The sequence below is a fragment of the Orcinus orca genome, chromosome X, assembly GCF_937001465.1.
Source record: "Orcinus orca chromosome X, mOrcOrc1.1, whole genome shotgun sequence".
Classification (NCBI taxonomy): Eukaryota; Metazoa; Chordata; class Mammalia; order Artiodactyla; family Delphinidae; genus Orcinus; species Orcinus orca.
In genome coordinates, this window is record NC_064580.1 from 113,471,413 (window position 1) to 113,615,591 (window position 144,179).

Sequence of the window (144,179 nt, forward strand, 5' to 3'; positions counted from 1 at the left end):
GGGGTTGTGACCTCCTCTAGGACCCATAGGTCAGTTCTTCTGAGGTCTTGAACAGGTTTAAGGAATTAGGTAAGCCCCCTTCCCCAATACAACCCTCCTAACGTGTACTGGATTCCCACCCATGGGGCAAGTTGCATGCCGATCCAAGGAAAGAGATCAGGGGCTCGGAATGCGAGCCAGCCTCCGTTTGGAATACTGGGAAAGAACACTGGGACAGGACACTGGGAGGTCTCCTGCTCTAAACCAATCACCTCACTTGCTTACTCACTCTTTGAGATCCCACCACCAGAGAAAACAGGGCTTTCTTTAGGGAGGGGCAAAATATTCAGCTTTTATCAACCTTTCACACTTAAGAGTGAATTAATGTACACCTGTGGTTGTTAGGTAAGGGCCACAAAGCACACTTTGCCGATCTCCAAGTTCTGTAGTGGACTAATCCTAACACTGGAAAGCAGGTGTACTACAGACCTAGAAGTAGCACAGTAGAAAGTATGTAACTTCAGTGTTTGCCCTCCTCAGGCTCAACTTGGAGAGAACATTGCCATTCATTCATTCTTCCATTCATTCAAAAATGAAATGGAAGGATGATGGGACATTCTGTTCAGTTACCATGTCCCAAACCAAAATGGACATTTTGGAGCCTTCCCTCCTCCCCGACCCCATCCTTGAGCTCCTTTCTCTGTACTAGCAGCGCTGTGCTCTCTTATTCTGCCATGGAGATCAGCTCCAATACACCATTTTTGCTAAGTGTTAAGTGGACAACAAACCAATGGAAAACCACTGCCATAGTTTTTGCAGTTAAATAGTGAATACTCTCTTTATTCAGAAGAATACATTTTTAATAGAATTTCATGCACCAGTAAATCAGTACAGTGAGGAGTTACGAGGGCAGGGACTCTCTCTTCAGGAAACATCTCACCCTGGTAGGGCTCTCAACTCCTAAAATCCCCTTGACCTATCTCAGGTGATTAGTGGCCAAGGAACAGTAGATGGGGTGGACTCCCAGGGAAACCAGCCAGATTTGCAGGTCTCTGAGGATAAAAAAAGAGGAGAGGAAAGCTCTTGCCAAGGAGGTGATTATTATATTGGGACTGGCAGTTCCACTGAGGTTCCCTGAGAGATCGATGAGGGAGAGTTGGTATTGGTGCCCAGGTCTCCTTCTTGGTTACACTCTTCCAAGGCTATGGTCTGGTCTCTTCCATCTGTCTCTGAGCCTCTGTGTAGAGAAAAAGACATGACTAAGAGAGGCTCCAGAGCCATCAACCTGAAAACAGGTTGCATTGTGGGACTCAGATTCTAGAGGAGCATATGTAACATTGTTTTAACAGAAGCCCCTGGGTTCACAGAAGGAGGCTGACATAAGGCAATTACCTGGTTCGGAGTCGAGGCCACTTCTTCCACTCTATGGCTAGCACCACCCCTAAAGCTACAACCACCACCACGATCAGGGTACTTCGGACAATGTTCCCCACAGTGCATTCCTGAGCAGCAGGCCCTGTGGTGATAAAAGAGCAGAAACCAAGGCCATAGAGATCAGTGCATGTACGCTCCCCTGGATCTCTTGTTGCCCCCTCATCTGGCCTCCTCCGGGGTTCACTCGGGAACCATGTGTTGAGACTGCAGATGGGGTGGTCAGAGGCAGTGCTTATGCTGAGGCAGAAGCAGCCCTCCTTTTGGGGGGTGGAAGAGGCCTTGAAAGTATCCTTCTCACTATCTTTGAGTGAATCTGAGGTTCCACCTCCTTACCATCCCTAGGAGAAAGAAAAATGACCACACTTGAGGTCTCTGATTCCAAACCCCTCCCCCTCCATGTTTGGCCTGTCTCCATGGAGACTATCTCTGGGATCCCACGTATGTCATGCCAGAACCATGGAGGGATTATCATCTCACCTGCTGCCCCCACCAGCTCCAGGGGATCACTAGGCTCTGACCAGATATCAGGGTAGGCCTGCAGACGGTAGCTGCAGCTATAGTTTCCAATGCCCTTTCCTTCTACGTTGTTGATGACAAAGTCTCCATCCTCTGAAAACTGCTGAGGCGCTTCTTCTCCATCATGTTCCAGGACAAACTCCACACCTGGCAGGGGTCCTCTGCACTGAAGGGTGATATCCTTTCCTAGCTTGAACACAGTGCTGGGCGAGGCTGACAGGGAGGGTTTAGGGGGCTTATCTGCAGCCAACCAGGACACAGAGTTAGAAATGGCCTTGAACCCAGCCCTTTACCCCCTTAGGGCTAACTACTAAGAAACTACAAAATCTAGACTCTTGCTGAAATCTCTGAGACCTTACCAGTCACCCAGATCTCCAGGGAGTCACTGAGATTAGAAGCTGCAAAGGGAGCAGAATCCAAATAATAAACACAGCTATACATCCCAGAATCTTCACTGCTCACTGCTGGCATCCGGAAGTCAGCCCTGTACCCTCTTGGCCTCTGTTGCCTTAAGGGCTCTTGAGTACCCTTCTTCAACAGGACAAATGTTGAGTCTGGCAGTTCCCCTTGACATTGAAGAGTCATGTTTTCTCCAGGGGCCACCATGGGACCAGGCTGGGCTAATAGGCTGGGTTTGGGGAGCAAACCTAGAAGAAATTGACTCTTGGTCATAGAGAGGTGGCCACTTTCCAGGGCATCACTGGAGTCTCAATAAAGAGGAGAGACTACTGCTTGCCTCTCCTTGAGCTCTTGGAAAACCGTTTACCGTTTCCCATGAACCATCTGACAGCTTACTCACTCTTTACTCCCCTGCTCACGCCAGAGCATCTTCCCCTTACCTGTGACTATAAGTTCCAGGGTGTTGCTAGGCTGTATCTTGATAGGGCTGGTCCAGTCAGGATGGTAGCAGCAGCTGTAACGACCTATGTTAGCACCAGATATATTGGTGATGGGGAATGCCCCATCATTACTGATGGATCCCCAGAGCTGCACTGAAGTGGCTTCTATTTCTTTGTGCAGAATGTACCCTACTCCGTGGACTGGCCCTTGGCACCAGAGAGTAACATTCTGCCCCATGGGAACCACAGAACTGGGCTCAGCAAACAACCGTGGCTTGGGGAATGTGTCTAGGAAGAGACCAAAGATGGAAAGTGGTTAGTATGCAAACTTATCACTCGCTGAATTAATCCTTTATTTTTCTCCTTCCAGACACAACCGTTCCCCTCCATGGCCTAGCCTACCCTTCCAAGAGGGATCACCCTCCCTAACCCTTATTCCAGTTGTCTCTGTCCCAGTCCCATGTCTTGTCAGTCCTTACCAGTCACCCAGATCATAAGAGGCTTGCTGAGATATGATCCCCTGTTTGACATAGTGGTCTCATAGTAGACACAACTATAGTTCCCAGAGTCGTCTGCTCCAACAGCGTGGAGGGGAAAGTCAGCCACATTCCCTGAGGCACTCTGAAACTGTAAGGGAACCTGGGTTCCCTCCTGCAAGAGGGCAAACCTCATGCCCTGGAAAGTCCCTTGGCAGCGCAGGGTCACATTCTTCCCAGGAAGCACCACAGGACCTGGCTGTGCCAGGAGAGTGGGTTTGGGGTAGAATTCTGAAATTAAAGAGATCACAGCATGAGAGAATCCTGCCCCTGACATTCTGAACATTGTTTTTTTAGTGTTATTAGAAGAAACAATATATGCTTATTGTAGAAAATTAGAAAATACAGAAAAAAACCTATGAAGAAAATACAATTCTACTGCTCAAAGATAACCATTCTTGCTACATTTTTATGTATTTATTTCCCATTTATTTTTTTGTACATGGCCATGTCATTGTAGCTCTATTTGCATAATTGGGCCTACTATATGCACAATTGTGTAGTTTAATATTTTTCACTTTATGTTGTAAATATTTTCCTATGACGTTAAACAGCCTTTGAAAACTATCATTTGTAATGGCTGCATAATATGCAGTAGACATTTCAAGGTCTCCGCCATTTCTCTGAGGGCCATCCAGCCCACCAATCTCTGACAGCCCAGCTAAAGAAAAAGTGGACATTGGGCCTAAAGCTCAAGGCCAAGCCACAAAAAGATTTCAGAAATAGGGCAACATGTGAAATACCCCCATCTGCCTCATTTCTTTCCCCAGACGTGAATTATTTTCCTCCCTCTTCTCCTCTTTCTCACCTTCCTGTATTAGTGATCATATAAGGCAGCTGCCTTACATGGACTGTTTACCATGTGTTAGGCACGGTCCTAAGCACATTCTTGGTGACTTTTAGAAGGAGCACTTCTTCCTCTCCCACTGACAGCCCTCCCGCCCACTGTCCCAGAGTCAGTACCACCTCCACCTGCATTTCCCCACTCCTGACCTGTCACCACGAGCTCCACAGGGTCACTGGGCTCAGACCAGATAGCAAAGTCATAATAGCGGCAGCTGTAATTCCCTCCATCACCAATGCCCACCGAAATGATCAGAAAGTGGGCTGCACTGGCTCCCGGACTCGCCCAAGACCTGTCACTGGACGCTATTTCACTTCCATCTTTGTAAAGGATAAAGCTCATTTGCTGGTGGGGGGTGGAGCAATTGAAAGTCACTCGGGCACCAGGAGTGACCACAGGACTGGCCCATGTCTTGAATAAGGGCTTGGGGTACATTTCTAGAAGGCAAAAAACCAAACACAATACAAAACCAAATTAAGAGAGAAGAAAGATTGCTAATATAGCAAATATTGGTTCCAGAAAGCTGCTTTGTTTCCTATAGTATTTCATTCAGAAGAAGGTGCATTTAAAAGTCAAGGCAAAACCACTTTGCAGATGAACTTTTCACAGGGACCCCTCACCCCACCCCTCACCTCCTCCAGCCGAATCCTCCCTGTCAGCAGAACAAGCAATGGAAGCTAGCTAAAAGGGTGAATTGTCACTGGGGCTCTGCTGATTCCCTGAGCCTCAGTTTGCCCATTTGGACAAGAAGGGGAAATGGTACCTGATCCACCTCCTTTGAATATTTGCTCTATAGCTAAATGAGATAATTGATATGAAAATAATTAGAAAAATTAAATCACCCTCTACAAACCCCAGCTATTAATAACGATTATGGCTATTAATATCGTGCAGCCAGAGGCCCTGGCACTCCCAGCGCCACGCCTGCCTGGCTCTAAGATTGGACACAGGCTCCTAGGACCAGCAGCAAAGTTTGCTGTGAGGAGAGGAGTGTCTGACCCAGAGCTTTGCTTCCCCACTCCTCTCTCACACACCCCTTTCAGCTCTACCTTTTATGACAAGCTCCAGGGGCTCACTGGGCTCAGACCACTTGAAGGGGCGCTTTTCAGTGTGAGTGCGGCAGCTATAATTGCCTTCATCTTTATCCTCCATTCTTTGGATTGTAAAGAAGGTTTCTCTCCCAAGGGCACCAAGTTGCTGGACAGGTTCCTGCACTCCCTCCTTATACAGAGCAAACCCCATGCCTGCCAGCCATCCTTTGCACCGGATTTGCAGTTCCTGGCCCCGAACTGGGGGGGAAGCAGAAATGACAGGTTTGGGGAGGATGTCTGGAAAACAAAACAGGGACACTCGGAGTCACTTTGTCAGCAAAATAGAAATCCATCCTGGACTGGCCTTTGCCTCTTCCTGTCAGTCTTCTCATAACTCTGCTCCCCACCCCTCCCCCCATTTCAGTGCCCCTCCTCTCCTACAGGCAGCAGAAGCCCCTTGGGCTCTGGGTCTCTGAGCATTCCCCATCCCTAGGAACAGTGCTGGAGTCCCAGGGCCACTGGGGATCACTCCGTGAGGACCCTCTGCCTTTTCTTACCTGTCCCCACCAGCTCAAGTGCCTCACTGGGCTCTGACACAGCCATCTCCTCCCACGAATGGCAGTGGTAACTCCCGGTGTGGCTCTGGGTCAGGGCTCCAAGGGGGAAGGCAGCCCGGACCTGCTCTGAGGCCGGGCGAGTTGCAATCCACCCGGTCCCGTCCTTCAGCAATACAAATTCCTTAGTTGAGCCAGAAGGGCTTCTGCACCAGAGGGTTAAGTTCTTCCACGGGGCCAGAGGGAAGTTGGTCTCTGCCCACAGCTCAGGCTTTGGGGTTGGCATGATTATTTCTAGAAACAGCAGAGTTAGTGAAGCCATCCTCCCTCACCCTCACCCTCCCCTTTTCCTTGCCCTTGAACACCCTCCCCAGATCACATTGCCCACCTCCCCTTTCAACCTCAATCCAAACTCTTTCCTTCTCTCCGCAGGTGCTGGGGAAAGGGGAAGCTGATGTCTCAGCTGAGGGTCAGAAAAATGCAGAAGCTTGGGGGAAATTTTGCAGGCAGAAAAGCAGAGTTGGAGGCTGAGTTTTGCCAGCAGCTTTAGCAAGTGCCCCTTCCTGGCTGTCCTTCCCTCCCAACCAGTCACTCCCTGGCCACTGACACTGACACTCTGTAGTTATTTCGGATCTCCAGGGAGGAATGTCCCAGTCTGGAGCAGGAAAAACTCACCAGTCTCTTCTGTCAATACCCCATTGCACAGTCCTGCAAAAGAAATTGCTGCCAGGGCTTTGTCCCCTCCCCCACGGGACTTCACCCCGGCCTTCTGCCCAGGCCCCTTCCCCACCCCCTTCTACTCACCACAGCAGAGAAGAGCTGTGAGTATGAAGAGCATGGTGACCCCTTGAGCTGTTCCCAGCAACCAGGCTTCTCTAGCAAGACCAGAAAAGAGATGAGAGGAGTTGCTGGGATTAAGGGGAGGGCGGAGAGAAGGGGGCGGCAATTTATGTCATTGGCTTACTCACCACCCAATAGGGATTGGATATGGCCAGGATAATGGGATATAATCTTTTCTGACATGGATGACTTTTCTTTTTGAGGGCCTCACCACCTACAAACCTCTTGCTCTTTCATGACCCACGTGCCCCCCGCCCCCTCCCCCATCCCCAGACAATATCAAATGTCAGGTCCCCAAGGCCCCTGATTAGGCTGTTGCTGGAATTGAGATGTCAGATGTGAAAATGCCTTTGTAACTCCAGCTCTCAGAACCCCTGGAGCTCAGTGTAATCGGCAGCTCTGGGTGGTGGGTGTGGGGGTGGAGGGAGAAATCTTGGGGGTTTCTCAGTCATCAAGTTTAAGTTTGGAAGCAGTTTTTATTATGGCAGTATTGGTCCTCCGACCGACCTGCCTCACCTGCCTTTGTTATGGAAGGGTTGCCTAGGCAGCAACAGTGAATTACCAGAGGATTGTCAGTGCTGAGCTAAGCTTGTCAGAGAGTGGGATCTCTCTACCCCCACCCAGATTATGACTAGAAATGTGCAGCATTTTTAGGTTATGGGTCCTGTAGAATTAGATTATACTAAGCCAAAATTCATTTGACAATTTTTACTTAGAAAACACTGACCCTCCTTCCTGGCCAGGAAAACATGCTTTTCAAGCTGCATTCTCTGAAGTCTGGTTTCCAAATTCATTCTTTGATGCAGTGGACCTGGGCTGAGGTGGGGCACTTGAAGCTACATTTTTTCTAACCCCTGGCTTGAAGGTTACCCCAGTGTATGTGGAACTCAGGATAGGTTCTGTGGAGAAGTAGGACTTGACCCCCATTGAAAGTTTTTGAAAGCTCGAAGGGTAGTGGTTTTGCAGAAAGTTTAGCTGGCTCTCTCCTCATTACCCAAGCACTCTGTTCCTCAGATCCCAGCGGGAAACACAGACACACACAGTCATAGTCATCATCCATTGTATATTGAATACTCCCAGGCACACGAAGTCCTGTGATCATGGTGGGGGAGGGGTACAGCCAGGATCACAAGGTGGGGGAAAGTAAGCAAGGCGTTTGGGAACAGAGGCCCCACCAAGCTAGGAGCTGTCATTTCTCTTCTCATTTTCAGGCAGAATAGCCTGAGCACAAGGCCGTAAGGATCAGGGAGAGAAGGAGATGACCCAGGGGACACAAAAGGATAAAAGTAAATGGCAGGAGAACCTGTTTGGCTTGACATTTTATGGGTCAGAGGAAGCAGTCTGATTCCCTGGCCCAATCCATTCCCTCATCAGATGCCCACCCAGGCTAAGGCTATATTCTCAGAATGCTCTGCACAGTGGTTGGGGGCCAGAGTGGCAGAGAGACTGGCTTCCATAGCAGCTAGGATGGACTACAAGTCTTGCTAGCCCTTGAGAGCTAGGGGTAAGGGTGAAAGTTGGGATGGGAGTTAGATAACATCCTGGGAGACAGGACAGCATGGCTTCTTACAAAAAAAGTTCAGTTGAAGTTAATGTGTAAGACATCAATCATCTCTGAGAGGCAGGGTGGCTTGGGAGGGAGATTTGGGCACCCTCCTGGGGGAAATCAGTGAACAAGGTTCTGATTACTTCTCCAGGCTCTGAGAAATATGCATTTCTCCACCTTATGGCTTGGGTGCCGACCCCTCTGTGAGGTGAAAGAGAAACTGCTGGAATGAGAAAGTCTTATATCTTAAGCCCAGAAGGTAGAGGATACAAAGGGTCCCCCCCTGTGGCTTGTCTCAACTGGAGTATGACCCATTCCTGAGTCTCTGGGGAGCCTGAACTCAGCTAGATTGAGGAACAGGGGGTTGGGACAAGACAGTTACCTGATTCTGAGTCTCCGACACTTCCACCTTATCCACAGCTCTACCAACAGCAAGGCAAAAAGCTGCACGATTAGGGACAACCTGATAGCCTCATTCAGAACGTAATTCCAGGTGAGAAAGCCTGTGGCCAGAGAAGACCAAAAGCAGGGACCTTGATGGGGACAGGGACTGTTGAATACATTCATGGGGGGAGGGGGATCTGGTTACTGCAGGTGAAGGGAAGTTGAGACAAAAGTGGCCTTATTTTCATGAAGAATAGGACCCTTGAAAGTATCCTGCTCACTGCCTTTGAGTGACTGTGAGACCACTCCAGAGGAAAGATGCCCAAACCCAAGGGCCCTGACTTACAAGCCCCCAACTACCCTTTCCACATCCTTCTGGGCATTGTTCTGGGATCCCAGGGGTATGATGGCCAAAGCTGCGGAGGGGGCATCCCTGTGAAGAGTGTTCCTCTCACCTGCTGGCCCCATCAGTTTCAGAGGCTCACTGCGATATGACCAGATGTTAGGATGTGCCTCTATGCGATAGCTGCAACTGTAGGTCCCCGTGCCTTTCCCTTCAACATTACTGATGATGAAGTCTCCATCCACTGAAAATTTTGGGGATGTTGCTCTTTCTTCCCATTCCAGACAAAATTCAAGTACTGGTTGAGGTACTCGGCACTGAAGGGTGATGGCCTTTCCTAGCTTGAACACGGTGCTGGGCCAGGCTGACAGGGAGGGTTTGGGGGGCTTATCTGCAACCAATCCAGAGACCAGAGTTAGAACAAATGACTTTGAACTCAGTGCCTCCTCCCTCAACAAATGTTTCTCAGGTCCTTATTTGGTCTTCTCTTTTTTTTCACTTCCACTAGATCACTGGCTTCAAAATTTGATTGTGCATCAGAACTCCTTGGCCCATTCCTTGATTCTCCTAGCTTCAATCAGAAAGACCCATACCTGTAAGTTTCCCCTGGTCTTAAGGAAAATAACTTTTCTAGGGGTCACAATGGAGCTTGTCCATGCTGAGAGACAGGGCTTGAGTATCAACCCTGGGAGAGAAGGTACCTAAAGTTTTTGGAGAAAATTCTACACCACCCTCCTAGTGTGTTTTTCTTTGGCCCATAAATCCAAGAGGGTACAGGGCCACCAGCTCCTTCTTATAACACTGTAATGATGATTAAAACAAACAATAGTTGTTAGCACTTGCCTACAACCACAAGCTCCACGGTGTTGTGTGATGACATCCTGATGGAGGTCTTCCAGGAGAGGAGATAGTGGCAGCTATAGATGCCAGCATCACTATAGGTCACATTGTTGAGGAGGAATGACTCATCATCACTGATGCTGGTGGTATCCAAGAGCTGAAGTGTTTTGTCTTCTCCTTTCTTATAGAGTGTAAGTTCCACTCCATCCACTGGCCCTCGACACCACAGGCTCACATTCTGACCCATTTGGACCACAGGACTGGGCTGAGCAAGTAGACAGGTCTTCGGGAAAGTGTCTAGGACAAGACCCAAAATATAAAAGGCTAACTGTCTGACTTACCCCTCCCACTACTTAGGGTTCTTTTTCTCTTCCTCCTGTCCACCCTTGGCAAATCCCATCCTAAGTCCACTTACACAAATTCTGCTCCTTCCCCCACCGTTATCCCTGGCTGCATGATTAGGTTCTCCAGCAGGCCCTGAGCAAGTTGTACACCCTTAGCCCCTACAATAGGTCCCATTGCATCCCCTTCTCTTACCGGTTACCCAGATTTTCAGGATATCACTAAGGAGTGAACCCCTGTGTGACCCATCATAGTAAAAACAGAGGTAATGTCCAGCATTGTGGATTTTCAAAGCCCCGAAGAAGAAATATGCCTCATTTTTTAATGGTCTCTTGTGGTAAAAGGACTTCTCCAAGTCTTCATGCCTTATTAAAGCAAAGGTCATTCCATAGATTGGCCCTTGGCACCTGAGATTCAGGCTTTCTCCCGGTGCCATGTTGGGCCCAGGATAGGCTGTCAGAGTTGGTTTGGGATAGAGTCCTAGAAAGGGAAGAGACCCTGAGTTAGATGTAGGATGATTCTTCCTTATTATATTCTGGTTTAATTTTCCTAGTTCCCTTAGATAGAAAGTGATAGCTGAAGTTTACCCTCTGCTCCCTCTTCCTTCCTTGAATCTCTGCCTCTTCTAGGAGGCAATCAAGGGTAAGTTCACTTATGCCCCTTCCCTCTCACCAGATTCTATCAGCTCCACTGAGCTCTAACTATGTGTAGGGTGTGTCTCAGCGGAATATCTACATTTGTAATTCCCTGTATCTTTAGGTCCCTGAAATGCCAAATGTAGTTCTTCAAACCACCCAAGAAACCAAACTTCTGAAAATGACTTTTATTCCATCTTCATAAAGCATGAATGCTACTGCAGTATTAAGGATGGCTTTTGAACTCATTAAGTTCACAGAGGACACTTCCCACAGGGGATTGAAAGAGGCCAATAAGGAGGGATTGGCCAGTAAGTCTGCAACCCAAAGAAACCTCTGTTAATGGGGGTCACACCCTCATTTCCATGTATTGTTCCTCCAAAGAGATTAAACTACAAAATAGAGGGCAAACCTCACTCCCAAACCACTCCTTCCTACCCATCCCAATCCCAGGTAGGCCCACCCACCCATTCTTGGAAGGATCAGCTCTATCATATGCTCATTAAGCATTTAGGATGTGTCAGGCATCGTGTAGGTCGAGGAATATACAAGTAAAGAAGATAGACACAGTCCCTGTTAGCCAAAAGCTCATGGCCTAGTGGGGGACACCAGCAAACAGGTAACTGCAGAAGTGTGTGTTAGTGGCATCTACACTGGAAAGGCATTCGTACAACAAACATCCATAACACGCAGTTCAAACAGACAGGCTTTTGTTCTTTGATCCTCAATAAAAAGCTATACTAATAAAATTAATATCTACCATTTATTGAGAACTTATATGCCAGGCACTGTACATATATTTAGGCAAATCCTCACAACAACCCTGTGAGGTAGGCATTATTATTATACCAATTTTGCAAATGAGAAAACTGAGTCACAGAGAGGCATCATACAGTAGATTGGATAGATACTGTTATTCCATTTTAGAGTGGGGGAAACCGAAGCACAGAGGTGAAGTTACTTGCTCAGTATCACACAGGGAGGCAGTGTCAGAGGTGGAACTAGAAACTAGGATTACTGCTTCTAAGTTCAGGTACTTTCTGTGGCACCACAGCTTTCCCCAAGCCTATTTGACTTGATGAGGGAACTAAAGCAAGTGTGGCCAATTCCGTCTAGAAGCATCCGGGCCATGGGGGGGGGTGGGGGGTGTGTCTAGTGTTTGGGCATTGTGGGGAGGCTTCTACTGTGTTTGAAGCTTGGTACTGCCTTACTGGATCTGTATATACAAGACTAAATTAATTTATAAAGTCATTTCTAAAATATGAACTATCACTTTCTTTGTCATTTTTTTGTTTATTTTTATCACCAGCACTAGCAACTCATTCTATTTTCCACACTTAAAAATAAAAATCAGAAATAGAATAAAAATACTTTAAATTAAAAAAGTCAGTTTACAAGACTGCAGTGGCAGTGCCTGGCACATATTAAGTGCTCAATAAAAGCCTAATGAATGAATGAATGCATGATTTTCGACAAATAGAGAACAACAAAGCTGTGATGAGCTGAAGCTGCTGGACATTTGGCTGGACTCACTCACTAGCCAAGTGATTGGCTCCCAAACATTTGCCTCATAGCATGTGTGATTCTAATTTGCATCTCAGTAAAATGTCAAATGACTTTAGCTCATGGGCCTTGCAGAGAACTGGGCAAGGAAAGTAATGTCAGAAACGCTGGCTCATCCAACCATGATCCCGGGGACAACGATCATCAGACCCCAGCAGCCATAGCCACACCCACCTGCCACAATCAGCTTCAGGGGATTGCTGGGCTCTGACCACAGGGTAGGGAGCATCTGGATGTGAGTGCGGCAGATGTAAACCCCTTCACTCTCAGGTGTCATGTTGGCAATGGAGAATATGGCCACTGTCCCCGTTGGGACTTGGTAATCCACGGGTTCTGCATATCCCTCTTTGAACAGCATGAATACCAAATCCTGCAGCCAGCCATGGCAGAGTATGTTAACATTACATCCAGGAAGAGGGGAGGTCTCAGCCTGGATCCAGAAAGTGGGCTTGGGCAGCTGGCCTGGAAGGAGAGAATGAACTGGTATTCAGGAAGAGCAAGGGGAGTGCTGCTCAGGGAGCGGCAGAGCGCTCTACTTAAATGAGTCTTCCCTGTATGACCCTTATTTGTCACCCCTTGTTCCCCCATCTAGGGTATCCCCTATGTTGAGAGCTTGCCCTCTAGATCTGTTCCAGAGTCTGTGTCCTCACTCTGCATCTATAGAGACTAGGCACTTATTTACTAACTGTGGAATGCATGCATTATACATGCATGCATTTGAGGCAAACGAATGAATTAAACCCTGCTCTGGGAAGGCAAGTTTCAGTCCCAGGAGCTGGAGTTTATTCTTGATTATCTATCTCTGTCTTCTTACCTGGTGCCTCCAACTCTAAAACTTTACTGGGCTCTGACCAGCCCGTCTCCTTCCAGTAGCAGCACCTGTAAAGACCTGTATTGGACTGAGTAAGGGCACCAATGGGGAATGAAACTTGGAAGGTCTTGTGGGAAGGGCGGATCCAGGTCATCTGTGTCTTATCTTTCAGCAACAGGAACTTGCTTGAAATCCGAGAGGGGCTTTTGCACCAAAGTGTGATGTTCTCCCAAGGGGCCTGGGGGTAGTTGGTCTCTATCCACAGCTCTGGTTGAGATTGCATCATTGCTGTCATTCCCAAAGATAACAAAGATGTCAGCAGTCCAACCCTCTCCCTCCCATAACATGCCCCTCCAATGTCCCTTAAAATTAGCCCCAACCCAGATTCCTCCTTTTTTCTTCCCTTGGGGACAGGATGCATACTTTTATGGGGGTGGGATAGGGACCCCAAGATATTTGTTTAAGGAATTCAAGTGAGTTGGGGAATGAAGTGCAAGTCTTGCTTCCTTTCCATCTGAGGCAAAGTTCTTTACTATTTTGTGGGAAACCAAGTCATGAAGTAAGAGGTCCTGATTCCCAGCCAGCTCAATCTGGAAATTGCCTTTGGGCTCTCAAGGCAGTTATGTCCAGGGCCATGGAAGCAGGTCAATGTCTTGTGGCCTTCAGGAAGGAAGGTACTTGAGGTAGCAGGACTCACTTACCTATTGGTGTCATACCCAGACTCAACCCTGAAAAGAGAGATTATGGTAAAGGAGAGCCCCTCATTGTTCCCACCCACCCTCAAACCTCAATATTCTCCATTCCCTTCCCATAGGGGTAACTATAACAGGTTCACTTGCCCTGCCACCACTTCCTTGTACTCACGAATGCAAAAGAGTAAGAGAGTGAATGTCCGCAGCATGGTGGCCCCTTCCCCTGGCCTGTCCAGGGTCATGGAGCCTCTGGAGTCCTGAAGGGCTGTGCCCCTCATCAGGTGGTGAGATCTAAAAGCAGAAGTGTTTTTACTCAGGGGACTGATCCTGCTTCGGAAAGTTTAGTTTGGATCAGTAAGTTGCACCTGACATCCCTCCCTTCCTTCCACTCCCTCACTGGCAGGCAGGGTTACTGGCTACTTCTTCTCTTTGTCCCTTTTCCTCACTTCCCCCTTCTCCCACCCAAGGTCTTTGCTGGTATCTACCATGTCAGATTTATTGAAATGTCTGTCTTTCCATGGGATCTCAGAGGCCCAGAGGCCTAATCCAGGCCAGCAGAAGCCACATGGTATGAGGGAGATGGGAGGTGTAGAGAGTCACCTTTTCAGATCCTTTACTCATACATATATATTTTTGTCTGAGTACTTCAACAACCTAGCAAAGGAAGCGTTTCTACCATCACCATTTTGCTGGCTAGGAAGCTGAGGCTTAGACAGGATATAATTTGCCCAAAGTCAAAAGATATTAAATTTCAGAGCCAAAATGCAAATCTATGTTTAACTCTAATGCTTATGCTCTAAAACCAGTATTTAAACTTTCAGAGGCAGCCCTTGACCCCTTTCTCACCCTACCTCACCTGTACCATCTCATCCCATCCAGGCCTGCCCTTATGCAGAATGTCAGAATGCTTCAAATCTAATATTACTTTTATTTCTTACACCCCAAAATCTCAAAGCCTCCATCTTGAGTAGGTGTTGGGGAATCAAGTTACTTGAGCTAATTGATATAAGATGCAAATGATTTATTGGCTGCCCATAATTTATAAGCATTCTTGTTCATTGCCCCTAAGGAAAAAAAAAGAATTGCTTGAATTTCAGGGAATATGGCAAAGATATGTGAGTTCAGCGAGGCCTTCTCATTTTCTTGAAAATCACTATTGACCACAGGCCCTACACGTCCATAAGTAGACCCCTTACACTCTTCTGCCTCTCCTACCCCACCCCTGGACCCAGAGTATCCTTTTGCCAAGGAAAGGCATATGCCCATCACACAAACTCAGGCTAACTCCCTTCTACCAACTCTCTACTCAGAGCCTGAGGTTCTGGCTGTTTAATTCTATTTCAACACAGTGGGATAAAGGCAGCTCTCAGAACAGAAAGCGGTGATTTTGCTTCCCCAAACTGATCCTGATCTTGAAGTCCCTAACTTGCTCCAGTGATAACACTAGGAGGGATGAAGGAGCAGGAAAAAAGAGGAAGATTCAAACACCTGGAAGCAGGTGGACCATCAGAGATCCAGGGAAGCACAGTTTCCCTTTGCATTTCTTACTTTGCCTTGAAGGATGCTCAAATTACCCTCTCTGAACTTTTCTTATCTATAAAGTTGGGGAGTAATATATACCTAGCCTTGCTATTGTGTTGAATCTGAGACAATACATGTACAGTGCCAGGCACATAGTGAACATTTCATTAAAACTTGGCTATTTTTCTTCCCAAAGGGGGTATTAATCTGGTATAGCACCCTAAAGATGCTCTTTCATCTCACCTCCTACTGACTCTTGCCCCCACTCCTCTTAGGGTCAGGCCCAGGCCCAGGCTTGGGTGCCACCCTGTTGCTTTGTTCCCCTGAGGCTTTAGGCCAGAATTTATTGGAGGAACTCAGGTTTTACTGCCAAGGGAAAGGTTCAACCTGGGATTCTGCCAGGGAATGCCATCTGAGATTCTAGCCTTGCCACTTAGACCCCTAAACCAGGGTTTCGCTTCCTGGGGGCTTGAGGGGAATAAGGGAAGCTGGATTTCTCAGCATGGCTGACCCCTCCGCAACCTACTAAGGAAACTCTACCATTTATATCCAGCCAAAATGATGAATCTTCTGTCCAGGGAACATTGGAAGGAGCTGCAGGCTTCAGGTTAATTGGCCACGCCCATTTTTGGCCTTTCACACTCCCCCCCCCCCACACCGCCAACTTCGGCAGTCTAGCCTTTTCACCCTTCCCTTCTACTCCACCCCAAGCACTTTACACACCCTTAGGCAGCGCCGCAGTGCTTTTGAGGGTGACAAACCTGAAATGTCTAATGGCTCGCCCCCTGCATAGCTTTGAGGGTTCCAGGAATCAAAGGGGTTGGGCTCAGCGTGGTGCCGGGTACATGCTCCGCTAAAGGTTTGGAGGGAAGACTGAGAAGGAAAAGGAAAGATATCTACAGCGCCCAGAGATTCTCAGCGAGGCACGGCTGGGATCGCGGAGGGAAGGAAAAAGGGAGGGATGAAGGGGGTGGGGGGGAAAGACTTGGGAGCATTTAGATTTACGGCAATTAATTACATCAGGGAGATTATTTCGGGGTTTTGTTTAGGATCTGATGGGCAGTATTTAATCTTCAGCCACTGGACTATGCGCTCATTTGCAGGTACTTACGGTAGTTGAAGGCCCACTCCGCTGTTGGAGATTCTCCAGTGAGCTCCTCCAGATGCAGCAAACTGCCCGGCAAGAGAAGAGCAGTCTAAGGACAGCCTCCCAGGCTCAGGGCCACGCCTCCCTCTCTCCCCCGCCGGCTCTGCCGCTCCAGCCTCCCCTCCTCCCTCTGCCAGGCTCTGGGAGCCCACCTACACTAACTCCCTGACACCTGCAGTCCTCTGACAACCGGGATTTCCACGCCCCTCCCAGCTCCCGCCCCTCTCACGATTCCCTGCAGAGGTTGCTGGAGCCAAATTCAGGCCCCTGCCCCCTCGCCTGTCGCTCAGAGTTTCATTGGGTCATTGTATTCTGGAGGGGAGAAGGCCAGCTCTCAAGCCTGCCAAAGCTGTAGATCCCTCCTCTTCAGCTCCCCAATGCCTTTAAAGGGATCTCAGATCTTCCTCTGCCCACTTAATACCCCACGCAAGCATAAACACCACCCCACCAGGGCTTATATGCCTACTATGTGCCTCTGAGCCCTGGGCATCTATTATTTCAAATCTTCATAGCAACACTGCAAGGTGTGTTACTTCCCTCAATTTTACAGATGAGGAAACTGAAGCTCAGAGAGGGTTAAGTAACTTGGACAGCCTTCAAAGTCTAGCTTGGACTAAAACCCCAGGCTTTAGAGACACACAAATTTGGATTTCAGTCTGGTTCCACTATTCAATAGCTGAGTGACCTCAAGAAAGTGAGTTAAACTCTGAGTCTCAGTTTCCCCATCTGTAAAATAAAACAACAGAAGCTATTGCACAGGCCTTCGATGGGATACTGTAAGTAAAACTTACAGCATAGTAGGCCTGGTACATGGTAGGTGCTCAGTAAATGGTAGCTGCTGCTGTTGCTACCACTACCAGCACTACTACTATCATTAATCTGTACAGCTTTCCACAAATGCCCTAGAGAAACATGATTTCAATGATGTAGATAACCTTTCATAAATTTAGTTAACCATGAATGACTGTTTCAAATGATTATGTATGGATAAGATACTAACCAAAGCTCCTGACATATACTATATGATGGGATTAAAGCATAGCATCCAGTGGACCCCCAGATCAATTGATTGTTGTAAGAAATAGCCACATTTTTCTTTATGTACAATTTTTACATTCATAGAAGATTAAAAATTATCTAAAGAACTGATTCACTTTGTTATAAAGCAGAAACTAACACACCATTGTAAAGCAATTATACCCCAATAAAGATGTTAAAAAAATTATCTAAAGAAAAAATACTGTGATTTGAGAACAAGCTACATAAAAATAAAGTAACTGTGCTTTTAATAGGAAAATTGAATATCATATCTTCATGCATCAGGGATATCAGCTGTGGCTTCCTGGCATCCTCTGTTCCTACACACCATTATAAAGTACAGATTATCACATAAGAATAGAATAACCATATGAATATAAATAGGTATTTTAGGGGCAAGTTATTTAACCTCTCCAGGTCTTAGTTTTCCTATTTGTAAACTGGGGATAATAATTGTACTTAATATCACACAGAGTTTTAGGTAGGATTGAATGAAAATCCCCCTGTAAACTACTACATAGTGCCTGGGACACAGCAACCAACCATCCACTAATTCAATACACGTTTGTTGAGTATTTTCTTTGTGCCACACATTGTTATAGATGCTGACAATCCAGGGAGAATGGCAGTTTCTGCTCTTAAGGAGTTTGTAGTCTGAGGATAAACAGTGATGGAGAACAAGTAGGAGAAAGCCAAAGAAGGGGGTGCCATGGGAATCAGAGAATTGCAATAGGAAAGACCAGCAAGTAAGGCATGGAGAACTGTAAGCAGTTTACTGTTACTGTGTGCCGAAACCAGGGCAGTGGAAGTAAAGAAGGAGGAGAGAGCAAGCATTCCCGAAATATTTAAGAGGTAAAATTGGCCAAACACAAATGGTTGTTTGGAACACTAAAGTGAAAATTATTATATGTCAGGGTGGAAATATCCATGCCTATTTTCAAAACATTTGTATAGAAATCACTATGATGGTATTAGGCACTAAGTGCTTTATAAATATTAACTCATTTTATCCCAATCACAACACTCGGGGATAGTATCAGTCCCATTTTACAGATGAAGAAGCTGAAACTCAGAGCCATTAAGAAATTGCCTAAGGCCAACACAGCCAGCAAGTGGAAGAGCTAGGATTCGCATCCAGGCAATCTGTATATACAGTTCCACGGTCCCATGTTTTTTTTTTTAAATTACTTAAACCACTTTATTGATTATAGTATACCTATAAAAAAGGGTCTTATTTAGAAAATAATTCAAAATTTTTTTATGCAAAGTAACTGAAAACTTCTCAGTTCCTTCCTTCTTTTTTTTTTTATTGAGGTATAATTGATCCACAACATTAGTTTCAGGTATACAACATAATGATTCAATATTTGTATATATTGCAAAATGAAGTCCCATGTTCTTAACCACTACAATGCTCCCTCTGCATTGGAAGTTTGTAATGATAAAAGTAAAAGAAACCTTTTAATTTAAAATAAAGTTAGCATATGCTCCTCCAATCCCACTCCTGGGCATATATCCGGAGAAAACTATAATTCGAAAAGATGCGTGCACCCCAGTGTTCATTGCAGCACTATTTACAATAACCAAGACATGGAAACAGCCTAAACATCCACCAACAGATGAATGGATAAATGAGATATGGTATATATAGACAATGGAATATTACTCAGCCGTAAAAAATAAGAAATTATGCCATTTGCAGCAACACGGATGGACCTAGAGATTATCATACTAAGTGAAATAAGTCAGACAGAGAAAGACAAATATCATGTGATATCGCTTATATATGGAATCGAAAAACAAGATCCAAACGTACTTATATGCAAAACAGAAATAGACCCACAGTGGTAGAAAACAAACTTATGGTTACCAAAGGGGAAAGGGGTGGGGCAGGGGTAAATTAGGAGGTTGGGATTGCCATCTACACACTACTGTATGTAAAATAGATAACCAACAAGGACTTACTGTATAGCACAGGGAACTCTACTCAATATTTTGTAATAACCTATAAGGGAAAAGAATCTGATACATATATATGAATATTATATATATATTTACATAAAACACTGAATCACTCTGCTGTACACATGAAACTAACACAACATTGTAAATCAAGTATACTTCAATAAAAATTTTTTAATTTAAAAAACAGTTATGAATGTACTTAGTAAAACAGAGAATCACCAATCAAATGGATTGTTAATAATGTAGAAAAGAAGGCAATGATAGCATCCTCCTACTCTCTGAAGTCCTTAGGCCGAAGCTTGTGCTCGCACCAGCAGGCAGAATCTAGAGCCCAGAGTCCCCATTAATGCCGTGGAAGCCTGAAGAAGGTCCTGGGACTGTGTGGGTGAGAATACCACTCACTCTTTTTTTTGCTCTGGGTCACTGTAGAATCTTGAAAGGACTTATTATTCAGACTTCATAGAAGCCCCTCATTCAAACTATGGCTGGCAATTGAGATATTAGAAGCTCCATCTCTAGGCTACCTCTGTTGGTCTTGGACCTTGTAGCCTGCCTGCAGAAGGAGAAATATTCTCTGGCCAAGCTCCCTAGAGGAAATTTTGCAGCCCAATATTTATAAAGCTGGTGATAGAGGCCAAGAGAGACTGGGGCTATGACTTAGCTGAGGTGGAGTTCTTGACATTGGCTCTGCTGGCCTTCCCCCCACCACATACACACACTTCAAGACAAAGGTTGGCAGCGGAAGCAGGGCAAGCCTTTCTCCTCTCCATAACCTCATTTTGGAGTACTTCTTCATGGTGAGGTCTCCAGACGCTGCAATTGTTGCAAAGTACTGGGTGATCCTTTTGGTGTTCACAGTCTTTCCTGCCCTGGATTCTCAGCTATTTGGAGCAATCGAAACAGAGAGACAAAGAGAAACAAGCCCCGTGTGTGTAAACGGGCCCCCTAAGATGTCACCTGAGCCACGGCAGACACACACCTCCCAACAAATGTGAGACCACTCGGAGAGGCAGGGGCCCCGGGGGAGACCGGCATCACTGAGCAGGCTGGATGGGGAGCTCCAGCTTCCTAAGGCCTCACAGGCCTTCCTGCCCATCTCTCCTCAGCGCCGCCCCCCCCCCCCACCCCGCCACATCTTTGCATCACAGACTTTGTTCTCGGTACTTTCTCATTAACAAAACAGAGCAAGTGGCATCTTCCTCTTCCGCATTGGGGACAAAGGGCCACAGATATGAAAACACACTCCACCTTGGATACTTACATGATCAGAATAGACTGGTTTTCATGATCTGCCAAAGGGAAAAATAAAATAGAGATGATGGCAATACAGAAAGAGCTTCCTCAACCTAAATGTCCATCGAAAGAAGAATAAATAAAGAAGGTGTGTGTGTGTGTATTTATATAAATACACACACACACACACACACACACACACACACACAATGGAATACTACTCAGCCATAAAAAAGAATGAAATAGTGTCATTTGCAGCAATATGGATAGACCTAGAGATTATCATACTAAGTGAAGTAAGTCAGAGAGAGAAAGACAAATGCCATATGATATCACTTAAGTGTGGTTATGTGATACAAATGAACTTATTTACAAAATAGAAACAGATTCACATAGGTAGAAAACAAACCTATGATTACAAAAGGGGAAAAGGGGGGGTGGGGGAGGGATAAATCAGGAGTTTGGGATTAGCAGATACAAACTACTGTTTATAAAATAAATAACAAGGCCCTAGTGTATAGCACAGGGAACTATATTCAATATCCTATAATAAACCATAGTGGAAAAGAATCTGAAAAAGAATATATATATATATATATATAAAACTGAATCACTTTGCTGTACACCAGAAACTAACACAACATTGTAAATCAACTATACTTCAATAAAAATATTTTTTAATAAAAATTTAAAAAAAAAGAAGTCTGGGTTTCTCTCCTGGTTTATTACTCTAGAGCTGGCTGATATTAAACAACTCCTCTTTCAGGAATGTTTTGAGAATGATCAGTCTTATTCTTAAAGGTTGGCCCTCCTCTGACTCTCCATCCCCTTAAACTGGTGAGATGTACAGGAGGTGGGGTGGTACGGGAGCTCTCACTGTTACTGTCCTGGGAGGTGGTGATACCAGAAGGGGTATGGTGAGCCATACCCCTTTGCACTTTGACACCTTGAGCCCTGGGGACTGGAAAAGGGATCCTCCTGCAAAAGCTTCAAAGTCGCCTGTTACAAATTATGAGACAACTGTTAAACACAAGGTTTTATTGAGTACATACTATGCACATTGAAGTAGGGAGTGTGGTTGAGTGTAGAGGCAGGATTAATGTGATTTGTAAGGTCTAAAGACTCTCGGCCTAGACAGAAGAAAAGAGCAACTGTCTTACAAAAGCTGTATTTGGGACCAGAGGAGTGCTAGAAAAGCTTCAAGAAGGTGGAGCTTAAAGGAAGTGAGACACCAAGGACCATGTACATGCACAGGTTTGTCTGGGGAGCCTTTCTCTGTAATTAAGTCCAGTCTAGGATGATGAGATTTTTTTAAGCTAAATTTGTGTTATAGTAGTCCAACCAGGAGATGCACAGGGCAAAGGTGGTCTCCTCCCAGTGATGTGCTGGAGGCAGCTATGGCTGGCTCAGGAGAGCTGAATGTATGCATCTTGCCTTAACCCAGCGTTTAGTATCATCATGTTGGTAGCTAAAAATTGGCCACGGCCATAGAACAAGCAAATGCTACAAATCAGGTTTTTTTCCTCAGAAAGCCGTTAAACATTCACTAACAAACCACTTTCTTTCTTTTTTTTTTAACATCTTTATTGGAGTATAATTGCTTTACAATGGTGTGTTAGTTTCTGCTTTATAACAAAGTGAATCAGCTATACATATACATATATCCCCATATCTCCTCCCTCTTGCCTCTCCCTCCCACCCTCTCCTATCCCACTGCCAACAAAGACATGAATGGATGCTCAACATCACTAATCATTAGAGAAACGCAAATCAAAACTACAATGAGGTATCATTTCACCCCAGTCAGAATGGCCATCATCCAAAAATCTACAAACAATAAATGCCGGAGAGGGTGTGGAGAAAAGGGAACCCTCTTGCACTGTTGATGGGAATGTAAATTGATACAGCCACTATGGAGAACAGTATGGAGGTTCCTTAAAAAACTAAAAATGGAACTACCATACGATCCAGCAATCCCACTACTGGGCATATACCCTGAGAAAACCATAATTCAAAAAGAGTCATGTACCACAATGTTCATTGCAGCCCTATTTACAATAGCCAGGACATGGGAGCAACCTAAGTGTCCATCGACAGATGCATGGATAAAGAAGATGTGGCACATATATACAATGGAATATTACTCAGCCATGAAAAGAAATGAAATTGAGTTGTTTGTAGTGAGGTGGATGGACCTAGAGTCTGTCATACAGAGTGAAGTAAGTCAGAACAAGAATAATAAATACCGTATGCTAACACAAACCACTTTCTTCCAGTTTTATGCTTTAGGACAGTGATTCTCAGTGGTAAACAGGAACTACCAAGAATCCTGATAATTTTCATACAATCTCAAGAGAATGATGAGCATTATAGCACATTCCTCCTCCCCCCCACTTTACTACTGTGGTAAGCCACCTAAAGGCTGAGTTAGATCTCTAGAGTATTTGGTGCACACGAGAGGTGCTAATATGTTTTAGCACTCCTCCCAACTCCCCATTACGTCTCAGCCATGGAGTAGACAAGAAAGGAACTAAGGTGGCACTAGACAAGTAGTGCTCTGGGACAGTGAGGAGGCCCAACCAGACAGATTAGGTTCTAACAGTAAGACCTGGGGTAGGGGTGTTGAGGTTTGGAGGTGGGAAGTACTTTCTTTTAGAGATGGAAAGGGAAGCTGGGGCCCATCCACAGAGTTTGGGTTTCAACTTATCCAGGATTTCAATTATTAAAGGCACAGTTTGGGGCATTAAGTCACTTCCAGAAGCTATAACTGAGGGTATTTTCAGGACTGTGAAGGAAGATTCCAAGAATAAATCAAATGCAAGTGATGAACCAGAACTGAAACTTATTTAATCAAAACATTCATTGTGAGCCATAAGCCATGGAGACCTGCATGATCAGGCTTCTGGATGCCTGTCGTAAAGCAAACCAACAGTGTGATTGCCTAGGTGAATTTAACTTAAGGTTAATGGGTGGATAGAGAAAATGATGTTTTGTGGTGTTCCAATCTAGCAGGGCCACAAGGTTCTGTTTGGCCTACATACCATTTACCAGGAAGGTAAACTATTGCCCCACTGTCCCCAAATAATAATTCTCCTAGCATCATAAGATGCCTTTTATTTATATAAGAAACAACAAGAAGAAAAGATGTGTGTGCTTGTATGTTGTGTGCATCTGAGTACATGGGGGTAAGAGTTCAGGGATAGACTTATAAAATGAAGGAAGCCTCTGAGGGTGGGCTGCAAAGTGTTTCATTGTCCCCTTTTCCTATGTTGGATGAAGTTGATGGCCCCAGAAGGAAAGAGGTGGGCTCAGCCCCACTGCCTTTGGTGGGCAGGCAGAGTGGCTTTGACGAGCAGTTTAGGTCTGACACAGGCAGGATGCTTTAAAGTGCCAGTGCCAGGAAAGCTTTTTTTTTCTGCTTCAGAGTCTGACTTGCCTCCAGTGTGTCTAAATTGTAGAAATTTTCGGGGGGCTGGGATATGAGGAAGAGAAGGGAGGTAATGTCATTCGGGAGCTTTTAATCAGTTGTCCAAAGGAAAGTAAAGAAGTCAACAATTGGGTTCTTTAAGCTCCATTTATTGTATGATTAACAAATTATATTAATTAAAGTTAAATGGAGACATATAAACTGCAGGAGCAATACAAATTAGCAATTTAAAAACACATCACTGCAACATCACCCACTGTTTACAATCTGTTTCTAAAAATATCAGTTTATAGGCAATCATTTCAATGTACATGCATCTCTTCCAGTTCTACTTGTTTTGTGCTCTAAGATATGGTCAAATTTTCTAAAAGATCCAAGTACCCTTGACAGAGGGTGGGGGAAAACTTTCTTTCTCTGAACAAGTCTGTTAATTTCCTATAGTTTATTGCTTTCACATTCACAATAAAATTATTTTTTATTATTTTATCTATCATATTCCAATGTTTCCCTATCCCACCCACTACTACTATCTTGCTGTATTCATATCCTCTTTTCCATTTATCCCTCCCTCATCCCTTCCCATTTTTTAAAACTTTTTCTTCTCCCCTTCTCATGTAGAATAGATAGATGATAGATAGATATATAGATAGGTATAGATATGGATATAGATGTAGATATACACACACTTAAGGGCAAATCGGTCAACATTACATTTGTACTTCATTTTCACTAATTACCCTGGCAAAAATGAAATTAATCATAAAACTAAGATCTACATTCTATTAAGAAACAGTTTTGTATATCAATTTAGTCACTTATCTCAAGGAGCACACTCTCCCTGGGCTGCAGCTGTTTGCAGAAAAGCCAGTAGTTTTGGAGTTTTGCTGACAAATCCCTTGAAGTCATCTTGATTGTCAAACATTCTTCTCTCATCTTCAAATAGGCAAGATAGCTTGGCAGGATGGTTCACTTGAGGCTTCAGACCCAGGAACTTCAGGTGGTAGTAGATCTTGCTCCAACTTTGTCTCTCTTGCACTGTAAGTAAGGCATAGTCAGGGGTCAGCCCTATCTTTACTTTGTTGAAAATCAGTCCTCCTTTTTTTTCTGAGCAGATTGCAAGATTATTTCTTTTTCTTTCAAATTCAGGAACTGTACAATTATGTGCCTTGGACTTTTACTTTAAGAGGTATATTTAAGTGGGGACCTGTAAATTCTCTCTGTAAGTTGAGATCTTTGTTTCGCTCTGGAAAATGTTTTTCAATAATTTCCTCAATAATAGTTTCAAGGTTACTCTCATTTTCTATACCTTCAGGGATGCCAGATACACAAATATTATACCTCCTTGATGTGTTTTCAAGATCCATCACCTCTTCTTGTTCTGTGAAGAACTGTTTGCTTAAAATTTTTATCTTTTGAGACTGAAGCTCAATTTGGTCCTCATTTGTACTGTTCTCTCTTCCATGATATTTATTCAATAATTTTCCTCTCTTAGGGTTTCTTTCAGTCCTGTGACCTCATTCATCAGTGTCCCGTAGTCTTTGATGAGCTTTTCCTGTGTGCTCTTTAAAACGTCCACATGGTCCTGTATCACCTTCAGGGTGGGAAACATCAGCTCCCTCATGTTGGCCCTTTCTCTGGGTTCTGCCTGCTGCTTCTCCAGGCCAGCTATACCTCTTGAACTCTCTGAGGTCCCTGTTCCTCTGTAGCATCACAGTACTTCTTGCTTGCTCCTGAGCTTCTCTTCATCATTTTCCTCATTCTCTTTTAAGCTTGGGTAGCTTTTGGTCTCTTTTTTTCCTGCTCTTGTAGCTGAAGTTTCCGTTGGCTTCGAGGTGTTTCCAAAGCTCAGCAATTTGGTTCTGCACAAAGCTGCTTTCTCTGTCCTCTCCCCCAGGAGCTCAAGAGCTGGGGTCTTTTCATTGAAATTCAACACCTATTTTAAGCTGAAATCCTCAGAAACACTATAGGAAATTACGGTACAATTAACCGATGTGCTCTCCTCTAATAGCATTGGGAGTAAGAGCTTCATAGCCCTACAGGTAAGATAAAGAAATACATAAAAGCATACATAAAAAATAAGCACACACATATAAATACATAAGTACACTAAATACCTGGATACATAAACATACAAACACAAAAAATATAATATAAATAAAGGCACAAATACATAAACATAGAAATAAGTATGTCATTAAAATGAGCTTCATGTGTTCAGAATATTTAGCTTCTTCCTGGCTGAGGGTACACAAAATAAGTTTCTGATTAAACAACTAGGTGCATTAGAATTATAAACTAGAGAGTGAGAGAAGTCCATCTAAACGTTTCAGCGTTTGTGGAAAGAGACTTTGACTTCGTGTCAGGGGGCTTGAATTTCAGTCCTGGCAGAGCCACTTACTAGCTGTGTAATTGTGTGACATTTGGCAAAGCTACTGAAAGTTATTTGGGTCTCCATCTCCTCATCAGTCAAATGAGTATTCAATAACTGTGAGTTAAACCTGTTATCCTCAGCCTAATCGTGTTTTAAAAAATATCTCTTTACAGTGGTATCTGGGATTTAGCTTGGTGATGATGGTTGGGGTAGAGACAGGACAGTGATGGGGAAGGGGAAACTTGAATAGGACTCAAATGGATACCCTCTCAGGTCCCATAGCATCATCTTTATTTTTGAACAATTAAAAATAAGTATTCAGCTTGATTATACCCAAAGTATTGTAGAAAATGATGAGAGACATGAGAAAATAGATAAACTCTGCCTTCAAGATTATGATCTAATGGGAGATATATCCACATTCACAGCTAAGAATAATATAACACAAAGCATGGTAAGTTTTGAAAGACAGAACATCAAACAAAACATTATGGGAGTGTAGAGGAGAAAACAGTTAATTCTGATTGGCAGCACTTAGGAAGTTCTCAATCCAAGTTCTCCAGACTGAAACATCCCCATAATTAGGTATGGTGAGAGCACCTATGAGGCTTCCTACTCTAAAACATCTGCCTCACACACCTGATGTGTCCCTCACATTCCACCATATGATTTACTTTTTTGGGAATGCAGGGCAAAGAAGTGCAAAATATGGCAGCACGAGGTGTGTCTGGAAGTGAGGTTAGGGACATGGACAGGAGCCAGATCATTAAGGGCCATGTGTGTCTCATATCACTTTTTAGTAAAATTTCTTCCTTGTGCCAAACTGAAAGGCCAGGTCATGATCTAGGTCCAAGGGGAGAGCTTCTGACCAAGTAGAAAATGACCTTCTCTACTCCTAATGCTCCCTGATGTTAGTTATGCTATCCTGGGCACAGATCCTCAGGGATAAGGCTCAGAGGACACTTTTTGAGATGACAGTCCACCTGTCCCTCTAATTCAGGCTCCTAGTAGTTCAGGTTTCTGTTTCAAAAGAAAACAAAAACTAGAGACAGGGTAGTTTACAATTAGAGTTATGCATATTAAATACCCATATATGAAAATGTTGGCATTTTTCAGAGGTCTGATGATTTAAAAATCAGTGTCTATCTCAGACTCCAATGTGTACAAGTAGATAACTTTGAATGGGTTTGGAGGAGGACAGTTTAGAGGGAGATGTCTTGTGTAGGAGAAAAAAAATCAAAATTAAGTGCAGTAAGTTCAAATGAAAAGGTGATTTCATCTGACTTTCGTCTCCATTCTCAGAAATAATGAAAATTGCTATAGGAAATTAGTAAAACACTTGATGGGATTCGCCTAATAAAAATCAGAACAGCTGTTTGGTAATTCTACATTCAAAACAACTTAAAAAAATAGTCTTTAGAGCTCACAGTGTTTAGGTACTGTGAGATCTCTTCCTTTGTGCATTTAATCAAAAATATTTATTGCACATCTACTTTGCTTTCTAGTTCTGAGAATACATGAGTGAACAAAACAGAAAAAGCTCCACATATTAATCAATGACTATATTTTACTAAGTATCTGGGTAAATACACTTTCTAATGCTTTAATATAACCGCTATTTTCATAACTTTACAGTTACTAAAGACACAGGACTGACTTTTGCTACAAACTATGGCAACTGAATTTTGGATGGCAGTAGTGTCTAGGATTGCTTGGTGTTTGGATAACTCCGAAGAGATTTTTGTATGGCCCTATCTAATCTCCTTTTCCTGTACCCCTTTATTCAGAATCAAGTGAACAAAAGGAAGAGGAAGGGTAGGAGTGTAGGAGAAAGATTATGGAAAGTCTCCTACATGTTTAAAAAGGAGTAGAGGAAAAGGTTTGACCAGTTGGCATTAAAAATATTTTTGATTAACTATGTGACCTTTACCTACAGAAGACATTTTCTTAGTATTTTTAACAAGATCTCCAGAAACATAGGATGGCATAATCCATTGGGGAAATTGCAGTGCCGGGGAAATTGCAGTGCCAGGGAAATCTACAATACAATTGTTGTAGGGCACTATGATGTTAAAAATATGTATTAACTAATGGAAATAGTGCTGGACACTAATTAAAGTATCCAAATGACTTGTCATTATTAATAACTCTGTACTTCAACAAGGAGCACTTGCTGTGGAAGTTCTGTGACTATCCTGGGCACAGCATGACAATATTTTAAAAATATGTACACCATGAAAGAATCCCACTTGAAATAGCTGTAAGATGGAGCCAAAAAGTTACCAAGTGGAACTTAGCACAAACTCAAAATGAAGTGGAAATCTGTTCTTATGGCCTCAAGTAGTTTAAATTTTATACTTTTTGAAAATATATGAGATAGACCTAATAACATGCACCTTCTTGAATTTCAGATGGTTAACCCCATTGCTTATTTATTTAACCAGCCTTTTTCAAATACCCACTATAAACAAGGAACACTCAAATATTTGGTGGAATAAGATGAGTGAAGATGGAAGGAAGGACAAAAGAATGCAAAACCCTTTGCATATACTCCGGCAGCTAAAAGATTAATAAAACACATTCACTGCCCTTCTAGTAACTAAAAGTCTAGAAATAGAGAAAAATGTGTAAACAAATAAAAATAAAAGTATAATGTGCTAAAATTTGATAAGGGAAGTGCAGGAAAAAAAACCGGTCATGGAAATTTTAGTAAAAGGCAATATTTTTAATATTCTTCCCAGCTGAGGGGATCAGTGAAAGCCTTGTGGATAAGGTCACATTTGAACTGAACTCTAAAGTACGGTTGGATTAATCTGGTAGCTGTAAATACTGGGCAGTTAGTTCTCCAAGAGTAGAGAGGATGACTTACTCATCTGTGTACCTCTTGTGCCTAACACAGAAATAATGCTAATAATAGCTATTGTTTATCATGTGCTACTATAGTGGGGCACCATGTTAAGCATTTTCTATACATTGTCACATTTACCTTGACAACACTCCTGTAGTAGCAATAGGGACAGTAGCAGCAATAACAGCAACATTTGTTTAATGCTGACTGTGAGCCAGGTACTGTTTTAAAAGCAGTACAGTAGTCCCCTTTTATCCATGGGGAATACCTTCCAAGATCCCCAGTGATGCCTAAAACCATGGAGAGTACCAAATCCTATATATATACAATACTGTGTTTTTTCCTATAATACATACCTACGATAAAATTTAATTTATAAATTAGACATAGTAAGAAATTAATGATAACTAATAATAAAGTAGAATAATTATAACAGTATATTGTAATAAAACGTGTGAATGTGCTCTTTCTCTCTCTCAAAAATACCTTATTGTACTTTAGTCGCCCTTCTTCTTGTGATAATGTGAGATGATAAAATGCCTATGTGATGAGATGGAGTGAGGTGACTGATGGAGGCATTATGTTGTAGCCTTAGGCTACTACTGACCTTCTGACGGTATCTCAGAAGGAGGATCATCTGCTTCGGGAGATCATGGATCGTCTAGCCATGGCAATGTCAATGATTGGCTGTCAGGAGCAGATGATGGTTGGTGATCCCAGGCGAGATGGGGCTGGACAGCATGAGATTCATCACATGAGATTCATCACATGAGATTCAGAATGGCATGTAATTTAAACCTTAAGAATTGTTTATTTCTGGAGTTATCCATTTAATATTTTCGGACCACAGTTGACGTTGGGTAACTGAAACCAGGGAAAGCAAAAAACTGTGGACAAGAGGGGCTATCGTTTACCACTATTAGTATCCCTTTGTAACACATGAGAAAACTGAGGTGCAGAGAGGTTAAGCAACTTGCCTAAGATCACAGAAGTTAGTCAGAGGGAGTGTTACAATTTGAAACTAGTTCATCTGATTCTAAAGCCCATGTTATCATAGTTCAGCACCTGTTACCTAGAAAGCAGTTAGAAATTTTGAATAAATAAGTGAATGAAAACTGAAAGAGAAAGAAGAGAGATATTGTCAAGATAAGAACCAATGGGAGGACCTTCAAGATGGCAGAGGAGTAAGACGTGGAGATCACCTTCCTCCCCACAAATACATCAAAAATACATCTACATGTGGAACAACTCCTACAGAACACCTACTGAACGCTGGTAGAAGACCTCAAACTTCCCAAAAGGCAAGAAAATCCCCACTTACTTAGGTAGGGCGAAAGAAAAAACAAACACAAAATAATAGGGACAGGACCTGCACTTCTGGGAGGGAGCTATGAAGGAGGAAAAGCTCCCCCACACTAGGAAGCCCCTTTACTGGCGGAGACGGGGTGGGCGGGGGGGAAGCTTTGGAGCCACAGAGGAGAGCACAGCAACAGGGGTGCAGAGGGCAAAGCAGAGAGATTCCCACTCAGAGGATCAGTGCCGACCAGCACTCACCAGCCTGAGATGCTTCTCTGCTCACCTGCGGGGGCGGGTGGGGGCTGGGAGCTGAGGCTCAGGCTTCAGAGGTCAGATCCCAGGGAGAGGACTGTGGTTGGCTGCGTGAACACAGCCTGAAAGGGGCTAGTGCACCACAGCTAGCTGGGAGGGAGTCCGGGAAAAAGTCTGGACCTGCCTAAGAGGCAAGAGACCATTGTTTTGCGGTGCGTGAAGAGAGGGGATTCCTTCCCTGTGTGCCCACAGAAGGCAGAGCACTGCCTAAGTGAGCTCCACAGATGGGCACGAGCCACTGCTATCAGCTCAGACCCAGAGACGGGCATGAAACGCTAATGCTGCTGCTGCCGCCACCAAGAATCCTATGTGCAAGCACAGGTAACTATCCACACACACACACACCCGGGAGCCTGTGCAGCCCGCCACTGCCAGGGTCCCATGATCCATGGACAACTTCCCCGGGAGAACACACACCACACCTCAGGCTGTTGTAACATCATGCCAGCCTCTGCCACTGCAGGCTCGACTTGCATTCCAATTATGACTACCCTCCCTCCCCCAAGCCTAAGTGAGCAAGAGCACCCTAATCAGCCAATGCTTTAACTCTGTCCTCTCTGGGTGGGTGACAGATGCCTGAGGGCGACCTACATGCAGAGGTGGGGCCAAAACCAAAGCTGAACCCCAGGAGGTGTGCGAACAAAGAAGAGAAAGAGAAATTTCTCTGTGCAGCCTCAGGAGGAGAGGATTAAATCCCCATAATCAACTTGATGTACCCTGCATCTGTGGAATAAATGAACAGAAAAGGAATTGTCCCAAAATTGAGGCGGTGGACTTTGGGAGCAACTGCAGACTTGGGGTTTGCTGTCTATGACTGATTTGTTTCTGACTTTTATGTTTATCTTAGTTTAGTTTTTAACGCTTGTTATCACTGGTGGATTTGTTTATTAGTTTGGTTGCTATCTTCTTTTTAAAATTAATTTTATTATTTAATTATTTTTATTTTCTTATTTTAATAATTTTTAAAAAATTTACGTTATTTTTAAATTTTTAATTAAAATTTTTTTTCTTTATTTTTTTCCTCCCTTTTATTCTGAACCACGTGGCTGACAGTGTCTTGGTGCTCTGACCTTGTGTCACACCTGAGCCTCTGAGGTGGGAAGGCAGAGTTCAGGACATTGGACCACCAGAGACCTCCCAGCCCTATGTAATATCAATCGGCAAAAGCTCTCCAGAGATCTCTGTTTCAACGCTAAGGCCCAGCCCCACCCAATGGCCAGCAAGCTCGAGTACTGGAAGCCCCATGCTAAACAACTAGGAAGGCAGGAACACGACCCCACCCATTAGCAGAGAGGCTGCCTAAAATCATACTAAGTTCACAGACACACAAAAACACACCACTGGGGGCTTCCCTGGTGGCGCATTGGTTGGGAGTCCGCCTGCCGATGCAGGGGACACGGGTTCGTGCCCCGGTCTGGGAAGATCCCATATGCCACAGAGCGGCTGGGGCCGTGAGCCATGGCCGCTGAGTCTGCGCATCCAGAGCCTGTGCTCTGCAACGGGAGAGACCACAACAGTGAGAGGCCCGCGTACGGCAAAAGAAAAATAAAACAAAACAAAACACACCACTGGCCACGGTCCTGGCCACAAGAAAGGCAAGTTCCATTCTCAACCATGAAAATAGACACCAGTCCTCTCCAACAGGAAGCCTGCACAACCCACTGAACCAACCTCACCCACTGGGGGCAGACACCAAAAACAATGGGAACTACGAACCTGCAGCCTGCAAAAAGGAGACCCGCAAACACAGTAAATTAAACAAAAGGAGAAGACAGAGAAATAGGCAGCAGATGAAGGAGCAAGGTAAAAACCCACCAGACCAAACAAATGAAGAGGAAAAAGGCAGTCTCCCTGAAAAAGAATTCAGAGCAACGATAGTAAAGATGATCCAAAATCTTGGAAATAGAATGGAGAAAATAAAAGAAATATTAACAAGGACCAAAAGAACTAAAGAGTAAACAAACAATGATGAACAACACAATAAATGAAATTAAAAATTCTGTAGAAGGAAACAATAACAGAATAACTGAGGCAGAAAAACAGATAAGTGACTTGGAAGATAATATAGTGGAAATAATTATCACAGAGCAGAATAAAGAAAAAAAAATGAAAAGAATTGAGGACAGCCTCAGAGACCTCTGGGACAACATTAAAAGCACCAACATTTGACTTATAGGGGTCCCAGAAGAAGAAGAGAAAAAGCAAGGGACTGAGAAAATATTTGAAGAGACTATAGTTGAAAACTCCCCTAATATGGGAAAGGAAATAATAAATCAAGTACAGGAAGTGCAGAGAGTCCCATACAGGATAAATCTAAGGAGAAACATGCCAAGACACATATTAATCACACTATCAAAAATTAAATACAAAGAAAAAATATTAAAAGCAGCAAGGGAAAAGCAACAAATAACATACAAGGGAATCCCTATAAGGATAACAGATGCTCTTGCACCTGAAACTCTGCAAGCCAGAAGGGAGTGGCAGGACATATTGAAAGTGTTGAAGGAGAAAAACCTACAACCAAGATTACTCTACCCAGCAAGGATCTCATTCAGATTCGATGGAGAAATTAAAATCTTTACAGACAAGCAAAAGCTAAGAGAATTCAGCACCACCAAACCAGCTTTACAGCAAATGCTAAAGGAACTTCTCTAGGCAAGAAACACAACAGAAGGAAAAGACCTACAATAACAAACCCAAAACAATTAAGAAAATTGTAATAGGAAAATACATATAGATAATTACCTTAAATGTAAATGGACTAAATGCTCCATCCAGAAGACATAGATTGGCTGAATGGATACAAAAACAAGATCTGTATATATGCTGTCTACAAGAGACCCACTTCACACCGAGGGACACATACAGACTGAAAGTGAGGGGATGGAAGAAGATATTCCATGCAAATGGAAATCAAAAGAAAGCTGGAGTAGCAATTCTCATATCAGACAAAGTAGACTTTAAAATAAAGACTATTACAAGAGACAAAGAAGGACACTACATAATAATCAAGGGATGAATCCAAGAAGAAGATATAACAATTGTAAATATTTATGCACCCAACATAGGAGAACCTCAATACATAAGGCAAATGCTAACAGCCATAAAAGGGGAAATCGACAGGAACACAATCATAGTAGGAGATTTTAACACCCCACTTTCACCAATGGACAGGTCATCCAAAATGAAAATAAATAAGGAAACACAAGCTTTAAATGACACATCAGACAAGATAGACTTAATTGATATTTTTAGGACTTTCCACCCAAAAACAACAGAATTCACTACTTTCTCAAGGGCTCATGGAACATTCTCCAGGATAGATCATATCTTGGGTCACAAATCAAGCCTTGATAAAATTAAGAAAACTGAAATCATATCAAGTGTCTTTTGTGACGACTATGCTATGAGAGTAGATATCAATTACAGGGAATGAAACTGTAGAAAATACAAACACAAGGAAGCTAAACAATACACTACAAAATAACCAAGAGGTCACTGATGAAATCAAATAGGAAATCAAAAAATACCTACAAACAACTGTAAATGAAAACGCAGAAACTAACACACCAATGCAAAGCAATTATACTCCAATAAAGATGTCAAAAACACGATCACCCAAAACTTATGGGATGCTGCAAAAGCAGTCCTAAGATGGAAGTTTAGAGCAATACAATCTTACCTCAAGAAACAAGAAAAATCTCAAATAAACAACCTAAACTTACACCTAAAGCAATTAGAGAAAATAGAAAAAAACTCCCAAAGTTGGCAGAAAGAAAGAAATCATACAAATCAGATCAGAAATAAATGAAAAAGAAATGAAGGAAACAATAGCAAAGATCAATAAAAATAAAGCTGGTTCTTTGAGAAGATAAACAAAATTGATAAACCATTAGCCAGACGCAGCAACAAAAAAGGGAGAAGACTCAAGTGAACAGAATTAGAAATGAAAAAGGAGAAGTAACAACTGACATTGCAGAAATACAAAGGATCGTAAGAGATTACTACAAGCAACTCTATGCCAATAAAATAGAAAACCTGGAAGAAATGGACAAATTCTTAGAAAAGCACAACTTTATGAGACTGAACCAGGAAGAAATAGAAAATATAAACAGACCAATCACAAACACTGAAATTGAAACTGTGATTAAAAATCTTTCAACCAACAAAAGCCCAGGAGCAGATGGATTCACAGGCGAATTCTATGAAACATTTAGAGAAGAGCTAACATTTATCCTTCTTAAACTCTTCCAAAATATAGCAGAGAGAGGAACACTCCCAAACTCATTCTACAAGGCCACCACCACCCTGATACCAAAACCAGACAAAGATGTCACAAAGAAAGAAAACTACAGGCCAATATTACTAATGAACATAGATGCAAAAATCTTCAACAGAATACTAGGAAACAGAATCCAACAGCACATTAAAAGGATCATACACCATGATCAAGTGGGGTTTATCCCAGGAATGCAAGGATTCTTCAAAATATGCAAATCAATCAATGTGATACACCATATTAACAAATTGAAGGAGAAAAACTATATGATCATCTCAATAGATGGAGAAAAATCTTTCGACAAAATTAAATACCGATTTAGGATAAAAAACCTTCCAGAAAATAGACATAGGGGGAGCTACCTCTACATAATAAAGGCCATATATGACAAACCCAGAGCCAACATCGTTCTCAATGGTGAAAAACTGAAACCATTTCCACTAAGATCAGGAACAGGACAAGGTTGCCGATTCTCACCACTATTATTCAACATAGTTTTGGAAGTTTTAGCCAGAGCCATCAAGAAGAAAAAGAAATAAAAGGAATCCAAATCAGAAAAGAAGTAACACTGTCACTGTTTGCAGATGACATGATACTATACATAGAGAATCTTAAAAATGCTACCAGAAAACTACTAGAGGTAATCAATGAAGTTAGTAAAGCAGCAGGATATAAAATTAATGCACAGAAATCTCTTGCATTCCTATACACTAATGATGAAATATCTGAAAGAGAAATTATGGAAACTTTCCCATTTATCATTGCAACAAAAAGAATAAAATACCTAGTAATAAACCTACCAAAGGAGACAAAATACCTGTATGCAGAAAACTATAAGACACTGATGAAAGAAATTAAAGATGATACAAAGAGATGGAGCGACATACCATGTTCTTTGATTGCAGGAATCAACAATGTGGAAATGACTATACTACCCAAAGCACTTTACAGATTCAATACAATCTCTATCAAACTACCAATAGCATTTTTCGCAGAACTAGAACAAAAAATTTCACAAATTGTATGGAAACACAAAAGATCCCGAATCTTGAGAAAGATTCGGGATCTTGAGATCTTGAGAAAGAAAAATGGAGCTAGAGGAATCAGGCTCCTGACTTCAGACTATACTACAAAGCTACAGTAATCAAGGCAGTATGGTACTGGCACAGGAACAGAAATATATATCAGTGGAACAGGATAGAAAACCCAGAGATAAACCAAGCACATATGGTCACCTTATCTTTGATAAAAGAGGCAAGAGTATACAATGGAGAAAAGACAGTGTCTTCAATAAGTGGTGCTAGGAAAACTGTCCAGCTACATATAAAAGAATGAAATTAGAACCCTCCCTAACACCATACACAAAAATAAACTCAAAATGGAGTAGAGAACTAAATGTAAGACCGGCCACTATAAAACTCCTAGAGGAAAACATAGGCAGAACACTCTATGACATAAATTACAGCAAGATCCTTTTTTACCCACCTCCTAGAGAAATGGAAAGAAAAACAAAAATAACAAATGGGACCTAATGAAACTTCAAAGCTTTTGCACAGCAAAGGAAACCATAAGCAAGGCAAAAATATAACCCTCAGAATGGGAGAAAATATTTGCAAATGAAGCAACTGACAAAGGATTAATCTCCAAAACTTACAAGCAGCTCCTGCAGCTCAATATCAAAAAAACGAACAACCCAATCCAAAAATGGGCAGAAGACCTAAAAAGACGTTTCTCCAAAGAAGATATGCACATTGTCAACAGTCACATGACAGGATGCTCAACATCACTAATCATTAGAGAAATGCAAATCAAAACTACAATGAGGTATCACCTCACAGCGGTTGGAATGGCCATCATCCAAAAATCTACAACCAATAAATACTGGAGAGTGTGTGGAGAAAAGGGAACCCGATTGCACTGTTGGTGGGAATGTAAATTGACACAGCTACTATGGACAACAGTACGGAGGTTCCTTAAAAAACTACAAATAGAACTACCATATAACCCAGCAATCTCAGTACTGGGCATATACCCTGAGAAAATCATAAATCAAAAAGAGCTATGCACCAAAATGTTCATTGCAGCACTATTTACAATAGCCAGGACATGGAAGCAACCTAAGTGTCCACTGACAGATGAATGGATAAAGAAGTTGTGGCACATATATAGAATGGAGTATTACTCAGCCATAAAAGGAAATGAAATTGAGTTATTTGTAGGGAGGTCGATGGACCTAGCATCTGTCATACAGAGCAAAGTATGTCAGAAAGAGAAAAACAAATACTGTATGCTATCACATATATATGGAATCTAAAAAAAGAAGAAAAAATGTTTCTGAAGAACCTAGCGGCAGGACAGGAATAAAGACGCAGACATAGATAATGGACTTGAGGACACGGGGAGATGAAGGGTGTGCTGGGATGAAGTGTAAGAGTGGCATTGATATATATACACTACCAAATATAAAATGGATGGCTAGTGGGAAGCTGCTGCATAGCACAGGGAGATCAGTTCAGTGCTTTGTGATCACCCAGAAGGGTGGGATAGGGAGGGTGGAAGGGAGACGCAAGAGGGAGGGGATATGGGGATATAGGTTTACATACAGCTGATTCACTTTGTTATATAGTGTAAACTAACACAACATTGTAAAGCAATTATACTCCAATAAAGATGTTAAAAAAAAGAAAAAGAACCAATGAATCTGCAAACTGGGAGAGAAAGTGTGAGAGACGTAAAATTGCCTTGGAATATTCGGCTTAAGCTAAGAAATATCAATATTTTTTCCCTGCAAAAGATGAGCTATTGTGTGTTGGATTTGAAAAAATTATTTTTATAAAGTATTTGAGAAATGTTATGTTTTATTACATATAGTACGAGTGATAGCCCATAAAAGTTCCATAGAAGACACTTCAAAGAATAGACAAAATATTCATGTTGGTCATTTCTTTATGTGGTGGAGAATTATTGGTGATGTTCTTTTTCCTTCATCCCTGTATTTTCTGCTGTGACAGCAAATAATTTGTGATTACAACAGGAACTTTAAAGTTGAGTAACATTTTAGGGTAGATTTAAAAAATAATCAGAATTCCCTGTTGTTAAGAAACACACACATACATATATGAGTGATGTGGATATTATATTTTCAACCTACTCTTAAATTGTTCAGGAAAAATTGGAGGGAAGGAGGGAGGGGGCCAGAGAGAGAGAGAGGAAACAAATATACCAAAATGTCAAAATTTAGAGAATCTGAGAAAACTTCAGAATTGGAATTTTTTATACTAATCTTGCAACATTTCTCTAAATCTAAATTTATGTTAAAATTAGGAAAAAAACCACTAGTTCAAATAGGTAAAGCAAAAAAGCCAGAGGAAATATATATTTATATATGTATATATACATGTATATATGAACTATAAACAATGCACATCTACTATATATTAGATATATAGTGTGCATCATTTATAGTTCATATAGTTTACAATTCATAAATATGCAATATTACAATTTTAAATATGATAAAGAAAAATAATCATCAGAAGCATCAAATTTCCACTTTTCCTACAACACTTATTTCTGTCAATTTTCCTTGTTTTGGCACTGCCAAACTATTCTTCCAAAAGTTGCCAACTGTACCGGAAGAAACCCATTCGTAGTTTGCACAATTGGCCATGTTACCTACAGTATCATTTCAAGGGCTATCTTCTGCTCAACTTCTTCAAAATCATCTTGAGATAGTCAAGTCTTAATGCTTATTTTGACCACTTTTCTGAACGAATTAGCTGTTTAGTTGCATTTATTTGGATATTTGGTTAAATGGAAAATTGGTAGGGAGCTTTTGTATAGTGAGGTGGAGTGAAATGTTGGACTAATGGGGGCAGTTAATCCAAATGGTGAGCCTTTTTTGCAAATACAGTTCACCATGGAAACCAAAGAAAACAACAAAAACAAAAAGAAGAAGATAGTTATATAAAGTTTGTGAAATTGCTTTTACTTCTGCTCTCCAATTTCCCTTAGGCCAGATCTGATGACTGTTATTATTTTTATTATAATTCTTTATCTATGTATTGCACTATTGTTCCTTTCCTCCAAAGTGCTCATAGATCCATTTTGTTCATTTACCTTCACGACAGTGCTGCTAAATAGAGCCTTGGTATATGGTGTCAAGTCTTATTTTCTTAGCTAGCTTAGTATACAGCACCTAATTGCAGAAAAAACAATCTGTTCAGAGGCAATGGTGTCTTTGGACTGAATGTTGATATGCCATATATAATATAGGTATTATAACTGATAATGGACATAACTTATGATACTTTTGAAAGATGTTCTTGAATAGTATTGTTAGCAGATATACAGGACTAGACAGAAACTGAGCAGAACTGGAAATGTACAAATTAGGCATCCCAGATTGAGAAAGTTTTCTCTGAATTTGTGTTCCCTCAGAGTTTAGGGAGAAAAATAAAAGGTAACAACAACCTGAATTTCATTTAAAGTGAGAATACCGTTCTGTGATTTTATAAATACATCACCTTATAACTTAATGTCATCTGCTGAAAATCATTCAAATGGAAAACTCAACAGACAGGCTTTTCTAAGGCTCATGTTTATCACAAGGTAATAAGGTTAGACTGAGTTCTTTTAATGTAATTTTAATTTTGGCTCTAAATAATGTGTATCTCTTCCAAGGTTAAAAACACAGAAAGTACACATAAACACGAAGTAAGATCTAAAAATTTCCTGAAATACATTAACAATCTCATTTATATAACAAGTACCTTGTTTGTGACCATCTCAACATTAAGCTAGATAAGTAGATGCAAAAATTAAGGGAGTTTGATTTGTGACGCTGTCCATTGCCCAGCAACGAGGGACTGTGGTTATTTTTGCAGTATTGTACCATTTTAGGAGGCTGGGAACAGACTAGGCATATGCCACTGCCACTTTTTTCCCACTTTAAGCTGAAACAGACAGCAAAATGAAGAATTTAAATCTGTTATTTGTCAACAGGTTAAATTTGAGAACACTTACATTTTATAGATGAATTTTGAAAAACTCAATGCCCTTGAATGCTTAATTATCTGTGCCTTCATTCTGAAAATTAATTTCCAGAATGAAAACAAAACAAAATAGGACATTTACTTGACTGCAGAATTGATGAGAGTTATTTTCAAAATAACTCTGAAATAAGCTTAATAATACATGCGTCAAAAATAATTTTTAAATGTTCACAAACATGAATGTGAAATCCTGCATTTGGGTCCGAAAACAATGAGATGTACAAGCAAAGGATGAGATGTGGCTAAGTAGCAACACAAATGAAAAAGATTTAGGGGTTTTCAGGGACTGTAAGCTCAATATTATTCAGTTGTGTGTTGTGGCTGCACCGAAAACTAAATCCATCTTCATCTGCATTAATAGAAAGATAGAGTCAGAAACAAGGGAGTGATAGCATAGCCCAGCTCTGTGCTTGGCAGACCTGTACTTGAAATGTTCAATGAAAATAGCAGGATGGGGGGCAACATTTGGGTAGCAGCCACAGACTAAAATGCATCTAAAAGGGAGAGAGGAAGATGCTGAAGAGTCTGGAAACCATGCAGGAAAGGGACTGCTGAGAGGCCTGGGCTACCTTAGCCTAGAAATGAGAATTCTTGAGGAGGAACAGAAGGTAGAAGCTGCTTTTGAATCTTCCTTCTACATTGTGTCCTCCTCCCACTCCTTTCCCCTCTCTTTTGTCCCTTCTCTGTTCCTCCCAATTTATTTCACCTATCCTTCCTCCCTAAAGCTATTTCCCAAGGTGGTGATGTTCTGATTTGGTTCAATGACACGTGTATTATTTACCTGCATACCTTAGAGACCACACTTCCTGCAGCCCCTTTTCACTTCCCCCTTACTCTCGTGCTTCCCCACTCATAGCTAACAGGACTGGACCACAGTAAACCCTCACTCCACATTTCATTTTTAGAAAGGGCTTCATGACCCTGGGAAAGGAAAGAGAATATGAGTTAACTAGCACAGACTCTTAAGCCAAAGTCTTGTGAAAAAAGGCCTAGGTACAAAAGGAGCAATTCTAATAAAACTATAAAATGAACTTCTTTATTCTCCCTAATGCTCATTGGAATTAGACATGAGAATCTGAGCACAGATCCTCATGGGTGGGCTGAAAATGCACCTGTAACACTAATCTAGGATGCTTAAATATCAGGTTCTTATTTAACAAGAAGAAGAAAAGGGGGAGTTTGTTAATACAAAAGTTTGAACATAGAACATCACCGCCTAAATGATTAAACCTATTTCAGAGGGATGAAATACTAATGACTCCAATTTGTCAAAACATAGGAGTTTTAATGGGGGCCAGGAAGGGTTGGCGTTGGTATGCGGCATAGGAATCAACACTTGCGTACTTTAAAGCAAAACATAAAAGCTCTATCCAGCTGAAATTCTCAGAATCACTACAGGAAATTAGGTGTAATTGACTGAAGTGATCTCATGTAATAGGAATTGGACTGAGTGCTTAGTATCCTCACAGTTAAAACAAGTAAATAAAATGAGTTGGCAGTGCACAAAATGCTTATGGTATGTAACAGCTCATGTAAATTGGCTACATCCTTGATTTAAACATTTTGTAAATATAAATTACTATGCTAGAATATGACAGGGAAGGAAAGAGGAAATGGAAGGGAAACAAAAAGAAGATAATAAGGAAAGGGAAAGATAGATGGAAAAGATAAGGAGAGGAGGAAAAGGAGAAAACAGGAAGGAGAGAAGAGGTAGAGAAATAGAGGGAAAATAAGTTTAGGAAAATGCAGAAAACAGAAGGGAGAGAGAGAAGATGCAAATATTTGAGTGGCTACAATATATCTGTATGCACAAAAATCTTCAGAAGAGAAGTGAGAAATCACTGCTTTTTTTCAACTTGTAGTCACCAATAACAATATCCTTATAATAGTACTGATGAATTAGACCAGGTGGAGGGGGAGAGAAGTATAAGCCCTGATGGGTTCTTGGTCCAACAGTTTCTTCCAGGACCCATTCATCTCTTGCCAGGAACCTTTGGTCTGAGTTGAGGGGCTCAGCAAGCATATCACCACTGCTAGTTGAATGTTCACAGCAACTTTATTCATAGTAGTGCCAAACTATAAACATTCCAAATGCACATCAACTGGTGAATGGATAAATAAATTGTGCTACACCTGAACTACAGAATACTACTCAGCAAGAAAGGGGAACAGACTACTGATAGATGTAACAAACATAGATGAATCTTAAAGATATTATGCTAAGTGAAAGAAGCCAGACCTAAAAGCCTGTATATTTTATGACTTCATTTATATGGCATTCTAGAAAAGGCAAACTACAGTAATGGAGAACAAATCAGTGGTTACCAGGACCATGGTTGGAAGTATAGGATGTCTTCACAGGCGACTGAGGGAACTTTGGGGGGTGAAAGAAATGTTATTTATCTTGACTGTAGTGGTGGTTACATGTCTATGTGCATTTGTCACAACTCATAGAACTGTATGCTTACAATTGGTGAATTCTAAATTGTACCTCAGAAATGGCTGATAAAAACAAACAATTCATCTAAGATTAACTTACTACTGAGTGGTGTTGCTCTTGCTTTTTCCCCCTAATCTTCATGAGGAGTAGTATGTAGAAAGCAGATATTTGGGGGCCTAAAGCAGAGATTTAAAGGTGTTTGTTCACAGAATTTCTTAGTGCCTTGTTCATTAAGTTGAAATTCTTCACTCTGGCATTCAAGGTCTTTCATAATCTGCTCCTACTCTGCTTCTCCAACTTTGATTACACACACACACACACACACACACACATACTCTTTTTTTTTTAAATCTCTGTCATTTTATTTTATTTTATTCTATTTTATTAACATCTTTATTGGGGTATAATTGCTTTACAATGGTGTGTTAGTTTCTGCTTTATAACAAAGTGAATCAGTTATACATATACATATATCCCCATATCTCTTCCCTCTTGCGTCTGCCTCCCTCCCACTCTCCCTATCCCACCCTTCTAACTCGGTGCTTTGTCACACACATACCTCTTGACTGCTATCAGGCAGTTCTTCTCACTTCATGCAACATGCCCTCCCTGCTTACTCTCCTAGCACACATGTACCATGCTTATTTCAATCTATTTGCCTTTGCTATTGCATGTTCTCCCTCTATACCTGGTATGCCTTACCCTCATTTGTTCAACTGTTTATTGACTGCCTACTATGTGTCAATTAGATACACATTAATAAGACTGCTAAAGTCTCTGTCTTCACAGAGCTGGCCGTTACACTGCAGTATGGAAAGGGTCATATGGTAGTGGAAAATACAGGGTATTAGTACAACAGAGGAAAGGAACAAAACCCAGATTTAGGAAGGGAGTGGTCAGGAATAGTTTCTCAAAAGAAATAACATCTAAGAGGAGACATGAAAAATACTTTGGTGTTCTCCAGGCACAAGGGAAAGAGTGCTCCATGTGGAAAGAGCTAGAATGCTAAAAGGCCTGAAGGCAAGCAAGAACATGGGAAGGAAGCTGAAGATTTTAAATGATTTAAGTACGGCAAGAACATAGAGGATAAAAGAGGCAAGATATGATGCTGGAGAAAGAGACTGGGTTCAGATTGTGAAGGGCTTTTAGCACCATATCAAGGAGGATGAAATCCTTTAGAGACAAAGGTACCAATGAAACTGTTTGAGTAGAAGAGAAACATCCTCATGCTGGAGTTGAGAAAGGTCATGAAATGAGAATGAATAGGATAAGGAGAGACAGGGAGATCACTTAGAAGAAGTTGCAGTTTTCCAAGCAGACTTGACTATGGTGGTGGCAGATATAACAGAGAAAAAATGTTTAAGAGATAAAGGTAAAATTGGTATTATCTACCAATAGATTTGATGATTTGGATAGAGGGATAGGGTGGCATCAAAGATGACTATCAAATCTCTGCTTGGAAAACTTGATGCAAAGTGATTCAATTCACTGAGATAGGGACATAAGAAAGGTATTCAAGGGGTGATAGATACAAGTTCAGTCTGGGACATGTTAGCTTATGTTTTGTACCCTTGACCACTCTCACCTATATCAACCTCCCCTCTGAGAAATCCTAGAGCCTGGTTCATTTACCTGGGCTTTTGTGCCCTACAGACTTCCTAAAGACAATGGAAATCCTTAGGAGCAGGGGCTCTGCCTGAAACTTCTATTACTTCACAGACCCTATCTAGTGCTAAGCATAGAATTAATTCTCAAAAATACTTGTTAATCAACTGAGTACTCTCATGGGGCAATAAAATGTGATATATAAGTGGACTTGCATCACATCCACTAGTGAAGATGATTAGTGATAAAGAATAGCTCCAGTACAAATAACAAATATAGCAGGAAAGGACTGCATTCATGGTTTAATTTTGTCTCAGTGTACCCAATGAGTAAATACAATTTCATGTGAAATCCATCAAAATTGCTTAATACTTAAATGAGAGCTCTTTATTATTTTATAGAGAAGAAAATTTTGGGGGGCTCTTAAGAATCACACTCCTGGAGAAGCGGAGAATGGAGGAGGGCTGGCTGCACCTCAAAGAAATCTATGTGGTCAACGTTTGTGTACATCTTTATGAAGATGTCCTTGCGGCACCTGTGAACATTTAGCAGGCACTATCATGAGTGTTTAAAACACTGTTGAAAATAGCAGTATTTGAAGAAACCGGATGTCACTTAAGATATGATCTGTGGATAACCATCACATGCTGCTGGCCTTCTTACAAAATGAATGGCAGCCGTTCTCCAGACCCGGTGCCAAGAAGCACGAGAGGAGCTGCAATCTACCTTCCACAGCAAGGCTGGCTGCAGATGCACAGCACAGCTGTGGGCGAGCAGGCTGCTGCCATAGGTGAAAGCACAGTTGATTTCCTCCCAATTTGGATGCAGCAGGATTTTCAGGGATAGCTTCAAGATGGTGGAGAAGTAAGACATGGAGATTACCTTCCTCCCCACAAATACATCAAAAAGACATCTACATGTGGGACAGCTCTTACAGAACACCTACTGAATGCGGGCAACCACCTCAGACTTCCCAAAAGGCAAGAAACTCCCCACGTACCTGGGTACGGCAAAAGAAAAAAGGAAAAACAGAGACAAAATAATAGGTAAAATAGATGGCTAGTGGGAAGCAGCTGCATAGCACAGGGAGATCGGCTCGGTGCTTTGTGACCACCTACAGGGGTGGGATAGGGAGGGTGGGAGGGAGGGAGATGCAAGAGGGAGGAGATATGAGGATATATGTATATGTATAACTGATTCACTTTGTTATAAAGCAGAAATTAACACACCATTGTAAAGCAATTATACTCCAATAAAGAGGTTAAAAAAAAAAAATAGGGACAGGCCCTGCACCTCTGGGAGGGAGCTGTGAAGGAGGAAAAGCTTCCACACACTAGGAAGCCCCTTCACTGGTGGTGATACGGGGTGGGCAGGGGGGAAGATTCGGAGCCACGGAAAAGAATGCAGCAACAGGGGTGCAGAGGGCAAAGCGGAGAGATTTCTGCACAGAGGATCGGTGCCAACCAGCTCTCACCAGCCTGAGAGGCTTGTTTGCTCACCCGCCAGGCAGGACGGGTGGGGCTGGGAGCTGAGGATTCGGCTTCGGTTGGATCCCAGGGAGAGGACTGGAGTTGGCTGTGTGAACACAGCCTGAAGGGGACTAATGCGCCACAGCTAGCCGGAAGGGAGTCCGGGAAAAAGTCTGGACCTGCCTAAGAGGCAAGAGACCATTGTTTTGGGGTGCGTGTGGAGAGGGGATACAGAGCACCACCTAAATAAGCTCCAGAGACAGGCGCAAGCTGCAGCTAACAGCGCGGACCCCAGAGACGGGCATGAGACGCTAAGGCTGCTGCTGCCGCCACCAAGAAGCCTGTGTGCAAGCACAGGTCACTATCCACACCTCCCCTCCCGGGAGCCTGTGCAGCCCGCCACTGCCAGGGTCCCATGATCCAGGGACAACATCCCCAGGAGAACACACATCATGCCTCAGGCTGTTGCAACATCACGCCAGCCTCTGCCACCGCGGACTCGCCCCGCATTCTGTATCCCTCCCTCCCCCTGGCCTGAGTGAGCCAGAGCCCCATAATCAGCTGCTACTTTAACCCCGTCCTGTCTGGGTGGGGAACATATGCCCTCAGGCGACCTACACGCAGAGGCGGGGCCAAATCAAAGCTGAACCCCAGAAGCTGTGCGAACAAAGAAGTGAAAGTGAAATCTCTCCATGCAACCTCAGGAGCAGCAGATTAAATCTCCACAATCAACTTGATGTACGCTGTGTCTGTGGGATACCTGAATAGACAATGAATCATCCCAAAATTGAGGCGGTGGATTTTGGGATCAACTGTAGACTTCGGGTTTGCTTTCTGCATCTACCTTGTTTCTGATTTTATGTTTATCGTGCTTTAGTATTTACAGCTTATTATCATTGGTAGATTTGTTTATTGATTTGGTTGCACTCCTACTTTTTTTAATATATATATATTTTTCCTTTTTCTCCTTTTGTGAGTATGTATGTGTATGCTTCTTTGTGTGATTCTGTCTGTACAGGTTTGCTTTTAATATTTGTCCTAGGGTTCTGTCTGTCCTTTTTTTTTTTAATAGTTTTTAGTGCTGTTTTCATTGGTGGATTTGTTTTTGGTTTGGCTGCTCTCTCTTTCTTTCTATTTTTTATTACTTTTTAATATTTTATAATATATTTTTTATTTTAATATTTTCTTTTTCTTTCTTTCTTTCTTTTTTTTCTCCCTTTTCTTCTGAGCCAGGTGGCTGACAGAGTCTTGGTGCTGCAGCTGGGTGTCAGGCCTGAGCCTCTAAGGTGGGAGAGCTGAGTTCACAACATTGGTCCACCAGCGACCTCCTGGCCCCACATAATATAAAATGGAAAAAGCTCTCCCAGATATCTCCATATCAATGTTAACACCAAGCTCCACTCAATGACCAGCAAGCTACAGTGCTGGACACTCCATGCCAAACAGCTAGCAAAACAGGAACATAATTCCAGCCATTAGCAGAGAGGCTGCTTAAAATTATAATCAGTTCACAGACACCGCAAAACACACCACCAGATGCACTCCTGCCCACGAGAAAGACAAGATACAGCCTCATCCACCAGAGCACAGGCAACTAGGCCCCTCCACCAGAAAGCCTACACAACCTACAGAACCAACCTTATCCACTGAGGGCAGACACAGAAAACAATGGTAACTACGAACCTGCAGCTTGCAGAAAGGAGACCCCAAACACAGTAAGTTAAGCAAAATGAGAAGAAAGAGAAATACACGGTAGATGAAGGAGCAAGGTAAAAACCCACCAGACCAAACAAATGAACAGGAAGTAGGCAGTCTACCTGAAAAAGAATTCAGAGTAATGATAGTAAAGATGATCCAAAACCTTGGAAATAGAATGGAGAAAATACAAGGAACGTTTAACAAGGACTTGGAGGAACTAAATATTTACAAATATTTTGTATTCACAAAAATAATTTACAATTATTTTGAATATTTAAATATTCAAATTCTCTAGAAGAAATCAATAGCAGAATAAGGTATAGGTGACCTGGAAGATAAAAAAGTGGAAATAACTACTGCAAAGCAGAATAAAGAAAAAGAATGAAAAGAATTGAGGAGAGACTCAGAGACTTCTGGGACAACATTAAACTCACAGACATTCAAAATATAGGGGTCCCAGAAGAAGAAGAGTAAAAGAGAGGGGCTGAGAAAATATTTGAAGAGATTAGAGTTGAAAACTTCCCTAATATGGGAAAGGAAATAGTCAATCAAGTACAGGAAGCAAAGAGCACCCCACCCAGAAAAAATCCAAGGAGAAACACGCCAAGACACATATTAATCAAACTGTCAACAATTAAATACAAAGAAAAAATATTAAAAGCAGCAAGGGAAAAGCAACAAATAACATACAAGGGAATCCCCATAAAGTTAACAGCTGATCTTTCAGCAGAAACTCTGCAAGCCAAAAGGGAGTGGCAGAACATATTTAAAGTGATGAAAGGGAAAAAGCTACAATCAAGACTACTTTACACAGCAAGGATCTCATTCAGATTCGACTGAGACATTTAAAAATTTACAGACAAGCAAAAGCTAAGAGAATTCAAACCACCAAACCAGCTTTACAACAAATCCTAAAGGAACTTCTCTAGGCAGAAAACACAAGAGAAGGAAAAGACCTACAAAAACAAACAAAAAACAATTAAGAAAATGGTAATAGGAACACATTATTGATAACTACCTTAAATGTAAATGAATTAAATGCTCCAACCAAAAGACAAAGACTGACTGAATGGATACAAAAACAAGACCCATATATATGCTGTCTACAAGAGACCCACTTCAGACCTAGGGACACATACAGACTGAAACTGAAGGGATGGAAAAAGATATGCCATGCAAGTGGAAATCAAAAGAAAGCTGGAGTAGCAATTCTCATATCAGAAAAAAATAGACTTTAAAATAAAGACTATTACAAGAGACAAAGAAGGACACTACATAATGATCAAGGGATCAATCCAAGAAAAAGATATAACAATTGTAAATATTTATGCACCCAACATAGGAGCACCTCAATACATAAGGCTAATGCTAACAGCCATAAAAGGGGAAATCAATAGTGACACAATCATAGTAGGGGACTTTAAAACCCCACTTTTACCAATGGACAGATCATCCAAAATGAAAATAAATAAGGAAACACAAGCTTTAAAAGATACATTAAACTAGATGGACTTAATTGATATTTATAGGACATTCCATCCAAAAACGACAGAATACACTTTCTTCTCAAGTACTTGGGTCAAAAAGCAAGGCTTGGTAAATTTAAGAAACTTGATATCGTATCAAGTATCTTTTCTGACCACATGCTATAAGACTAGATATCAATTACAGAAAAAATCTGTAAAAAATACAAACACATGGAGGCTAAACAATACACTACTTAATAACCAAGAGATCACTGAAGAAATCAAAGAGGAAATAAAAAAATACCTTGAAACAAATGACAATTAAAAACGATGACCCAAAACCTATGGGATGCAACAAAACCAGTTCTAAGAGGGAAGTTTATACAAATAAAATCCTACCTCAAGAAACAAGAAACATCTCAAATAAACAACTAACCTCACACCTAAGCCAATTTGAGAAAGAAGAACAAGAACCCCAAAGTTGGCAGAAAGAAAGAAATCATAAAGATCACATCAGAAATGAATAAAAAAGAAATGAAGGGGCTTCCCTGGTGGCGCAGTGGTTGAGAGTCTGCCTGCCGATGCAGGGGACATGGGTTCATGCCCCAGTCCGGGAAGATCCTACATGCCGCAGAGCGGCTAGGCCTGTAAGCCATGGCTGCTGAGCCTGCGCATCCAGAGCCTGTGCTCCGCAACAGGAGAGGCCACAAAAGTGAGAGGCCCGTGTACCACAAAAAAAAAAAAAAAGAAGAAGAAATGAAGGAAACAATAGCTAAGATCAATAAAACCAAAAGCTGGTTCTTTGAGATGATAAACAAAATTGATAAACCACTAGCCAGACTCATCAGGAAAAAAAGGGAAAGACTCAAATGAACAGAATTAGAAATGAAAAAGGAAAAGTACCAACAGACACTACAGAAATACCAAGGATCATGAAAGATTACTACAAGCAACTATATGCCAATAAAACGGACAACCTGGAAGAAATGGACAAATTCTTAGCAAAGCACAGCCTCCTGAGACTGACCCAGGAAGAAATAGAAAATATAAACAGACCAATCACAAGCACTGAAATTGAAACTGAGATTAAAACTCTTCCAACAAACAAAAGCCCAGGACCAGATGGATTCACAGGCGAATTCTACCAAACATTTAGAGAAGAGTAACACCTATCCTTCTCAAACTCTTCCAAAATATAGCAGAGGGAGGAACACTCCCAAACTCATTCTATGAGGCCAACATCACCTTAACACCAAAACCAGACAAGGATGTCACAAAAAAAAGCAAACTATAGGCCAATATCACTGATGAACATAGATGCAGAAATCCTCAACAAAATACTAGAAAACAGAATCTAGCAGCACATTAAAAGGATCATACACCATGATCAAGTGGGGTTTATCCCAGGAATGCGAGGATTCTTCAATATATGCAAATCAATCAATGTGATAAACCATATTAACAAACTGAAGGAGAAAAACTATATGATCATCTCAATAGATGCAGAAAAAGCTTTTGACAAATTTCAACAGCCATTTATGTTAAAAACACTCCAGAAAGTAGGCATAGAGGGAACTTACCTCAACATAATGCAGGCCATATATGACAGACCCACAGCCAACATTGTTCACAAAGGTGAAAAACTGAAACCATTTCCACTAAGATCAGGAAGAAGACGAGATTGTCCACTCTCACCACTATTATTCAACATAGTTTTGGAAGTTTTAGCCACAGCAATCAGAGAAGAAAAAGAAATAAAATGAATACAAACTGGAAAAGAAGAAGTAAAGCTGTCACTGTTTGCAGATGACACGACACTATATGTAGAGAATCCCAAAGATGTTACCAGAAAACTACTAGAGCTAATAAATGAATTTGGTAAAGTAGCAGGATATAAAATTAATGCACAGAAATCTCTTGCATTCCTATACACTAATGATGAAAATTCTGAAAGAGAAATTAAGGAAACACTCCCATTTACCATTGCAACAAAAAGAATAAAATACCTAGGAATAAACCTACCTAAAGAGACAAAAGTCCTTTATGCAGAAAACTATAAGACACTGATGAAAGAAATTAAAGATGATAGAAACAGATGGAAAGAGATACCATGCTCTTGGAATGGAAGAATCAACATTGTGAAAATGACTATACTACCCAAAGCAATCTACAAATTCAATGCAATCCCTATCAAAATACCAACAGCATTTTTCACAGAACTAGAACAATAATTTTCACAATTTGTATGGAAACACAAAAGACCCAGAATAGCCAAAGCAATCTTGTGAAAGAAAAATGGAGGAATCAGGCTCCCTTACTTCAGACTATAGTACAAAGCTACAGTAATCAAGACAGTATGATACTGGCACAGAAACAGAAATACAGGTCAATGGAACAAGATAGAAAGCCCAGAGATAAACCCACACACATATGGTCACCTTATCTTTGGTAAAGGAGACAAGAATATACAATGGAGAATAGAGAGCCCCTTCAATAAGTGGTTCTGGGAAAACTGGACAGCTACATGTAAAAGAATGAATTGATAACACTCCCTAACACCACACACAAAAATAAACTCAAAATTGATTAAAGATCTAAGTGTAAGGCCAGACACTATAAAACTCTTAGAGGAAAACATAGGAGGAACACTCTATGACATAAATCACAACAAGATCCTTTTTTACCCACCTCCTAGAGAAATGGAAAGAAAAACAAAAATAAACAAATGGGACCTAATGAAACTTAAAAGCTTTTGTACAGCAAAGGAAACCATAAACAAGACGAAAAGACAACCCTCAGAATGGGAGAAAATATCTGCAGATGAAGCAACTGACAAAGGATTAATCTCCAAAATTTACAAGCAGCACCTGAATCTCAATACCAAAATAAGAAACAGCTCAATCCAAAAATGGGCAGAAGATCTAAATAGATATTTCTCCAAAGAAGACATATAGATTGCCAACAAACACATGAAAGTATGTGCCATATCACTAATTATTAGAGATATGCAAATCAAAACTACAATGAGGTATTACCTCACAGCAGTCAAAATGGCCATCATCAAAAAAATCTACAAACAATAAAGTCTGGAGAGGTTGTGGAGAAAAGGGACCCCTCTTGCACTGTTGGTGGGAATGTGAATTGACACAGCCACTATGGAAACAGTATGGAGGTTCCTTAAAAAACTAAAAATAGCATTACCATATCACCCCACAATCCCAGAACTCACATGTACCCTGAGAAAACCATAATTCAAAATGACACATGCAACTCAATGTTCATTGAAGCACTATTTACAATAGCCAGGTCATGGAAGCAACCTAATTGTCCATCAACAGACGAATGGATAAAGAAGATGTGGTACATATATACAATGGAATATTACTCAGCCATAAAAGGGAGTGGAATTGGGTCATTTGTAGAGACGTGGATGGACCTAGAGACTGTCATATAGAGTGAAGTAAGTCAGAAAGAAAAATAAATATCATATGTTAATGCATATATGTGGAATCTAGAAAAATGGTACAGGTGAACCAGTTTGCAAGGCAGAAATAGAGACACAGGTGTAGAAGACAAACATATGGACACGAAGGGGGGAAAGTGGGTGTGGCAGGGCGATGGTGGTGGGATGAATTGGGAGATTAGGATTGAAATATATACACTAATATGTATAAAATTGATAACTAATAAGAACCTGCTGTATAAAAAATAAATAAAATTCAAAAAAATAAAAACTAAAAATAGAACTACCATACAACCCAGCAATGCCACTATTGGGCATATACCCTGAGAAAACCATAATTCAAAAAGAGTCATGTACCACAATGTTCATTACAGCTCTATTTACAACAGCCAGGACATGGAAGCAACCTAAGTGTCCATTGATAGATGAATGGATAAAGAAGATGTGGCACATATACAATGGAATATTACTCAGCCATAAAAAGAAATGAAATTGAGTTATTTGTAGTGAGGTAGATGGACCTAGAGACTGTCAAACAGAGTGAAGTAAGTCAGTAAGAGAAAAACAAATACCATATGCTAACACATATATATGGAATATATATATAAAAGGTTCTGTAGAACCTAGGGGCAGGACAGGAATAAAGATGCAGACATAGAGAATGGACTTGAGGACACAGGGAGAGGGAAGGGTAAGCTGGGATGAAGTGAGAGAGTGGCATGGACATATATACACTACCAAACATAAAATAGCTAGTGGGAAGCAGCCGCATAACAGATGGAGATCAGCCTGGTGCTTTGTGACCACCTAGAGGGGTGGGATAGGGAGGGTGGGAGGGAGACGCAGGAGGGAGGAGATATGGGGATATATGTATATGTATAGGTGATTCACTTTGTTATAAAGCAGAAACTAACACAACATTGTAAAGCAATTATACTCCAACAAAGATGTTTAAAAAAAAAAAAGAATCACACTTTTTGGTGACCTAAATGGGAAGGAAATCCAAAAAATAGGGGATATAGGTATATGTATAGTTGATTCATTTTGCTGTACAGTAGAAACTAATACAACACTGTAAAGCACCTATACTCCAATAAAAATTAATTTAAAAAAAAGTATCACACTCTTTAAGAATCTTCAAGTTGGAAGGGCCATGAAATGTTTTCTGGTCCAATCCCCAGTTGATTCTAGAATTCCTTCTACAATATCCCTGCTGATAGTCATATAGTGGGTACTTACATACTATTAATGACAGGGAGCTCACTATGTCCCAACTCTACCTATTCCATCTTCAGAGAGCTGTGACTATTTGAGTGTTCTTCCTTATAATCAACCTAATTATGTCTCCAAAAAGTATAATGCTTAATTTATGTATTGTTCACTTACATGTTAAAAAGTGGAGATTATAGCCCTTTTAGTTTTCTATTCTCTAGGCCACTCTGATCACTTTCATCAACCACTCTTTATATGATATAGTTTTTCATTCCTCACCCATCATATTTGCTCATCTGAGTGTGTGCTGGTTTATTTATGTCTTCATGAATTCTGGCACCCAGAACCAAGTAAAATATTCCAGGTGTCATCTTGTAAGAACAGAGAACAGTAAGATTATCATCTCCTTCATTCTGGAAATTCTACTCCTGTAAATATAATCTAAACTGACAGCAGCTTTGTAATCTGTGGCTAATATGGATATACACTGAGGGTTGATTTCCAGCTCTACGTTTTTTACATGCACTGCTTCTAAGCTATGATCTGTGGGAACCAAGTGAAAACTTCAATGTGCAAGTCAACTTCCCTCTATTCCCATTTGTTGTATCAAATTTTAAAGTTAAGATTAGTATATTACATCTCTTGTCACTGTAGATCATTTGCCTATTTCTGATGGGTACATGAGAATTATACATAACAGAGCTCTTTGTGCCATATTCATCTTGAAGCCTGTTATGGACCGAATGTTTGCCTCCCACCAAAATTCAAATATTCATGCCCCAACTTCCAATGTGACTGTGTTTGGAGATAAGGCCTTTATGGAGTTAACTAAGGTTAAATGAGGTCATGAGGGTGGGGCCCTGATACAATAGGATTATTGTTTTTATAAGAAGAGACCTCAGAGGGCACACTCTTTCTCTTTCCCATGTTAGGACACAGAGAGAAGGTAGCCATCTGCAAGGCAGAAAGAGAACTCTTATCAGAAACTGACCATGGTGGCACCTTCATCTTGGACTTCCAGCCTCCAGAACTATAAGAAAATAAATTTCTGCTGCTTAAGCCAGCCAGTATGTGGTAATTTGTTATGGCAGCCCAAGCAGACTAATAGAGAACCCCAGCCTAGCATAGTGCTTGGAATATTATTGGAGCTTAGCAGAAGTCTGCTACTCGACTAAAAGATAGACATTTTCTAAAAAAGGCAAAAATGTTGAAAATATTTTTATAGTTTTCACCTTGACTATTCTGCAGTAATATGGGGGCTTCTTACTGGTAATATTGGAAGCCAGTTGCAATCCAAAATCACACTCAAAAGACCTCGCTGACTACCTTTCTCACAAACCTCTTCCACACGCTGGTTTCTCAATGTGAAAATGTTTGGGTTTATAATTGGGAAGACAATAGTACTGACCAGAAAAACAACATAATGATAAATTAATTTGGTTGATATACTGATGAAGTCCCACAGACAAATCACAGTGTAGCACAGTAAAGGATTGTGGCTGTCAGTTTAAAGGGGCAGGTAGAAATCCCATGCGGGATGAGATCATCAGATTGATAGAAAGGAAGTGGTTTCATATGAGTTTTATGCAATATTATAACACCAAAGGAAAACCAGATATGACCTAGAAAGTTCTTATCTTCACATAGATAACAACTATAAACTCTAGACAAAATACAAGAAACAATGACCTAAAACTTCTGTAGAGTGAACAAAAGCAAGCAGATTCTAGGAGTTAATTCTTAGGGAAAGAAGACAGCATAGTATGAGTTACCTATTTTCATGACTTTTAGCCTAGAGCCAGATGCGGTCAGTGCCATGTGGAAAGACCAGAATTCCAAAAGAGTTCTTCTGGCTTGAAGAATCATAGCACAAAGTTTGAGGCAAACACTGGCACTGCAAAATGAGAGGAAAATTCCATAAAGGAGAAAACCACAAAGGATAAGCCTCAAAATCTATATGTAATCTCTATTAGAATCTCTGACTGAACTCTTCCTTATGTCTGTGTGGAGAAGACCTCAAGAAGGACAGTTAAGGATAAGATAATTTAACTGAGATTTGATCTGTCATTAAGAAGACAGAGTTTGAAGTTTGAATCCAAATATGGGTTTTTTTGAATTTTATTTTATTTATTTTTTTATACAGCAGGTTCTTATTAGTTATCCATTTTACACATATTAGTGTATATATGTCAATCCTAATCTCCCAATTCAACACACCACCCCCCCGCCAAATATGTTAATACCTTCTAAAACAAAATATCAATCCTCTTTAGAGGAACATGAAATAATCCAGAATTTCCATAACATAATATGTGTCCAGAATACAATGTAAAATTACTTGACACAAAGTACCAGAAAAATGTGACACAGTAACAAGAGAAATAATAATAAAGGGGACCAAGTCCAAGATGATTCAGATGTTGAATTATCAAAAAAGGATTTTTTAAAGCAACTGTATCCGTGCTCAATGACAAAAAGGAACGTATGCTTATAAAAATGAAAATATCACATCAGTGAAATATAAATTATAAAAGAGAACCAAATGGAAATTCCAGAACTTAACACAATATTTGAAATATAAAAATTCACTAAAAGACGATAACATAGAAAGACATAAAACTTGTTGATAGATCAATAGACAGTATCCAATCTGCAGAAGAGAGAAAAATTCAAGAAAAATGATCAGAGTCTTAATTAACTGGAGTACCAGATGGAGAAGTGCAGAAAGTTTATTTGAGGAAATAATAATACCCCCAAAAATCCATAGTTTGATGAAAGGCATAAATTTATAGACTCAAAAAATTCAATGAATCCAAAGATGAATAAATACAAAGAAAATCACTCTTAGGCATATCACAGTTAAACTGCTGAAAACCAAAGATTTTGAGAAATATCTAGAAAGACACCAGAGAAAAATGACACATTACATAAAGATGAACAATATCTCAAAGGACCATGGACTTCTTTTTTGTTGTTGTTGTCCTTTATTTCTTAACATCTTTATTGGAGTATAATTGCTTTACAATGGTGTGTTAGTTTCTGCTTTATGACAAAGTGAATCAGCTATACATATACATATATCCCCATATCTCTTCCCTCTTGCATCTCTCTCCCTCTCACCCTCCCTATCCCACCCCTCTAGGTGGTCAAAAAGCACCGAGCTGATTTCCCTGTGCTACGCGGCTGCTTCCCTCTAGCTATCGGTTTTACATTTGGTAGTGTACTACTAGTGGACCATCGACTTCTAATCAAAAGCTATGGAGAGGGGCTTCCCTGGTGGCGCAGTGGTTGAGAGTCCGCCTGCCGATGCAGGGGACACGGGTTCGTGCCCCGGTCTGGGAGGATCCCACATGCCGCGGAGCAGCTAGGCCCGTGAGCCATGGCCGCTGAGCCTGCTTGTCCGGAGCCTGTGCTCCGCAACGGGAGAGGCCACAGCAGTGAGAGGCCCGCATACCGCAAAAAAAAAAAAAAAAAAGCTATGGACACCAGAAAATAGTGGAAGGACATCTTAAAGAACTAAAGTACAAAAGCAAATAATCAACCAAGAATCCTACATCAAGTAAAAATATTCCTCAAGAATGAAGGCAAAAATAAAAATGTTTCTATACATAAGGAAACTAAGGAAATTTAGTCGTCAGCAGACCTTCCCTACAAGAACTGCTAAAGGAATTTCTACAGATGAAATGGAAATAATACTGGTTGGAAACTAAGACACTCTGGAAGAAATAAAGATTATTAAAAGGGTTGAGATCTTAGTAAATATAAAATAAATTTTCTCTTAATTAAAAAAAAATACAGGGAACTCCTGGTTTCAGTCTTAACATATAAAAAACTTAGAAGTTGTCATTCCCATCCTTACAATAAGAAAATGCTGGACAAAAAAATTAATGACTTTTCTTAGACTCAGAGAATTGTGGTGGTAGGATAACCAAACACTTCAAAATCTGCAGTAACAAGTGTCAATCAGATCTGCTTACCTTGAGGAGACCTGCTGAAAGCCAGCAGCAGTAGGACTGCTAATTCACTAGTAATTATGAAAAATCGTTGGAGGCTGAGTGTGGACTTCTGTGGGTGTGAAAAATTCCTGGGGGCAAAATATAGGGGTCTCTCCACACTTTTGTGGAGTTTTCCTCCAGGAATCCCATAATATTCTCACAGTGAGGATGAGGAAAAAACCTCTAGTGGCTCTGACAGGGGAAGAAGAAATAAGAGAAAAATATGGAAAAATTATGGAACAATATCAAAAGGAGTGATATATATGCGACTAAAATACCAGAAAGAGAGAACAGCATAGAAGAAATATTGGAAGCATTAACGGCTAAGAACTTAAAAAAATTTACGGTTACCTAAACCACAGATCTGGGAAACTCTGAGAATACTAAGCAAGATAAACACCAAACACACACACACACACACACACACACACACACACACACACACACACACACACACACACACACACACACACACACACACACACACACACCCCTACACCTGGTTATATCATATTCAGACTGCAGAAACCAAATACAAAGAGGAATCTTGAATGAAGCCAGTAGGGGAAAACAAAATCTTACAGATTATAAACAAAGACTATGAAATGTGTATGCAAACAAATTAGATAACTGAGATGAAATGGACAAATTCCTAGAAACAAATTACCAAAGCTGACTTAAAAAGAAATAGAAAAATCTGAGCAGACATATAACAAGTAAAGAGATTGAATTAGTATTGAAAATCTCCAAGGAATGTAAAACCCAGAAAAAGATGGCTTTACTGGTGAATTCTACCAAACATTTAAAAAACATTAACATTAATCCTTCACAACTCTTCCAAAAAATAAAATGCTTCCCAACTCATTCTGTGAGGCCAATATTAACCTGATACTAAAATCAAGCAAATAGTTCATAAAGAAACAAAACTTCAGAAGAATATCCCTAATAAATCTAGATGCAAAAAATCCGCAACAAAATTGTAGCAAACTGATTCCAGCAGCACATAAAAAGGATTATATACCATGACCAAGGAGAAATTATCACAGAAATGAAAGGTTGGTTTAATATGCGAAAATCAATGTAGTAAACCATAGCTTAAAGAACAAAAGCTACATGACCATTTCAACAGAAACAGTAAAAGCATTTGACAAAATCAATCAACATTTCATGATAAAAGCACTCAGCAGTCTAGGAATAGAAAGGTTAGAGACTTACCTCACATCATACACAAAAATTAACTCAAAGGGACCCTAGACCTAAATTTAAAACCTAAACCTGCAACATTTATAGAAAAGAATGTACGAGAAAATCTTTATAGTCTTGGGTCAGGACAAGATTTCTTAGCTACAACACCAAAGACATGATCCATAATTGAGAAAACAATTTATAAATTGGATTTCATGAAACTTGACATTTGAGCTTCAAAATACATTAGAAAAATGAAAAGCCAAGCCTGGACTGGAGGAAAATATTTGCAAATCATACATCCACTATAGCATTTTTATCCAGAATATATGAAGAAAAATTAAAACTCAATAGTAAAAAGATAAAGAACCCAATTAAAGATATGGATAATGATTTAGATAGACATTTTCCTAAAGAAAATAAACAGATGGCTAGTAAGCACATGAGATGGTAAATATCATTAGTCATTATGGAAATACAGAATGAAACCATGGTAAAATACCAACACACCCTCTAGAATGTATACTATGCAGAAGAAAGACTACACCAAGTGTTGGTATGGATATGGATAAATTGGAATCTTTATACACTGCTGATGGGAATACAAAATGGCACACGCACACTTTGGAAAACAGTGTGGCAGTTTCTTTTATATTCAGCTTAAACTTATAGTGTGATTGAACATTTCCACTCATAAAAATCTACCCAAGAGAAACAAAAACATATGCTCAAAGACATATACAGCATAGCAACATTGTTCATAATAGCTCAAAACTTACAATATTACAAGTATCTGTTGACTGGTGAATAGGTAAAAATAATGTAGTTTATCCACACAGTGGAATGCCTTTTGGCAATTTAAACAATGAACTACTGATATGTGCTATAACATGGATGAACTTCAACAACATTATGCTAAATGAAACAAGCAATACACAAAAGCTATATACGTATGATTCCATTCAGGTGAAATACTTAGTGGAAAGGTAAATATTTAGAGACAGAAAACTGATCCGTTGTTGTCTAAGGTTAGGAATAAATATTATCCCAGGATTATATAGGAGAGCTAGGATTAACTGTAAGTGGACACAAGGGAACTTTTTAAGGGGATGAAAGTATTCTAAAACTGAATTGTCATGATGGGAGCACAGTTCTATAAATCTAATGAAATAATTGAATTGTTACATATACACTGGGTGAATTTTATGGTGTGTAAATTAAATCTCAATAAAACTGTGAAAATAAAGATAACAAGAGGATGTTATGAGTAACTTTATGCCAGTAAATTTGGCAGATTCCTTCAAGACAGCACTTATCAAAACTGACTGAAGTTTAAACTGATTGAAGAAAATTTGAATATCCTTAAATCTATTTCTAAAATTGAAATATCAAAAATCTTTCTACAGAGAAACTCCAGGGCCAGATGGTTTCATTGTGACTCCTATCAAAACATTAAGGAATGATATTTATACAAACACTTTCACATGATTGAGGAAGAAGGCACACATCCAAACTCATTTTATGTGGTTTTAACTCTAATATCAAAACCTGCAAAGACATTATAAATAAATGAGAAGTACAAATAAATATCCCCCATGAATATACATACAAAACTCTTTAACAAAATATTACCAGTCAAATCCAGCAATATATAAAGAGGACAATATAACATGACAAGTACGGTTTATCCCAAGAATGCAAGGTTCGCTTAACATTCCAAAATCATTCATTCATTCAGTATATTGAGATAACAAAGGAGAAAAGAAATTATAATTTTAATGGATGTAGACATTTGACAAAATTAAACACAAATTTATTATAAATAGGAGTAGAAAGGAATTCCTCAATTAGATAAAGTGTATCTATAAAGAATCTATAGCTAACGTCTTATTCATTGCTAAAGTATTGAATGCTTGGCCATGATATTAAATTGGGAACAAGATAAAGATGCCTACTTTTACAACTACTATTCAACACTGTTTTGGAAGTCCTAGTCATTGCAATAAGGCAAGGTAAAATAAAAGGCATAATGTTTGGAAAAGAAGATGCAAAACTGTCTCTATTTGAAGATGTCATGATTACTTACACAGAAAATCCTAAGGAATCTACACAATATCTAGTAGAACAGGTGAATTCAGCAATGTCACAGGACACAAGGTTACTCCACAAAAATAATTGCATTTATAAATTAAACTTTTTATCTTAAAATAATAAGTCTAAGAAATAATACAGCAAAATCCAATTTACCCTTTACCACTTTCCCTAACGGTAACATCTTGAAAAACTACAGAACAGTATAAAAACCAGGATATTGACATTGATACAAAGCAGTTCCATCTCCATAAGGATCCTTCCTGTTGCTCTTTTATAGCCATGCTCACTTCGGTATCCCTTTACCCATCCTTGACTTCTGGCAACTACAGCTCTGTCCTCCATTTCTATAATTCTGTCAATTCAAAAATGTTATATAAATAGAATTACACAGTATACGACCTTTTGTGTTTGGCTTATTTCATTCAGCATAATTCCCTGGATATTTGTCTAAGTTGTTGCATGTTTCTATAATTTTCTCTTTTTATTGGTGAGTAGTATTCCATGGTAAGGAGGTACCACAGTTTATCTGTTCATCCACGAACATCTTGATTGCTTCCAATTTTGGGCTATTATAAATAAAGCTACTATAAATACTCATGTTTATGTTTTTCTATGAACTTAACTTCTTGTTTCTTCGGGATAAATGTCCAAAAATGAAATTGCTGGCTTGTGTGGGAGTTGCACGTATAGTTTTATAAGAAACTGCTTATTTGCCAGAGTTGCTAGGCACTTTTACATTACTTTTGCCAGTGAATGAGTGATCAAGTTTCTCTGCATTCTCAACAGCAGTTGGTGTTATTACTATTTTGTATTTTGGCCATTCTGATAGGTGTGTTGTGGTATCTCATGGTTTGCTGGTCACTAATGGTTAATGATATTAAACATCTTTATATATGCTTATTTGCCATCTCTATATCCTCTTTGGTGAAATATCTGTTCATGTTTTTGCACATGTTATAATTAGATTGAGTTTTTTTTAAATTTATTTTTATTTATTTTTGGCTGCGTTGGGTCTTTGTTGCCACATGTGGGCTTTCTCTAGTTGTGGTGAGCCGGGGCTACTCTTCATTGCAGTGCGTGGGCTTCTCATTGTGGTGGCTTCTCTTGTTGTGGAGCACAGGCTCTAGGCTCATGGGCTTCAGTAGTTGTGGCACGTGGGCTCAGCAGTTGTGGCTCGTGGACTCTAGAGTGCAGGCTCAGTAGTTGTGGTGCATGGGCTTAGCTGCTCCGTGGCATGTAGGATCTTCCTGGACCAGGGCTCGAACCCATGTTCCCTGCACTGGCAGGCAGATTCTTAACCACTGCACCACCAGGGAAGTCCCTAGATTGAGTTTTTAGTCATTGTGTTTTGGGAGTTCTTTTTAAATTCTAGACACTAGTTCGTTAGTATGTGGTTTGCAAATGGTTGCTCCCAGTCTGTGCTTTGTTTTTCATCCTCTTAAGAGTAAATTTTGCAGAGCAAATTTTAAAAGTTTGATAGAGTCCAACTTATTAATTTTTCCTTTTATGTATCATGTTTTTGGTGTTAAGTCTAAGAACAATTTGCTTAGTCCTAGATCCTGAAGATTTTCTCCTATGGTTTTTTTCCTGAAAGTTTTTTAGTTTTATGTTTAATATTTACATCCATGGATGGAAACAAAAGGAAAAATATACAAATGGAACTATATCAAACTAAAAAGCTTCTGCACAGTGAAAGAAAACATCAACAAAATAAAAAGGCAACCTAGTTAATGGGAGAAGATATTTGCAAATCGTTTAACAAGTAAGGGGTTAATATCCAAAATATATAAAGAACCCACACAACTCAACATCAAAAAACAAACAAACAAACAAACCCAAACAACCTGATTAGAAAAGAGGCAGAGGATCTGAACAGACATTTTCCCAAAGAAGACATACAGATGGCCAACAGCACATTAAAAGGTGCTCAATATCACTCATCATCAGCGAAATGTAAATCAAAACCACAATGACATATCACCTCACACCTGTCAGAATGGCTATTATCAAAAGAAGAAGAAATAACAAGTGTTGGTGTAGATGTGCAGAAAAAGGAACCCTCGTACACTGTGGGTGGGAATGTAAACTGGTGCAGCCTCTATGGAAAACAGTATGGAGACTCCTCAAAAAAATAAAAATAGAACTACCATACGAGCCAACAATTCCACTTCTGGGTATTCAGCTGAAGAAAACAAAAACACTAATTAGAAAGATATAAGCACCCCGGTGTTCACAGCAGCACTATTTACAATAGCCAAGATATGGAAATGACCTAAGTGTTCATCAATGGGTGAATAGTTTTCTTTGTTGTGCAAAAGCTTTTTAGTGTGATGTGGTCCCATTTGTTTATTTCTGCTTTTGTTTCCCTTGCCTAAGGAGACGTATCCCCCCCAAAATTACTAAGACCAATACCAAAAAATTACAAAAGCTCTTAGGAAAAATCGAAGAAATACTAAGTAACTGGGGTAAATACATAATGTTCATGGTTTAGGAGACTTTGTTAAGAAGCCGTTTCTCTCCAAATTGATCTACAGGTTCAATATAACCACAATCAAGGCATCAGCAGATTTTCATATAAAAATTGACTAATTATAAAGTTAATGTGAAAATTCAAAAGACCTAGAAAAACCAAAGCGATGTTGAAAAAGCACACAGTTGAAAGACATATATCACTTGATTTAAGGACAATATTAAAATACAGTAATCAAGACAGTGTGATACTCATCTTAGGAATGACAAATAAATCTTTCAAATAGAACAGAGCATCTAGAAACAGACCCAAACTTATATGGTCATGTGATTTTTGACAAAAGTGCCCAAGCAATCCGGTGGGGAAAGGGAGTACTTTTGTTTTGCTTTGATTTGCCTTTTAACAAATGGTGCTAGAATAACTAGATATCCATGTGGGAAAAAAATGAAAAATTAATCTCAAACCTTTTGTGACAACATATACAAAAATTCCATCTGTAAAAACAATGAATCTCAACCTTTTTGTCATAACATACACAAAAGTTAATTCTAGATGGATCATAAGCCGAATTGTAAAAGTAAAACCATAAAGGTTTTAGAAGAAAATATGGGAAAATATTTTTGTTACAAAGTATGTAGGCAAGAGTTTCTTATACAGGTTGCAGAAAGCCATAACAATATAAAAGTGGTAACATAGATTCTATCAAAATTTTAAACTGCTGCTCATCAAAAGAAACTGTTAAGAGTGGAAAAGTCATGTACTGGGAGAAAATATTATATATGTTGTATATAAGCATATATATGTGCTTATATAGTATTTGTTCTATACGTGTATAAAACAAATACTACTTATCCAGGATATATAAAAAATTCTACAACTCAATAATGAGAGGAAAAGAAACATAAAAAATGGACAAAAGTTGTACTTTCTATCTGAAAATAGTTTTACAGTTTCTTATAAAGTTAAACATAAAGTCACCATATGACCCATAACCTCTCTTCAATATTTATCCAAGTAAATTGAAAACTTATATTCACATAAAAACATGTACATAAAGTTTTAAAGTGCCCTATTCATTATTTCCCCAAATTTGAAACAACCTAGATGTCTTTCAAAAAGTGAATGGATAAACTGGGGTACCATGGAATATCATTCAGCTGTCAAAAGGAACAACATAGGTGAATCTTAAATGCATTTTGCTAGGTGAAAGCAGCACGACTACAAGGGCTACATAGTGTGTGAATCCATTTATACGATATTCTGGAAAAGGTAAAATTATAGGGACAGAAAAGAGATCTATGGTCTCTAGGAGCTGGGAGAGGGTCCGGAGTTGACTACAAAAAGGCCACGCAAGGGAATTTTCAGGGTGATAGAAATATTCTGTGTGGTACTATAGTTCTGGGTGCATGATTATGCATTTGTTAAAACCCATATAACTGCACCCCATGGAGAGTGTCTTATTGTATGTAGATTTTAAAAAATCAACCAGGATGTCTGGGGAAATCAGGGTAGAATGAAGACTATGGCAAATTAATCTAATGCTATTACAAGTATGGTATAACTTAATTGAAGGAAGAGGAGAGAAAAGGAGCTGACTTAATTATTTTATAAAACTGGTTTGTCTAGATACTGTTTTAAAGATAATGAAAAAAGGACCTGTACATAAACACTGTACTCTTGTCGGTACATATATTTCTTACAAGGGTATGATTCTGCAATTCTGAAACTACATTTCGACTATACTAAGGGCAGAAAAAAAATAAGCAAGTGGATTATAGATAGTGACAGCCAGATTTCTCTATCAAAGAAAGAAGTTACAAATAAGCACTGAGGGTGTATTAGTTTTCTATCACTGCTACAGCTAATTACCACAAACTTAGTGGTTTATAATAATTCAATTTTTTTATATTACTCTTCCATAAGCTGGAATTCTGACATGGGTCTCAACGGGATAAAATGAAGGAGTCTGGTGACTGTGGGGTTTGGTCTATTTCCTAGCCTTTTCCTGCTTCTGGAGGCCACTCATGTTCCTTGGCTCATGGTGCCTTTCCTCAATCTTCAAATCCAGAAATGTTGCATCTCTCGTGTCTTTCTTGCATAGCCACATCTACCTGACTCCTGCTTTGGCCTCCCTCTTCCACCTTTAAGGACTCTTAATTCTATTGGGCCCACCCAGATAACCCCCCCAAAATCCGTATTTTAAGGTCAGTTGATTAGAAACCTTTATTCCATGTGCAAACTTAATTCTGTGTAAGGTAACATATTCACAGGCTTCAAGGATTAGAATGTGGACATTTTTGGAGGGGAGTGGCATTAGTCTGCCCACCACAGGAGGAATAATAAAATAAACCCTGTAATGCTGAATTAGAGTAAGAGGTATCAGTGTAAATCCATGTTTATTCATGTTTATTTTCATAGATACACAGATATAAAATAAAATATAGATATGTGTGTATATGCACAGATATCCTAGCTCTGTCCACTAGAAGCAATAATATCCCAGTAGCAACAAGCACTTTTAGGCACAGATTTTTTTTTCTAAATACTATTCTCCAATAAAAGCAACCAGGGCTCCTTGAAGAAATCAGTGATCCTAGGGCTGGAGCAAAGGAAAATACAAGATGAACCTGGAGTATCTTGTAGTGCTAAAAAAACACTTAAAAAAACCCCAGAATAGGCTTCCCTGGTGGCGCAGTGGTTGAGAGTCCGCCTGCCGAGGCAGGGGACACGGGTTCGTGCCCTGGTCCGGGAAGATCCCACATGCCGCGAAGCGAAAAAAAACAGAAGGATAGAACCATGTCAAAAGGATATAGGGCCCAACCTGAAAGAGTTCTCAATGACTGAAATTGGAGCAACAAACTAAATAATGGTATTATTGTATTTTAACTCAGAGAATAAGTGAGCCCATACTGATACAAATATATGATTGAATAATGGGGAAGAAAGGGCAACTCTTTCTTACAGAAGAATTCCAATTAATAAACCTAGAAGGAATGCAGGAAATAGAAAATCACCTTGGAGTAGCACAATAACTTCTAGGTAAAATGCACTGATGAGTGCCAAAATCAGTAAACAAAACTTTAAGGAGAAATGGGGTATTTACATCTCCCTCAAATATTATAACTTCCTGTGGTTAAGAAACATTCATAAGTTCTTTGGTACTCCTCCCCCTAGGAGATAGAGTTTAATTCTCCTCCACTTACATATGGGAGAGACTTAGTGACTTGCTTATATTAGAAATACTATGAATTGAAACTGAGTATGTATGTATGTAGTGAGTATTTATGTTACTGTGAAGAGTACCTTCACAGTCAAAAACCTAGAAGGCACCACCTTGACCAAGTGGCCAAGGTTAACATCACCAGTGGTAAATCTTGTGGATATATCATGTACCCTCTGATATGATGTGCTGGGAAGGGCACTTTGCCTCTGTGGTATTTTTCCCATTAACATATAACCCCAGTCTAATCTTGAGAAAACATCAGATAAAGCCAAATTGAGGGACATTGTACAAAATAATTGCCCAATACTCTTTAAAAGTGCCAAGGTTATGAAAAACAAGGAAAGATGAGAAACTGTCACCGATTGGAGGAGACTAAGGAGCTATGACAAGTAACTACAGTGTGGCATCCTGCATCTGATCCTAGGATGGGAATATATTTTCAACTTTGTTCTGAAAATTATGAAGATTTTTATAATAAAATTTTTGGTAAAAAACATAGTTATTAAATTAACAATTTCAATTGAACAGTATCCATGGAACATTAAAGAACTAATGCTCAGTACAACCACTTTAATAAAACAGAGTACATTTTAGACATATTAAAACAGATTAAAATTTGGCATCTAAAAATGGTCAAGATGGAATTAAGAAAACACATAAGCCATGAAATGTTTACTACCTGGATGTCAGAGGCTTGGTGTCAGACTGACTGGAGGTGAAGGGTTTTGAAAGTGGCAGAAACTTAAATGATAGCCGAAGACATTATGGCCCCTGGATAACGTTTAATTGTTAGCAACCTACTGCTATGTGTAGGCTAGTTGGCCTGTCTAAAGAAAAATATTACTTCATGGGACAAAAAATATGTGCAGAATCAATGAGACAGTGCTAAATTGATCACAGATATTCAAGAGGATGAAGTAGGACTAGAGTTGCACATAAGGGAGCAAAGGCTGTAGTTGGTTGATATCACTATCAGCTTCTCAACATTGTGTCTCAGAGTCCCAAGAAGGTCACCAGAAACATTGCAAAGACAAGGAACTCCAACCCATGGAGATTCCCACATCCTAGGAAAGCAAGTTCCATGACCCTTGCCAAATTTTCCTTTTCCTTACTGGGCATGCTCTAGAGTACTGGTTTTTAACTAAAGAATTCTGTCCGTTAGAATATGTTTGGGAAATTGTAGGGGCATTTTGGTTATTACAATGTTTGGGAGGTCTGACATTTAGTGGATAGAGGCCAGCGATGCTCGTTGTTCTGAAATGGATGGGATAATCCCATGTAATGAAGAGTTATCCTGTATCCTACACAGTTTTCAAATATTCCAGTGAGCCTAAATAGTATAGGTGAGAAAAACTGTTTATAATTATCTGAATCTTGTCTTATCTCAACAATAGTTTTTATCTTGCTATTTTCCTATATCTGTTTTTTTATGCTTTCTTTTCTTATATATAATGACTACCAGTTCTCTTACTTTTCTTTAATATAAACTTACTCATTTTAAGTTGATGCAATCATGTATTTCATTATGCTGATATAGTCATGCCCTTGCATTTTTCTATTGAAATAAATATCTTTTATTGTAAATTGCTCTCTGTGGATTTCTCATTTATATTTGTTAGGTCACTATATTGATTTTTTAAAAAATTATGTACGTAGGTAGGTTATATTACCTATGAACTTCATTTCATGATAGTGAAGGGGGAGTCACAAAATATTTATTATTAAAGGGAGTATTAGGTCTCACAGGAATGAGAACTACTGATCTAGTACTAAAAATAAAAGATGAATATGGATAAAAAGTAAGACTCGAGGTTCTTGAAATCCTGGCTTATTATTACCAAAGTAGGAGGAACAAATCATCGGTGAGCAGAAAGTTTCTGTTTGAGAAGAATCATTACTGGTGTGTGTCAGGCCTTTTTCATCAGCTTGCATTTTATCCTCACAACAACCCTATAAGATAGGTACTACTATTATTCCCATTTTTCAGATGAGGTAATTGTACCTCAGAAAGATGAAGGAAGTTACCTACGTTTTCTTAGTCACAGAGTGGCAGGACCTACAGTGGAACTCAAGTCTGTCTGATACCAAAGATACATGCTTTCTATTATCCTATTCAGGTTCCTCAAGATCAAGCTGGGTAAGAAAGTGCTAGACATCCCCATCTCTCTACAGAAGAAACAGCCTGTGAGGGTTCATCAGTGGGGATCTTTCAGCATTTTTTGAGTGCTGCGAGTTGTGCTAAGAATTAGGAAAAATAACACAGAAACCCCTTTCTTTCAATGAATTTCTAACTTAATTGGATACATAAGATGTACAGTAAGTACAAGTTTGAAGTAGAGGAAGGGGAGAAAATGGTGGTAGCTGCGGAATAGCAAGGACTGGTGTGTGTGTGTGTGTGTGTGTGTGTGTGTGTGTGTGTGTGTGTGTGTGTGTGTTCCATTGTGTTCCATGTGCTTCTGAAGGAAATTTCAACAAAGATTTACTGAATGCCTACTATGTGCATGGCAAAAAGCAAGGAAGGGGATTTAAGACATAATGAAATGCTGGGGTCAGGAACCAGTCTTTGAGGAGGTGGGAGGGGAAGGGGTCAGAGCACAGATGAAAGGACACACCCATTTGACAGAAGTCAGACACCCACAAGAGAAGGGGATTGAAACCTGAAAGAAATTTGGGAGGCAGAATAGGGGGGCATCAACCAGCCTTACTGTGCAAGGCCAGGATGAGGCCATCCTTACCACTGAGCAAGAGTGAGAGGAGGAGGTAAGTTGAGAGGCCAAGAAGACCAGAAAAGGTTTGAGACATGAAGTGGGCATGAATAAGCCGGAAGAATCAACAATAAATGAATAAAAGATTGTGGAGCTGCCTGCAAGGTTCTGGTAAAGTTAAGCTGCAGGGATTTATGCATTTGTTGATTACCCACTTTGTGCGCTACCCATAGTAAATATTCAACCCCAGGCAGCTGCCTCTGCAACCTCCCCACTCTTGGCCCCCCAGCCAATGTTCTGTCTCATTTTTTTCCTAAGTTGTGAGCAATCTGAGTGACAAATTATGAAGACAGAGCATACACATATAGGGTTTGCTGTTATAATCAAAATCTACAACAAAACTAATCTGACATATTTAATGATATGCATAATTGTTATTGTGCTGGGTGGCAATTAGGCATAAATTGTAAACAGTTCACATAAATGCCTGTAATTAGAATTACTTCCACGCAGTTAAACCAAATTCTTAGTTTCTTCTCTGAGTTTGTCAGCTCCTGTATGTCCATCATCTGCATCCACGTCAGCAGTGCAGATACCGAGTTGGCAGTAATCATCACCTTCATGCACTTGTTATCGTTACAGGATAAAATCTGGAATCTTCTGGTCCAACAGTTATCTTTGACTGCCACATGTAGGGCTCTTTCATCTGAAGTGCCCAGCAAGAGCCAGCTCTCTCGCATGTGGTCCTCTGTCAATCTCAGAGGGTATTCTTTGCCCCCTCTCGAGGGATTTCAGGGAGGGAGGGAGGAGAAAACCCTGGCTACTGATGGCAACATAGGAGAAGAAATGGATTCTGAATCTCATTATCTGGCACTCCAGGGGCAAGTGGATCACAAGGAAAGGGAAAATGGTTGAATTCAGGACACACACACACAACCTCCTCTCTGCCCCTGATCCTATGAAATGACTAACGTGGTCATCTTCACAGCTGTCCTTAAGGGGATAGATTCATACTAAAAAGAAAACCCTGCTCCAGCCTAACTCTCAAAACATCCCTCCTTCCATTCAATGAAGCTAAGGCCTGAAATGCCTTTGAATTCCAGGCACGTGCTGCTTTTCTTTTGCCATTAAAAAGAAATGGTTTAAAAAATCCAGAGGAAGCCAGCATATTGATGGGAATACTTGCCCATAGACTAAGATTTAGGGTCATATAGACCAGGATGCTACAACTTGCTAGCAGTGAAATTTTGGTATTTAACCTCTCTGAACCTCAAATTCCTCATCTGTAAAGTGATGATCATAATAGTATCTATCTCATATGGTTGTTGTGAAGATTTCATGGGATCATGTATGTAAAATATTAGTACACTGACAAGAGCATAGTAAAATTTCATTAACTACTAGTTGCATTTATTATTAAATGGTTATTTTTGCTTTCCCCATTACTGTGACTGCCCCTCCATGTGTTTACTTCTGTAGGAAGCAGGACTGCAGGAAATGAATGTATGAAATGCTAGTGGTGAAATCTGGATGTTAAAGCCACAGGTGACCTTACATCAAACAGAACATCACAGATGGCTCAGACCCTCATCTATATTCCAATTTTGTTAGAGAGAGGTTGGTGCCGACCTGGTACACAGTGAAACCTGGCATTTAGAGGAGACCAAAGCAAAACCAGATTAAGATGATCCTTAGAAACATTCATTTAATCACCAAAAATGTATTAACTGAACCCCCAGTGCAAGACACTGGGGAGACGAAAGTAATATATAGGAGGGGAGAGAGAACATGTGCAACAAGTATAACAAGGGCACTAATAGAGAAGTACCCTCAACACAATGGTAGCACCCAGGATAGACAAAGTACTCGTCTTTGCTTAGGAGGCTCAGGGAAGCTTTAGAGAAAAAGGTCTTCAAGTGAGTGTAACAATGTACTAAATGGTATAATACATGCTTAAAAAATTCACTGTTGGTCAAGAAGCATTTTCCCATACAGCTGAAATTTCTGAACCTACTTTTTGCTTCCTAAAGTAGCATGGATTCCATAGCCACTATTCTAGCCACCATTGCTTCATAACAAACTACTCCAAGAATTAGTGGAATAAAACAACAATTGAATTATGTTGATGAATTCCATGGGTCAGAAATTTGGACAGGTCACAGCAGGGATGGCTTGTCTGTGCCTCAAAATGTCTGGGCCCTCAACCTGAAATACGTTATGACTGGAGGGGGCCAGAGAGCTAGGAAGTGGGATCATCTATAGGTATCTTCTCTCACATATCTGACAACTGATGCTGGTTGTCACTGTCACCCTTTGTTAATGCTCCAGTCATGCTCTATTGATCAAAGCTGTCATGGCTTTTCCATATTCAATGGAATGTCAAAGAATTGAAGATATTAAATATACCCTATAGGCCTTGTATAGCTATCACTTCTGTCTCTACAGGGACTATCAACCAGAATACCTCTCCATGGCCTCTCCATGTGACCTGGTCTTCTTCTCAGCATGGTGACCCGAGGATAGTCAGACTTCTTACATGTTATGTCAGTGTGCCAAAAGCCAGTTTACAGTGAACAAGGCAAAAGTGGAATCACATTTTATGACCTACCTTGGAAGTCACTCCCTATATTCTGGGTGGTACTATTGTGCCCAGGTGCCTTTGTTGTACACTATTGGTCCAAGCTGTCAGCAAGCCCTTTGAGATTAGGGAGAGAACATCACTCCTATCTTTTGATGTAAGGATTATCAAAGAATCTGTGGACATGTTTCAAAGCCTCCTTAGCTACTCATCTATCAAAACCACAACCATTGAATACCTACCCATTGACTAACCAAGGGATGAGGATTCCAAAAGCATTTGTTCATTTATTCCTCAGATATGCATTGAGCGCTTACTATGGGCATGGAAAACATAAATATACAAATGATTACGTAATGACAACTTTGCTAGGTGCTAAGAATGATGAGATATTGAAATGAAGCCTAACCAGGTGGAGGTGATGGTGTTGTCAGGGAAGTTAATTTAGATGGGATGGCCAGGCAATGTCTATCTGATGACAATTTAAGGAGAGTACAGAGGATAAGAAAGAGCCAACTAAGTCAAGTTTTGGGGAAGAGCATTCAAAGTAAAGGAAATAGCATACACAAGCATTCCGAGGCAGAAAAGTTTTTACAGATTCAAGAAACTGAAAGAGGATACCATATGTGGCCAGAGAACAGAGAGAATCATGGTATGTGATTAAGCTGGGATTCAACTCTTTGCAGTTTAATAGGCCCATTTTCCATTAGCCTATTCCTATTATGCACCCGCTTTGTGTCCCTTCATATTAGGTGTTGTCAGAAGGACAACATGGCAACTAAGTAATTAAGGACAACATGGCGATTAAGTAATATAAAAGGAAATATGGTTCTTGCAAAAATAATAAGGTAGATGCAGTCTGGTCTTATTGTTTGGACTTCCGTTAAAAGCCAGATGTTGAACAGCAGGATTCAAAGTTTCCAGAAGCTGTTTAATCAACTAATATATGAAATACGTTGGTGCCCAGCTTGTATTTTGCTTGCAACGATGATGGTAAGTTGAGGCCCTGGCAAAACTGAGAAGCCTCAGAAGCTTGGTCTCTAGCTTCTGCTTTCAGCTGTCAGACTACTGTATAATTATTTGGTACCTCCTTGGTCAATATTTCTTTACTATATCAAAGCAGGAAAGGTCCCAATGACATCCAATAATAGTGATCATCATCATAATGATAACTACTAAAATAATAATTAACACCTATTTAATATTTATGTGCAAAGGGTTTTATATATTTTATCTCTTTTAGTCCTCATAACAGTCTAGTGAGGTAAGTTAGATACTAGTATTTTCATTTTACACATGAGAGATTTAAAGATCAGGGAGTCTAATATACTACTCTAAGGTCAAAGAACCAGGACTCAGAAGCTAGCCTGTCTGAGTGGTGAGCCCATTCTTTTAAGCATGATTGAATACTGTAATTCTTCCAGAGAGTGAAAAATACAAACAGGCACCTGGGAATTTTGCACATGTAGTGCCCCTAAAGCTGAATATTTACCTGAATTTTTTACTTTTATCCAGACGCTTGGCTTCTTATAGGCTAAACTGAGCTGTGGCCTGTGAAAAAGTATCTACCCTTTCTTAAGGCAATGCCTTCACACTCTAATTCAGGTTTTTCTCAAAGTATTTCTTATTTGCATTCTGGTTTAAGAATCAAGTCCTTAAACTTACACAAACCACCATTTTGAGCTTCAGTTATCCTTGGAGAGCATGGCTTATAATCAGCCTCCTTAAGTACTTGGAATTAAGTGATATGCAGAGAACAGCTTGCCTTTAATAGATCTCCTTACCTGATCTCAATAGGGCCCTGTCTCAGGTATTAAAAAGAAGAAACCCAATTAGCTCTAATTGCTGCTCTCCATGGATGTATTGCCTTCTCATTGGCAGATGGTCGCTGGTGTTGTAGAGGAGGCAATGATGAATTTTCTAGGTGGAAATATCCCTCCCCCTTCTTCTCACCATATTTATTTTTCCCCCAATGCATCGCACAATTCACATATCTATGGTACCTGTGACTCCAGGTTTAAGAATACAGGTATTAGAAATTGATGATCTTCTCAACAGAGGACAGTTCCCTTCCCAGAAATTCAGGCCACTCGATCTTCCCTTGGCTTGGTTTAGTTGAACAAACATTTACTGGGTGTGAGCTGTATGTCTGGGACTGTGTAGATATTCTACTGATTAGACTAGAGAGTTTTCTTGGTAAATTCAGATGAACCTTACTCTTTTTGTGCCCAGAAATGTGCTATATGCATAGTAGATGTATATATTATTTCTTTTGAACAATTGTGTTAAAGATATTAATTAATTAATAATTTAGGCTGCCTTTCCAAGGACTCAAGGTAACGCTTGCCTCTGACCCTAAGAAGAAACGCTCAAGATTTCCCAGTCCTCACCCCAAATTCTACTGTTAAATTTGTGCCAAGGCAAATCTCAGACTTTTAGAACTGGAAAAATAGTGGCATTATATAATAGAAGAACAATTGACTAGATGTCAGAGGTCTGACCCATTCCCCAACTAATTGTGTGACTTTAGTCATTTAATAATTGTATTTATTTCAAAATGTTTATTTGAATGCCTATTCTTTGTCAGGCCCCATTCTAGGTGCTGGGAAGAGGTGGAGGTGAAAGTTGGTAGAGACAGAAATGAATAAGACACATTCTTTGTCTTAAGGAATTCATTATTAAGTGGCGAGATAGACATATATGCAAAGAATTGCTGTATAACCTGATCAATGCTAAAACAGAAATATATGCAAAGTGCTTTAGTAGCATAGGAAGAAAGAAGGCCTAATTTTAGATGGTGGTGACAAATCAAGGAATGCTTCACGGAATTTGTGACACTTGACATTTGATATTTGAGTTGGGCTTTGAAGTATGAAAACAAGTTAACCCAGGAGAGGTGAGGCAGAGGTTAAAGTGGAAACAGCGTATGCAAAGTCATGGAGTCATAAATTGTGTGAGATCTTTATTCTGATCTTCACTGGAGATCCTTGTGTCAGAGGTTGATTAAACACAGGAGGGACAAATTTCCATTATAAGGAAGATCACTCTGGTGATAGTGTAAGGAAGAGCCTAGGAAACCATTCTCAGTTCATGCCCAGCCCCTTGCCAGCCTTTAAGATTGCACTTCCATGGAGTACTAAGGAGAACATCAGATACACAGCTTGTACTTTTCCCCCTTGGGTTTTCCATTCTATAAGTGGGAATGCATCAAGTTGTTAGAAATTGTTATGCTCTCTGGATGTTGAGTTCCCCTATCTTGGATGATAATAACAATTGTTAAATTAAACATCTATGCTGTGCACATTTTTTTGGTATTTAAGGTGCTGTGGGGGAGATACAGAAGTAGTAATGACAAGGTCCCTGCCCTTAGAGAGATTATAACCTACCTGTGAGAGAAGAGAAGCCTCCTAAGTGTCTAGAAGTACTTCATACTGACATATGAAAGTGGGCTGCTTAACAATTTTATCTTTTGTATAATTTACAATGATTTGTTAAGTTTGATGAATTTTCAATAGGTAATTTATTTACATGATTCCCACCTCAAAAGGTATATTTCCCCTGCATTTAGTTTTTCTACCAATAAGCAATTGATATCACCAAATTCATATGCATCTTTCTAGAACAGTCTATGCATCTACAACTAAGTATAAATATGCTTTCTTTTACCTTCTATTACACAAATGATGCCATACTATAGACACTGTTTTTTGAACCTTGCTTTTTGTCCTTACAAAATATCACGGAGCTCTTTCCATAACAGCACATGTAGAGCTGACCCATTCTTTCATGTTGTTTTTGTTTGTTTATGGGTGTATTGTATTCCATTGTTTGGATGTGGTTTAATTTATTGAATCAGTAAGGTTGATTTTAATCTTTTGTTTTAATAAATGATCCTGAAAGGAAAACTAAAACCAATTTTAATCCTATGACTTTTTTTTTCCTTTTGTTTTGCAGTACGCGGGCCTCTCACTGCTGTGGCCTCTCCCGCCACGGAGCACAGGCTCCGGACGCGCAGGCCCAGCGGCCATGGCTCACGGGCCCAGCCGCTCCGCGGCATGTGGGACCCTCCCGGACCGGGGCACGAACCCGTGTCCCCTGCATCGGCAGGCGGACTCCCAACCACTGTGCCACCAGGGAAGCCCAATTCTATGACATTTTTATCTCATGCATTTTTATCAAGACTTCAGGTGGAGAAAGGAAACAGGCTGGGCTTTAGATTGCATTACATTACGTTTCTGCTGTTTCTCACCTCACATCTAACTCATACTCTCCCAAGAAAAGTCATCTGCAGTAATGTCTTCCATGTTTCAAGACAACTGTTTTGAACACCTCAGGATTCTGGGCTACCCTCAGTTAGTGGAAAGATCATGGATTTGGTGCTAAGCAAACCTTTGGCTCAAATTCATATCCTGGTTTCATTACTGTCTGGCTGGATAGTCTTGAGCAGGTGAATTAATCTCTAGGACTCAGTTGTGATATCTTTAAAGTAGGGATAATAACAGCAGCTACCTTACTGTGTTGCTATGAGGATTTAGCACAATAATCCATGCAAAGAAAAGCATAATGCCTAGTATCCACAAAATGTTTAATGAAAGAAAGTTTGATACCCTTCCTGTTCATTAATGTGGAGAAACTTGATGGGACAAAGGAAAACTAGCTATTCTTGACCCTTTAGAAAGATTTCCACTTTGTTAGGGTTTTCACAAAATACCAAGAGCTACTAGAAAAATCAAACTTTCTTTCACAAGGTGTACATTCCTCATTACACCAATTTTCTCAGGGCTACTTTTACATCCCTGTTCCTTAGAGTGTAAATAATAGGGTTGAGGGCAGGGGTAAGTACTGTATACAGAAGGGAAAGCAACTTCAATAAGTCTTCATTCTGAGGCCCTGATGGGAAGCCATAGACAATGCCGAGAGTCCCATAATACAGACTGACCACTGTAAGATGGGAGGAACAGGTAGAGAAGGCTCTGCTTTCCTGTGACAGAAGGAATCCTGAGAATGGTGGAGATGATGTCAGTATAAGAAGCCAGAGTTAGCAGAAAGGGACCTAGTGCAAATAAAGAGGTGCATATAAAAGAGGTCATCTCAGCTACCTGAGTATCAGTGCAGGCCAGTTTCATGATGGGCTTCAGATCACAGAAGAAGTGGTCAATCTCACTGGCAGCACAGAATGTTAACCGAAAAATGTGGACCACGAGAAGGATGGGTGCCAGAAATCCAGCTATCCAAGAGGCGCCAGCTAGCTAGCTAGCAACCCATGATGCTGGAATAATGCAATGGGTTACAGATGGCTATGAAAAGATCATAAGACATTACAACCAGTAAGAAGCATTCTGTAGCTACCAGAGCAGCAAAAATAAATAAATAAATAAATAAATAAATAAATAAATAAATAAATAAAACTGGCAAGTGCAGTCTGAGAAGGAAATAGGCCCATGAGGTGACAGCAATGCCCTTAGCATCATGGGCTCAATGGTAGTGGTGTAGCCAAACTCTAGGAAGGAAAAGTGGTCAAGAAAGAAATACATGGGAGAATGAAGGGAGCAATCAGCCAAAACCACAGTTAGGATTACAATGTTGCCCATGAGAGTCATCACATAGATGACCAAAAATACCCCAAAAAGAAGATACGGAAGGCCGTGAAGATCCCCCAAACCCAAAAGGCTAAGTTCTGAAATCTGAGTCATATTTTCTTCAGTGCTAGCCATGACTCGGATCTAAAAAATAACAAAAGAAAACAAGAAAAGAATGACCATTGATCAAATTCTATTTTTAGAAAAAAATGAAACTGCTTAGAGGCATCGTACATATCAAGCATAATTGGCTTCTTTCTGGATGTTCAAGATTTTTAATTAATAAATTTGATCACAGTCCCCCAGAGGCCATTTGGAAAGTTCACCTTTGACTTCAATTATCCCTTCATATATAGAATGTATAGGCCCTTGAAACTATGATTATGACATATGAAGATGCACATTTTTCCTGCTATTTATTTTTGAAAAAATAGAGAGAAAATATTCTATCTTTGGAGATCTTACTCTGGTTGTTTCTATTGCTGCTAGAGGTGTTATCATCATCAGCAATGAATATTCTGAATGACTTACCTGTAAATTGTAAAAAGTCTATGATCAAATTTGTTTCCTGTTTTAGAAATTCCATACCAATTAAATAATATGACTTGAATTTCAAATGTTGAAGGATGTTTAATTCTTACAACTTATTTAATAGTAAGTTCTCTATACATTAGTAGAGGAGGCATAATGACATGAGGGTGAACTAGTGATGGTAGGGATATGGTATGGTATAATAGAGACATACCTGAATTCAAATTCCAGCTCTGCCACTGAATGACGTGTGCCTGTGAGTAAGTCACATCACTTATCTGACAGTTTCCTCATCTTTAGAACAGCATATTAATTCCATGTAACACGATTTGCACAATCACTGGTCCATATTAGTCATTTAATACATTCATTCATCCATTAGACAACACTTATTGAGTGCCTACTCTGTGCCAAACTCTTTGAAAGGTGCTTAGAATAAAATGGTGAAAAAGTCAAGAATTCTTTAACAAGTCAGGAGTACTCTCTGCATCTCATGGAGTTAGCATTTTAGTAGGAAAAAAGACGAAACACAAGTAAAGAGACCCATCACATAATTTTGAGTTGTCCACTATGAATGTAAAAAATAAGGACCCAAAATAGGAATATGCTGTATGTATGTGTGTTTAGGAGAGGGCTACTTTGGTTGGTGTGGTCAAGAAAATCCTAAAACACTGAGACCTAAAAAAATGGGAAGGAGATAGTCATGCAAGATTTGGGAGTGAGGGGTGGGAGAAAGTATTCTAGGCAGAGGGAACAGGCCTTAAGCAAGGAATGATTTAGAGTGTTAGAAAAACTGAAATTGAAAAATACATATATATGGTTTGGGGGAGTTGGAGAGAGAGAGAGAGACAGAGAGAGAGAAACAGAGTCAGAGACACAGAGAGAGACACAGAGAGAGAGATAGAGACACAGAGAGACAGAGAGAAAGAGATGAAGAAGAGATGAGTAGAAAAACAGGAAAGGGCCAGGTCATCTATGTCCTTGTAGGCCATGCTATGCCATGTAGACGTTAAATATGGTAGGAATTCATTGGAGGAGGTTAAGCAGCATTGTGATCAAATTTACACCTTATAAAGGAAACCATAAACAAGACCAAAAGACAACCCTCAGAATGGGAGAAAATATTTGCAAATGAAGCAACCGACAAAGGATTAATCTTCAAAATTTACAAGCAGCTCATGCAGCTCAATAACAAAAAAACAAACAACCCAATCCAAAAATGGGCAGAAGACCTAAATAGACATTTCTCCAAAGAAGATATACAGACTGCCAACAAACACATGAAAGAATGCTCAACATCATTAATCATTAGAGAAATGCAAATCAAAACTACAATGAGATATCATCTCACACCAGTCAGAATGGCCATCATCAAAAAATCTAGAAACAATAAATGCTGGAGAGGGTGTGGAGAAAAGGGAACACTCTTGCACTGCTGGTGGGAATGTGAATTGGTTCAGCCACTATGGAGAACAGTATGGAGGTTCCTTAAAAAACTACAAATAGAACTACCATATGACCCAGCAATCCCACTACTGGGCATATACCCTGAGAAAACCAAAATTCAAAAAGAGTCATGTACCAAAATGTTCATTGCAGCTCTATTTACAATAGCCCGGAGATGGAAACAACCTAAGTGCCCGTCATCGGACGAATGGATAAAGAAGATGTGGCACATAGATACAATGGAATATTACTCAGCCATAAAAAGAAACGAAATTGAGCTATTTGTAATGAGGTGGATAGACCTAGAGTCTGTCATACAGAGTGAAGTAAGTCAGAAAGAAAAAGACAAATACCGTATGCTAACACATATATATGGAATTTAAGAAAAAAATGTCATGAAGAACCTAGGGGTAAAGCAGGAATAAAGACGCAGACCTCTTAGAGAACGGACTTGAGGTTATGGGGAGGGGGAAGGGTGAGCTGTGACAGGGCGAGAGAGAGTCATGGGCATATACACACTAACAAACGCAGTAAGGTAGATAGCTAGTGGGAAGCAGCCGCATGGCACAGGGATATTGGCTCGGTGCTTTGTGACAGCCTGGAGGGGTGGGATGGGGAGGGTGGGAGGGAGGGAGACGCAACAGGGAAGACATATGGGAACATATGTTTATGTATGACTGATTCACTTTGTTATAAAGCAGAAACTAACACACCATTGTAAAGCAATTATACCCCAATAAAGATGTTAAAAAAAAAAAAAAAAACTACAAATAGAACTACCATATGACCCAGCAATCCCACTACTGGGCATATACCCTGAGAAAACCAAAATTCAAAAAGAGTCATGTACCACAAGGTTCATTGCAGCTCTATTTACAATAGCCAGGACATGGAAGCAACCTAAGTGCCCATCATCAGATGAATGGATAAAGAAGATGTGGCACATAGATACAATGGAATATTACTCAGCCATAAAAAGAAACGAAATTGAGCTATTTGTAATGAGGTGGATAGACCTAGAGTCTGTCATCCAGAGTGAAGTAAGTCAGAAAGAGAAAGACAAATACCATATGCTAACACATATATATGGAATTTAAGGAAAAAAATGTCATGAAGAACCTAGGGGTAAGATAGGAATAAAGACACAGACCTCCTAGAGAACGGACTTGAGGTTATGGGGAGGGGGAAGGGTGAGCTGTGACAGGGCGAGAGAGAGTCATGGACATATACACACTAACAAACGTAGTAAGGTAGATAGCTAGTGGGAAGCAGCCGCATGGCACAGGGATATTGGCTCGGTGCTTTGTGACAGCCTGGAGGGGTGGGATAGGGAGGGTGGGAGGGAGGGAGACGCAAGAGGGAAGACATATGGGAACATATGTTTATGTATGACTGATTCACTTTGTTATAAAGCAGAAACTAACACACCATTGTAAAGCAATTATAGCCCAATAAAGATGTTAAAAAAAATTTACACCTTATAATCACTTTTTACACTGTGTAATTAATTAATTAGAGTGAGAACTTCATGGGTAGATTAAGACAGTTAAGAGATTATTTCAGTGGACCAAGTGAGAGATGATAGTAAACCTGAATAAAGTGGTTGCAAAAAAGTTGGAGGGAAGACAGGGTCAAGATACATTTTGGAGGTAGACATGCCAGGGCTACTAATAAATTAGATGTGAGGAGTGATAAAAAGTGAACTATCAAAGATAACTCCTGGGTTTCTGGTTCGAGCAACTGTTTCTGTTTACTTTAATGGTGATAATGTGGAGGGAAGTTTAGGGGAAAGTTCAATTTGGAGGTGTTAAGCTTAAGATGTTTGTTTATGAGAATTCTGAGTGGAGAGGAGAAGTGGACAGCTGGATTTGAGAGTATGTAGCCCACATGAGAATGCTGGAGTAGAATATAAATTTAGGAATCATCAGCATACGGATAATATTCAAAGCCACAATAATGGACAAGGTGACCTGCAGAGAAATTATGGATACACAAGAATGTACTACGCTGAGCTTTAAGACCCTCTTTCTCTTAGGCCTGACAGAAGGAAAAGTAAGAAAAAGAGATTGAAAAGGAGTCAGTGAGGTAGGATGTAAAGTGGGAGGAAATACAATAAGAGAAGCCATGTTTGAAGAAAGTTATTGATTGTGTTAAAAGCTGGTATAAGGTTAAGATGAAGACACAGAATAGTCTCTTATGTTTGGTTACATGGAAAATAGATTCAGTAAAGTAGTGGAGACTGAAGAGGAACAGAAAAATTGAGTGGTAACTAGAGAGATGAGCATTGACTTTCCCTTTTGCATGCTGGTCAGAATGATCCAGCACACAGGGGTTTTTGATGATATATTAGTAAATGAGGAGCTAATTTTAAGAGTGAAATCTTTTATAAAGTGAGAAAGGATGGGATACAGAGCACAAGTGGAGGGGTTCACCTTTGGTAAGGGCATGGACACTTCATCTTTTTAACAAGAGGAAGGCTAGAGAAAATAAATGCAGTTGTAGTAAGTTGATACATCTAATCTTAGGAAGATGGTGGAGTTTGCTTCTAATGGTTTCCATTTTCTCAACGAAGTAGGAGATGTTATCATGCAAAAGTGAGGGTAAAGGAAGACATATGGGAGGTTTGAGGGCAGAGGAAATATAATAAAATAGTCGTATCTGTAAATGAGAATGCTATCCTTCTAGAAGAAACACTAAAATTTCCAGGCAGTATTGAGTGGCAATTTGATTTTTGAGAGCATAAGTTTAAGGTGTAATCACACGGCTTTCTTGCATGGTCTTCACTAGCAATGTTTAGCTAGAGTGGGGTAGGCAAATAGTTGGTTTCAATCAGATTTGGAGTTTGACAAATGAAAACAATGGAAGAAAAGAGGGGCAAGAGAGTTAGGGAATATTTGTAAAAAAAGTTGTAATGAAGGACTATACATAAGTGTTAAGTCTCTCCCATTTCCTTCTGCTGTTTATTAAAGACAGAAAGGACATTAAAACTGTCATTTGACCAACCCTTTAATTTTTTGACTAAAAAAGAAAATTCAGGCAGGTAAATTGTCTTTCTTAGGATCTAGATCTAGTTAATAACAGAGCAGGAAATGACACCCAGGTCTTATTTTCTGGTTCTTGCTCCTTCCATTATAGCATGCTCTTATACCTTTTGCTTTCTTTTTGTCTCTCTTCAGTGTCCAGCCCTTAATGTGTAACATGTAAGTACCTGAAGAAAGACTTACCTTCAGTTTAGTAACATGTGTCCGGAGCTTAATGATTTTCAAAGAACTTTCAGATCCATCATTATTTTTAATCTTCCCAAAAATCTTGTGAGGTATGTGGGAGTGGGAGTAGGTCTTTGATTTGTCTCATCTGATTTTTCAGATACAAAAACTGAGTATGATGATTACTATACTACAACATTGTATTTCAATTATGGCTATTTTTTTGGAGGTAAAAAGTTAATCTTATGTATGTTGATATCAGTGTGAATTTACAAGATGCTAATCATATTATGAGCCAAGAGTTTTTGTTTAGTAACTGGATGATAGGAGTCATATGGAGATTGCCATCATCTGAGCTGAACAACAAATAACAGAAACTGAGGTAGCTTTCCATGATGGACATGTAACAAAAAACCTGCTTTAGGAAAAAGGGGTTTGGAAGGTAGGATGAAGTAAACTATTTCAGAGCTCTGGTGGGTGTCCAGCAAAAGTAGTACCTTCTTAGGAGAAGAGAGAGAAGGTATTTCAGGCAGAGGGAATAATGTGGAAAAACATCCAGTTACCTGAGGACCATGTTGGCCATTGATTTCAGAAAGATTGTTTGAGCAAAATGAGTAGGGGCCTGAGGACAAAAAAGCGGGGGAGCACATACATTTTTGGAGAAAGAAATACCAAAAAAAATTTTTTTAATGGGTTAAAGTGGGAGAAACAAAGAGAGTGATATCACAGAGTCCAAGGAAGGAAAGGAACCATCAGAATTGTTAGTAAAGGAGCCATGAATATTGGAGTGCTGTGACAAGAATCCTGACAGTACTGAGACAGGGATGTATAAAGTAAAAACAAGAAATGTAGGTTATTATTTCAAGACTGTTGGTGAAGTAAAGGAGAGGGAGAGAGAGCCAAAATAAAGTAGAGGTAGAAGAGAGAGAGAGGACTGAGAGAAGATATTCTTGTTCATTCTTGATTTTGCTTTTTAGTAAAGGAGAAACTTGATCAAGATTCTAGGTGAAGAGTCTAAGTCCAGAGAGAAGTAAATATGAAAGACATGCAAAGGGATGACTGATGGAGCAAGGAGGGTTAGAGGGGATAGGATGGGGAAATATACAAGTGGAGGCATTATCCTTAGACAAGAAAGAACAATCATCTTTTAGAAGAGGAGGAAGGGGTAAAGATGGGTGTGGATAGTGATTATCAAGATAATTACCTCATCTTTTTCCTTCCACTTGAGTTTGGAAACTTAAGCCATCCTTAGATGGCTACGATGAGCCCATGGTAGAGATGTTCACTTTGCTTCCTCAGAGCCTGTCTTCTTGTTCCATCTGCATATGTGGAGCCCAAAATACTTAGCAGAAACCAAAGTGGATTGCTAAGACATGTAGTTGGTTTGCTGTACCACTACTATGTCGTTTGACCAGGAATAGATCCAGCAACATCATGACAGACACGATATTATATGTCCTTTAAAAAGATCCGACAGGGCCTTAAGAATCATGGCTTTCCAACCTTTCCTTTTATATCTGCACAATTATACTTTACTCCCTAACTTCCCTGGAACCCACCAAGCTTCCAAAAAGAAGATCTAAGAGAACTTCACCCTAAAGGCTCTTTTGGTTTTCAGGCGGTTGTAACCAAAGCATTTTTAGCTCCTGCAGTGACCTCCTTTGGGTTTAGAAAGAGCACAATACTGGCCTATGTATCCATGTTTTAAACACTCCTACAACCTTCTGCAAGCAGGGATTGGTAGATACAGCTCAAATAAAAAAACCAATTATCTTTAAGTTTAGCTCCCAGGGGAGCTTTGCTTTTTAATTGAGAGATCAATGTTGGATTCTCATGACATCCTGAACTTCCCATTCAGTGACTGCTGACTAATAGTGTGAAATTGGAAATTGGAGTATCTGACATGTCACATGGGTTAGAGCCACGATCCATTTAGGCCAGCCACCAGAGGCTGCTGAAAGCACCAAGCAATAGCTTGGAGAGTGTACAATGTGAAAAAGTACTGAAACGAGTGACAGAAAATCTAGGTTCTAGACTTGGATCTCCTGCTGCATGTGCAATCTGGTGTGTCATTTATCTTTACTAAATCCCAGGTTTTCCTACTTTGAATGGGAGTGATAATCCCTGCCCTGCTGACCTCACAGAGTTGCTGTGGGACTCAAATGATGTACGGGAAACCCTTTATCAACTAGAAATCTATACGATCCATAGTAATATCATATTTGAGGAGTGTGTTAATGATGTCGCTGATCACAGAAGTTGAGGATAGTTTTGTCTTTAAGTTCAAAGATATCTGGACCCCTAAAACTAGAAGTAAAACTCTTACTTTTTTACATCATTAAATACCGCCTGAAAACATCTAAATCCCTTCCCCCAAAGCCTTCAGTCAACTTTAAATGAATTTTACATTCTAATTAAAAGCACAACTGTTAGAGTTTGGTTTTTATAATCGAATTAAAAGTCCTCTTACACAAGCTGCCAGAGGTAGTTTTTAAAACCAGTTACCTTGTCATTTTTCCACCCTTGGTAGACAGATTGCATCTGGCCTCCTGAGTAAGTTTTGTCAATGCAGGTTCATCTGCTCTCCAGGCTATAAAGAAAAGAGTTGTTTGGGGTAGTAAAACCTCTTTGTATAGCAGTTAGTGAGGCCTCTCCCATTTCTCTGATGACTTTGTGAAGCATCATACAAAACAGAGCACTTGTAGATACATAACAATTTCTTCTTATCCCAGGCCATCATCATTGTCACCATCTGGTTACAGAGTTCACAAACAATGCCTGGCCCCTCCTCTTGTCAGTCAGTACTCTAAATGCTGGGAATATAAAGGTGAAGAAAGGCTGCAAAGCTGAATCCATGACTTACGAACTCAATGACTAATGGAAATGACAGACACGTAAACAAAGCAGTGGAACTGCAACATGATAAATGCAACAAAAGGACTCTGTATAACATGTAGATGTAGCACAGAGAAAGGAGTTGTGGGATGGGGGAAATAGTAACAGTGAAGGTCCATTGAAGGAACTGCCGTTTGGGGATTTTTTGGTTTATTTTCTTCCAAAGCACTTTTTCATCTATCATTTCATTAATCTTTATAATGCATTGGGTTTTGAAGGATGAATAGAAGTCTTTTGAGCCAATGAGTGGGTGGAGTTTCAGTCAGAGGGAATAGCATGTGCCAGTAAAGAGTGACAGTAGAGAAGGCTGGAGAAGGAGGCAGACACAGAAGATGGCGGGCCCTGTACACCATCCTAAACAGTGTGGACTTTATCCTGAGGTCAGTGAGAAGGGTTTTTAAATAGGGAAGTGGCGTACTCATGTTTGTGTTTTAGAAAAGCTATATACTTTGAGTGGATATGCAAATAAACTAGAGGCAAAGGAGACTCAGACAGGAAGTCCAATGAAGAGGCTGTTACTTCAATTCAGGAAAGAATGATGGTTATTGGAAAAAGAGGGGAGCCAATGGCTTCAGGCAATAGTAACATCACTGTCTTTATCACTAAGACCATCTTGTCCCTTCATCATTATTCAACTTTATCAAAAGTAATTTGTGGAAGAAAATAATTTTCCTGAGTATTTGCAAACATATGAATGGATCATAACCCTGAAGTTCATGTGTGACTTAGTTATTTGGTGTCAACTCCCATTTCCCATAGAAACAACAGCAGTCCTAAATCTCTGGCCATCCCAGAGAAATCGATTTGAAGTACAAAGTACTTGGAAAGCTTTATGTTTGCAGTGAAACATAATTGTTCTCTAATAACATTTGTCACATTAATAAACAAAAGAATGAAGGAATAAATGTATTAATATAATTTACTAACACAGGCAAAAGTCTGTATTAGGTATTATCAGAGATGCAAAGATGTCTCAGATGTAGCTCTTGGCCTTGAGGGAAATGAAAAAAATGCTTCAGCTGGACAGCTCACCAAAGTGACACCTCCTCTCTAATGGCCAGCATGCTCGCCACTAAGGCTCAGCAGGAAGTTTCATTAAAAGAAAATTCAATAAATGTTACGTAATCTTCAATACACAAGAGTACTAACCTAAGAATCACACAAGGTGTCGGGTCTTTGATTTTAAGCTCATGAAATTTTCAAAAATGAAGTTTAATGAACAATACATAATTTGCACATGGTGAATAATTAAAACAGTATAACTAATCCTCCCTCCAATTCCAGACCAACAGTCCCTCTCTCCAGAGGCAACTACTATAAATTGTGGGTGCTTCAAGAAATTTTATGTGCTTATACCAGCATTTATATACATTTACATTTTTTCATATTTACACAAAAGTGATTGCACAATCCATAATAATTTCACAGAGCTTTTTAATTTAATGTATTTTGGAGATCTTTCTGTATCTGCATGCATAGATCAATCTCATTCATTTTAACATTTACATTCTGCCTTGGCATATGAATAAGCCATTATTTATTTATTTTTGTTACAGAGCTTGTTTTCTAAGAAATAAAAACATTATAGATACGATGAAAATTCTTTTTGTCCCCAATCCCATTTCTCGTGAGCCCCAGAGGCATCCACTATGCTGAAGTTGCTGTGTGTCCTCCATGTTCATGTTTTTATCCTACTATATATGAATGTATCTATAAATAATACATGATAATATTTTGTATATTTTAAATTTCACACAAATGGCATAACATTTTGCAACTTGCTTCCCCCCAACCCCCGCCACTTCACATTTGTTTCTTTAGACCTATCCTTGTTGATAGTTGTAGTTTTCATTCACCCATTGTTGATTTATCTTGCTCCTAGTTATACTGAATACTGTGGGTTTGTTGGCTTTTCCTTGTAGGCTAAATAAATAAAAGTCCCACAGTTGGAATTATTTTTCTCAAATCCTTGCTTTGACTTTGCACTGGATAGATTAATAAAAGGATGGAAGATTCTTATAAATTGAAAACCTGGAAACTTTTTGGTCTAGAAAAGGAAGGACATTTATGTTAATAAATTTTAGCCAGTACAAACAATGTTGCAATAAATATTCTTGAATATGTTTTTTGTATTTCTTTAAGGTACCTAGGAGTTGAATTGCAGGCTCGGAGTATATTCATATTTTCATATTTACTAGGTATGACCAAATTGCTCTCTAAAGTGGATGTGCAAATACTTATTCCCACAAGTAGCGTAAACAGTTGTTTCCTCACATTCTTGCCTGCATTTGGTATTAGCAGATATTTTTATTTGTGGTAATCTGATGTAATAGTATCTCTGTGCTAATTTAATTTGCATTTCCCTGATTATTAGTGAGGATAAAAGAATGTTTTCATCTTTTTACTGGCCATTCAGGTTTTCTCTTTTGTGCATTGTCCAATAATATTTTGTCCATTGTTAATTTGGATTGTTGTTTAATAAATGTAGTCCTTTATGGAATCCATATCTGTCTGTTATATATTTGTTGCAAATATCTTCTCCAAGTCTGTCACTTGCCTATTAACTTTGTTTATTGCAATGTCTTATAGCATAGAAAGATGGAAGGTTTTATTTTTTTTGATGTGGTTAAATTTATCAGTAATTTACAATTTGTACTTTTCAGGCCTTATTCAAAAAATCCTTTCCTACCCCAATAACATTAATATATTATTCTAAATTTCTTTTAAATTTTAAAAGTTTTTTAAAAAACATTGTTATTGAGTCCATCTTGAATTTATTTCTATATATGATGAAATATAGGAAATTAATTTTATTTGTTCCAATATGAATAAGCAATTGTTTCTACACCACTTATTGAATAGTCCCTCATTTCCTCTCATGATCTACAATGTCAGTTCTGTCACATACTAAGGTCCCTTATACAGCTGACCCTTGAACAACATGGGTTTGAATTGCACAGGTCTACTTATACGTGGAGTTTTTCCAACAGTAAATACTACAGTACTACATTATCCGTGGTTGAATCCACAGACGTGGAACCAGGGATACAAAGGAACTGTGTGTATATGAAGGGTCGACTGTAAATTATACATGGATTTTCGACTGCAAGGAGGGTTGATGTCCCTAACCCATGCATTGTTCAAAGGTCAACTGTATTCTCAGCTTTCTGTCTGGGTCTCTCTTTTCTCCAACTGATCTGTTTGCCTCTCTCTACGCAAATACTATGCTGTTTTAATTACCATAGTTTTCTAAGTCTTGATATCTGTAGGATAAGTACTTCCTATTTATTCTTCTTCATAATCGTCTTCGATATTCTTGGTTTCTTAATTTTTCATATGAATTTTAGAATCAGTTTGTTAAGTTTCATGAAAAATCCTCTTGGAACTTTGTTTGGAATTGCCTTGAACTGATAGATTAATTTTTGGAATTGTGGACATCTTTAAGTTAATGAATTTTTCTATATGGAAAAATGGTATATATCTCCTCTCATTAAAGTCTTCTTTTAAGTCCTTCAGTAGTGCTTACAATATTTTCCTAAAGATAATGGGCATTTTTGTTAGAGTTTTACTTAGGTTAATAGTGTTGCTTGTTATTATGAATGGTAGCTTTATTTTAACTAGTCTTATCTTTCTATTTTTTTAAAATTTTATTTATTTATTTTTAAACATCTTTATTGGAGTATAATTGCTTTAAAATGGTGTGTTAATTTCTGCCTTATAACAAAGTGAATCAGTTACACATATACGTATGTTCCCATATCTCTTCCCTCTTGCATCTCCCTCCCTCCCACCCTCCTTATCCCACCCCTCTAGGTGGTCACAAAGCCCTGAGCTGATCTCCCTGTGCTATGCGGCTGCTTCCCACTAGCTATCTATTTTACGTTTGGTAGTGTACATATGTCCATGCCACTCTCTCACTTTGTCACAGCTTACCCTTCCCCCTCCCTATATCCTCAAGTCCATTCTCTAGTAGGTCTCTGTCTTTATTCCCATCTTGCCCCTAGGTTCTCCATGACCTTTTTTTTTTTCTTAGATTCCATATATATGTGTTAGCATATGGTATTTGTTTTTCTCTTTCTGACTTACTTCACCCTGTATGACAGACTCTGGGTCCATCCACCTCACAACAAATAACTCAGTTTCGTTTCTTTTTATGGCTGAGTAATATTCCATTGTATATATGTGCCACATCTTCTTTATCCATTCATCTGTTGATGGACACTTAGGTTGCTTCCATGTCCTGGCTATTGTAAATAGAGCTGCAATGAACATTTTGGTACATGAATCTTTTTGAATTATGGTTTTCTCAGGGTATATGCCCAGTAGTGGGAGAGATTAGTACAAGCAACTCTATGCCAATAAAATGGACAAACTGGAAGAAATGGACAAATTCTTAGAAATGCACAAGCTTCCGGGACTGAACCAGGAAGAAATAGAAAATATAAACACACTAATCACAAGCACTGAAATTGAGACCGTGATTAAGAATCTTCCAACAAACAAAAGCCCAGGACCAGATGCCGTCACAGGCGAATTCTATCAAACATTTAGAGAAGAGCTAACACCTATCCTTCTCAAACTCTTCCAAAATATAGCAGACGGAGGAACACTCTCAAACTCATTCTATGAGGACACCATCACCCTGATACCAAAACCAGACAAAGATGTCACAAAGAAAGAAAACTACAGGCCCATATCACTGATGAACATAGATGCAAAAATCCTCAACAAACTACTAACAAACAGAATCCAACAGCACATTAAAAGGATCATACACCATGATCAAGTGGGGTTTATCCCAGGAATGCAAGGATTCTTCAATATACACAAATCAATCAATGTGCTACACTATATTAACAAATTGAAGGAGAAAAAGCATATGATCATCTCAATCGATGCACAGAAACCTTTTTTTTTTTTTTTTTGCAGTACCCGGGCCTCTCACTGCTGCGGCGTCTCCGTGGAGCACAGGCTCCAGACGTGCAGGCTCAGCGGCCATGGCCCACGGGCTCAGCCGCTCTGCGGCATGTGGGATCCTCGCGGACTGGGGCAGGAACCCACATCCCCCGCATTGGCAGGCGGACTCTCAACCACTGCGCCACCAGAGAAGCGACACAGAAAGCTTTTGACAAAATTCAACACCCATTTATGATAAAAACCCTGCAGAAAGTAGGCATAGAGGGAACTTTCCTTAACATAATAAAGGCTGTATATGACAAACCCACAGCCAACATCATCCTCAATGGTGAAAAACTGAAACCATTTCCACTAAGATCAGGAACAAGACAAGGTGGCCCACTCTCACTACTATTATTCAACATAGTTTTGGAAGTTTTAGCCACAGCAATCAGAGAAGAAAAAGAAATAAAAGGAATCCAGATCAGAAAAGAAGAAGTAAAGCTGTCACTGTTTGCAGATGACATGATACTATACATAGAGAATCCTAAAGATGCTACCAGAAAACTACTAGAGCTAATTGATGAATGTGGTAAAGTAGCAGGATACAAAATTAATGCACAGAAATCTCTGGCATTCCTATACACTAATGATGAAAAATCTGAAAGTGAAATTAAGAAAACACTCCCATTTACCACTGCAACAAAAAGAATAAAACATCTAGGAATAAACCTACCAAAGGAGACAAAAGACCTATATGCAGACAATTATAAGACACTGATGAAAGAAATTAAAGATGATACAAATAGATGGAGAGATATACCATGTTCTTGGATTGGAAGAATCAACATTGTGAAAATGACTCTACTACCCAAAGCAATCTACATATTCAGTGCAATCCCTATCAAACTACCACTGGCATTTTTCACAGAACTAGAACAAAAAATTTCACAATTTGTATGGAAACACAAAAGATCCCGAATAGCCAAAGCAATCTTGAAAATGAAAAACAGAGCTGGAGGAATCAGGCTCCCTGACTTCAGACTGTACTACAAAGCTACAGTAATCAAGACAGTATGATACTGGCACAAAAACAGAAAGATAGATCAATGGAACAGGATAGAAAGCCCAGAGATAAACCCATGCACATATGGTCATCTTATCTTTGATAAAGGCAGCAAGAATATACAGTGGAGAAAAGACAGCCTCTTCAATAAGTGGTGCTGGGAAAACTGGACAGGTACATGTAATAGTATGAAATTAGAACACTCCCTAACACCATACACAAAAATAAACTCAAAATGGATTAAAGACCTAAATGTAAGACCAGACACTATAAAACTCTTAGAGAAAAACAAAGGCAGAACACTCTATGACATAAATCACAGCAAGATCCTTTTTGACCCACCTCCTAGAGAAATGGAAATAAAAACAAAAATAAACAAATGGGACCTAATGAAACTTCAAAGCTTTTGCACAGCAAAGGAAACCATAGACAAGACCAAAAGACAACCCTCAGAGTGGGAGAAAATATTTGCAAATGAAGCAACTGACAAAGGATTAAACTCCAAAATTTACAAGCAGCTCATGCAGCTCAATAACAAAAAAGCAAACAACCTATTCTAAAAATGGGCAGAAGACCTAAATAGACATTTCTCCAAGAAGACATACAGATTGCCAACAAACACATGAAAAAATCATTAATCATTAGAGAAATGCAAATCAAAATTACAAGGAGATATCATCTCACACTGGTCAGAATGGCCATCATCAAAAAATCTAGAAACAATAAATGCTGGAGAGGGTGTAGAGAAAAGGGAACTCTCTTGCACTGTTGGTGGGAATGTAAATTGATACAGCCAGTATGGAGAACAGTATGGAGGTTCCTTAAAATACTAAAAATAGAACTACCATATGACTTAACTAGTTTTATTGAGGTATAATTTACAAACAATAAAATTCACCAATTATGTGATGAGTTTTGGCAAATGTATACAGTTGTGCAATGGTGACTACAATCAAGATGTGGAACATTTCCTTCACTCAAAAAAGTTTCCTCATGCCCCTTGAAATGAATCTCCTCCACTCACACTGGGTCCCTGGCTACTGGGGATATATTTCTTTTCACAATAGTTTGTTTTTTTCTAGAATTTTATATAAGTGGAATTATTATATATGGTATATAGGCCTTTGTGCCTGAATTCTTTTACCCAGGATAATGTTTTTCAGATTCACCCATGTTTTTGTTTATATCAGTAGTTTCCTTTTTATTGCTGAGTAGTATTCTATTGTATGGATGTACCACAGTATATCCATTCACCAGCTCATGGTTGTGTCCATCTTTTGGCTATAATGAATAAAGCTATTATAAACATTCACATGACAAGTCTTTGTGTGGACGTGTTCTCTTTTCTCTGGGATAAATTCCTAGGGTGAGGTTGCTGGGTCATATAATACGTGTATGTCTAACTTCATAAAAATTGCCAATCTGCGTTATAAAATGGCTATACCATTTTTGCATTTCCACCAACAATATATGCAAAGTTCTTAGAGTTGTCCCACATCATTAACAACACTTGATGTTATCAGTTTTCTTCATTTTAGCCAGTGAATGGTAACTATTAAAAAATTCTATTTTCTAATTGTTTTTGCTACTGTATAAGATTATTATTGAGTTTCTAAAAATATCTTCTTTGCAACAATATTTACGAATTCCCTTAATAGTTAAAATAATTTGTCTGAAAATTCTCTTTGGTTTTCTATGTAACCAATCAGGTAGTCTATGAATAATGATACTTTCTTCCATTCCAGTGCTTTAATCTATTTCTATTCTTTGTCTTATTGAATTGACAGTGATCTCTCCAATGCAATGTTAAATAGCAATTTGGAATGCAGTTATCCTTATCTTGTTCATGGCTCTGATGAAAATGTTTCTAAAGCTTCTACATTAATCATAATGTTTATTTTAGGTTTTTGGTAGCTATCACTGTCAGATTAAACTTTTCCCTCTATTTTGATTTGTTTCAAGGGTTTTTTTTTTTTCCATAGAGAAGAGTGGTTGAATTTCATTTAATTTTTTAAATCTATTGAGATGAATACATATTATTTTCTCTTTAATCAGCTTAAGTAATGTCTTGTAGTAATGGATTTTCTAAGGTTAGACTATAATTTAATGCCTGAAAACAAGCCCATTTGATTGTATAGTATTATTTTTATACATTTGTTGAGTTCAATTAATGAATATTTTAATTAGGACTTTTGAGATTTTTATCAAAAGTGAGATTGGCATATAATTTTTGGTCTTTTAAACAAGCTTGTCTGGTTTTGGTTTCAAGATTTTACTAACCTCATAAAATGGATTGGGTAGATTTTCCTGTTTTTTCTGTTCTCTGGAATATTTTATATAATGTAGAGATTTCCTGTTCTGTGATAGTTTGATGAACCTTACCTGTGAAAGAATGTGGGATTGATGCCTTTGTTGGCAGAGAGGTTGGCTACTGATTGAACTTCTTCAGTGTCTAATGGCCTATTCATGTTTTCAACTTATTCTTGAATAAAATTTTGTTAATTTGGATTTTTCTACAGAATTTCTCATCTCATCAACATTTTTATATTTATTGGCATAAAATATTTCATAACATACTCATTAAAAATCTAAAATGTTTAGTAATATTCCTATTATCATTGCTCATATTCATTATTCAGGTCTTGATTCTTTTTTACTTTTTCAATCTTATCAGAATACTGTCTATTTTATTAAGCTTTTAACAAATTAGGTTTTAGATTTATTAAGCATTTTTATTTTTGTTTCCTATTTCATTAATTTCTGTTTTGATATTTATTTCTTTTCTTTTTCTTTCTTCTGGTTCACTTCACAATTCTTTTCTAACTTTTTGAGTTGAATGCTTAACATATTAACATTCAGCTATTTTGTTTCATATTGCATACATCACATTTTCTTATATCACATCAGTTACACTCTACAATTTGATATATGTCATTCAATAATAATTGTGTGTAATTTTAATTAAAAATTTTCTTTATTCCATTTAGAAGGATTTTTGTCTAAATGTATGGGGGTTTGGGGGTATTTTTTATTAACTTCTATTTTATTGCATTTTTATGAGAATGTTATTAATATGATATTGCTTATTTAGAATTTGAGACTGGCTTTGATACTTGACTTGTGTTACAGTTTTGTAAATCTTTCAAATGTGACTGAAAATAATGTGTATCCTATATTTTGGGGGCCCAGGACTTGATATGTATGTGTGTTTGTGTATTAACTCAAACTTCATAATTGTGCTGTTTAATATCATATATTCTTCCATATCTGCTTTATCAGTTTCTGAGAATGGTGTGTTAAAATTTCCCTTCTAGTAATAAGGATCTGTTCATTTTTCTCTTGTTCTGTCCAATTGTTTCATCCCTCAGAGCCCCCGTTTCTCTGTCTGTAAAATGCAATGAGAAATTGTGTGTAAAACAATAAGTTCTGAGATTGTAGGCACTCAATCATCCAGAGGTGCTCTTGCTTGGTTGTTATTACTATTTTACATAATACTGATATTAGTAAATCCAAGCCCTGCCCTCTCAATAAGTTCTCAAGAGGACTTGGTTTTGGAGGGTGAGGCACACTGTTCAGAATGAAGCCCAAACAAGGAATACTAAATCATGTTCATCAAGTCGTATTATCTAGGCAAGGCCAGTGACAATTAGGAGTCACCTCATTCACAAGGAAAAGCAGTTGCTTCTAGAATGTGCATCTCCTGGGAACTTTCTTCAAGTCACCAAAGGGACAATGGTCTCAGGGTGGAGTGAGCAATTATAGAGCAATGTAGGGACCAGACCTCAGTATCCTTCCTTCAGCTAAGCAGGGCTCCTGTGCATTGGAACCTCATGAAGTTCTTGAAGGAACACATGGCTACTGGTAAAGTCTTTAAAGATTCTAGACACTCCCAAGGGTCCCTTTCTTAAAATATGTTTCTAAAGAAGTTTTGGCAGTTTTCCTATGAGAATTGGTGTTTTCTCAGGTATCTGAGCAAGAGGCTGAAGTGATTTTTGGGAAATCTCTCCTTTTCCTACCTGGGTCTGGTTTTAGGAGAAAGCCCTAAGAGCAGACCAGAGGGTGTGGTGACCCTCCACTCCCACCCTTACACTTTCTAAATGAATGGGATGGCAGGACATTTTCTTTCCTTCTTTATTCCCTTCTTCCCTCCCTCCCTCCCTCCCTTCCTTCCTTCTTTCTTTCCTCCCGTTCTTCCTTATCTTTATTTCTTTCTTCCCTCTGTGCCTCAGATGTGTTAAGCAAGGGCTCAATCTAAAGAAAATGTGTTGCTACTGACTCAGTCTCCAGTGTTCATCTCTCAGTGCCTTGATGCCACATGTATATAGCACAAACCTAGGATTTTTAAAAAGTGAAATGATCACTCTAATAAAGGTTGGAAAAGTAGTTTAACATGAAAATCATACAGACTTGAGTTCAAAATTCTGACTCTATCCCATACTGTCTGTGTATGTGTAACTGAGCAAGCCACAAATCCTCTGATACTCCTAATAAAGTCAGGATAAAATCACGTTGTTGAACCCATGGAATATACAACACCAAGATGAACCCTGATATAAACTATGAACTTTGGGTGATTATGATGTGTCAATGTAGGTTCCTCAATTGAAACAAATGTACCACTCTGGTGGGGAATGTTAATAATGGGGGAGGCTATGTATATGTAGGGGCAGAGGATATATGAAAACTGTCTGTACTTTTCTTTGAATTTTTCTGTGTACCTAAAACTTCTCTAAAAAATAAAGTCTTAATTTAAAAAAAATTTAAATCAGTTTGTTGTGAGGATTAAATGAGATAATCTGTGGATTTATCATAGTGTGTGGCATTTGCTAGGCTCACAATAAATGCTAGCTCCCTATTCCCTTCTTAAACTCATATCTAGTTAACTCTGACCTGCTTTGAGCTCCACATAAACCCTCTTCAGCTACAGGCACGTATTTGTTCACCCAATGGGCACTTGCTTTGCACAGCCCACTATTACTGGGAAAGTCAAATACAGATGTCATCCATTTTCCCATAGAACTGTAATCTAGATGGAATACAACACACACACATCAAATCAATAGAAAGCAATGTATTTGCAAATGCTGAGTTATAATGCTGGGGTGGGGGGCGCGGGCAGAGGCATAAGAAAAGGTCAAACGGGAAGTAAATACTGGAGGGGAGGTAGACTATTGAAAAAGGAAAGGAGGGGGTGAATTAGTAATACCCCTCTGGCTTTTCAGAGGGTTCAGAAGTAGACACAAATGGGCTTCCCTGGTAGCGCAGTGGTTGAGAGTCCGCCTGCCGATGCAGGGGACGCGGGTTCGTGCCCCGGTCTGGGAGCGTCCCGCATGCCGCAAAGCGGCTGGGCCCGTGGGCCATGGCCGCTGGGCCTGCACGTCCGGAGCCTGTGGTCTGCGGCGGGAAAAGCCACAGCAGTGAGAGGCCGCGTACCGAAAAAAAAAAAAAAAAGAAGTAGACACTAATGCCTATGGCAAAGCCCAGTGAAAAGTTCTTATTCTTCCCATGAACAACATTTCATTAATGCCAACTTGGTTCCAGGCACTGAGGTGGTTAGATAGGTATGAGACACCTTGGTCTTCCCCTACAAGGCATACAATCTAGTAGAGGAAGCAAGATATGGGTATAAGAAAAGTGGAATAGAATAAGGTAGCATAGGATGATTGCATGCTGTAATCATTGGTTCTAAAGTTCCAAGGAAGGGGTGAACACTTTTGGTCAGCTCAGCAGGAAGGTCTTGATTAAAAATATGGGGAGTATCTTTGCTGAAAAGTGAGGGTGTTTTGAATGAAGAAAATAGTAAGTGCAAAGGGGAGGATATGAAGTATGGGGAAGGGAAGAGGGGTTGTGAAAGATAAAGTTTGAGAGGTAAGATTCTGATTGTGGAGGATCTGTGAGTTAAAGGATTTGGACTTTATTCTGAACTTTATTCTGAGGACAATAAAAAGCCATTGAAGAGTTTAAAGTAGAACAGTGGATGTAGTCAGACTTCTGCTTAGAATAATCATAAGGCAGCAGTGAGGAGGATAAATTGGTCAGGGCAAGCCTGGAGGCAGTGAGACCAGTTAGGAGGCTACTGCAATAGTCCAGGCAAATGATAAAATAGAGAAAAGTCTGCTCTAGGGCAGAGGAATTCCCAATAAGGAAGGTGTCAGAAAACAAGATCCTCCTCTAGGTCTGGCTGCCTTTAGACTTGAAGCGACTACACTAGGTCACACTTGTTTAGACCTTGCCCAAACCTAACTTGATGACAAGTTTTGAGTCAGGAAGTAATTCCCTGATAGCTTCTTGTAATCAAGGCCTCACATTTTTTTTTTTTTTTTGCGGTACGCGGGCCTCTTACTGTTGTGGCCTCTCCCGTTGCGGAGCACAGGCTCTGGACACGCAGGCTCAGTGGCCATGGCTCACGGGCCCAGCCGCTCCGCGGCATGTGGGATCTTCCCGGACCGGGGCACGAACCCGCGTCCCCTGCATCGGCAGGTGGACTCTCAACCACTGTGCCACCAGGGAAGCCCAAAGCCTCACATTTGTTTGTTGTCTGGCCAATCTGAGTAGTGTGGACTGTAGACAGAGAACAGAGTAAAGCTAGAGTAAAGTTTTATGGAGGTCTTGGTCTCAATAAAATATGATTCTTACCACAACTGTAAGTATTCACCCACTCAAAGCCATCTTGGGTCAATTTAGGGAAATCAGATCTCTATTTAGAACTTCCTCACGTATGGTAGTTAAGGAATTGTTTAGGTGTTAGCAAGACCTACAAAGAAGGAATATCAGCCCTACCCAAACATCACCCCATTTTGTCAATAACCTTTGCTTCTAAATTTGCCTTCTACCCTGTTCCAGCCAAACCAGCCTTTTATGCATCTAGATTCTATTATCTCAGCCTTTGATTCCAAGATCCCCTCATTCCCTTCACTACTCATCCATTCTTACCACTCCTCACTCTTCATAGATTTTATTCAAACCACCCACCTCTTCCTAGAGGCTCTCTTATGAACCCAATCCATTCTGCTTCCTTTGCCTTGAGTCCCAGACTCACAGCTTATATCCCTTGGTGCTTATTGATAGGCACCCCAGTAATCCAGGAAGTGATATAACAGAATGGAAAGGAAATAAGCTCTTTGGACAAAGAGACCCGGATTCAACTCTGTATTAACCATTAATTAGCTGTGTTACCTTGAGTGAGTTACTTAATGCTTTTTAGCTATAGTATTCTCATCTGTAAAATGGGAGCAACAATAGTACCTATATCACAGAGTTCTTAGGAGGATTATGAGGTAAGTGATTTGGCATTTATCACATAGAAAGGACTCAATAAATGTCAATTTAAATGAAAAGTCATAGTTCAGTTGCCTTTTGGGTGGGATCTTCTGTCTTCCATAAATTAATTGAAAGATGCCAAAAGTTAGTGACCATAGATTTCTTCCTTGTCATCCCTCTCCACCCCTGCATCTGGTATAGGGCTCTGTAAACAACGTGTTCATTAATTTAATGACAAGATGAGGCATAATACAAAGCCACAGATAAATAATTGGCTATGGGAAAGGGAGTGTGTCTTAGGGGACAGAAGCTAATATAAATTTGAGAGACCAGATTTACCAGAAAGTGAAAAAATTCGGAAACCTTGGTCCCTGAAGGTTAATAGAGAGGGCGGCATCTTGCCTTATGCAGAAACAGTGTAATGTAGTAGAAAGGGAGTTTCAGAGTCAGGCAGTCCTGAATTGAAATCTAGTTTCCACTGCATTCAAGCTATATGACCTTGGACAAATCTCCAAATCACTCAGGGCCTCAGTTTCCTCATCTGTAAAATTAAAATAATAATATTTGACTTCCAGAGTTGTGGAGAGGATTCAAGGTCTAACCTATTTAAAATGCCTAGAATAATGCTTGAGACATGGTTGGTGGCCAAAAACACATCACCTACCTCTTCTTCCCTTCTCTGTCCTTCCTTTATTGCATTGAACATCATGGAAATCTGGGTATGGGGAGGGGGAAGAATTGTGAGGTCTTCCTGAGAACATTCCCAAATGTTTCCTTCACATCTTTGTTCCTCAGACTGTAGATCATGGGGTTGAGCATGGGGATGACCACTGTGTAAAATACAGAGAACAGCCTTTCCCTGCCTAGTAAGTACTCAGAGGTTGGGCACGAGTAAATGAATACCATGGTTCCATAGTACAAACTGACATCAGTCAGGTGGGATGCACAAGTGGAGAATGTCTTATGTTTGCCCTGGGCTGAGGGGATTCTGATGATAGCCATGAAGACACATGTGTAGGAGACCAGGACTACTGTAAGGGACACAGACACATTAAAACCACCACAAACAAACAGGAGGAGCCGAAGGACCTGTGTGTCAGAGCAGGAGAGTTTTAAAGGGGAGAAATATCACAGAAGTAATGAGTGATGACATGGGACTTACAGAAGGCCAGATGAAAGGTTGTGCTAGTGAGGAGCACTGTGTTCATTAGGCCCACTGCATAGCTGGCAGCCACTAGCTGCAAATAGAACCTTGGAAATATGATGATATGGTAGAGCAGAGGGCTGCAGATGGCCACGTAGTGGTCATAGGCCATGGAGGCCAAGAGGAAGAACTCAGTGACAGCAAAGATCACAAAGCAGCTTGTCTGGACCACACAACCAGAGAAGGAGATGTTTTGGCAACCAGAGAAAAACCCCATCAACATTTTGGGGACGGTAATGGAAGAATAACATAAATCAATAAAGGACAGGTTGCTGAAGAAGAAATACATGGGAGTGTGGAGTCGGGAGCTCACCACAATGAGAACAAGGAGGCCCAGGTTTCCAACTATTGTGACTGCATAGATGAGGAAGAAGAGGGCAAGGAGGACGGGCTGAAGCTGAAGCTCATTGGTGAAGCCCACAAGGAAGAATTCGCTCAACTCACTGGCATTGCCTGCTCCCATTGGGCCACTGCAGGTCTGCGGGAGGGATATGCATGACAATAGGGAGACGTGTACAGCTCAAGTCCTTAAACAGAGACCTGTAGGATCTGGTCCTGGCTACCTAGGGCATGACACACACAGTTGTGTGTGTCAACTGTGACAAATACTTGATCCTGGCTCACTTATTTCTTGCTACCCTCCAGCCTATTGTATACAAGGTTTAAAGGTATGAGAATGGAATTTGAAGTCAGAAGAATGGTTCTTAATCTCAAATTTTGCCACTTATTTTCTCTGTGACCTCGGGGGAGTGTCTTAACCTCTCCGAGTCTTCTTTGTAAACAGGGATAAAATACCAATCTTGTAAGACTGGTTGTAAGGACTAAAGGTGATAGTAGGTGTATGTAAAATATCTAGCAAGGCATGGGAAGAAAGCAGGTACTCAGTGAATCCTAATTTTCTTCCTCCTTCTCCATACTTTTTCTTCCCAGCACCAAACCTGTCCTCAGCCAAAGTTTAACCTGAATATAAAGTCAAGGACACAAATCTTAGACATGGGAGGGACTCTACAAACTTACTAGTTTTTTCATTATCAGTTGTGTGTTTGAGGGACAGCAGGGGATGAGTGGAGGGGGAATATAATATAAAACAATAAAATATAGAGGTAAGAGGGCAAGCTCCAGGATCAATTATAGGGGGGTTAGAATCCAATACTATGGCTTACTAGCTGTGTGACCTTAGACAAGCTAGTTAACCTATCTGAGCTTCAGTTTCCTCACCTTTAATATGACAGTACCAAAATTTTCCTACTTCATTAATTTACTGTGAAGATGAAATAATTCATGTAAAGCACTTAGCACAGTGTCTGGTGGACACTAGGCATGTGGTAGCTTTTATAATGATTGGGAATCTCCTAGTTTGTCTGTTCAAACCACACAGAGGGCCCTTTTAGATTCTCCCATTTGCCTCCTTAAGAATCCTTCCCTAACTTAGCTCCTGTTACTACTCATTGTGTTGTGATTCTCCAGTGTGTTGAGGCAGTAAAAAGGGTGAGAACTACTACTCTAATCTAATACTGTTTTCAAGATCTAATACTGTTTTCAAGAGGGAGAAATCCAGAAATCAGGACATCAAAAAGGGAGTAATTTGCCCAAAGTTGTCCCGGGATTTGATGGAAGTGCCAGAACTCGAACCCAGGTGTCCGGTCTACAGTATTCCTTCCACTTGGAGTAGGTAACAGCCTCTGACCTCTCTTCTTTCAGAAACATGGAATCCATATCCCTATCAGAACACAGGGAGCAGCTTAGAAATCACAATGTTGAATTCTGCTTAGGGCCATTTCTATCCTTTCTCTTAGTCAGGAAGATTGACAATGCCTAACCGTACTTTATTTTAATATTGTTTTTCCTGTTAAGAGCTGAGACAGTGAAGGACAAATTATAGCATTGCACAGAGAATTTATATCATTGGATTTAGAGTCAGAATATCTGGGTTTGAGTTCTGATTCCATACTATTTTTTGCTCTATAGAATTTGGTAAGTCCTTTCTGGGTCATAGTATCTTCACCTGTAAAATGGGCATAATAACACTCGCTCTTCTGTACTCACAAGATTACTGCAAAGATCCAAGGAGAGTCTCCAGGAAAATGCTTTGTAAAGATAAATATAGTCAGGGCAAATATTCAGAAAGCATGCACTGGGATAGCTGTCAACTTTTAAAAAGTTCTATGACGATTGCTAAATTGCTGCTTTTGAGCCTCCTCCTCCCTGGGTGTTTCCCTGACACCTGCCAGCACACCTTGGCTTTCACAACACTGGCCTCCCTGTTCTTGTGGGCTACAAGGGAGACCCTGGCAGAGAAAATTAGATTATCCTCCAGCAACCTGTAAGTTAATGCTTGTTGCCCTTCTGCCCCTCCAAAGTTGTGGCTGCCTGCTTTTGGCTGGTGTTCCGTTAAAGTCACCTTTATGGCCATCTTTGGGAACTGAAATTTCCACAGTACATAGTACTGGTTGTTAAAATTTTGAATATTATCCTGAATATATTAATAAATACCATTAATAAAGTACCTAGTAAGTGCCACACATTATGCTGGGTGATTGACATAAATCATTTTACTTAATCTTCTTAACCCCTTAGCAAGTAACTACTATTATTAGCATTTCCACCTTACAAACCAGGCAACTGAGGCTTGGAGAATTTCAGTGCCTTGCTCAAGATCTCATAGCTGTTAAGTGGCAGAATCTACATTCAAATATGGTTCTGCAATATTCTAATGCTATTGTTGTATCCATGTTGTCTTTTCTAAATATAGAGTCATACAATTAGAGATTGTTAGTTTTTCCTAAGGGATTTACAAATCTATCCTTTCTCTGTTATCATGCTAATCTTGGAAATAATCAAGATGGTTTCTCTTAATTTTATAGATGATGAATTGAAGCCACAAAAAGTTATGTACTTTGTTCTTGGACATGCATGCATTCATTCACTCAACTAATATTCATTGGCTGCTTGGTGTGTTCCAGGCAATGTGATAGGCACGACGGGTATTCTCATGGACTTTACAATCTAAAGGAAGAGATGGCCAACCAACCAACCAACAAACAAATACATAAATAATATCTGAATAATAAAATTATAAAGAAAACCAAACAAGCTAACGGAATAGAGAGAACTCAGAGTTTGGAAAGGCAACATTAGGTAGAGTGGAAGGTAAAACCTGCCTGAGGAGTTGATATTAGGAGCTAGAATCTGAATGGAGAGAAGCTAGCCATACAGAGTCCAGAGTACACCCAGATGCTTAGTGACATTGTCAGGAATAGAACCGAGGTCTCCTAGATTCTACCCAGAGCTGCCGTCTCCAGGTGGAAGAAAGTTGACTAGGAATGACTGAATATGTGGGACATTCAAAGTTTAATCTGCAAGCACCCCTGTCCTTTACCACCCACCTTTATTCTTTGAATGTCTCTAGAAGTCACAAATATCCACCAGCCACTTTTCTGTTTCTGTACTCATTGAAAATGCTTCAGCTCAGCATCAGTGGTTGGGCTTTTCTCCAGATGTTCCCTTGGCAAGCGCAGATAAGTTTGTGTGCCCACAACAGTAAGCCTCTGGAACTAAGCTCCAAGTTATACTTCCCTCCCCACTTCCCCCTCCAGGCTTGGCCTTTTCTGTGTAATTGGCAGAATCATTAATATAGCAAAGTTTCTGTCTTTGTGACTGGTCTCCTGAGATGCTGAGGAAAGTAAGCTCAAGGACTGAGCAGCTGTGATGTCCAAGATGGCTGAAGCAGTAAGCAGAGCCATCCCCAATTGGGTGTTTTCACTGACTCATACTGAGAGTTGGGGGACCTGTAGTCACCACTGAGATGTTTTGGGAAGAGTTGGAAGAATCAACTTGACTATGAGATATATCGTGTTATAAACTTTTTATCTAAAATACATTCTTAGTCATATTAAAAAGTCTTACCCATAATTAAAATACCAGTTGTTTCCCCAAACATATGAATTCTAGGAATTAAGGATAAATGACCAATACAGAAGATGGTAGTAAGAATATATTTCTCATTTTATGATCTGTCATATTACCTTGTTTACTCAACCTTTTACTCTGATTATAAACTATAAATTACTTTAAACAGTAAGGAATTATTTAATTAGTTTTTATGTGGTCAGTAAAGTCTCTAAGTGCCACTCAGTGTTCTAATAACATACACTTGTACCTGAGATATATGTGGCAGCCAGCTGCCTTGTACCATACTGTTTCATTTTTTATCAGACTGGATTTGGTTCTATGCATTTGTTTTATTTTTTCTATTCAATAAATGTTTATTAAATATCTGTCATATGCTTTTCATTGTGTTAGGACCTGGGAATACAAAATCAATAGTAAATTAATAATATCCCCTGCATACACTCCATTCCCACTCCCCAATACATGCACACGTGTGGATGTGCTCACACACATGCACACATAGTCTCTCATTTGGAAGGCAAAAGCAGCTTCAGTCTCCTTTGGTGCTGGCTCATTAGCAGCTTTTATAGAAAATACCAAGTTGTTATGCATTTTACGGGCTAAAGTTATTGATTTTAAAGCAAGAAAATTGTTTAAAAAGTAGACTTTATAGACATGTCTCTTGTGGGCAGATTCATTTAATTCTGTTGCTTGGCTGTGCAGATTTTGTAGCCATTTAAAGGAGAAACTATTTTTTTCTTCAAGTTAAATTGTGGTACATTAGGTGATATTTGAACCAGTTTATGAGCTTCTGTTATGGCATGATGGGCTGACTCACGTCATGTATTGAAGAACGCTGCCCCCAAATTTCGTTATCTTGGGGCATTACACCGCACAGGGTAAAATGAGCCATTTTGTTCATCACGACTGCAGCCTTTGCTGAAATGGAGGTTATGGGATAACAACTTAAAGGCTAACTCATTAATGCTCAGGGACGAATGAGGTAATGTGACAGCAGACCAAATTTTCATGTAGAGACCTGTATCTCTTTCCCATGTTGTGATATATTAATGGGGATGTCTTTATCCATTGTCACTGCCTGTAGACATTTGAATACCGTAGATGCAATACCTTCTGGGCACTCAGCCTTGCACACTAACTACTTCTCAAACTCCAAATATCTCTCAATGGCTAGAAGAAAAATTGTGATGTGCCATAAAATGCCTAATTTATAAGGATTTCTAACAATGGCATCAGTGTAGTCCCTGCTTTTTTCTCATAGGTGTTTATTAGTGAGCATTGCACCATCCCTAACTATTTGATAGGGGCAATGGAGTAAATTAGTTCTCCAAATTATGAAGGCTGTGGATTTATGCCTCACTGAAAGCATTTCCTTCCTTGCAATGCCAAAGTGAGTGACCTTTCTGACATTTCTCCATCTGTGCCATGCATTTCTGGAGGACATGAGGAATAGTCTTGATGATACCCAAATGTGTTTCCCCTCTTTGTATTTTTTAAATATTTTACACAATTTTTAAATGTTACTTGCCATTTACAGTTATTGCAAAATATTGGCTATATTCCCCGTGTTGTACAATACATCCTTGAGCCTGTCTTACACCCAACAGTTTGTGCCTCCCACTCCCCCACCCCTATGTTGCCCCTCTCCCCCCCTTCACTGGTAACCACTAGTTTGTTCTATATCTGTGAGTCTGATTCTTTTTTGTTATATTCACTAGCTTGTTGTAATTTTTAGATTCCACATATAAGAGAGATCACACAGTATTTGTCTTTCCCTGTCTGACTTATTTCACTTAGCGTAATGCCCTCCACCTCCATCCATGTTGCTGCAAATGGCAAAATTTCATTCTTTTTATGGCTGAGTAGTATTCCACTGCATATATATACCATGTCTTCTTTATCCATTCATCTGCTGATGGACACCTAGATTTCTTCCATATCTTGGCAATTGTAAATAATGCTGCTATGAACACTGGGGTGCATGTACCTTTTTGAATTAGTGTGTGTTTTTGGTTTTTTCGGATATATACCCAGGAGAGTGATTGCTGGGTCATATGGTAATTCTATTTTTAGCTTTCTGAGAAACATCCATACTGTTTTCCATGGTGGCTGCACCGATTTACATTCCCACCAACAGTGTATGAAGGTTCCCTTCTCTCTACATCCTTGCCAACATTTGTTATTTTTGGTCTTTTTGAAAATAGCCATTCTGACAGGTGTGAGGTGATATCTCATTGTGGTCTTGATTTGCATTTCCCTGATGATTAGGGACGTTGAGTATCTTTTCATGTTCCTGTTGGCCATCTGCATTTCCTCTGTGGAAAATTGTCTATTCAGTTCTTCTGCCCATTTGTTAATCAGGTTGTTTGTTTTTTTGATGTTGAGTTGTATGAGCAGTTTATATATGTTGGATATTAATCCCTTATCATTTGGAAGTATTTTATCCCATTCAGTAGGTTGTCTTTTTACTTTCTCAATGGTTTCCTTTGCTGTGCAGAAACTTTTAAGTTTAATTAGTTTATTTTTGCTTTTATTTCCTTTACTTCAGGAGATGGATCCAAAAAATATATTGCTGTGATTTATGTTAAAAAGTGTTCTGCTTATGTTTTCCTCTAGGAGTTTTATAGTATCTGGGCTTACATTTACGTCTTTAATCCATTTTGAGTTTATTTTTGTGTATGGTGTTAGAGAATGTTCTAATTTCATTCCTTTAAATGTACCTGTCCAGTTTTCCCAGCACCACTTATTGAAGAGGCTGTCTTTTCTCCATTGTATATTCTTGCCTCCTTTGTCATAGATTAATTGACCATAAGTGTGTGGGTTTATTTATGGGCTCTCTATCCTGTTCCATTGATCTATGTATCTATTTTTGTACCAGTACCATACTGTTTTGATTATCATAGCTTTGTAGTATAGTCTGAAATCAGGGAGCATGATTCCTCCAGCTCTGTTCTTCTTTCTCAAGATTGTTTTGGCTATGTAGGGTCTTTTGTGTTCCCATACAAATTTTAAAATTATTTGTTCTAGTTTTTGGCCATGCAGTGTGGCATGCAGGATATTAGTTCCCTGACCAGGGATTCAACTCATACCTCCTGCATTGGGAGTGCAGAGTCTTAACCACTGGACCACCAGGGAAGTCTTATTTGTGTCTGCCTTAATTTCTTTCATCAGTGTCTTATAGTTTTTGGAGTACATGTCTTTTGCCTCCTTAGGTAGGTTTATTCCTAGGTATTTTATTCTTTTTGATGTGATGGTAAATGGGATTGTTTCTTAATTTCTCTTCCTGATACATCATTATTAGTGTATAGAAATGTAACAGATTTCTGTACATTAATTTTATATCATGCAACTTTACTGAATTCATTGGTGCACTCTAGTAGTTTTCTGGTGGCATCTTTAGAATTTTCTGTGTGTAGTATCATGTCATCTGCAAACAGTTAACTGTATTTCTAAATTCAAGCAATGAACAATTAGAAGTAAAAATTTTGAAAATATATGTATATCATTTTAAATGGGTCCAAAAAAGAAATTGCCAAGTATTAATATAACAAACTTGTATAGGATTTGTATGCTGACAACTATAAAATTCTGATGAAAGATTTCAAGGAAGATATAAATGGTGAGACATACCATGAGCATGGATTGGAGGATTCAATGTAATAGAGATGCCAGTTCTCCCCAAAGTAATCTATAAATTTAATGCAATAGCAATGAAAATTCCAGCAGAATTTTGTGGTTATTGTTACTATAGACAATAGGAATTTCCATATTCTAAATTTTATATAAAAGGAAAAAGAAAATAAAATAGCTAAAACAATTTTGAGAAAAAGAACAAAGTTGAAGGACTCACACTAACAGGTTTTAAGACTTTGAATAAATCTACAGTAATGAATGCAGTATGCATTGGCAAAGGAATAGAACCTTGGATCAATGGACCAGAATAGATAGTTGAGAAATAGACCCATGCAAATGTGGCCATTTGGTCTTTGACAAAGGTATAAAAGCAATTCATTGGAGGAATTGTAGTCTTTTCATCAAATGGAACAAACGGCCATTCATATGGAAAAAATAAAAATGAACTCTGACCTCAACTTCACACCTGATACAAAAATTAATTCCAAATGGTGCATAGATATAAATATAAAATGTAAAGCTTTAAAGCTTATGGAAAACATAGGAGAAAACTTATATAATCTGAGTTTAAGCAAAAGTTCTTAGAAAGGAAATGAAAACCATGATATGTAAAAGAAAAAAATAAATAAGTTCTTTGTTAAAATTAAGAACTTTTTCTCTGTCAAAGGTGCTGCCATGAAGATGAAAAGACAAAGACTGGGAGAAAATATTTGCAATTCATACATCCGACAAGGGACTTGTATCCAGGATATATAAATAACTCTGAAAACTCAACACTAAAAAAACAATCCAATTAAAAAATAGGCAAAGGGCATAAGCAGACATTTCACTGAAGAGAATATACAGATAAAATAAGCACAGGGGAAGATATTTAACATCATTTGTTATTAGGCAGATGCAAATTAAAAACAAGATAACACTATACACCTATTAGAATGTCTTTTGGAATACTAGTCTGGTGAGAATGTGGAGCAACTGGAATTCTTATATGTTGTTCTTGGGAATGCAAAATGGTACAGCCACTCTAGAAAACTTATTGGAAGTTTCTTATCATGTTAAAAATGCACCTGCCATATGACCAAGCAATTGTACTCTTGGTAATTTTTCTTAGAGAAATGAAAACTTATACTCAGATAAAATTTTATATACAATTGTTTATAACAGTTTTGTTCATAATAGTGAAAAATTGGAAACAATCTAAACATCCTTCAATGGATGAGTGGTAAAACAAACTGTGGTACAGCCATACAATGGAATACTAACTACTCAGCAAAACAAACAAAAAACATTTCTGCCCTGGAAGCTCTCCCTGGAAGCTCTTACAGTTTCAGACAAATGCATTTGGATGTAAATGGTTTACAGCCAACAGAATAAAGTCATTTGACAACATTACTAACTAAAGGGAGGTCAAGATGTTTATGATTACCATGTTGTGGATTAGACCTGCTAGTGGTGGAATGAAAGGACTTGGGAAATAGAGAAACATGAGCCAGAGATAAAGTCATTGGATACTTATGAAGTGCCTTCTGAGCTCATGCAGTGCACTATCCTAGCAATGGGGACTGGTGAGCTTAAAATTTATTGTACAACAAGGAAATATGTAAGTGATTGCAGGAGGAAATTAGGTACCAGTCATTCAGGGGTTATAGATTAAATGCATTCATAACAAGTTGAATGTAAAGTGAACAGCCTACCATATAGAAAATCATATTTTCTCACTGACTTCCATTATGACTGGAGAGATGTAATATTTTTATTTTGCTTCAGCTAAAATAAACATCACATTTCAGTTCCAAATGGTTGATTCAAAGAGCATGCTGCCTTTGTTGCTATATGTGAGGTTTAAGTCTTTCACAATCTCTGAAGTCCAAATGGTCAATCAAGCCACTTAAAATTTCAAGATATTTTAAAGCACCCTATGAATGATATACCACCAAGAAAATCCCCATTTAATGGACATACTCCCTGATATCAGGTTAGAAATAAGTAGTGCAAGGAGCAGAAGCTTGGTAAACAAACAAAAAAGGTTACAATCCCAGCACCACCACACCATCTGTGTTGACCTTGGGATATAACCTATCTGAACCTCAATTTACTATATAAGGGACTTTGTTTCCATGGGATCATAATATGGGAACCAGCTATGCTATTGAAGCAGATAGTACAAGTTTGTACCTATGTGAGTCATGTAGAAATTTCTGAGACTCATCAGAGACAAGAAAACAAGCCCTTATTTGCACATTAACGCTTTAATCATAAAGATATAAACACACCTCTTACCTTCAAGCAAATATTTCATTAATGGTAGTGTATTAAAAGCAATGCCTTTGATATGAAATGTGTTACTTCATTGGACTTCATAAAATATATAGTCTACATTAAGGGACTATTGTAAAATGTTGTTTATTTTTAATGAACTAGACTAGTGATACCTCAAAACTTTTAATGAAAGTTTCATCTGAACAGGTGGAAAAGAATAATGGATGGAATTCTGAAAAAAATTCTATCAAAACTTTTTTCTACAGATCTTTTGTTTTGGCATGGAGATCACCTCACTGTAGAACCAGAAAACACCCTCTCTCTTCCCAGGAAGTAACCATGTCAGGATCGTGGGGTGGAGGTAGGTGATTCCATAGCACAGGCTGAGAAGAACTGTATTGCAGTTAGTGAAATCAGGGAGTTCAAAGCTGGAAATCATGTTTTGGAAATTAGCTTGAACTTGGGAGGAATGGCACTGAAGTGAGCAGAAGTGAGAGCTGAAGAAGGAGGGGTGGAATATAAGAGATGGGAGGACTCCTGAGTTGATGGTCAGTTGAATCTCTTGGACTAGCGACAAGGGAGAATAAAGAGCCACAGATAGTGACAAAGTCATCACAGGTCATTCATGTTAAGAGAAAGAACGCTGTGATACACAAGATGCTTAAGATTCTCATTGTGCTTTAGGACCTCAGAAAGAGAAGGGTAGCCCAGGCTTGGAAAACACCTTTGCTAGAAATTTGAGAATGGAGAAATTGAATGGCCAAAATCTAGGCAGAACTGAAAGATAAATTGAGACTAACCCCCATGAGAGTGACCATGTCCAGGTTCCCCATCATGATGACAGTATACAAGACGATGAACAGTCCAAAGAGAGGGGTTAAACCAAAGGTAATGATGCTGAGGAAGATCAGTCATCCCTTGGAGAAGGAATTTTGTCACTACACTGGGATTTCTCTCCCATGGTTTCCAAAAGGCATCTAGGACAGAACTCCCAAGACACAGACTCAGCAATCTGGACAGGAATTTACACTGAGAGATCTTCTGGCGCAGTACCTTGCCTTCAGGTTAGTGAGGGTCTCAACTTGTGATTGTCAATGTTAACTCTAATGTCTCTGTTCAACCTCAATGATCTTTTATGGCATAAAAAATGCTCTTTGCTCCACATTTATGGATTTTAAATTCCCTCTCTTAAGGGCTGGTTACCAAATTATGGGAAAGGACAGTGAAACTGAGTGAAGCTAGAAAAGGAAGGCTGCAAAACCCAGGAAGCTGTAAAGAGAACAGATATACTACATCTTCCACTCTTGCCTTTTTTCCTTGCTGTAACTTGCATCTTCGCATAGATAGTAAGAAAGGGGTCAGACCTAGGGCCCAATCTTGGTGTAGTTTTCACTTAATAATTGAAACCCAAAGGACAAGGACCCTGAGAATAAGTTTTGTTTCTGTTTCCCAATCGAGAAGCAAAGTTCTCACTGTGTCACTCCCTTCTCAATATACCCATGTGTCTTCCCAGTCTTACTGGATTAATTTCCCATTTCACAGTTTGGCATTTAAGGCTCTCTTTCTACAACACGTTTCCAATTATTTCCAGCCTTGGTTTTACTGTCCACATTTACAAAACTTACAGTGGGGATTTCAACCAGTAACAATTGTATTCTCTCTCTGGCTGAAGTGTAAAAATTAAGTCATGAAGGATGAGACAGCACCATCTTTTTTTTTTTAACATCGTTATTGGAGTATAATTGCTTTACAATGGTGTGTTAGTTTCTGCTTTATAACGAAGTGAATCAGCTATACATATACATATATCCCCATATTCCCTCCCTCTTGTGTCTCCCTCTCACTGTCCCTATCCCACCCCTCTAGGTGGTCAAAAAGCACCGAGCTGATCTCCCTGTGCTATGTGGCTGCTTCCCACTAGCTATCTATTTTACATTTGGTAGTATATATAAGTCCATGCCACTCTCTCACTTCGTCCCAGCTTACCCTTCCCCTCCCCGTGTCCTCAAGTCCATTCTCTACATCTGTGTCTTTATTCCTGTCCTGCCCCTAGGTTCTTCAGAATCACTTTTTTTTTAGATTTCATATGTATATGTTAGTGTACGGTATTTATTTTTCTCTTTCTGACCTATTTCACACTGCATGACAGTCTCTAGATCCATCCACCTCACTACAAATAACTCAATTTCGTTTCTTATTATGGCTGAGTAATATTCCATTGTATATATGTGCCACATCACCTTTATCCATTCATCTGTCGATGGACACTTAGGTTGCTTCCATGTCCTGGCTATTGTAAATAGAGCTGCAATGAACATTTTGGTACATGAATCTTTTTGAATTATGGTTTCCTCAGGGTATCTGCCCAGTAGTGGGATTGCTGGGTCGTATGGTAGTACTATTTTTAGTTTTTTAAGGAACCTCCATACTTTTCTCCATAGTGGCAGCACCAATTTACATTCCCACGAACAATGCAAAAGGGTTCCCTTTTCCCCACACCCTCTCCAGCATTTGTTGTTTGTAGATTTTTTGATGATGGCCATTCTGGTCGGTGTGAGGTGATACCTCATTGTAGTTTTGACTTGCATTTCTCTAATGATTAGTGATGTTGACTGTCCTTTCATGTGTTCGTTGGCAATCTGTGTATCTTCCTTGGAGAAATGTCCACCTAGGTCTTCTGCCCACTCTTGGATTGGGTTGCCTGCTTTTTTGATATTGAGCTGCATGGGCTGCTTGTAAATGTTGGAGATTAATCCATTGTCAGTTGCTTCATTGGCAAATATTTTCTCCCATTCTGAGGGCTGTCTTTTCATCTTGTTTATGTTTTCTTTTGCTGTGCAAAAGCTTTGAAGTTTCATTAGGTCCCATTTGTTTATTTTTATTTCCATTTCTCTAGGAGGTGGGTCAAAAAGGATCTTGCTGTGATTTATGTCATACAGTGTTCTCTATGTTTTCCTCTAATATTTTTATAGTGTTTGGCCTTACACTTAGGTCTTTAATTCATTTTCAGTTTATTTTTGTGTATGGTGTTAGGGAGTGTTCTAATTTCATTCTTTTACATGTAGCTGTCCAGTTTTCCCAGCACCTCTTATTGAAGAGGCTGTCTTTTCTCCATTGTATATTCTTGCCTCATTTATCAAAAATAAGGTTTGTCTCTGGGCTTTCTATCCTGTTCCATTGATCTATATTTCTGTTTTTGTGCCAGTACCATACTGTCTTGATTACTGTAGCTTTGTAGTTTAGTCTGAAGTCCAGGAGCCTGATTCCTCCAGCTCCGTTTTTCTTTCTCAAGATTGCTTTGGCTATTCGGGGTCTTTTGTGTTTCCATACAAACTGTGAAATTTTTTGTTCTAGTTCTGTGAAAAATGCCAGTGGTAATTTGATAGGGATTGCATTGAATCTGTAGATTGCTTTGGGTAGTAGAGTCATTTTCACAGTGCTGATTCTTCCAATCCAAGAACATGGTATATCTCTCCATCTGTTTGTATCTTCTTTAATTTCTTTCATCAGTTTCTTATACTTTTCTGCATACAGGTCTTTTGTCTCCTTAGGTAGGTTTATTCCTAGGTATTTTATTCTTTTTGTTGCAGTGGTAAATGGGAGTGTTTCCTTAATTTCTCTTTCAGATTTTTCATCATTAGTGTATAGGAATGCAAGAGATTTCAGTGCATTAATTTTGTATCCTGCTACTTTACCAAATTCATTGATTAGCTCTAATAGTTTTCTGGTAGCATCTTTAGGATTCTCTATGTATAGTAGCATGTCATCTGCAAACAGTGACAGCTTTACTTCTTCTTTTCCAATTTGGATTCCTTTTATTTCTTTTTCTTCTCTGATTGCTGTGGCTAAACCTTCCAAAACTATGTTGAATAATAGTGACACCACCATCTTGACACTGTTATGCAGTCCCTGGGATGTGTTGGGGAGCAGAGCCTGAGGGGAAAATAAAAGACCAGGATGCTGCCTGATAATGCAATCTCTTTGTGATCAGACTGAGACCCTGGGCCCATAATGGTGTCACAATGGGTATGCCTGGGTATATATGGATTTGCTTAACCCAACTATTTGGAATATTCCAACTTCTCACTCTCTTTGAGTCCATTCCAGCCTCTGTGCCCTTATGCTGACCAATATGCTTATGTGCATTTCTCTTCCTCTCAGTAGTCCAAGCTTCTTCTCTGTTAAGTTCCAGCTCCGAATACTCTCTTTCAGAGGAAGCTTCTCTGATTGTTTCTTTCTCTGTATACCTATTGTCCTTCCTACTCTCTCTGGAATCTTTTAACAATCACACATATGTTGCTACTATGAATAACTGAATTAAGGCCCTCAACTAGATCCCAAGTCCCCCAAGGTAATCTGCCATGGCCTTTTTAGTCCTCTCTCCATCCAATTCCAGTCTCAAAATTTTATTCTTTCTTGGCATGCATAACTCCACTCCCTCTAGGAGGTTCTAATTCTCTCACCATTCTTTTTCAATCTTTTGCTGGATACTCTTCTTCTACCCAAACTTTAATTGTTGGGATTCTTTCATTCACTCATTTGTATCTTAATTTGATTTACAGTTACACTATGACAGTCTGTGCAAATTGTTCATGAATCTCTTCCCTTCCTTTCCCTTCCCTCTCCCCTCCTCCTCTTTCTCCTTGCCTTCCTCTCCTCTTAAAACTTCAACTAACTTGAAAGTGCTGATGACCCCTATTCCATAACTTTAACCCAAATGTTTCTCTTCAGTTTCAGTCCTGTTTCTAGCTGCTTACTGGATGTTCTCTCCTAGATATCAGAGAATGTATCCCAAACTGAATATCTTCTACCTCTTTCAACTTGGCCTTCTCCTTGTATCTCTCATTTCCATTAATTGTCTAATGTTTTACCAATTCATCATCATCATTGGCTTTCTTATGACTACCTCCTATGTCTAATCAGTCACAAAACCTTACTAATTCAACTTCTCAGAAATCTCTCTCATCTGTTTATCCCCATCCTTGCATGTGTCTACTGTTATTGCCTTAGTTCTGGTCTTCATACTCTTTTATATGGGTTATTGTAATAGTAACTTTAGTCATCTTTCTTCCTAGCTCCCCCCAGTCCATCTTCCACCTGCTTCTAAAGTTATCTTGCTAAATGAATTTGACCATGTAATTCCTCTGCTTTGGAAATGTTTATAATTCTCCACTGTATACAGTAGAAAGTCCACCCAATTTGACATAGCAGTTTCAGGCCAACACAATCTGGCCCCAAATCAGTTTTCCAGATGTACTTCCCATCATTCCCTCCATGTGCTCTACACTTCAGCTCCACTTAAGCTACAGTTCTCCAGCACATGAATATATAACATAATGTAAAATCCTCTATTTTAATCCTGATTACATTGTTTTAAGGTGTTTATAAGTATCCTAAAGGTAAGGACTATGTATTATTCACCTTTGTAGTCTCAGTATTGGGCATAAGTAGATCTCAATAAATATTACATAAACTCATGAATGAATGATAACCTGGATTTGAATTCCATTTCTTTTTTTATTAGTTATCCATTTTATACATATTAGTGTATATATGTCAATCCCAATCTCCCAATTCATCACACCACCACCACCACCACCTGCCACTTTATGTGACTTTTGAGCAGTTATCTAAGATTTCAGAGCCTTAATTTCCACATCTGTAAACTGGGCATAGTAATAATTGCCATCCAGCCCTATAGATTTTGAAGGGAGTTTTATTTTATGTGTCCCTTTTATGTCTTTTAACCTCTAAATTCTCAAAACCCTACCCTGGCTTTGGCAGACAGTGGCAGAAGCAACAAGGGGAGTGCTTTGGGGCCAAACCCTGAGCAGCAGCTGCAGTGGGCCTGTCTCACAGCTGCTGCCTAGGCTCTTGGGAACTTTGCATTGTTAACCCTTTGGGTGTAGTTCTTGAGAACCCTACGGATTATTTAACCTTTAACATTTTGCTTTGTTTCTGGATAACCAACACAGATTATTCACCTACCCAATCTGCTTCATCTTTTCTGGGCAACCCTTCTCAAGCAGACCATGATTAGATAGATACAACACACTCACCAGTGTCTCAGATGAAATGACTTCTTAAGCTTTCCCCATCTTGGTGGCTCTCCTGTAGACATGTTTCCCTTTTTCAGTTACACAGTGCTCCAGGTATGGCTTGACCTGTATAAAGAACTGTTAGACTCAAACCTCTGTTCTTTTAGACATTCATATTGTATTATTGATAGGTCAACCTGCATGATTTTATTTAGCAACTGTGTCACACCCTTGCCTCACATCAGCCTGGGAGCAAGTGTAAAACCCCAGGGCATCTCTACACCAATTGCTGTCATGACAAATCATCCTGTATATGTGTACTTGATGTTCTGAATCTTTAAGGAGAACTGGGAAATTTTAATTAATTTCTATTCACCATTCCAATATCTTGATAATTGTTACTATCTTGATTCTATTATCCATCTTTTTCAGCTCTCATTCCTGTATTCCTCTCTTCTTATACCCAGCTTTGAGTCATCTGCCTGTTTGATCATTTGTCTGTGTCCTCATCCACATAATCTGTATATTTTTTTCTCCAATTCTTTACTGTGGGAAAATATACATAACTTAAAATTTACCATTTTAAGTTTAAATGGTTAAACCATTTCAATTAACTATTTATTTATTTATTACATATATATACTTATCAACTGAATGTGGCCCCCTAAAATCCATATGTTGAACTCCTAACCCCCAAAGTGATGGTATTAAGAGGTGGGGCTTTTGGGAGGTAATTAGGTCATGAGCGTGGAGTTGTTATGGATGGGTTAGTACCCTTATAAGAAGAGACAGGTAACCTTGCTCTCTTTCTGTCTGCCCTCTACCATGTGAGTACACAATGGGAAGATGGCCATCTACAAACAAGAAACAGGGCTCTTACCAGAACCTGAACATACTGGCACCCTAATTTTAAACTTCTCAGCCTCCAGAATTGTAATAAATTTCTTTTGTTTAAGCCACCCAGTGTGTGTGTGTGTGTGTGTGTGTGTGTGTGTGTGTGTGTGTGTGTGTATTTGCGTGTATGTATATATATTGAGTACTTACTATAGTTATACATGCCCAATACTGAAAAATTATGAAACATGATTCCAGTTTTTATGAAGCTAATAATTTCCTTGGAGAAGGTGACAGTTTATCTTTTTAACATATCACTATATTTCTAGGTTTTATTTCACCCATACTATAGCAATAGCTCTCTGCTCCTCGATGGTCTGCTCACTTATGGCCTTGGCCTTCCTGGATCCCCAGTGCATCCTCCAAATTATCATTAAAATGGTCTCTTAGAACTCTAAGCTCATTTTCTCAACCTGGATGCACCTTAAACACACCAAAGGACAATAAAAATGTCAAAATCTGGGTTTCAAAATAGATCAGTTAAGCAAGAGTTTCATGGGTAGGGCCTGAACATCCATATTTTTGAAGATCATCACATGATTCTGATGCACAATGAGGGTTGACAACCAGTGCTATAGGCTGATTATGCAGCTCTTCTATTTGAAACTCTACCCTCTTGTGGTCACCTCTACTCAAGCTCTTTTGCATGGCTACAGTGACTTCCATGATCTGGCCTGGGATTCATCTCTTAACACTCTTCATGTCACTCTTCATAATTCAGAAATTTATTCTCTAAATTAGCAGTGCTGCTTCATAACTTTATACCTTTTCATGCACTGTATCCTCTGCTTGAAATATCTTTCCCTTCCTTATCTGTCAAAATATAATTCATCCTTCAAAACTTAAATGACACCTCCTCCAGGAAGTTTTTCCTGAACGTGCTGTCTCTGTAGCTGGTAAAACTTTTTATTGTTACTTATTATAAAAAATGAATTGTAAGCAGTTGTTTACACACGTGTCCGCTATTCAACTGTAAAGTCATTGAGGGCTGGGAATGTGCGTTATTTACTTCTGTAGCCCCAAAACTTAGACACTAGATCTAGCACATAGTAGGTGCCCAATACATATCTGTGGACTGAGTTGATGAATGAATTAATTAATTTTAAAAAATGTTTCAACATCTCTAAGACCAGAAAATAAAGAAGAAATAATGACGTAGATTCAAAAGAAGGGGTTTGTCGTTGAAAACACTCAGTGAGAGGATCTCTGTCTTTGGGAAAAGGGATTTTGTCTGGAGAAAACTAGGCTGTACTAGGAAGGATAACTAATTCCATGTAGACAGGCAGCCAAGAACAGGCAGTGGCCAAAGTGTTGATGGATGACAGCTGGAAATATGGCTCGTGAACCAACTAAAAATGACACATCAATCTGAACTGCAAAATAAATCATTGACTCCAAAGATTCTTATTCACTTTAAAATCTCACCCTCCATGAACATTTAATAAGAACACTTCAGATTGTTGTAGCACTTTACCACTTTACACATTCACATACATAATCTCATTTAAACTTCCCAACAACCCTATAAGGACAGCATTATCAACCCTGGTTTAGGATGGAAAAAACTGAGGCTCTAATAAATTCAGTAAATAGTCCAAGGTCACACAGATGATGAGTAGTAGATTCAGAACACAAATAGGCCTTGAGATAATAAAGGGAGATAAAATAAGGAAACCAAAAATATATATAGGGAAAGTAAAGAAAGAAATTCACAGTATATACTTTAAATTTCATTCTGGGGTCTATTAACCTCAAGTTTATTAATCTTTTCTCAGTGATGGTAAAGGAATTGGTCAGAGAAAGAGATGCTCCTAGGCTAAGATCAACTGACTATCTATGATGTACTAGGTATGGTGCAAGTCACTTTACATTTAATACCAACGATATCCTTATATGGTAGATATTATTAGCCACAGTTTAAAAAATTAATTTGCCTGAAGTTCTGTAAAAATGTTGAACCCTGTTCTAATTGACTCTAAAACCAGTGCAACTTAAATAACATTATATAGTTAATTCCTATATGTTGGTTACATTTAAGAAAAATGTTTTATGAAAGAACTACTTGGAATATCTATTATCTTTTTAAGAAAGTAAGACACAAAGTCAGAGGAAGAAAAGAACGGTGATCTGAGCAGGGTTGAAATAATCATGAAAGTCAACCTGGAGGAAAAGTGGGACTTGAATCTTTTTTTTTTAACATCTTTATTGGAGTATAATTTCTTTACACTGGTGTGTTAGTTTCTGCTGTATAACAAAGTGACTCAGCTATACGTATACATATATCCCCATATCCTCTCCCTCTTGCGTCTCTCTTCAACCCTCCCTATCCCACCACTCTAGGTGGTCACAAAGCACAAAGCTGATCTCCCTGTGCTATGTGGCTGCTTCCCACTAGCTATCTATTTTACATTTGGTAGTGTATATATGTCCATGCCACTCTCTCACTTCGCCCCAGCTTACCTTCCCTCTCCCCGTGTCTGCAAGTCCATTCTCTATGTCTGCGTCTTTATTCCTGTCCTGTCCCTAGGTTCTTCAGAACCTTTTTTTTTTTTAGATTCCATATATATGTGTTAGCATATGGTATTGGTTTTTCTCTTTCTGACTTCACTCTGTATGACAGACTCTAGGTCCACCCACCTCACTAGAAATAACTCAATTTCATTTCTTTTTATGGCTGAGTAATATTCTTTAAAAATTTTTTTAACATCTTTATTAGAGTATAATTGCTTTACAATGGTGTGTTAGTTTCTGCTTTATAAAAAAGTGAATCAGCTATACATATACATATATCCCCATATCTCCTCCCTCTTGCGTCTCCCTCCCATCCTCCCTATCCCACCCCTCTAGGTGGTCACAGAGCACCGAGCTGATCTCCCTGTGCTAAGCAGCTGCTTCCCACTAGCTATCTATTTTACCTTTGGTAGTGTATATATGTCCATGCCACTCTCTCAGTTCGTCCCAGCTTACCCTTCCCATTCCCCATGTCCTCAAGTCCATTCTGTACATCTGCGTCTTTATTCCTATCCTGTCCCTAGGTTCTTCAGAAGCTTTTTTTTTTTTTAAGATTCCATATATATGTGTTAGAATACGGTATTTGTTTTTCTCTTTCTGACGTACTTCACTCTATATGACAGACTCTAGGTCCACCCACCTCACTACAAATAACTCAATTTCATTTCTTTTTATGGCTGAGTAATATTCCATTGTATATATGTGCCACATCTTCTTTATTCATTCATCTATCAATGGACACTTAGGTTGCTCCCATGTCCACCCTGATACCAAAGCCAGACAAAGATGTCACAAAGAAAGAAAACTACAGGCCAATATCACTGATGAGCAAAGATGCAAAAGTCCTCAACAAAATACTAGCAAACAGAATCTAACAGCACATTAAAAGGATCATACACCATGATCAAGTGGGGTTTATCCCAGGAATGCAAGGATTCTTCAATATATGCAAATCAATCAATGTGATAAACCATATTAACAAATTGAAGGGGACTTGAATCTTGAGGGATGGGTAAAGTTTGTAGCGCCAGCTAGGCAAGAAGGGCATTCCAGGAAGGGATAACGACATGGTTGAAGGTACTGAGGAGAGCGGCATCTGCTGGAGAGTCAGTAAAGAACCCAAGAGCGTTGGGTGTAATAGTTTGCTACCATCCAAGAAATGCAGTATGTCCTAACCTTCATGGTTTGAGAAATACATTCTGCCCCCTGAAATTTTGGGGTTTGGGAGAAGTTACTTTCCTGGATACTAACAACAACTGAGGGCCTTTCTGGTACAAGGAAATTGAATTGTTGATTGCTGGACTGTGTTATGAAAGGGAGCAAGCCACCGATTATCATCAGCTCCCTGCAGGGTCCTACTGGCACAACAGTGAAAACTGGTAAATAGACCCTGAGATAAGAACAAGAGAAGAAATGAGAGATGAGATAAGTAGGCTTTTAAAAAAGATACAAAATAGGTATCTTTCATAGATTAGGTATTTTTTATTGAAAAAGTAATACAGGCACTTCAAACAAAAAGTTTCAAAGAGTACAAAAGGGTATAACAATGAAAGCCAGTCTACTTCTGCACATACAAACATATGTATATATATCGTTTTTTAATCAAAAAAGGAAAGACACGGTATACTCCATTGTGATCCTTACTTTTTCTTTAATCTCAATAAGCTTTGAAAATCATTATATTTTAAACTGAATGAATATTGTTTCAATATATGAATGTACACTATCTGATCCTATAATAATGGACATTTAGCTTCATCCCAATTTTTCACTGGTACAAATAATGCTGCAATGAATTTGTATATGTATACCTTTTCATACTTGTACAAGTATTTTCATAAAATAAACTTCTAAAATGAGAATTTTTGAGTCAAGGATAAATGCATTTTTCATATTCATAGATATTGCAAAATTATGTGCACCCAAGAGGTTGCACCAATTTATAATTTCACCTACAAGGTATGAAATGCTCATGTCTCTACCCTTACCAACACTAGGCATTACTTAGCCTTTGATATTTTCCAATCTGATGGAGGGAAATGATGTTGCATTATCATTTTAACTTATGTTGCTCTAATTATTAGTAGGGTTACACATATTTTTCTGTGCTTATTGGCCATGTGTAGTTGTTTTTCAGTGAACTGTGTATTTATGGCCTTTATTCATTTTTCTATTTATGTGTTTTCTCTTTTACCTATTGATTTGTAAAAGATCTTTACATATTAAATAACAGTCTACTGTGGATCAGGTGTATTGAAGATGTTTCTTCAGAATTGTTTTTCGACTTTATTGTATTTTCATGCAAAAAATACATTTAAAATGTTGTATGTAGTTAGATTTATCAAACTTTTTGTTTTCTGGGTTTCGCATCTTCCTTAGAAAGGCCTTTCCACTTCAAGATTGCATATAATTTTTCCATGTCTTTTCCTGATACCTTTACACAATTGCCCCTTCCATTTGACTCCTTGATACTTCTGGAACTTATTTTTGGGTAAGAAGTTGAGAAATCTCTATTCTATGGCATTAGTTTATCGAGTAGTGTTGCCAGATTTAGCAAATAAAAATACAGGATGTCCTGTTAAATTTGATTTCAGATGAACAATGAATTTTTTAGTATAATCATATCCTAATTATTGCACAGGACATATTTATCTGATTATTTGTTGTTTATCAGAAATTAAAAATTACTGTGCGTCTTCCGTTTATAGGCAATCCTAACCAAGAAGAAAGTGAGGAGTAGCTTAAAAGTATAAAATAAAGTTGTGTAGATTGATGATTAACACTTTCTGGTCAGTGGGAAGCCCTTAATACAGGCACTTAGACATTGGCTCGAGCAGAGCAATTACAATTCTGGGGTGTGAATTAAATGAGCTTGTTTTGTCTTCTGGGCTTTGGCTTGAAAAATGAAACCTCTTAAATAAAATGCAAGGGGCTCAATGGATTTGAAGGGTTTTTTTGGCTTTCCGACTCTTCTTTAAAAGAAAAATCAGCTTAATAGAAATTGAAAAGATTCTGTTATATTTGTGTCATACTATGACAATTTTGATATATAGGCTTTCTCGTAAGATTAGTGTTTCAAGTTCAAATTATTGGTAAAGTTGCCAAATTGATTTTATCATTTGGAGTTGGTAGGGAAATGTCATTCTTATTAATCACTTTAGATAATGTTTAAGTGGAATTCTTTGTGATTGATTAAGTCTTTTATTTTTTAAGTGACCAAGTGAATTGTATCTGAAATTTGGAATGTCTGTAATTCATGAACATTTGCTTACCTAGTTCTTTACTAAAAATTAACTTTACTTTTAGAACAAGCTCCTTTACTTGCTCCTGTGTTATGTTAAGAAAAGCATTGGGTCTGGAGTTAGAAGACCGATTAAAGACCCAGATCTACATTTTGTTATCTCTGTGCTGTAAAAGTTAAATGGCTTAACATCTTTGATCCACCAATTTCCTCATCTATAAAGTGGGCATAGCAATCCCTATATCATAGCAATTAAGAATGAAATGAGATGCACAGGCAAAGTGCACTGTGCACAGTGCACAGGCATGGCACTTTATAGGTATTCAATAAATGTCCATTTATTTGTCGATACCTAGATATTAAAAATTATATATATTTGGAAAATCATTTCCATTGATGTTTCTCTAGAAAGTGGAATTTTGTTTAGCATGTGATTTCTCTTTAAAGACTGATGAGTTTTCTATTCTCACAAATATGGGGAAAACCAGATAAATACAAAGATCTAATTTTAGAATGCTCAGTATGAAACAAACAAAACCCACAAAATATACAACAACATGTACCAATGGGGTTCCTTCTGTAAATTTACTGAATTGCAATAATATTGTTTGCCTTTGTTTTATAAAAAATAAGATCCTCTTACCTAACTAAGGGGAAAAAACCACCAGCAAGACTTGGGGTGGCGGTGGAGTGAGCCCAGTGACTTTTCTGTTGTGCACTCTTTGAAATAAGCCTATGCTTGGCCACATCAAGTCACAGATGGAGGGCATTTGGTTTCTGCTACTTTTTTTCTCATTGTAAATTTGTCAAGGATTTGTTGTATGCTGTGGAATGGTTAGATGTGGGAAAAGAGTCCAAGCACTGTGGCTGGCCCCAGGATTTCTGGATGAGTATTGATGATATGTAGGAGTAGGAAGGCTGCTGGTGAGAATGTGTGATATCCGAGAGACACCCAGGGAAACGTAATGAAGAACAAGGCTTCCCAGAGACAGGATTTTGAATGATAATCCCATAAACTATCTGTTGTCACTTTCTCCAACATAGGCTGTACTCCCAACTATAGTCAGCAGCCCTGGATAGGAGTTAGAAGACCTGGGTTCTAGTCATTAATTCTCTATGTGTTCTGCAGCAAGTAATTTCAACTTTCTGGGCCTTAGATTCTTCATCTGTAGAACTGAGGTGATATGTGTGTGGGGTGTGGGTGTGGATAGCTTAACTATCTCCAGGTCTGGTGTAAGAAGAAAATGAGAGAACAGATTTGAGTGTTCTTTGAAAAGGCAAGAAGCGTTATGTAAATACAACTTCAGATATTATTTGTAATCATTTACAGTGATAGCAATGATAATTTGATAATCAAAAGCAACCAGACATTCTTCTTGATTTACATAAAGTGTGAAGATAGCCTTGGGTAGCATCAAAACCTGGGATTTCTTAGGAAACTTTGGGAGCAGCAAACTGTTCCTTCATCACCTCTTCTTTACCTCTTTTCTCCAGTCAGCTAGCTCATGGCCCAGTCTAGGTCAAGGAGTCTCTCTTTTTTAGTACCTCTCATAAGGATATAGTTATCCTCATATCAATAGCTAGATGTATACTAAAGCTCTACTGAGAGGGGACATTATAGAAGTTTAAAACCATTAACTTTTCAATTTAATTTGAAAATAAAACTCTACTTCAAAATGAAGAGTCATCTGACTTAGGACCAATGAAAGGAAAGTCATGTCATCAATCAAATGAAGAGCTTGGACCAACATATTTCCAAAGTTTTCTTCCAGCTTTGATATTTAAACTAAGAGTCCTTGTGACAAAATCTCAGCTACCTTTCCAATCTAATCTCCCCCTGCTCCCAGCCTCTCATTGTAAGCTAAGTAATTTCCTTTGCCTTCCCTTCCCAACCTTGTCCCAGTGCCCTCCCTCAGCATTTTGATGCACTTTCTTCCAAAAGTAATTTTCATCCCTTTCCTTTCCACCTAGCTAAGCCTATCGAGCCTGAGTTATCAATGATGAAAAAAGGGACTATTGACCTGGCAATGTATTAGGTGCTTTATCTATGTAATTTCTAATCCTTACATAAACATTTTGAGGTGCACTTTAGTCTTCCCCATTTACAGGAAAGGAAACTGAAGCTCAGAAAGTTCAAGTAACTTGCTCGAGATCACATAACTAGTGGCAAGGTTAGGGTTTGAGTTAAAATCTGTCAGGCTCCATAGTTGTCCCTTCAAGTTCAAGACCCACCTCCCCTAGGCCCAAAGACCTTCACCTTCCTCAGACACCCTCCAGGTCTTCAAATCAAGCCATACATTTAATACTATCTTGCAGTAGACTTATTTTAGTTCATATCTTCTGTTTCCAATTCCTTTTTGAGTTCCCCAAGAGAAAGGACCATAGCTGATTCAGATCTCTATACCCAGTGGCCAGTTCTGTGATTTGCACACAGAAGGAGCTTAATAAATATTTGTTGATGAGTGGACCTCAGAGTAATTTTCTGTTTAAAACTTGTTTAAGTATTGTTGAATATGTTTTTATCAGTGAAAGGAAACTGTAGCTAAGGTAATTTGTGAGCTAAAGCCATTGTTACCTCTGTTGCTAAGGGAAGTCAGTTACCCTGGGATACTAATTAACTGCAGCTATTGTGGAAATTAAGCCAGCAGCCCACAGCGGGTTCAGAGAGCTGATGGGAGGAGGGAAGCTAGAAGGTGTCAAGTAAGAAAGTATCTTTTCTGATTTCAGGAGAAGAGACTAAGGGAGGGGGTAGCTTGTACACTTTCAGCACCATCACAGCTCTGTGAAGCTTTTCTCTTCCTTAGTGGGCAGTTTGTTCCCTATAATTAGCTCAAACAGTGGAGGCAAGGTGAATAGACAGCCTATGGCTGAGATCAACAGTTTGGTTTTTGCTAACCATTGAGGGATAAGCATCCGGAGGTAGGGGGCTTTGATGTAAAAGCAACTCCAAGTCTGAATAAAAAGTACCTGTTGGAAGAGACTTTTGACTGTAAGTTATGATACCAGTTGAGCTGATGAAGGGAAAGCAAGAGATCTATAAGAAAAGGTAACAGACTCTACCTAGGGCATCTATTGCATTTAAGAGAATTATATACTCTGATGTCTAAATTGGAGTTCAACAGTTTTAATAAAGAGATTTATAATTCTAGAAAACGTCTGAACAACATACCCAGAGCTCAAATTTTTGGACTTGGCCTCAAGTTGCTCTAACAGACTAGTTCCATCTAGTGATAGTGTACCTAAATTGCAGTTTGTTTTTCTGAGAAAATGAAAACGTGGCCTTTCTAAGCGGCCACTACAGCACTGAAGTCATGAAATTATTCAACAGCTGAGCACTGGCTTCAGGAGAGGCCCAGGGCTAGGGATGGTGACGCATGTCTGGGGAAGGGAAAGTGAGTGCTTTGCATATTGGCTAAGTGAGACAATAATAAAATTTAGGATTAACAGCAGGAGGTGAGAGCAACAGGCCTCCAAGGAGCATATAAAATAATATTTAGAGACCAAAGCAGGTGGGATTAACTCCTTCCCTACTGACTCATGCTGTTAAAAGATCTGTACAAGAGCTCTGCTAAGTGAGAGAGCCACAAGAAGGTGAGAGGAAAAAAAATTCCAGGGCGGATTCTGACCAGAAGGACAAGAAAACACAATGAAATCCAGCAGCAACATGGTACCCCTCCTTTTAATGAAGTAAATTTGATAAGGTAATTGTCCAAGTTCACCAGAGTGACACAGAGTTTTTCTTAACTCCACACTCACACAGCCAAATGCATGCTGAGTTAAACACCTTCCACTCTGAGCATCCAAAGCATGGTGGACGAAGGTACAGGTCTGACAGTCCTCAACCTGGGCTATTCTGTACTAGGAATCAGTGGAGCAACCACACCCTTTAATGCCAGAGATGTGGAAATAGCCGGGATGGATCAGGCCTTCTGTATTTCAAATAAAGGTGAGTTTCAGACCTCATCCTGTGGGCAGAGTTCACCAAGCTCACCGGTCTGCAAGAGTAGGCTTTGGGCTGCTGCACTCATATCTGGGGACCTAGACCCTGAAAACATTCTCCAGACTTCACAAACATTTTCCTCTCCCATGGGTAGATATAGCTCCACCGGAGGCACAGATGTTTACCCACCTAGTATCCCCCACCTCCACATCATTCTCTTTACGGCTACAGCTTCCTGCTCATGCTCAGATTCCACCTCCAACCCATCTCTGGAACAGCCAGTGAGCACCTGTGGCCCTCCTGCTGTGTCCCAAGTATTTGATCATTCTATAAAACCCAAGCTTCTAGTGAATACACTGATTTCAAAGTGCACCTTCCAGGTTCCTCCTATGTTACAGAGGGTAGAGTGTGGAGGAGTAAGGTTCTGGAGTCTTAACAAAATTTCTCCATTTTGTTCTGATTCGGCAGATTAGCAGACAGACAAGACCCTGGACAGGATTTTGCCCCAGCACTTTCAGTTCCACCTCCTCTAAAAAATTTTCCCAGTTTTATCAGCTTTCTTTGATCTTCTACTCCTTTTGAATTCCTGTAATATAAAATCAAGGATTGTAGGCTTTTAAAAGATTTCAGAAACCAGTCAGTAAATGGTTACCTGGAGCAGAAATCCCTTTCATAGGACCCAACACACTTCATCTGACATTGGCCTGACTACCCCTTCTCACTTTTCATAAAACACAGAATCTACCATCTTACCAGGCAGTTATTACAACCTCCATCACTTCCATTAATAGCCCTAGTAGCCAAAAAGATCTCCTCCATCCCACTGATCTCAAATTTCCCATTGTTATAGCCTGAACCCACCGGAGGGAATTGGTAACATTTAAACAAGAACTGTTTTAAACTTTTTCAAAGATTTCTGTTTAAAAAGTATCTTGCTTTGAAAGTGATGCTGTCTCCTACAAAAAACAGTTGGTAGAAATTCTTTTGCTAAAGCAGTTTGTAGTCGTTCCCCTGGGTGTGTGTCTTCTATTAAGGCAATGATCTCAGAATCCTTGCTACAAAAGCCCGAACAAAATGCTAAATCCCTTCAAACATCCCTGGACAGGCAGATATATTGGTGGTCAGCTGCAGAGGGCAGCTTGGAAACTGAAGTCAATCTGCTTTAGCCTCTGTGCTTTAGCAGCATTTTCTTAAATTGCTCTTCCCTGTTGCTGGTTGTTATAAGGCGCCTTCTGTTGAAAGGGAAATTTGTGCATGTAAACCCCAAGAAACACCTAACACAGATCCCTGGAATCATAAATTCACATCAAAGGGGGGAACAGAAAGGAGAAAAATTTGTAGATGGAAAGAATTCCCCCTTTTACCTTGCAAAAGTCATCAGGTAGGACCTTGACTTAAGCTGGAACAAAATAATGATTCATTTATCAGGATTGAAGTGAAAACTCCTGAGAGCCAGAAGGGATTCCTTGGGGAGAGAAAAGGGATGGTGACTGCCATGTTGCATAACTCCAGGGGGCACCACTGAACAAGTGGAAGGATGTGGAGAAGGCTCCAAAGAATGGTCCCCTGGTAGCAAATGAAACAGGTGGCTTAGAGGAGGTCTAGGAAACAGGTTGAAACCAGAGTAGGATAGCAAGTGGCTCTGGATAATAAAATCAGATATCATTGAGAGTGTAGGTATCTGTATGGAGCTCTAGCTCTGCAGGAGTCTAGGAAAGTGAATCCAGCAGAGGACAGAAAAAGCCAGCCCAATTCCAGGTACTGATACATTGCTAGGGAAGGTAGAGGTGTTAATTAATAGAGGGTCAACATGGGAACTTGGGGCACCAGGCTATAAGTCTGACTTATAACAGGAGAGACAGGAGAGTAAAGCAAGACTGGAATGGAAGAACTGAAATTGCTGCTAGGATTTCTGCTAGAAGTAGCAACAGTTCAGAAAAGAGTGAAGGAGAGTTTGCAGTTGGGGAATTTAGTTGCCTGCACTGGAGGAGCTGTAAAAGGCCCAGGAGTTGGGAGCTTACTAGTCTAACCCTAAATGTATTCCTCGAAATCCTGTTCTGCTTCACACAAACAAATTTGAAAACCTGGACTTTTAAATTTTATTTTCTACAACAATAAAAATTACCAAAACTTACTCCCAGGACACATAGATAGAAAATATAACCAAACAAATTACCATATAAGAAACTGAGAAAATTGTCAAAGAGCAATTCTTCCCCAAAAGCACCAGGCCCAAAATTATTTCATGGGTAAATTCTACCAGATTTTTTAAAAATACATTAAAAAAAATTTTAGGACACTTAAATTTACCAAAAATTTGCAGAGACAGGACAGAGAGTTCCAAAATACCCCATACCATTCTTCCCTTATTTTTAGTATCTTACATTAGTATTGTATATTTGTTAACGAAACAATATTGATACATTACTAATTAAAGTCCATATTTTATTCAGATTTACTAGTTTTCACCTGATGTCCTTTTTCTGTCCCATGATATCCCAGCCAGGATACCACATTACATATAGTCACTATGTCTCCTTAAGTTCCTCTTGGCTGTGGTGGTTTCTCAGACTTTCCTTGTTTTTGATGGTCTTGGCTGTTTGGAGGAGTACATGTCAAGTATATTGTAGAATATCCCTGAATTGGGATTTCTCTGAAGTTTTCCTCATGATTAGACTGGGTTTATAGACTTTGGGGAAGAAGACCATAGAGGTAAAGTGCCATTCAAGTCATGTCATATTAAGTGAGCATGTTATCATCATGACTTATCACTGTAGATGTTAACCTTGATTACCTGGCCAAGGTAGTATTTGTCTGGTTTCTCTACTGCAAAGTTAGTCCTCTCACTCCCACCTTTTCATACTATACTCTTTGGAAGGAAGTCACTATGTGTAGCCCATGCTTAAGGAGTGAGGAATATCCTGAGGGTGAAGTGTCTATTGAAATTATTCGGAATTCTTCTGCACAGACGATCTATAATCTCTCCCTCATACAATGATTTAGTCAATCATTTATTTACATGATATTTATTTCATGGATATCTACTTCAAATTTTGGGTTATAATCCAATACTATTTTATTTTGCTGTTAAATTATTCCAGCTTTGGCCATTGGGAGCTCTTTTAGTTAGGTTCTTTGTCCATTTGACATACTTCCATTATTTTAGGGATTTTTTTTTCATGCTTTCCTACTTTCTGGCACTAGAAGCTTTAAGTTCATTTTGTAAATTCCTGCCCCAGTCCTAGAATCTGCAGTTTCTCCAAGGAACCCTGATTCCTTTTACTGGAGAACAGTATTAAAAACCAATGTCTGGGTGGTAGGTGTGCTTGTTGCTACAGGAGTGTCATTGCTTCTAGGCCCTCTCACCTGAAAGAGAAAGCAAATATATGTATGTATACTGACCTGTGTATGTACACATATCTATAAATATTTCTATATGTAACCATCTGTAACTAAACAAAACATGAGTGCATATCAATGTCTCCGACTCTAATTCATTAGTACATGGATCACTCCAGCCTCTTTTACTTGCTTTTCTGTAAATTTCCACTCCAGTGGTGAGAAACCTGTTTAGCACTATCCACCATCCATTTAATTAATTGTTGAATGCCGGCATACATGTATAACAATGATCAGAATTCATAACCTGTACTCCCATGAGACAAAACTTTACTAACTAAAATACAAGGCTTATGTACATTTCCTTTTGCCTTTAGTCTTACAGATTCCACTCATTTCCAAACTTACTTATGTCAGCCTCTTTTTCCCACACTCCTTTCAGTGAAGTTGTTTCATATATTGATAATAGGTTTAGACTCTCTTGTCATAGTCTGCATTCTTTTCTGTGAACCTCTGACCTCCTAAATGAGTTTTTCATTTGCATACATTAAGATTCACTCTGTGTCGTAAAGTTTTATAGGTTTTGACAAATGCACAGTGTCATGTATCCACCATTACAGTATCACACAAAATAGTTTCACCACCTTTATAAATCCCCTGTGCTTCACCTGTTAACACTCTCCATGGTCTTTCCCTATGTCCCCAGAAACCCTGCCAAATACTGATCTTTTAAACATTTATACTTTTGCCTTTTCCAGAATGTCATATAGCTGGAATCACACAATATGTAGACTTTCCAGATTGGCATTTTTTTACTTAGAAAATATGCATTTAAGATTCATCTATGTGTTTTTGTGGCTTGATATCTCATTTCTTTTTACAGCTGAATAATATTCCATTGTATGAATGTACCACTGTTTATCCATTCACTTATTGAAGGATATGTAAGTATCTTGCAATTTTTAGCAATTGTGAATAATCTGACTTCTTTCAAGGTTTTCTTTGTCTTTGGTTTTCTGAAGTTTTAATATGATATGTCTAGGTGTAGGTTTATTTGTTTGTTTTGACATTTCTTCTGCTTGGTATTCTCTGAATTCCTGGATCTGTCCTTTGTGTCTGTCATATATTTTGGAAAGGTCTCTGCTATCACTTCAAATTGCTTCTTCTTTTCCATTCTCTTTTCTCCTTCTGGTATTCCAATTGTGCCTATATTACACCCTTTGAAATTGTCCCACAGTTTTTGTATGCTCTGTTCTGTTTTTAAATCTTTTTTTCTCTCCTTTCATTTCAGTTTAGGAAGTTTCTACTGACCTGTCTTCAAGCTAACTGATTCTTTCCTCAGTTTTAGTCTATGAATGAGATTATCAAAGTAATTCTTTATCTCTGCTACAGTGTTTTTTCATTTCTAGCATTTCCTTTTGATTCTTTTTTAGAATTTCTTTCTGATTATATTACCTATCTATTTTTGCATGTTGTCTATTTTTTCCATTTAAGTCCTTAGCATATTAATTCATAGTTATTTTAAATTCGCTGTCTGGTAATTCCAACATTTGTACCATATCTGAGTCTGGCTCTGATGCTTGATTTGTCTCTTTGGACTGTGTATTTCCTTGACTTTCAGCATGTCATGCAATTTTTTGTTGAAAGCCAGACATGTTGTAGCAGGTAATAAGAACTGAGGTATATTAGTAAAATTATTTATGTTAATCTGCCTAGGAGTTGGACTGAATTTTATGGTTGCTGTAGGTATAGGTGCCAGAGGCCTCACATTCCTCCAGTGTCCTTGTTTTTGTCTCCTCCGTTGATTTGAGGTTTCCATAAGTACTCTTCCTCAGGGAGAGTCTGTGATTTGCAGCTCTTTCAGATGTAATCTACTGTTATTATACTGGCACCTTTTTGGTATGGTGGTAAGGTATAGGGAAAGGGGTTGTATAGTGTTGTATAATCTTACTATTAAATTTCAGTCTTCTAGTGGGTCTGTTCTCTAGGCTGTGACCTTCACAAGTGTTTCTTCATTGGTATAGTTTCCCTCTGTTTGGTGAGACAGGAAAGTTAGAAGGGACTGGAGTGATGGAAATGCCATTCTCCCAGCTGGTATAAGGCTCCAGTAAAGTATTATGCCTTGTACAGTAGGCATTTGTTATGGAGAATGCTCACAGCATATTCCATAAGGATTACTTTTCCCCTCCCCCAGTCACAACCACAAGGGGATCTTTCTCAGTTCTTCACCTTAAAAATCTATTGGGGTTCCTGTAAGTTAAATCCATAAAAGTGTGGCCCCCCCAGGAGTTTCTTACTTTCGAACTAGAACATACTGGTCCAAACTTACCCTCAATCAATTTGTCAAAATTACCATTTAAGTATTCCTACCAATGTATGGCTCTAGCAGCTTCTACTCTAGGTAAGTAGATCTGGACTTTGACTCTGAATTCACCTGTTTCTCCAGATTCTGGGGTGGCAGTTTGCCTTGAAACCTCAGTTTTCTGATGCGTCTCAGAAGAGTCAGTGGTTTTCAGTTTATTCAGCTATTTCTTGTTGTTAGGACAGAAGTGATGACTTCCAAGCTCTTTACATATTGGAGCTAAAACTGGAAGTCTCCAATTCTATCAGATTTTAAAGAAACAAAGTACGTTAATGCTGTTTAACGTGCTATAGAGCAAGAGAGAGAAGAAAAGTTTCCAAACAGATACAAAAAACCTGATAAAAGAAAACTATAATCAATTGCCAATTCTTAACACCAATGGAAAAAAAAACAAATTAAATGTCAACAATTAGAAGCCATCAGTCCATTAAAAGAAAAATACACCAAAACAGTGAGTTTAAACCAGAAATGCAAGGAAGATTCAATATTAGGAAATCTATTAATAAAGTTAAACATGCAAATTTGTCAAAGAAAAATCTTATAATCATTTCCAAATACAACATGTCTTTTTATAAAATTCAATGGCCATGCCTGATTAATAAAAGCAAACTATTAATAAAACAGGACAAAATGAACAGAAGAATAATAATAAAGAAATAAAGTGAGAATGAGAAAATAACTAGCATATTGCTAAATGGTATAGTGATACTAGAAGTGTTACTATTTGTCAGAAATAAGGCAGAGACATCTACTATTATCTCTATTACTTAACATTATTTGAGAACTTTCTAGAGCAAATAGCTAAGAGTGAGAAGAAAGAGACATCAACTTTGAAAAGGAGGAGTTAATTTTTTTTAATTTTCCACAGATGATATGACTGTATACCTTAAATCAACAACACAAATACATGTAAATTATTAAAAACCGTAAGAACATCCTTCTTCCTTTTCTTTTCCCTTCTCTTGGAGATGGTTTGGCTGAGATTTAGAAGGTGACAAGGCTGAGGAGCCAGTGGGCTGAGGAAATCACCAGCCAGGAAATTGATTACATATAAGAATATTGAACATATCAGTAAACATATAGAGAATAATGAGAGCTAGGTATCTCACTGTCGGAGAAGGGATTTACAAATATGGAAAGGGGAAGGCTAGAAAGAGTCCTGGGATGTTGGATTTGAATTGGAGATATTGATGTGTATTAATCACAGGCATACACAGAAAAATAAATATAGATGTATGTGGGGGGTGAGTGTATTGTGTACACACACGAACACATATGTACAAAAATATTTCCTAGCTCTGTATACTAGAGGGCACTGAATGCACAGATCTTGGTTTATAATTACCACCCTTATTTAAAAGGAACCAAGGCTCCTTGGAAAATGACCGATTATGGGACCAGAGCAGGAAAAGTACAAGATGATCCTGGAACATCTTATTGTATTTGACACATAAGGAGGCAATCAAAGAATTAAGGGGATGTGTCAAAAGGACACTGGATCAAGCCTGAAAGGATTCCCACTAGCCAAATATAGGATAATTTGAGTATCAAAATAAATAATGATACGACTACAACCAAATAAATATAGGAATCCATAAGTCCATATAAATACAAAAGATTAATGAGTTTTTAAAAAGGAGGAGAAATAAAAGTTCTTCATTAGAGTAGAATGTAAGCTAATAAATGCATAAGGAATAATGTAAAGAGAAAATCATCATTTGAGAATTACCATAGTAGCAGGTAAGTTAGGCAGGAATCATCAAGGCAAGTTAGTGGGTGTTTGATTGAAGAACGGGACAGTGGAATAGCCTCAGAGTATCTCCTCAAAAAAGGCAAAAATTATAAGGGAAAAAATGATGACTCTAAAATGCAGAAACTGGAAGACACCATCTTATGCAAGTAAAGAAGATTACCATCATCACTGGTGTAACAGAATTGCCATCATTGCCCCTTGACACACTGTTTAAAGCATATTATCATTTCTGTGTTCTTTCTGCCAGGGTTGCATGGCTTGAGTTTGAACAGGAGTAATTACCAAATAGACCCAGGTTGAGGGACGTCATACAAAATGGAAGACGTGTATTTACTAAACTGTCAAGGTCATGAAAACAAGAAAAGATTGAGAAAATGTTCTAGACTGCGGAGAATGTAAATAAATGAAGACTAAAAGTAACATGTGATCCTGGATTGCATCTTGGACCAGAAAATAAAAAGGCATAGCTGTACACTTGGCAAATTGAATAGGATCTGTAATTTGGATGGTAGTGCTGTATCAATGTTGATTTGTTGATTTTGATACTCTTATTTCCGACTATGAGAGATAACATCTTTGCTTTTGTGAAGTACAGACTGGAGTATTTTGGGATGATAGGGAATATATCTGAACATTGTTATCAAACCAATTGGTTTATAAAAAAGAGTAATGGGAGACGAGGGGAAGATGGTGGAAGAGTAAGACGTGGAGATCACCTTCCTCCCCATAGATAAACCAGGAATACATCTACACGTGGAAAAACTCCTACAGAACACCTACTGAAGGCTGGCAGAGGACCTCAAACCTCCCAAAACACAAGAAAGTCCCCACGTACCTGGGTAGGGCAAAAGAAAAAAGAATAAACAGAGACAAAAGAATAGGGATGGGACCTGCACCAGTGGGAGGGAGGAAAGGTTTCCACACACTAGGAAGCCTCTTCGCAGGTGGAGACTGCTGGTGGCAGAGGGGGAAGCTACGGAGCCGCGAAGGAGAGCACAGCAACAGGGGTGCGGAGGGCAAAGAGGTGAGATTCCTGCACAGAGGATCGGTGCCGACCAGCACTCACCAGCCCGAGAGGCTTGTCTGCTCACCTGCCGGGGTGGGCGGGGCTGGGAGCTGAGGCTCAGGGCTTTGGTAAAATCGCAGGGAGAGGACTGGGCTTGGCGCGTGAACACAGCCTGCAGGGGTTAGTGCACCATGGGTAGGCGGGAGGGAGTCCGGGAAAGAGTCTGGAGCTGCCGAGAGGCAAGAGACTTTGTCTTCCCTCTTTGTTTCCTGGTGCGCGAGGAGAGGGGATTAAGAGCGCTGCTTAAAGGAGCTCCAGAGAGGGGCACGAGCCGCGACTATCAGTGTGGACCCCAGAGACGGGCATGAGACGCTAAGGCTGCTGCTGCCGCCCCCAAGAAGCCTGTGTGCGAGCACAGGTTACTATCCACACACCTCGTCCGGGGAGCCTGTCCAGCCCGCCACTGCCAGGGTCCCGGGATCCAGGGACAACTTCCCCGGGAGAACACACAGCGCGCCTCAGGCTGGTGCAACGTCACGCCGGCCTCTGCCGCCGCAGGCTTGCCCCGCACTCCGTGCCCCTCCCTCCCCCCCCGCCTGAGTGAGCCAAAGCCCTCGAAGCAGCTGCTCCTTTAACCCCGTCCTGTCTGAGCAAAGAACAGGCGCCCTCCGGCGACCTACATGCAGAGGCGGGGCCAAATCCAAAGTTGAGCCTCTGGGAGCTGTGAGAACAAAGAAGAGAAAGGGAAATCTCTCCCAGCAGCCTCAGGAGCAGCAGATTAAATCTCCACAGTCAACTTGATGGACCCTGCATCTGTGGAATACCTGAATAGACAACGAATCATCCCAAATTGAGGAGATGGACATTGAGAGCAAGATTTATTATTGTTTCCCCTTTTCCTCTTTTTGTGAGTGTGTATGTGTATGCTTCTGTGGGAGGTTTTGTCTGTATAGCTTTGCCTTCACCATTTGTCCTAGGGTTCTATCCGTCCATTGGTTTTTTTACTCAAAAAAATTTTTTTCTTATTATTTTTTATTTTAATAACTTTATTTTATTTTATCTTACTTTATTTTCTTCTATCCCCTTCCTTCCTTCCTCCCGCCCTCTCTCCCTCCCTCCCTCTCTCTCTCCCTTCCTTCCTTCCTTCCTTCTTTCTTTTCTTTCTCCCTTTCTCCCTTTCTCCCTTTCTCTCTTTCTTTCTCTCTTTCTCTCTTTCTTTCTCTCTTTCTTTCTTTCTCCTTTACTCCCTTTCATTCTGAGCCGTGTGGATGAAAGGCGCTTGGTGCTCCAGCCAGGAGTCAGTGCTGTGCCTCTGAGGTGGGAGAGCCAACTTAAGGACACTGGTCCACAAGAGACCTCCCAGCTCCACGTAATATCAAACGGCGAAAATCTCCCAGAGATCTCCATCTCAACACCAGCACCCAGCTTCACTCAACGACCAGCAAGCTACAGTGCTGGACACCCTATGCCAAACAACTAGCAAGACAGGAACACAACCCCACCCATTAGCAGAGAGGCTGCCTAAAATCATAAGTCCACAGACACGCCAAACACACCACCAGACGTGCACCTGCCCACCAGAAAGACAAAATCCAGCCTCATCCACCAGAACACAGGCACTAGTCCCCTCCACCAGGAAGCCTACACAACCCACTGAACCAACTTTAGCCACTAGGGACAAACACCAAAAACAATGGGAACTATGAACCTGCAGCCTGCAAAAAGGAGACCCCAAACACAGTAAGATAAGCAAAATGTGAAGACAGAAAAACACACAGCAGATGAAGGAGCAAGATAAAAACCCACCAGACCTAACACATGAAGAGGAAATAGGCAGTCTACCTGAAAAACAATTCAGAATAATGATAGTAAAGATGATCCAAAATCTTGGAAATAGAATAGAGAAAATGCAAGAAACATTTAACAAGGACCTAGAAGAACTAAAGATGAAACAAGCAACGATGAACAACACAATAAGTGAAATTAACAATACTCTACATGGAATCAATAGCAGAATAACTGAGGCAGAAGAATGGATAAGTGACCTGGAAGACAAAATAGTGGAAATAACTACTGCAGAGAAAAATAAAGAAAAAAGAATGAAAAGAACTGAGGACAGTCTCAGAGACCTCTGGGACAACATTAAATGCACCAACATTCGAATTATAGGAGTCCCAGAAGAAGAAGAGAAAAAAGAAAGGGACTGAGAAAATATTTGAAGAGATTATAGTTGAAAACTCCCCTAATATGGGAAAGGAAATAGTTAATCAAGTCCAGGAAGCAAAAACAGACCCATACAGGATAAATCTAAGGAGAAATAGGCCAAGACACATATTATTCCAACTGTCAAAAATTAAATACAAAGAAAACATATTAAAAGCAGCAAGGAAGAAACAACGAATAACACACAAGGGAATACCCATAAGGTTAACAGCTGAACTTTCAGCAGAAACTCTGCAAGCCAGAAGGGACTGACAGGACATATTTAAAGTGATGAAGGAGAAGAACCTCCAACCAAGATTACTCTACCCAGCAAGGATCTCATTCAGATTTGATGGAGAAATTAAAAACTTTACAGACAAGCAAAAGCTGAGAGAGTTCAGCACCACCAAACCAGCTTCACAACAAATGCTAAAGGAACTTCGCTAGGCAAGAAACACAAGAGAAGGAAAAGACCTACAATAACAAACCCAAAACAATTAAGAAAATGGGAACAGGACCATACATATCAATAATTACCTTAAATGTAAATGGACTAAATGCTCCCACCAAAAGACACAGATTGGCTGAATGGATACAAAATCAAGACCCATATATGTGCTGTCTACAAGAGACCCACTTCAGACCTAGAGACACAAAGTGAGGTGATGGAAAAAGATATTCCATGCAAATGGAAATCAAAAGAAATCTGGAGTAGCAATACTTGTATCAGACAAAATAGACTTTAAAATAAAGACTATTAGAAGAGACAAAGAAGGACACTACATAATGATCAAGGGATCGATCCAAGAAGAAGATATAACAATTGTAAATATTTATGCACCCAACATAGGAGCACCTCAATACATAAGGCAAATACTAACAGCCATAAAAGGGGAAATCGACAGTAACACATTCATAGTATGGGACTTCAACACCCCACTTTCACCAATGGACAGATCATCCAAAATGAAAATATATAAGGAAACACAAGCTTTAAATGATACATTAAACAAGATGGACTTAATTGATATTTATAGGACATTCCATCCAAAAACAACAGAATACACATTTTTCTCAAGTGCTCATGCAACATTCTCCAGGATAGATCATATATTGGGTCACAAATCAAGCCTTGATAAATTTAAGAAAATTGAAATTGTATCAAGTATCTTTCCAGACCACAATGCTATGAGACTAGATATCAATTACAGGAAAAGATTTGTAAAAAAAACCACAAACACATGGAGGCTAAACAATACACTATTTAATAATGAAGTGGTCACTGAAGAAATCAAAGAGATCAAAAACTACCTAGAAAAAAATGACAATGTAGACACGACGACCCAAAACCTATGGGATGCAGCAAAAGCAGTTCTAAGAGGGAAGTTTATAGCAATACAATCCTACCTTAAGAAACAGGAAATATCTCGAATAAACAACCTAACCTTGCACCTAAAGCAATTAGAGAGGAAAAAGGAAAAAACCCCCAAAGTTAGCAGAAGTAAAGAAATCATAAAAATCAGATCAGAAATAAATGAATAAGAAATGAAAAATGATAGCAAAGATCAATAAAACTAAAAGCTGGTTCTTTGAGAAGATAAACAAAATTGATAAACCATTAGCCAGACTCATCAAGGAAAAAACGGAGAAGACTCAAATCAATAGAATTAGAAATGAAAAAGGAGAAGTAACAACTGACACTGCAGAAACACAAAAGATCATGAGAGATTACTACAAGCAACTCTATGCCAATAAAATGGACAACCTGGAAGAAATGGACAAATTCTCAGAAATGCACAACCTGCAAAGACAGAATCAGGAAGAAATATAAAATATAAACAGACCAATCACAAGCACTAAAATTGAAACTGTGATTAAAAATCTTCCAACAAACAAAAGCCCAGGATGAGACGGCTTCACAGGCGAATTCTATCAAACATTTAGAGAAGATCTAACACCTATCCTTCTCAAACTCTTCCAAAATATAGTAGAGGGAGGAACACACCCAGACTCATTCTATGAGGCTACCATCACCTTGATACCAAAACCAGACAAGGATGTCACAACGAAAGAAAACTACAGGGCAATATCACTGATGAACATAGATGTAAAAATCCTCAACAAAATACCAGCAAACAGAATCCAACAGCACATTAAAAGGATCATACACCATGATCAAGTGGGGTTTATCCCAGGATGCAAGGACTCTTCAATATATGCACATTAATCAATGTGATACACCATATTAACAAACTGAAGGAGAAAAACCATACGATCATCTCAATAGATGCAGAGAAAGCTTTTGACAAAATTCAACACCCATTATGATGAAAACCCTGCAGAAAGTAGGCATAGAGGGAACTTTCCTTAACCTAATAAAGGCTGTATATGACAAACCCAAAGCCAACATCCTCAATGGTGAAAAACTGAAACCATTTCCACTAAGATCAGGAACAAGACAAGGTTGCCAACTCTCACCACTCTTATTCAACATAGTTTTGGAAATTTTTAGCCACAGCAATCAGAGAAGAAATGGAAATAAAAGGAATCCAAATCGGAAAAGAAGAAGTAAAGCTGTCACTGTTTGCAGATGACATGACACAATACATAGAGAATCCTAAAGATGCTACCAGAAAACTACTAGAGCTAATCAATGAATTTTGTAAAGTAGCAGGATACAAAATTAATGCACAGAAATCTCTGGCATTCCTATACACTAATGATGAAAATCTGAAAGTGAAATCAAGAAAACACTCCCATTTACTATTGCAACAAAAAGAATAAAATATCTAAGAATAAACCTACCTAAGGAGACAAAAGACCTGTATGCAGAAAATTATAAGACACTGATGAAAGAAATTAAAGATGATACAAATAGATGGAGAGATATACCATGTTCTTGGATTGGAAGAATCAACATTGTGAAAATTACTCTACTACCCAAAGCAATCTACAGATTTAATGCAATCCCTATCAAACTACCACTGGCATTTTTCACAGAACTAGAACAAAAAATTTCACAATTTGTATGGAAACACAAAAGACCCCGAATAGCCAAAGCAATCCTGAGAACGAAAAATGGAGCTGGAGGAATCAGGCTCCCTGACTTCAGACTATACTCCAAGCTACAGTAATCAAGACCGTATGGTACTGGCACAAAAACAGAAAGATAGATCAATGGAACAGGATAGAAAGCCCAGAGATAAACCCACGCACATATGGTCACCTTATCTTTGATAAAGGAGGCAGGGATGTACAGTGGAGAAAGGACAGCCTCTTCACTAAGTGGTGCTGGGAAAACTGGACAGGTACATGTAAAAGTTTGAGATTAGATCACTCCCAAACACCATACACAACAATAAGCTCAAAATGGATTAAAGACCTAAATGTAAGGCCAGAAACTATCAAACTCTTAGAGGAAAACATAGGCAGAACACTGTATGAAAATCACAGCAATATCCTTTTTGACCCACCTCCTAGAGAAATGGAAATAAAAACATAAATAAACAAATGGGACCTAATGAAACTTCAAAGCTTTTGCACAGCAAAGGAAACCATAAACAAGACCAAAAGACAGCCCTCAGAATGGGAGAAAATATTTGCAAATGAAGCAACTGACAAAGGATTAATCTCCAAAATTTATAAGCAGCTCATGCAGCTCAATAACAAAAAACAAACAACCCAATCCAAAAATGGGCAGAAGACCTAAATAGACATTTCTATTTATGTCTATAGACATAAATGTATTTATATATTATGAAGATATACCGACTGCCAACAAACACATGAAAGAATGTTCAACATCATTAATCTTTAGAGAAATGCAAATCAAAACTACAATGAGATATCATCTCACACCAGTCAGAATGGCCATCATCAAAAAATCTAGAAACAATAAATGCTGGAGAGGGTGTGGAGAAAAGGGAACACTCTTGCAGTGCTGGTAGGAATGTGAATTGGTATAGCCACTATGGAGAACAGTATGCAGGTTCCTTAAAAAACTACAAATAGAACTACCATATGACCCAGAAATCCCACTACTGGGCATATACCCTGAGAAAAGCATAATTCAAAAAGAGTCATGTACCAACATGTTCATTGCAGCTCTATTTACAATAGCCCGGACATGGAAACAACCTAAGTGTCCATCATCGGATGAATGGATAAAAAGATCTGGCACATATATACAATGGAATATTACTCAGCCATAAAAAGAAACGAAATTGAGCTATCTGTAATGAGGTGGATGGACCCAGAGTCTGTCATACAGAGTGAAGTAAGTCAGAAAGAGAAAACCAAATATTGTATGCTAACACATATATATGGAATTTAAGAAAAAAAATGTCATGAAGAACCTAGGGGTAAGACAGGAATAAAGACACAGACCTACTAGAGAATGGACTTGAGGATATGGGGAGGGGGAAGGGTAAGCTGTGACAAAGCGAGAGAGTGGCATGGACATATATACACTACCAAATGTAAAATAGATAGCTAGTGGGAAGCAGCCGCATAGCACAGGGAGATCAGCTCGTTGCTTTGTGACCACCTAGAAGAGTGGGATAGGGAGGGTGGGAGGGCGGGAGACGCAAGAGGGTAGAGATATGGGAACATATATATAATTGATTCACTTTGTTATAAAGGAGAAACTAACACACCATTGTAAGGCAATTATACTCCAATAAAGTTTTAAAAAAAAGAGTAATAAAAAAAAGAGTAATGATTGTGTGTGTGTTCATGTGTGTGGGTGTGTTTGTCTACAGAGAAAGGGAGAAATGGAACCAGCATGCTAAAATGTTAGCCATTGAGTAATATGGGTGAAGGAGATACAGGAGTTCTTTGTCCTTTCAACTTATTAGTAAGGTTGAAATATTTCACAAAAATACTGAATCACCATGCTGTACTCCTGAAACTAACACAATATTATAAATCAACTATACTTCAATTTTTAAAAAAAGAAATGAAAAAATAAATCCACCATGCAACTTTGTAATTTAGACCTGAGGTCATTAAAAGAAATATTGTATAAGATAGAAAAAAATAAGAGCTATAAATATTGCTAAATCACCTTTTCTAAAGCAGAGAAAGTATTATCAAGCATTCTGTATTAAGATTTATATTGTTCAAAATTAATCCAAACTTATATTTACTTATTAATAAACATATTTTATTCTTTAAAAAATAGGAGAGATCAATAAGACCAATAACACAAAAATAAAATTAAAAATGCAAGTGTTCATATGTAAACACATTTTTAAATTTTTTAATTTTTTTAAACACATTTTTAAAATGCCATGAAAAAAACATAACATTTACAATTGCAACTATAAGAGCAAATAAACAAAAAAAAGAAAAACAAATGTCATATATTAATGCATATATGTGGAATCTGAAAAAATTGGTAGAGACAATCTTATTTACAGAACAAAAATAGAGACACAGACGTGGAGAACAAACGTATGGATACCAAGGGGGAAACGGGTGGAGTGGGATGAACTGGGAGATTGGGATTGACATATACACTACTGATACTATGTATAAAATAGGCAATTAATGAGAAGCTACTGTATAGCACAGGGAACTCAACTCAATGCTGTGGTGACCTAAATGAGAAGGAAATCCAAAAAGAGGAAATATATGTATACATATAGCCGATTCACTTTGCTGTACAGTATAAACTAACACAATATTGTAAAGCAGCTATAATCCAATAAAAAATAAAAAATAAATGCTATTGAATAAATAGAGCATAGCAATTTAAAAATGTAAACATATACTATATTTTGAAAAATTATATCCTTTGCAGCTATTTAAACATATAATGAAAAATTTTAGATGTCAAGTTAAAATTTTTAAAACCACTAACTTACAGTTTTTTCTATTCTCTCCTTTGTACTATAACTATTTGTTTTCAAACCTTATCCCCTTTATGAGTATGCAGGTGAGTGAGGATAGGGATCACGTTTTCTAAGCTTTGTATCTTTTACAAAACTTTAATAAAGTGTTTTGTTCATAAAAAAGAAGTAGACTCTAAGAATAGACATAACTAGAAATGTATAGGGAGCACATAAAGAAAATATAAAACATTGCATTGGGTCATAAAAGTTAAATGAATGGGATGACATACTTTGTTGTTTAAATTCACCTATAATGTTAGCATGATCCTATTATAACGCTAACAGGAATTTTTTTAACTTTATTTTTTAGAGCATTTTTAAGTTTATGACATTTACAACATTGGGAGGTAGTTATAGAAATTTCCCAGATACCCCTTGCCTCCACACATGCATACCTGACACCTTTATCAACATCACTCACCAGAATGATACTTTTTCTTAAACCAAGGATGAACCCACATTGACACATCATCATCAGCCAAAGCCCTAACGGTTTACCTTAGGGTTCACTCTTGGTGTTGTACATTCTCTGTGTTTGGACAAACGCATAGTGACACATATCCATCACTATAGGCATTTTTTAATTAATCAAGTTTATTTTAAAATTCCTCTGGGAAAAAATCATTGAGGAATAAACAAGGCCTTTCTGCAAAAGAATAATAATGAAATGGAACTGGCATACAACATCTTATGCATTATAAAGTAAAGAGACCCAAATCATACTGGAATTTGGTATATTGAAAAGATGGCATTTAAAATCAGTAGGAAGAAGAAGAGATGATTCAATTAATAAATGGTGCTGAGACAAATGTGTTTCCCACTAGAAAAAAAAAGAGTTGGCTCCTGATCTCATGCCATAAACCAAAATAAATTTCAGGTGGATCAAAGATGCAAATTAAAAAATTAAGACAAAGTACTAGAAGAAAATATAGGAGCTCTTGTCTTTCATTTCAGAGTAGAGAAGACCTTTCTAAGTATGACACAAACCGAGAAGCCATAAAAGAAAAGACAGGTAAATTAACTATTCAAATCTTTATGAATTTTTGCTTCTGGAAAAATAGAATCTATTCAATTTTTCTAACTTACCCGGCTAAGTACAGATAAAAACCTTGGCTATTATGTATAAAACAACCATTAAAATATTGAAAGTGGAGGGGAAAAGACAGATAGGCCTGGGACCTCAGGACCCAAGGAATGGCATGGTGGAGAGTTCCCTAAGTATTCATTTTTCTTCATATTCCCAGACTAGGTAATGGAGAACCTGGAAATCTGGAAGCACCAATGGGCAC

The 144,179-nt window shown here is 39.2% G+C and overlaps 2 protein-coding genes and 1 long non-coding RNA gene across 3 annotated transcripts; all 3 read right to left on the bottom strand.

Annotated features, from left to right (window-relative positions):
• Window positions 1-789: 789 nt before the first annotated feature.
• Window positions 790-21,168, bottom strand: IGSF1 (immunoglobulin superfamily member 1). The gene is made up of 20 exons (XM_004285566.4): window positions 16,362-21,168; window positions 13,902-14,020; window positions 13,739-13,765; window positions 13,041-13,325; window positions 12,401-12,688; window positions 10,224-10,508; window positions 9,690-9,983; window positions 8,959-9,237; window positions 8,502-8,622; window positions 6,538-6,608; window positions 6,409-6,441; window positions 5,737-6,027; window positions 5,198-5,476; window positions 4,298-4,585; window positions 3,248-3,535; window positions 2,769-3,056; window positions 2,289-2,576; window positions 1,891-2,169; window positions 1,372-1,495; window positions 790-1,216 (listed from the first exon to the last, which is right to left on the bottom strand). Exons 2-20 carry the CDS (start codon window positions 14,005-14,007, stop codon window positions 1,081-1,083), a joined length of 4,050 nt encoding a protein of 1,349 aa, XP_004285614.2. The 5' UTR covers window positions 14,008-14,020; window positions 16,362-21,168; the 3' UTR covers window positions 790-1,080.
• A 3,020-nt stretch (window positions 21,169-24,188) lies between these two features.
• Window positions 24,189-84,073, bottom strand: LOC117198682 (uncharacterized). The gene is made up of 3 exons (XR_004479900.2): window positions 83,790-84,073; window positions 29,887-30,143; window positions 24,189-26,093 (listed from the first exon to the last, which is right to left on the bottom strand). It is a non-coding gene; the product is annotated as an uncharacterized LOC117198682 (long non-coding RNA).
• A 15,334-nt stretch (window positions 84,074-99,407) lies between these two features.
• Window positions 99,408-100,369, bottom strand: LOC101285409 (olfactory receptor 1009-like). The gene is given in 2 exon segments (XM_033416202.1): window positions 99,408-99,826; window positions 99,829-100,369. Coding segments are annotated over 2 exon segments (960 nt in total).
• Window positions 100,370-144,179: the final 43,810 nt, after the last annotated feature.

What these genes read in the sequence shown, in the direction of transcription:
- IGSF1 (XM_004285566.4), bottom strand. Translation starts at nt 14,007, where the DNA reads ATGAGGGGCACAGCCCTTCAGGACTCCAGAGGCTCCATGACCCTGGAC. An exon ending in CGTGGAGCTTGTGGTTGTAG is followed by an intron (nt 9,238 to 9,689) that starts GCAAGTGCTAAC and finishes GATTGGTTGCAG; the next exon opens with ATAAGCCCCCCAAACCCTCC. An exon ending in TGTGGAGCTCGTGGTGACAG is followed by an intron (nt 3,536 to 4,297) that starts GTCAGGAGTGGG and finishes CTTTAATTTCAG; the next exon opens with AATTCTACCCCAAACCCACT.